Here is a 133,806-nt window from a genome sequence, read left to right as displayed (position 1 = left end):
ATTGAGAAAAAAACGTCATTTTTTGCTGTATATTTATCAAAATAAAAAAAAGGGCACTATTTACAGTTTTATCAAATTTGGTCCAGATAATCTCCCTGCAAAATGAAACAAAATGTCGTTCTAAAAAATAGGGGTCCATGCACTCGTTTTCAAGTTAAATAAGTTTGAATGATAAAAATCAGTCGAAAAATGCATCTTTTCCCGGTATGTATATATATAAGTTTGACGTCGCGAAAATAACATTTTACGTTGCTAACGTAAATTGTTATTTTCGCGATGTCAAACTATGACTTATCGGGGAAAAAAATCAGTTTTCGACTGTTTTTTTACCATTCAAACTTATTTAACTTGAAAACGAGTTTGATTACGCGAGAAGATTATGTGTGCCAATTTTCATGAAAACGTAAATAGTGCATTTTTTGTAATTTGATAAATATACAGCAAAAAGTGATGTTTTTTTTCTACATTCATGAACATTTGATAAATATGAGTAATTTCTGAATGAAAAATGTATAATTTTTTAGGATACTTATAAAATACAGAAATTACAAATTATTTAACAAAAATCAATTTGTGTTTATCTTTTAAAACAAAAAAATTATGTGAAAGAAAGTTTTAAAAGAGAAAAAAACGGCCACAAAAATCCGAATTTTGAGCAAAAATACAAAATTTCGACATCATTTTACTCAAAAAGTAGAACATGAAGGTATATTTTTTTATTGCATATTTAATTTAATCAGGTGAAAAAAAAAGTCCTTGTGGAAATTTCTATCAAAATGTAAATACGAGATCAAAACTGTAACGTATGCCCTTAAAGAAAATGTAGAAAAGGACATAGCATACTGGATACCTGTTACTTGAATCTCTGATAGGATATCGCAGAATGATAGAAGATATGGTTGACCAGTAAATTCTTATCTAAATAACAATTGTGTTCCTCATGTGTCGTTTGATTTTGCTTCTAGCTCAATATTTTTTGAAAGTACAGAACTTTTGAAAAAACACATGATGCCTGATAATGAAACACTGTTCATAAAATTAACAAATACAAAAACGGGATATTTTTTAAAAGTACAACATACCAAATACATACACCAGACTCCTAAAACATTTTTAAAAGAAAACGAATGTCCCTTGTTCCAGAAAGCCCGATATGGTGAAGACACTTACATGTTTGGGAGTTTGAACCAGTGTCCTTATGGCAATCTATTCATTATCCGAGGCTTCTTTTTCTATAGTCAACGCTTCCTAAATCTGCCGTTGAATCGGACTCACCAAATTATACACTACTCCTTTCTTTTGTGTACTTTACTTGATTTTGTTTGAATGTTCTAACTTTCTGACTTCATTTCACTAACACAATTAATCTAAACACTTGCCGTTATCTTGTGTTATTTGTATTTGAGATTCATAAACATTCAAATGAAAGTTCGGTAAAGTATACTGAAGTACATGCGATTTTCTTTTTGAATATTATTTCAAAATATTTAAATCCACCAACGGTATACTACTAATGAATGGTGTTTTTGTATTAGTACGGAATCATTCTTAGAACATACTCACCCCTTCTCGTCCAATGAAAAGTCAGTTTTTTGCCCTCTAATTTTCATAGTACATGGTTTTCCATATGCTATACATGAATGACTTTTCATTGTCAGTTAATTATGAAAGTGAACTCTTTTAAAAGCTGCACTAACGAAGTGTACAATCCTCTAAGGCATTTTCATTGGGAAAATAGCCTACTGATTAAAGATGAAAGAGCAAGATTAAAACAAAAACATTTTGAATTTTGCAAAATTTCATGCATTTTCTCATGGTACACATAATAGAATTCACAAAAAAAATTGGTCAGGATAAATAAAATGATATTTATTTAATTTATATACCTTACATTTGAGGGAATTATTTTTCTTTCCTTCAAAAATATACAATGCCAGACTGCTGATATATAAAGCAAAGGGTTGTTTTCGGAGAAACGCAATACATTTAAATTTATCAATAAAAAGTAAGCATTTAATGTTGAATGGTCTGAATTCAAATATTCATACAGAGAGTTTTATATCTATGAAAAAAATCAAATTCCAAAAAGGGGAGTTATATAATATTGTGTTGCTTTTTAAAACAAACAAAAATGTAAAGATATATGAGTATTAAAATTTACCTGAAGCAGAAATAAAACAATTTATCCTTCACAAACTATGTCCGTGCTATTTCATTTCATTCATTGAAATGATCATTAATTACCTATGTTTTATATTTAGTTCATTATAAAAAGTGAACTCTTATTTAGGTTTGAATATTACAATGGGAAAGGATAGTTTTGTAAGGTCACTCGAAAGTGTGAATATATTCTAAATTGGTCAGACAATACTTGGTCATGTTTTATGAAGATTTAAGCCCTCGGCTTCGCATAGTTTTATGCCCGCTGCCCTCTCCCCCCACCCCCCCCCCCCCCAAAAAAATCGTTTTTCAAAATGCAGTATTCGCATCTGAGTTGCATGTAGTAGCTTAACAACAACAATGTGTCGATTATGGAGTTAATAATAACTTATTTTTCGATTGTCACTAATAAATTTTGTAGAAAAATAGTCTGGCGCATAGTTTTCCCATTCCAGGATTCTCTTACCTTTCCAACTAAAGATGCCTTTTTTAAGCATGCATTGCATGCAAAAAAAATCTTCAACGGCAATGATGTGTAATCATCCAATATAAGTTATTATAATACTTGAAGTTAGATTTGTCAAAAGACATTCTCTCAAAAGAATTGTTCTTTGTAAAATATTAGCTTACGGTCTTTACATGTTTTTCCTTTACAATTGCGTTGTAAGGTTCTACTGGCAAAGACTTGTCTGTAATTGATGCAAATACCTACCTTTAATATCATGACTACCTACCTTCTGATGTTTGTGGCTGTACTTGAAAGAAGATTCCAACGTTAAAAACAGTACAAGAAGACATGGCGATTTGCTCTGTTAAGAAAAATATCATATATAAACACTGTTTCAATTAATAAAACTTGACATCATTTTAATTTTTCGTTCATAATATAAAAAAGCGATAGACGGCTTCGATTTCCCAAAATAATTATAAAACTCAGTGATAGAACAGTATCAGTATAAGTATAACCGTTATATATATAGATATATTGGAGTAGAAAGAAATTTTTAGGAACTGTTCTTAGTGTGTAAGCTTTATAAATAATCATGACTGGCCTTGTGAATAAGCAGATGGAAAACTCAGTCTTTATGTCTGCAGATTGAATCATACTTTCCCAAATAATTGCTATGTTTTTCATAAACATAGTAAAATTTCAATTCGTTAAATGGGCGTTTTTCAATAAAAACGTATTTTCTTGTCCCAGCCACTTTAAAAAAAATGTGTTTGATCTTTGCAAGTAATTTTTTGTGGTGTCAGTACATTGAATTGGATTTAACATTTTAAAGCAAAGAAACAGTTTATTTTTAAAGGGATTGATAAGATATTGACTCCTGAATGGTCCAAAACAACCAAAATGGCATGTCCCTAGACCGCCTGTTCAACATTCATACTCTAAAACATCGTAAAAAAATGAAGAAATAAATGTTATTTTTACTTTACATAAGTTCTTTAATAACTCAAAAGTATGTTCAGAGCCAACATATTTTAATAAACAGCTTTCAATATAGGATTTTCAATTTCAGAAGGTGTGTCCCTCACAAAATGTCCACTACGAAACGAAGTCATTAAAATTTGCCAATAAACAGTTTTATAAAATCAATGTAATTTTTGTTTGCAAGAGATATAAACATTAGGGTCTTACAAAAGAAGTGATGCTTTTATAACGGCAATTAAATTGTTGGTAAGAAAAATTGAGCACATCAAATGGACCAGAGTGATACCGTATTTTTGTTGATGTCCACTACGAAACGGGTCAAATCTCCTTCAGTATCTGGTTTTAAAATTATGAAAAAAATATCAGTGTACAGCTTAATAAATGCTTTGATGATACAATAAGTCTTGTTACTATTGCAATATAGGGATTGTGGGGGGAAAATAAAACATGCGAATACGTCCCCTACGAAACGGTCCCCTACGAAACAAGTATGGGAGAAAAACGTTTCGTAGTGGACACTACCACTAAGTACTATGCAGTCTTTTTTTAATCTTTTTTCAATTATATTCGTGCAAAACAAATAACAAGGGTTAGTTTCATGTAATTTTTAATATGTTTTTATTAACATATAATAGGGTTGATGTCAACTACGAAACTTTTTGTCCACTACGAAACGGTTTTGTCCACTACGAAACGCATCAAAATGTCCACTACGTAACATGAGTTGTTCCTTCATATGTGAAGTACTGTCTAATCTTTATCGATAAAAATGGTTTTCCAATTCAGAAAAACATGAGATTTTTCTAGTATTTAAAAGTAAACAAACTGGAATGTCTATAGGGAACATTTAAAATAGCAAAAAAATATGTGTGTTTAGAAGAAGTTTCGTAGGGGACAAAAGTCCCCTACGAAACAGTACACAAATAATGAAAATAATATCATTTTAAAGAATATTTAAGATTGCACTTTTTGTTTACAAACAGGTCTACAATAGAGGTATTCAAAATAACTTGTGAAATTAAATTTTAGACAAGTTGATTTTCCATTTTTTTAGGTCTGAAAGTTACGCTTTTATTGAAAAACGCCCAAATATGAAAACTATGATATAAAATAGTTAAGAACATGGGCATAGTGAACAACTGACGAGGCACGCCCCGTAAGCAGGTGATCATGTATCTTCAACCCCCCAGGAGAGGACATTTGACATTTACAGAACTTTTTTTTTTTTTTTCTAAGTTAAAAATTACAAAATTGTAGTGGTTGCCTCGCTGCAGAAATGCCAGGACAATGTACATAAATTCAGTAAAGTTTGACATAATCCTGGAAGGAGTAATAGATTGTTAATTTTCCCAGTTTGTTCAAGTATTTGCCAGTATTTTTAAAAGAGACAGAATCATAGGGTGTTGTTAAACCTCTCACTTTACGTGCACACTCCAGACACAATATTCAGTGTAGAAAATTGCTTCAATTATATCCTACATGTATGGGTAGTGCTCCACAATTAATGGAGGAACATACAGAAAACTGGTAACTGAAACCCGGATTTACCGATTTTGTTTTTAAAACTGTTATATTTTATCAACTTCCTACAAATTTTATATTCCGATTTTTTCCTTCCATCGGTCCATGTTTTATGAAATATAGACACATGCAACCTAAAAACAGAATGTCAACATTTCAGAAAGGTACATATTTATCTGCAGTCCCTTAACTGTACGACACAAACTCAAAAATCGTGTTGGAGATAATAAATCATTATGTTTCGTAACAAGAAAACGCAAAAGAAAGAGCAAATGAAACCTTTAGACAAGTTTAGTCCAAAGGAAGGTATCAAAGCAAATATTTAAAATGGCTTTCTAAGTCGTCATAATTATTTGGATTAATAAAACCTTAAGCTGTATGAGACCTATAATAGAATACTGTTGTAATGTACTGTATGCATGATATATGCCAGTATATATTATATCATATAAATCATGATATGGTACCCATATCTATACTATTAAACGAGAAGACCTCATTTCGTGTGTTGCTTCTCTCCCTCCCACAATAAATTAATCATCATGCCTCTGTGTCCTAAAGGTACCATGCATAGTCGCATTTGTCATCCATTCATAAGACTGTTCAGTTTAGGTTATTTGGGGAGAAAAACGAAAATTAAGGCGTCCGAATATACTTCCGTCATCAAAACAACTTTCATGTCACACATGACTCCCGGTTTTAACATTGAGAACCAATCGTATGATAGATAACAAAAATGAAAAATAAACAAGCCAATCAGAGCGTTGTCCATACATTGTATCTTGGTTTTTATATCGTAAGAACCACTACTATTATACTTCGGGTTTAACTTGCACATAATTTTCATAAGTTCTCGGACAGGGAAAGGACACTTATTTTTGAGTTTATCTGCATGTATATGATTAATATATATAGAATAATACATGGCAAAATCCGTATCACATGCTGTATCATCACGAGAAATTTATATCAGTCCTGAGGGCCGAAGGTCCCGAGGCTGATATTGGTCGAGTGGTGATACAGCATGCGATACGGATTTTGCCATGTATTATTCTGTTTATCATATATTTTTACAGAATCAGATTCATCATGTTCATGCAATATTCGTTTTTTTTTAATCGTCCAAAAATATAAGGAAGAAAAGAACATTATGATTTTCCTGGGTTTTTTTTTCAGCTGCCTTTTTCTTTTACAGTTTTTACAGCCATTTCTACATCTTATTGTATTTATTTTTTATGAAAATCGCTAGTAAAGTTACTGGGTAATGATTTTTTTTTTAAATATCGATTTAAGTTGAAATGATATGAAATTTTTTTAGTAGTAACAGCAACTGGACGTCATAGGTCAAACGTTGACGTCATTCAAATTGTGAAGTCATGCCAGCTATGCGATACGGGTTTGCCGCAAGATACGGGGTACATGTATGCGATGCAGGGTAGGTGATACAGACTGGAAAAAAGAACCTTTATTAGATATACAAAATTGCTGTATTTTGTACTAAACATATGATAAACTATTATAATATATAGACACTCTCTATATAATATAGCAGTGAGTTTCCGTCATCAAACTGACTTTTAAGTCAGACATGACTATCGTATAATAGTTAAAAAAAATGATAAATAAATAAGTCATTTTGGTCTTTTGTGGACAGTTGTCTCATTGGCAATCATACCACATCTTCTTTTTTATACAATCAGAGCGTTGTCCATTTCGTGGTTTTCAGATTGTAGGAACCACTACTATTTTAAACACACAATTTTCATAAGTACTCAGACAGGGACAAGACAATTATTTTCATGTTTATATGCATCATCCCCATGAATACTATCAATGACTATAATTAATATATACTACTATAATATATAGATTATAGAGACACTCTATCTAACATAGCAGTGATCGCCATGGAGAAAAAACTTTATAGAATTAATAGTAAATAGAAAATTAGATACACTTTAATATTTATAATATAGATACTTATGTTCAAAGTAAATAGAAACGCGAAAATAATAGAATTAACAGAAAACAAAATAATAACGCACATTGAAAAAAAAGAGAGGGCTTAGAAATATTGTCCTGTCTCCATGTACCTATGGCCAAGTTCGGATGGATATCTAGAGTAGATTGAATTGACATGGTCATATATAACACCTGTTATGATTGGATAAAGCTTTTCCGCCATTAACACTCGAGGAACCCTGGTTGTGGCAGGGTTCCTAGAGATCGACTCGATATCCCGGATGTTATGACGTCAATCCAATCAAATTTGAATGTAAACATATTCAGAGTAGGGGCCTTGTACTTCCGGTAATCTAGAGACCTTACTCTTCAAAATTATTTACCGTTCATATTGAACTCTAGTCAGAACTCTAGTTCCATCCGAACTTGGCCTATATGACTTTTGATATCATTTTTTAAATTCTCCAGACATATTTGGTTTTATAAAAATTCAGCCTAAAATAGTTAACATACTTTCAACCAAGCTTAAAATGTCCACAATTGCTTTTAAATGTAAGTCAAACAGGACTTCCGGTTTTAAACTTGCACATTTATAAGTTTCATAAGAGTACTCGAGGACAGAACAATAATTATTGCCTTGATAGAGACTTGTTAAATAATATATAGCAGTGATCGTCTAGGAGAAGAAATTCATAGTTAATAGCAAATACACTTTAATTATAGTATATATGTACAGTATGTTCATAGTATACAGAAACGTGAAAATAATGGAATTTAACAGAAAAAAATAACGGACTTTGGAAACAAGGGAGAGGATTAAAACTGTTTCCAAGTACTTATGAAATTTTAAACCTTTTTTGAAATTCTCCAGATTTGAAATCTTTTACTGAAATTCTCCAGACACAAAAATGCCTGCGATTTCGCGGGTGTGTTCTAGTACAAATGTAAAAATGAAGATCACTAGTAAAAGAACGGAAATGGGTGACAAGGTACAATGTATGCACAATTAACCTGAGAGCATGATTCTTAAAATCATCTTCGTCGCCTCTTGCCAGGAATCAATATGTACATCTCTGTGTTACAAGGCAGCAAATGAACCGTCTAAGCTAACAAAAGTGCTTCCTCAGCTTGATTGCTTACAGCTGACATAGTATCTTCATGTACCACATAATGTAAGGGAAAAAATCCTGGGATTGAAACCCCCCTTTTTTTTGAGACAATCAATGCATTTGAATGGGGACATGTGGTTGGAACCTCCTCTCCTTTTATCCTGGGTTTGGAACCCCCTTTTTAAAATGGCTGGATCTGCCCCTGCTAAAACTTCTAACTAAGTCTATGAACAATTTGTTTTTAACCAGTTTTAAATCATGCACAACTTGCCAGAATATTCATCATGTTGAATGTGGGCAGTATTTGGCATATATTCACGTTTGGAAGAAGAAGAAGATTATTAGTGATTTACAAACTTACAAACTGTTAAATAAAAATATTACCATTGCATCACAAACTTGACTACATCATTCAGATCAAAGTCGGTCTACAACAATATAATCACAGAAACAATAATAGTACATAAATATCTTAAAATAATATACTGCAATTCATGCAGCTGCAAATTTTCATTCTTTTATCAAACCATTAAAGTTTGAAACAATCTGAGATGTCTGATATTACAGAAAATGCAACAACAGAAACTTTCAATGGTGCACTCACAATGTGTTCCTTGATGCTTACCCACACTTGAAATTAAGAGGCAATCATGTCTTTAATTATCATACATGTCATATGTATTAAAAAAATAGATAAAAGAAATGAATATTGAAGCATCAAATAAAACAAAACAAAAAAATAACAAAATCTCAAGAATCACTTGCACAGGTGTCACAGAAAATACATATGACCATGATGACCATGATGATAATATAGACCAGTCATTATAGCTGGACATGCATGACATGTACATGTACAAGTAAAATGCTTAATACATTTGTAGTTAAAATTGATATTTGCTACAAAAAATAAAACATTTGTTAGAACTGTCACGATGTAAACAAGTTTGGCTCCTTAGATGTACACCTGTACAATGTGTATAAACATAATTAACATGATAAAGGTACATGCACATTTTATTTCTCATATTACAATAAGAAGTTGTTAAATGTTTTCCAAATGAAACAACTACTTCCACAAATGATGAAGATGGTACAAAAAGAAATGTATATATTTAATTAGCATCTATATGTTGTGGCACCACATTCAACAATGAGCAAAATTCACAACACACAGAAAAAAAAAAAGATTTGGACATGACTACATATATATATGTAAAACAATTCAAACTAGAATATTGACAGTCTAATTAGTGTGCGAGACAAAAAGAAAAATAATTGAGATGGACAGGGACAACTGCTGAATTACAGGCTCCAGCACAATTTAGGAATTTGAACTTTAACCTGATACTCCTTGTTTTTTTGGTTTTTTTATTTATGTTTATATCTCACTCTATATATTATTATTAGCTGGATGATGAATTAAGTAGCATGAGACTAAATACATGACTCAGTGGCGTATCCAGAGGGGGGCGTAGAGGGCGTACTTTGCTTGCACTTTTTTTTTTTTTTTTGTAAAATGAGTGTTAATCAGACTAGACTTCGTGAACTTATCCATTACCCGTGTATTTAATTTTCATGCAACAATTCTTTACTTATAAAGACATTTTTCGCTCGTATCTATGTAATATATTTTTATACGACCCCAAAAATATTTTGGGATCGTATAATGGTATGATGTTGTCGTCTGCGTCGTCGTCCGAAGACACATTGGTTTCCGGATAATTACTTTAGTTTAAGTGAATAGATCTTTATGAAATTTTTTCAGAAGGTTCAATACCACAAAATAAAGGTTGGGATTAATTTTGGGGATGATGGTCCCAACCGTTTAGGAATTAAGGGCCCAAAAGGGGCCCAAAACAAGCATTTTTCTAGTTTCAGGATAATAACTTGTGTACAAGTATTTCAATTGCTCTGAAACTATATCGCAATGTTTAAAACCACAAGTAGAAGGTTTGGATTCATTTTCAGGGATATGGGGCCAAAGTTTAGGAATTAAGGGCCAAAAAGGGGCCAAAACAAGCATTTTTTAGTTTCCAGACAATAACTTGTGTGTAATTGTATGGATCTCTCTGAAATTGTACCACAAAGTACCATATAACAAAGGGGAGGCTGGGATTAAGTTTTGGGTTAATTGCCCGAAATATGTAGGATTTAGGGGCCTAAAAAGGACCAAAAAAAATGTTTCTAGTTTCTAAACAATCATGATGATAACTTGTGTTTAAGTGTATGGATCTCTCTGAAATTGTACTACAAGGTTCAATACTACAAAAGAAAGCATGGGATTGAGTTTCAGGGTTATTGCTCCAATGGGGGTTTCAAAAAGTGTGGGGGGGGTATTTTTTGTTTACCATTTTTTTAAGGGATTCCTTTTTTTTCAAAATTTTTCAAATTTCAAATATTGAAAAGTTTCAACAAGAAATATTCAGTTGCACAGTATTGTGCAATAGATTTGTAAGATCTTTGACCCCCTTATTTTGTGACAAAAACTCATGTTATGTAAAAAATTTGATCACAATCCAAATTCAGACAGTATCAAGCTTGAATATTGTGACCATATTTGCCCCAGCTGTTCAGGATTCGACCACTGGGGTCATATATAGATGCGCCCTGCGGAGCACCTGGTTGATAATGTCAAAGTCAGTCATGTGATTCGCTAGGGTGAAGCTGACCAGTGCGTCGAAAAAACAATAACTCAGTCATTGTAAAATTCGCAAGTAACACATTACATAGGCTGAGGATGACAAGCATAACACCTTCAAGGCTACAAAAGATTGAGCAAGAACGTATTTGACTTCTTTTTAATAATTCCACCAAACAGAAAGTAATACTCTATATTTCACTCTCTGACAGGAAAAAAAAGTATACAGCAATATTATTTACATACGAAAGCATGTTTAACCACACACGCCCGAGCCTATTAATAAAATAGCTGAATAATGTTCCAAAGTCAGTAAGCTCTAGATAGATGTAAAGTTTAAGGTACGGACCATTTGGTTTGAGGAGGCAGTCTGAGATATTTGAAACAAAAAGTTCTGAGCATGATTTTGCCTTAAACAAAAATGCTGGCCGTATCTGGATTGAAAGCAATAATCTTTTCAATTTTTTTTGCTTTAAGAAAACAAAAAATTCCAAAAAAATTATTTAGCATTAAATGAACAGGATGAATCAAAGACGAGCGTAATTTATTTGGGGTCGGGGGTTGCATGTACATTTTTTACATCCCATATCTGACCAGAATGTCTGTTTCGCCGAACCAGAGACATATAAATGTGTTATATGTCTCTGGCCGAACTGATATATTGAATACTTTTTTCAAGGCCCGCCTGCAACCTGCTATAGGTGTGGCCTTTATGACTCCATTTGTCGATCGTCATTCATAAGTTCGTTGCCATTTCAGACTAGTTCGTAGCTTTTGGTTGGTTTGGAACCCGTCACTTCCCCTGTTGGGTGAAACATTTCAACCATACATTTGGATAAAAATTGTTGTTTGTCTTTCTTAACTCGTGTCGGTCGTATTGTAAATTTCATATAATTATAGCCCGGCGTATATCTTATTTACAAGAAATCTGTGAGGTTACGCTAACTTAAAATACAACAGACGAGAATTTTCCATGTCCATTTTTTACTTACAAGTCCCACATCAAATATATTGCTTTGGATCCATCCAATCATTTTATGATCGACATTTAATAGGGAGAATACGGTATCAAAATGTCAAACACTTACAATTTAACTATAAAATATATATGCCCCACGTCAGGAACCATAAACAAAAGTGCATCGTTTACACTTATTTTATGTTTTTCAACCAAAAAAAGGTCCAAAAATATTTAAACTCGCTACGAGTTTCCATACTTCGCCCCCCTTCCAAAATCGTGGATCCGCCCCTGCATGTATAGTTTTTTATGCATCATAATTGTTTCTTGCACAATAAAATGTAGGTTTACAAAATGTATTGATGACAAAGTTTATATAAATAGAGTTAAATAACCACAAACCAACATGACCAAGACTTAACAGATTTATAATCTTTATTTTACAGAGAGATGAGTTGGCATCAGTTAGAAAAGCCATCCTTGGTAGTAAATTCTTTAATCAACAGGTATTCTAACACTTTAAACATGTTAAAGTTTGCACCTTTTAAATATGTTGTTTCTTGCAACTGTGTACTACATGTATTATTTGTCTGTTTGTCTTTTTTGGTTTTAGCCATGGCCTTGACAGTTTATTTTCAATTTATGAGTTTGACTGTCTCTTTTGCTCCTCTTTGAATATTGAAAATATTTTATACTGCATTGTACAGTGTATATCACCAATATTAATCTACTATATTAAAAATTATTTCCGTATAGAGTGGGGTGCTCATTTTCGCCATACCTTTCCATGTTTTCTTCAGTTTATGTTCAGGTCTTTATGTTTTTGAAGTATACTGATATTTCTATATGAAGATAACTTCAAATGCAAAATATTCTTAGCTTGAACATGTTGAAAACGTGTTTGTTTTGAGAAAAATCATCTGAAAAGTTGGATTAAAGGGTGTTTGAAATTTTCTGATTTTTTGTCAACGGGGGACACATATTTGCCGTTTTTACACATTTTTTAAAAACCAAATAACTGCAGCTTTAAACAACATTTATCAAATAAATTTCATTATAGATGAATAGCAGACATTTGAAAGGTGTAAAAAACTGAAATTTGGGGCAATCGTCAAAGAATTACAAAGAAATACTTTTTTGAAATCTTTTTTTCATTCAGGAAATTGGCTGAAAATCTTAGTCTGTTTTTCGGTCTTTTGCGGTAAGTGCCGAAATTTGGTGTCATTTTCAAAAATAATCATATTTGTTATAAAATATAATTTATCGGCATATTTCTGCCATTTCAGCCATCCTTTGAAGTTTGTACACCTCAAAATCATAAAACGGCGAAATTGTGTCCACGGCGAATATGAGCGCCCCACTCTAGCAATGTTTAATGGGATATTAAAAAAATTAATTGAAACATAGAAAAAACGTAAGAACACACGTTACTTACACAATTATTATATTTGTTTTTTCTTTAATTTTTGAAAGATTTGAAAGCATTTTACAAGGTATCATCATGATCATGTTTAGGGAACTTTCCACATTCAATCAATTAAAGTTACTCAAAAACATATTAGTCCGGCGGCTACAAGCATATTTTAGACGAATTGTGCACATCCTGCTACAAGCATGAAATTTGGCATAGATCTTCCTCAACTATTACTCTTTCATTTCAGATAGGAAGGCATTTGAAAAAAATATTTCACTTCCGGTAAAATCCAAAATGGCGGACATCATACTTAAATCAGCCCTATATCGAAGGCTATTAAGTGAAAAGGTGTTATCATCATGCCACTAACATAATATTTCGTATCAACCTTTGTTTTGTACTACTTTTGGATATATGATATAGATAAGATGTCTTCAAAAACCCTACTGCCTGTAAAATCCAACATGGCAGATATAGTACTAGAATAAGCTCTTTTTTTAAGGAGGGTAATTGAAATGTGTTTTAATGTATTGCTTTTATCGTTACACTGGGCAGGAACCTTTCCTTTGTGCCTCTCATGGATACAATGTATAAAACATATCTCTTTAAAAACCTTACTTCCGGTAAAATTTAGAACGGCCGACATAGAAATATCAAATTTTTCAAAATGTTTTTTGTTGGGTTTTTTTTTTTTGCTTGTCATTAAACTGTTGGCTTCTAGTTATCCTCAAAACCACTAATTTTTTTCTAATGTAAATTTTTAAATCACACTTCCGGTATTAAAAAAAAACCAATATGGTGGAAATTTCAAAAATGAGTCCTCAATACATATCTTTGATTTAGAGTTTTAGATATATTGGTTAAAACAAAATAAAATTACTGAAGTACTTAAACATTTTTTAAATTATTACTATTTGGCTAAAAATACATGTTTATTCACAGTCACCACCACATGTAAACAAAACGGTGCACGGGAGACCCGATTTTCCACATTAACAACGACCACGACATCCTCTGTATCTGTATGAATGCGTTGTCAATACCAATTCTGGCTTTAATATAACGGTTTGAGAGAGCGCCGCCGATTTATTGACAAGAATAAGAGCAGATTTGACGCTCTATACGCTTAATGTGCGCACTACAGTGTCGTCTTGCTGATTCGACGCGATCACTGTCTTAACAAAGAATGAGTTTGAGTATTGTGGTGATTTGCTTAGTAGAATGTTAAAACACTTAGAGTGATTCTTTACTTGCTTTTCCACAATATTTGTTGCGTGGTATTCTTCGAACTTCTTTGCAGTTATGTTTCGTTAGGACGTACTTTCTGGAGAAATTCGTCTGGTTCAATAGCGGGAATCAGCCCCAAAACCACTTTGTACATAAATATCAACTTCTAGCTTGTTCGTCTTGCAATTGTCTGGAGGTCTTGTAGTTCCAGTTTGGCAAGCATATTGGAGACACACCCGCCCTCTCTTGACTTGTAACCTATGGTGATAAATCTTGCCGCTTGACGTTGTATCCTTTCTAGCTTATTTATGTGTGTTACCATGTTGGGGTCCCATACTATGGCTCCACATTCCATCGTTGATCAACGAGCGAGATGTAAGCTATTTTTTGCAATCTTGTGGGCAGTATTTCAAGTTTCTTCTTTGAAAGACTAGTGTTGAATTTACTTTCTTTGCCACGTTTAATATGTGGGTGGTCCATTTGAGGTCTGCCGAAATTTGTAGGCATAGGTACGGGTTATGCTTGACTTGTTGTAGTATGTGTCCATTTAAACTGTAGATTTTATGGCTTTTGTTTCTGATGCTTAGGATGTAGCATGTTTTGGCATTGAACCGCATTCCCAAGTACATCCACAATGTACAAGCTTCTGACAAAATGATGAGGCCTTAGAAAGAGTTATTTAAAAGTTATCCTCTCTGTCCCTTCGCCATTCATAATCGCTTGAACTGGGTATCATAAGAGTCAATCCCAAGCTCGCCCCCCCTAAACACCTGCCTTAGTAAATTGCACGTTTTACCCCCAATTAGTCTTCCCTTTTGCGCAAATAGTTATTTTCTTGATTCGTTAACCATGTTAACCCCATCTGATAAGTTTGTGTGAACTTTCAGTTAAGCCTCGGTAATTTAGGCTGATCAATCATCATTCTTTATGTCAAAGTCACATCTTCAAATGCCATCAATGTCTCCCACGCAGTCTTATGTTCCTTTTCAAGCAATCAGAGAACCATATCACAACTGGTAAAGACATGGAGCACAATAAGTGTGTGTAATCACTCATTGCCAGGTTCATTTGTAAATATATTTATCCAAAGCTTTTTGCCCTCCCAAACACAATCCATAGTTCGTATACCCCTGTCACGGAATACCGAAACAATAACGACTATTCGAATCATGACTCGTGCAAGTTCGTGGTTCATTGCATCAAACACATGCACCATGATTATATTGTCAGCCTCTTAATGTGAACATGGTGATAAACTTGAAATAAATCTCGAGGTAGATAAGATAGAATACCCTGAGCATTTGTTACAAGAAGCAAGAGCTACATTTAGGGGAAAGGGAATACACTGACGAATCAAGAGTCAAAACAAGATTACGACAATAAGAAAGAACTTTTAAGTTTTCATTCGCAACAGCTTGCTCAATAGATTTTGAGGGAAAGTTAGTTGTAGCAACAATTACTCAGGATGTTTTGTGCTATCCTTCACATGGTGATATTTCAAGCTTAGCATCATGTTCACGTAAAGAGGCTGACACTTGAATCAAGATGCATGTGTCTGATGCAGTGAAATTGCTTGCATTTGGAAGTGGGAAAAGCTTCAGATATATATCTATCCATGACCTTTCAAATACACTAGCTATATAGGCATTGAGATATTACACGTTTAGTGGAAAAGGAATTGCGTTGGTGATATGGATGGTGTTTACAGGTGTGACTCTATCATTTAGAATGACGATTGATCAGCCAACATCACCAGATATGGATTTGACAATGTTATTGATAGAACTATACGTGGTTTTGTTGTACGATCGAACAAACTTATCAGATGGGGTTAACGAAGCAAGACAAAAATGTGTTTTTGGAAGAGGAAATACTTATTGAGGCTATTCCCACGACTCGGTCTAGTCTTTTTCAGCAAGTAAAACGTGCAATATACCATGGCGGATGTGAATGAGTAACAAGCTTGGTATTGGTTCCTTTTCTAACTAGTCCATCCCTTATGAATGGCGAAGGGGAAAATATTATCCATGGCACCCTTTTCAACAACTCTTTTGTGAGGCCTCTTAATCTTATCAGGAGCTTGTTCATTATAGATGTAGGAAACAATACCATGATCTTTGTAAATTTGGAAAATAAGCTCTCCGATTGTGAGTAAACATGTATATGCGGCCATAAATAAGTCATTCTAAAGATGTTTAACAACTTTAGTGATTTTATTTTGTTTTAATCAATCTATCCAAAACTCTACATCGAATATATGGATTGAGGACTAATCTCTGTAATTTTCGCCATATTGATTTTTACCGGAAGTGTTAATTTTGTATTGAAGCATATGCAGCTGAATAGAATAAGTGGTTTTGAGATTGACTTAAAGCCAAAAGTTTTAATGACAACCCCAAAAAAATCATTTTATTAACAGTTTGAAAAAAGTTTAATATAAAAACGAAAAATTATCAATATTTCTATGTCCGCCATATTGGATATTACCGGAAGTAATGGTTTCAAAGACATATCTTATACATTGTATCCATGAGAAGCACCAAAGAAAGGTTTCTGCACAATATGATGATAGTAGCAATACTTTAAAACACATTTCAACTAACCTCCCTAAAAATAAGCTTATTGTAGTACTATATCCGCCATGTTTGATTTTACCGGAAGTAGGGATTTTGAAGACATCGTATCTATATCATATATCCAAAAGTAGTACAAAACAAAGGTTTGTACCAAATATTATGATAATAACACCTTTTCACATACTAGCCTTCGATATTGGGCTAATTTAAGTATGATGTCCGTCATTTTGGATTTTACCGGAAGTGAGGCATTTTTTTCAAATGCCTCCCTATCTGAAATTAAAGAGAAATAGTTGAGGAAGGTCTATGCCAAATTTCATGCTTGTAGCAGGATGTGCACAATTTTTCACAAAGCCGCCGTACTATATTAGAAATTTTACAAATCAAATTTCAATAATGTTTGACCATTAGTCATTACAAACCTATAAGATAATAAACTAGGATTGAGCTACCATGAGCTTTATTTTTTTTAATGAATGTAATAAACTTGAGGTTGAGGTAGTCTAGTGTTAGGGCATTTTGTCTTCCTATTGAAATGTTATTGGTTATACATTCATGGATTATTTAAAAAGTAGTCAGATATCATATAAAAAAAAACAATATAAATATAACATTTAATGAAATGATATCAATATGTTGTAATTGCATTGTGATATATTTCAGCACAAAGGCACAAATCAAAGAAAAGCACAATGGACATGCAAGTTGAGAAAATAAAACAGGAAGTGGAGGAAAGTGACTACAACTGCAATGTACAGCACCAGCCTGTCTCACACAAGCCCCTCGGGGAGACGGTTGTCTGTAAAGTAAAGGATGAGGTTGGTAGTATTTGTACAGTTTACATGCAAGAGGAAGACAATACAGAGAATGAAATTGACAGTTGTAAAAATAGTCAAAATAATCACCAGCAATCTGAAAATTTGTCAATTGCTCTTAGCACTGTTGAAAGTAGTGAGGCTAACATATCACCAGAGACTGTCAATATTGATTCTAAGGAAGAACCAATAGTTCAGGCAGATGATATACAAATTATGCAGGATCAACAGGAAGAGGCTTCACAAAATTCAAACTACCAGCCAATCATAAGTCCTGTTACAAACTATCCTGAACTGTATATTTCAAGAGGTTCATCGTTCCCAATCCATCCAATTGCAAACTCTGTATTGTTACCTCCTTTTTCTTATCCACAGCAGATGGATACAAATGTTATTGGAAATCAGTTACAAAATACACAGCAATCTCAAAGTTCCTCTATGATAATTCCAACCACTGGTTCCCAGAAAGTAAACACAAATGTAACAGAAAACCAGTTGCAAAATACTCAGCAACTTGAAAACTCTGTGGTATTAACTCCCACTACTGATTCTAAACAGAAACACAAAAAAGCAAAAGTAAACCAGTCAAAAAATTCTCAGCAATCAAAAACATTTGCCGTTGTTAGGAATGCAATCAGTAAAATTGTAGATGGTCAGGAGTCATCAGATTCAGATAAACACCTTCTATGTAAAATCTGTGGAAAACTTTATAAATTATCTTATCCCTTTATAAAGCATATGTTTAAGGTGCATAATATTGATGTAAGTCCAGACTTTGAAAAAACAAAAGAAAAGTTGACCTTGTTTTGTGATATATGCAAGAAAGGTTTTAAATACAAAAGTGATTTGGAAAGACACCATGATACGCATACAGATGACAGATTGCACGAATGTGAAATATGTAATATAACATACAAATCCAAAAGCAATTTAAAGGATCACATGAAAATCAAACATTGTGATACTGCTAAATATACTTGTGCAGTATGTTCTTTATCTTTCCCGTCAAAATGGAAGTATGAAATGCATCAAGTTTCCCATAGCAATGCTAGAAATTTTGCCTGTAAACAGTGTGGTAAAGAGTACAAGTATTTTCATACTTTAGCAGATCACCTAAAACAACATGTTAATGAAAATTCAAATGTGTGTCAATTCTGTGGTGAAGGTTTTAAATCTAGAGGTCAGCTTAAACATCATATGATAGACAAATTTGGAGATGAGATTCATACTCAAATCATAGAATACCATGAATGTCAAATCTGTGGTAAGAATTTTCTAAGCAGGAAAAATTTAAAGAGACACATGATTTCCCATACTGATGAGAGAAACTATGAATGTAAAGTATGTGGACAGAAATTCAAACAGGGAGCCCATCTAAAAGGTCACATGGGAATCCATGAGAGAGAAGAAGAAAAGAGAAAAACAAACAAAATCCTCGTACCTAAAATTATAACCTGTGAAAAATGTCGTAGTGAATTTAAAACACAACAAGAATTTATAGATCATTTGAAGGAAACAGCTTATGATTTAGTGCATTCTAAACCAAAAGATAATACATGTGAAATATGTGTGAATAGTTCAAGGTCAAATTATGATTGGTATACTCATCAGCTCACTCATACTGATGGAAGGCCATATTTTTGTGGTATTTGTGATTCAGAATTTAGAACAATAGATAAGTATAGATGTCACATGTGTTTCCATCTAAAGTTTGATATAACTGAACAGACTGACGTATCATCAATTGGCAATGACAATGGAATTAAATATGTATGTAAAAAGTGTCCTACACAATTTATGACCAGACAAGCTTTACAGTGTCATATACTAGACAGCGGTAATGATAATGTTCATTCCATACCGGAATTCACATCAGTATGTTTCCCGTGTACTGTTTGTAAAGCAATATTTGAAAGCAAGGATGATTTAGTAGGTCATAAAAAAATACATGAAAAAATAGGTATATTTTCATGCAAGGATTGTTATAAAGAATTTGATTATTATTATAAACTGAGAAAACATATTTGTATGCATCATAAAAATCAGAAAAATGAATTTAAAACATTCAAGTGCCAACTCTGCAAATTTGAATGTAATAGTCAAAGAGAACTAAAAGTTCATTTTGTGGAATCCTCTGGGGACGGACTGCATACAAGAAACAACAGCTTTTTATATTCTAATGAAGCTGTGAAATGTGGAATTTGTTTAAGACAGTTCCGTACAAAAACTAGTCTTAAGGTTCATATCACAGTAAAACATAAGAAACCAAGTAGAAAGTCAAAGGCTGATAATATTGAATGTCCATCTGAGGCTAGCTCGATGGATGGGAGTCTTCCGTCATCATCATCATCGTCATTGAATTCTTCAGATATTGTTATGACAGAAACAAACATAGGTAGTTTATCTGAAGAAACTTCAAATTTTGCATCATCCTCATCAGCACTAGCACAAAATATAGATAGAAATCCTGGTGACAATATCTTACCTGAACCATTGCAAACTAAATATGTGGAGAACTGTTCGAAATCTTTTTCATGCCCAATATGTAAGAAAAAGTATGAAACTAAGAAAACTGTTAATGTCCACATGAAGACTCACAACAAAAACTTCAAATGTGACTGTTGTTATAGAAAGTTTTACTACGATAAACAGTTACAAAATCATATTGATAACCAATATCAGTGTAAATTGTGTCCAGAAAGGTTTTGTAAAGTTGCACTTTTCCGTAGACATCATAATGGGCATCGCAATAACAAAGACTTACAGTGCCATCTTTGTCAAAAGAAATTTTTGTATGAAATAAATCTTAAACGACATATAAGCTTGCATTCTAAATTTGGTATAGGTCCATTTGAATGTAAAATTTGTAAAGCTACCTTTAAGAGGAAAGATACATATTCTTATCATATACGTGATCATGAACAAGGTAAACAATTTTTATGTCATGCATGTGGGAAACAATTCTCCCTTTTACAGAATCTACTCATTCATGCAGCAACACATGACCTCGTTCCTGGTATGAAGAAGAATTTATTTAAGTGTGACACATGTAGTAAAACCTATACACATAGAAGTGGTCTTAATGTACACATTTTGTACAAACACACTGATAGGAAGTTAAAGTGTAGATATTGCAATAAAATGATGGCTATGCCAAACACGTTGAGGCGTCATGAGCTCACTCATACTGGGGTTAAAAAGTTTGAATGTGAATATTGTAGTAAAAAGTTTTACACAAAAGATAGATTGAAAATCCATATTGTTGTACATACTAAAGAGAGGCCATTTAAATGTCAGATATGTGAAAAAAGATTTGGTCAATATGCTTCTCTTTCCAGACATAAAAAATCTATGCATTGAAATTATTGGATGATGTGCAAGTGCATTGTGTGAAATATAATTTGTAAGAATTAAAAATCTATATTGTAATCATTCAAACTTTGTTTTACTGCCATAACCAAATCACAAGTATTAAATTCCATGCATGAATGTTTGGTCGGTTTTAATTGTTATAAACAATCAGAACTTGTGTCAGATGAAATACACACTTATCAAGAAAGCTTTAGGGAAATTGAATGTATGAATGAATTGTATTAGATTGTATATATTTGAACAATTGATACCTTGTTATAAATTTTGTACCAATGATAAAATTATGTAGATGAATCATATGACAAGCCATTTGCTATTTATTATAACGACCAGATATCTCATAAAGAAGATATCTTACTATATAAAACAGATTATATTAGATACTTTTTAACCGGATTTTTGTGACAAAAATGTCGGTTATTGATTTGGGGATGTACGGCGGGCGGGCGGGCGGTCGGGCGGGCGGGCGGGCGGCAATCAAATGTTGTCCGTGCATTAACTCATGAACCGTTCAACCAAAGCTTTTAAAATTTTAATATGTTATTACTGACAACTATACGAAGGTCAAGTTCAATAATGGCGATTTTGACTTTTACCGTTCATGAGTTATGGTTCTTGAAAGATTGAAAAATGGAGTTGTCCGTGCATTTACGCATGAACTGTTCTACCAAAGCTTCCCAAATTTTAATATGTTGTTACTAATGACAGAATGGAGGTCAAGTTCAATAATGACGAATTTGACTTTTACCGTTCAGGAGTTATGGTTCTTGAAAGATTGAAAAATGGAGTTTCCAGTCGTGTCCGTGCATTTATTCATGAACTGTTCTACCAAAGCTTCCGAAATTTTAATATGCTGTTACTGATGACAAAATGGAGGTCAAGTTCAATAATGACGATTTTGACTTTTACCGTTCAGGAGTTATGGTTCTTGAAAGATCGTAAAATGGTGTTTCCATTCACGTTGTTGCATTTACTCATGAACCATTCAATCTAAGCTTTTCAAATTTTAATATGTTGATACTGATGACAAAATGGAGGTCAAATTTGATATTGACGATTTTCACTTTCACCATTCATCAGTAATGGTTCTTGTGATATTGCCAGGACACAAATAAATGTTAATAAATCCGGTTTGCTGTCGTTGTGACAGCCTCTTGTATAGTTTATAAGATGTCTTATATAGTTTATAAGATATCTCTTGATTTATAAGATATCTTTTATAAGATATCTTATATAAGATATTTATAAGATATCTTATATAAGATATTTATAAGATATCTTATATAAGATATTTATAAGATATCTCATATACTTTATAAGATATCAGTCTTATATAAAATATCTCATAAAAATGAAATTTTATTAAGATATCTTATATATTATATCAGATATCTTATATATTATATCAGATATCTTATATATTATATCAGATATCTTATATATAATATCAGATATCTTATATATTATATCAGATATCTTATATATTATATCAGATATCTTATATAATATATGAGATATCTTGAAATTCAAATAAGTAGTAAAAGGTCTTGCCATAGAATCATTGTTTTTTTTTAATTAAGTGTGGTTTTGTAATTCCAAATTGATGTTACTATATATATATATGAAAGCATTCAGTATTCATTTAAAAAAACATATATTTTAACAGCACCATGTTTTTGTGTCAGGGACCTTTGTTATATATACATGTGTGTATGTATATCCCAGTTAGGAACTTTGTCATGCAGTGAACATCTTTTGTTATATGTAAATGTTTTTGTCTTTTAAAAAAAGTTTATATAAAATTTATTTACATTTTTTTCATGTACATAGATTGATTCATGAATGCTCAATTAATGTCAAGGGTGGTCTCCCTTACTAGTAACAAGAAATGTAATGTTTGTGTCATTAAGAAAGTAGATGTACATGTATAACTTATTTTTAAAAAGTTAACTTAAAAATGTACAACAGGTACAGTTAATTGATTTTTGTTTGTAGTTTTGTCATGATAAATAGAGATGACCTTGATGGAACCTAATCTCTGAACAGAACCTGTCTTTTTTTTTTGAGAATTTTTACTGATTGCAGATTTATGAGGAACCACTAGTGTTAGGTTAATGATTGGTATGCAGTTATGGTTACATAAGCATTGGCACATCTCACTTCCATGGAAAACGTTTGGCCTTACCCCCTTAGTCATGGTGTATTGACTTTGAAACTTTTGCTTTAATTAATACATATGAAGTCTGGAATATGACAGTTGATATAGATCTATTGGTTTGATGTGTTTGAGCTTGATTTTGCCATTTGATAATAGACTTTCCGTTTTGAATTTTTCTCAGAGTTCAATACTTTTGTTATTTTACTTTTTACATTTATAACTTTGTAATTAATTCAGGTCAGTGTAAGATGAACAAATCGTGCTAGGTCAATGCTATTAAGACTTTTTACGAAAATGCATTATTATTAGTACATCTCATTTTCATTAAGGTTATGCAGCACCGACCCCTAAGTCAAGGTCTATTAACTTTATAAAATTTTTGCTTACTGTACGTGTTTGTGATTAGGTCTGATTTAGGGGAAGAACTAGCGACAGTCATGGATCTAGAATTTTCAAGTGACTGCTCTAAGAGGGGCCCACTCAAGTCATGCATCAGTGATTCCCTATCTCTGTGTCAACAGTTTATTGTTTTGCTTATCAAGTAAATATCAAATTTTGATTTTCTTCTGATTGCATACAATCATGGAAACACTTTATTTTCACTTGAGCTTGTACCTTGTATATATGTTTGTTACAATTTCAGTTCAAAAGCTGAGATTTTGTTATATTTATAATATTTATTATTAGTACCAAAAGTTCTACTTTTCATATGTATTTATATTCTTTATAATTCTGTATATATATATACCTAACTGGGTAGGCCAATAAAACATCGGATGATATATCTATTGCTTAATTATTTAATTTTGGATGTATTAAACATGTCTTCTAAATGGCTGAAAGTTTTTGCATATCAGCTCAAAGGCAAAATTTTGTCAAGTGAATGTGCTGTCATCAATGTTTTTATTCATGATTTACTCCCTTAAAATTTAAATTAGCTTTTGGTCCTCAGTTTGCAGATATGTTTATTTTGTTAATTGGATAAATCATAACACGACTTTACTTAGTAAGATAGTGATAATTAATATTTTGTATTTGTGGCATGTTAATTCCAATACAATGTTATGTACTTTCTGAATCGCATGGTTTTATATTTATTATTACAATGTATCCCAGAAGACTTTAAGATGTTACTGAAAGCTTAATATCCAGATGACATTTATAGTCTCAAAATCCATTATATTTATAGAAAATTCTAAGTTAATTGATTTTAAAGGAAATGAAAGAAGGTTGTGAGCATACAAACATATTCAAATATTAAGAATGAACAAAAGTAAATTTATTGAAATGGGAGCTTTAATTTGTCATCAAATGAAGCTAGTGATCATAGGTTTTCCATTTGTCCCAGCTGTGCATAACTTTAAGAAAGCATTCTTAATTGGTTCACATTGATGTTATATACCTAGCTAATTATCCACCATTGTATTGTATAGAAGTGGTATTGATCAGTTGTTACAGATTACTCTATAGTGTTTCAGTTAAGGTCACAGACTTTAGACCAATTTACAATCTTTTGAATGCAATATAAATTATCCATTATCAGTCTCCATGTCTTCTGTTGTCAGTATTGACAGGTTTGATTTGTTACCAGTATCCAGTGTTTTGCAATCTTCTTCTTTTGGTTGTTAATATATCACAGGAACAGTATACACTACCTGCATTCAAAGATAAAATATCTGCATACATTTGTTTCTGTAATTCAGAAGTATTTTGGGTGAGATTAGTTCCTAGGGCCTATGTATTACATTAATGATACATGTAATTGATATGTGGATTCTTGTAAAGAGCTTAGTTGTTATGGCCTTAAACTTATGTTCTATGATTTGGAAAGGTTCTTCAGTAAATATGCATAATATATCAACAATTATAAGTGTGTTCATTTGTTGTAAAAATCGTTTATCTCATAATATATGCGACATGACCATGATCTAATTTATTATACTTTGTTAAGTTTACGATTAGGTCTATATATATTTCAGAAAATAAACAGTAGATCTTCAGTATGTGAATTGTTATTATATTATGGAGTGCATGTGCATCTGACAATTGGTGTCGTTGACATTGACTTCAATTTCAGATATAAAAAAAAGAGTAGTACAGGTTTATAGATCCAAAAGATAGTACCCCAAGGACACCAATCTCAAAACCACATCTAGAATTAATATTTGGAAGTCAAAAAGTGAATACATACCATTAAAACATAGCACTCTTTCTAGGTATAGATCAATTTTAAAAGTAAACCGCTGTTTTTACAAAATTATTCAAATGCAAAAGATTATAAGTAATGTATAAGTAAGAAAATGTGGTATGAGTGCCAATGAGACAACTCTCCATACAAATCACAATGTGTAAAAAGTGAACCATTATTGGTCAAAGGACAGCCTTCAAAACGGAGCCTTTAAGTTAGCTAGTATATACATTTCAAACCAACCATAACTGAGCAATTTCATTTCGTAAATTGATTTGTCTTTATCAGTATCAAGATAATTGGAGAAGAACATGATGGAAGATATAAAGCCAGATTGTTCTCCACCATGCTATCATATTTTGTCAAGAATCAGATCATTTTCTCAAGTACTTATTATATCTACATCTATGTTTAATTGGTCATTTATATTTGCGTGGCCCATAAAGTTATATATCATGTAGTGACCATATGAACTTGCCTCTTTCATGGTTTAAGTTAATTATTGATGTTTGAGGTCAGTGTCTCACGTTACTATGAGTAATGGGTTAACTATATTTGGTCCGAAGATGAAGTCAACTTAATTCATCAGGTTCAATTATCAATATTTTCACTCAGTGTGTTGTATTTACGATGAATTAAGAAAGCACAATTATTTAGTTCTACAAAGTTGTAGGGTCAATATTCCTGGCTATATCTTGCAGTGCCAGTGTTATCATGGTTATGTCTTCGTGTTCCGCAGTCTTTAGTTTTCTATATTCAAATAAGCAGATGCATTATGAATGCTATTAACCAGGGTTTACATACGTTATTTGAAGTAATTATAGATCAATGTACGGCCTTCACCAATGAGATAAACCCATACCAGATAGTCAACTAGAGAGGCCTCACGTGACATTAAAATGTATTTATATTCAATAAACTTATCATAGATACCAGGACTAAATTTTGTATATACGCCAGACGCGCGTTTCGTCTACAAAAGACTCATCAGTGACGCTCGAATCCAAAAAAGTTTAAAAGGCCAAATAAAGTACGAAGTTGAAGAGCATTGAGGACCAAAATTTCTAAAAGTTTCGCCAAATCCAGCTAAGGTAATCTATGCCTGAGGTAAACGAGACAACAAACGGCCTATTTCATTACAAACCAATTTACGAAGTTATTTCATGATAAACATAAACCAACAAAATGTGCTGTGTTTTGTAAACTGTTGTGTTTTCTTTTCTTTTTTCCTTTTTCTTTTATCGTTTTTCAATTTATTGCCATGGCGTTTTCATATTGTCATCAACTTAGTATGATTTAGAATATCCTCTTAGTCTCTTCCCTGCCTCTGTCTTACAGGAAACATATGAGCTTTGACACATTCACCGTTTTCATTGTCCACCCAGCAGTCTATTCAAGATTCGAAATTATATTTGTCTTCAAACGAATGAGATTTTGATTGCGTTTGAAAAAAAAAATATTATAAGGAATATCTATAGTGAAAACGTTCTTGTTTCTATTAAATATTTGGTTTAAAACCAGGGAACGATATTTATCCTTGTGCGTAAAACACTCCACGGAGAAAAACATAAAAACATACAGCCATTCTACAGTGGTTTGGTAGTTACATTTTCCATTCTGTATCAACGACATATTGGTTTCTTTACTGAATATGAAAATTTCAATAACCTCTTGATGACGTGTTCTAAAACTGTTTATTTTTCTATCCAACTAGCCCCCACTTATGAAAATTTCTAGATCCGCCACTGGTGTTAAGATGTATTTTCCTTTTATAAATTTTTCTGTTATGGATAGATGTCACATTGTGAGTTGCCGTATATCATCAACACAGAACATACGGTATTGCAAAAGAAAATTTATCACCTTTATATTTATTCAGTCAGTTTTGTGACATAACAGAACCAAATGTGGAATAACTGTTAAATAAATAATAAACTTAAGAGATGAAACGCATTCAATTTGATAAATTAATCGAAAATAGAAGCCGTTTCTTTGCTGTTGGCTAAATTGTCAATGGATTTTGTGTTATAAATAAAATGACGTAATTGATGAACTATGCATTTTTACTCCTACACTATGCGTAGATAACTGTTATATAATCGTGCATAATACGGGGTGTAAACAAGAGACTTTTTCCGACATCGTAAGTGTCGAAATTAGAATTAATCGATAAAGAGTGGAACTACTAAATTCATTTTGTTTTAGGTCAGCTAAATATGGTTTTTTTTTATAGCTAACATTTTAAAAAAGGGGAAATAAAATGAAGGATGATTGGTTAACGTTTAAATGGAACTAAATTGATAAAGAGTGATAGTTTTAGATTGATCTTGTTATTCTTGTAATCATTAGAGAATACTCAGTGTTTTGAGCGAGAGAATAAAAAACAACTCATCGTTCATATCTCCAAAAAAAAGATATGTCGTATACAAGTCAACGAGACGGCTATTTAACAACACCCAAACCACAAGGCATCTAGATGTCAAAATACAACAAATAGCGCAATATGGAAATCCAAAAAGAAGTTGGATATCAAATGTTCAAACATGATTTATTCCTCAAGTCATTAAGATATATATCATAAAGGTTGTTCTGCACATTATAAAAAAACATGAGCTCCTTATGTTTGCATGTTTTGCAGTATTCTGCTGCACATTATAAGATATAACATAAGCTCGTTATGTTTGCACGTTTTGCAGTATTCTGCTGCACATTATAAAACATAACATAAGCTCGTTATGTTTGCACGTTTTGCAGTATTCTGCTGCACATTATAAAACATAACATAAGCTCGTTATGTTTGCATGTTTTGCAGTATTCTGTGCCAACAAATTGACGTTTTCTCACGATATTTATACATACTGTGTATATGTTATGATATCTATATTGTTAAAGATGATTATCAAGGTATAAAACTCAGTTAATTACAGCTACATCTATGTCAAGAAACAGGTAGCAGTTCTGCCTTCACTCTCGGTTTAAAAAAAAAGATTTAAAAAGTATCGTCTGTAAATAAAATGCAATCATTTATGTTTTTTAATACAAAATCAGATTCTGGATTAAAGAAAAGTTTGAAAGATTTTTTTCTTCTCAAAGTACTCTTAATACAACAGCATTGTCTATTCAAACTGTTTCACGCAAATCGCTATAATGTGCGAGTATTTTTCCATATAATAGTTATGCATCTATATTTATGTAACTAGATTTAACATTTTCATACTTTTTATATTTGATAATTTTGCATTTAAAACTATATAGTGTTAAACTGATATAGTTATGGCACGCCGTTTTTATATTTATTCAAATTTGAAGATATCTTATTTATTTAACAAGATATCTTATTAAGTATAAAGATATCTTTAATTTTTATAAGATATCTTATTTAATTTGAAAGTAAATAAGATATCTCTATTAGTTTATAAGATATCTCTATTAGTTTATAAGATATCTCTATAAGTTAATAAGATATCTCTATTAATTAATAAGATATCTTATAAAGTATATAAGATATCTTACTTCTTTATAAAGATATCTTTTAAATACATACTTTATAAGATATCTTATTAATAAATAGAGATATCTTATAAATTAATAGAGATATCTTATTAATTAATAGAGATATCTTATAAACTAATAGAGATATCTTTATAACCAATTAAATAAGATATCTCTATAGGTTAATAAGATATCTCTATTAGTTTATAAGATATCTCTATTAGTTTATAAGATATCTCTATAAGTTAATAAGATATCTCTATAAGTTAATAAGATATCTCTAAAAGTTTATAAGATATCTCTATTAGTTTATAAGATATCTCTATTAGTTTATAAGATATCTCTATAAGTTAATAATATATATATATTAATTAATAAGATATCTTATAAAGTATATAAGATATCTTACTTCTTTATAAAGATATCTTTCAAATACAAACTTTATAAGATATCTTATTAATTAATAGAGATATCTTATAAAGTAATAGAGATATCTTATTAATTAATAGAGATATCTCATAAACTAATAGAGATATCTTATTAACTTATGGAGATATCTTATTAAGTAAATAAGATATCTCTATTTTAAACTATATAAAAAATATCTTATATAGTTAATAAGATATCTTATAAATTAATAGAGATATCTTATATTTTAAATAAGATATCTTATATATTTAATAAGATATCTTTATAAACATTTTAATAAGATATCTTATTTAATATATAAGATATCTTATTTAAAGTTAATAAGATATCTCAACTAGTTTATAAGATATCTTATTTAACTAAATAAGATATCTCGAAATTGAATAAATATAATAACGGCGTGCCATATATAGTGGATTCTATGTAGTTCATATAATATTTCTTTGTACTGTTATAAATTGGATTGCAAAACACATGTATAACTACAATTATTATCCATCCTTATGAAAACCAGATTTGTTACCAGTGACCATTCTACTAATCATGTTAATGGTGGTTAAAACATTGCATAACCCGTTGCATTTAGTGCTATGCCATAGTTATGAAGCCAAGCTTTATACAAGAATTGCGCTCGGTGACATAAAATCTTCCGAAAAGTAATTGTTGATATCAACTCAAGATTTTGAAAGATAAAATCGCAATGCCACTGATTTTTAGATAACCTTTTTATAACTTATTTCGCAATCGGTATTCATTTCTAGTGTGGAAAAAAAACACTTTGCTTTCAAGAGAGTATGAACTTTATCCAGAACATAATCTTAGTTAACTCAGTATTTTTATGAACACCAAAATAAGTGCAAAAATGTTGAATTTTGTAACAGTCTGAGTTATATCTATTTCAATTTAATTCAGGTCTGGAGCTGGCATGTCAGTAGCTGCTAGTAGTTTTTTGTTTATGTATCATTGTCGTTTTGTTTTGTTTAGTTTCTTTCTTTTTTTTTTAATCTATTTTGACATTGGACTTGGACTTCTTTTAAACTGAGTTTTAATGTTCTTATTGCTGTGTGTTTGGTTTTTTCTACATTGACTAGTGGTATAGGAGGATTGACATCTAAAAAAATATGTTTAACCCCACCGAATGCATTTTGCGCCTGTTCCAAGTCAGGATTCTCTTGCCTTTCAACTTAGTCTTGTATGATTTTAAATTTAACTACATTTGTATATTCCGGAGTTGACGTCCATTATCACTGAACTAGTACACATTTTTGTTTTGGTGCCAGCTGAAGCACGCCTCCTGGTGCAGGATTTTCTTGCTGTATTGAAGATCCGTTGGTAGCCTTCGGCTGTTTTCTGCTCTTTGGTTGGGTTGTTGTCTCTTCGACACATTCCCCATTTCCATTCTCAATTATATTGTTTATACATTTGTTTGTGATTGGAATGTTGCTCATGTGATAAAGCTTGCTCCAAGTAACCTAACTTCATATTAAACCGAGTATCACAGATAATTCAATATTGTGTTTAAACGAGTGCCACACGTGACTTAGCCTTATATTTAACGAGTACCACACGTGACTTAACCTTAGATAAAACGAGTAACAACCGTGACTTAACCTTAGATTAAACTAGTACCACACGTGACTAAACCTTTGATTAAACGAGTACCACACGTGACTTAGCCTTATATTTAACGAGTACCACACGTGACTTAACCTTAGATAAAACGAGTAACAACCGTGACTTAACCTTAGATTAAACTAGTACCACACGTGACTAAACCTTTGATTAAACTAGTACCACACGTGACTTAACCTTAGATTTAACCGAGTATCACAGAAAATTCAATCTTGTGTTTAAACGAGTGTCACAGGTGACTTAACCTTAGATTTAACCGAGTATCACATATGACTTAAGATTTCATTTAACATAGTATTGTACCTCATATGATTTTACCTTTCGATAAACGAGTACCATAGGTGACTTAACCTCACATTTTTCCCGATTCCTTTCCTTGTTTTGAAAAACTTGGATCCGTCGCCAAAACGTTTCATGTACAGTCAATCATGTTCAAAACGAAATGAATTGGTAAAATAGCTGATAATTAACTGTTCTTTCAATTTCGCCATGGTCCATTTTTATTTAATGATCCAAATTAAATACCTTGGAAAACACCAGATTTATACCAATTTAAACTTCAAGATATCTCAGAAGTAAAGTAGATGCGAGGTAAACGTCAAATGAAAACAAACTGTTCATTCACGATATCTGTATATACTAAAAATAAATTAAATTATATTCTAAAAAATCCCGATTTGACTTTTTTCTATAATAATTACAAACTACCCCCAACACGACCCATCACATACAAACACCAGACACACAATCCTTAATGTAGTGTTTCTCTCTCGAGGATTGATTGTGATGACAATTATTCTTGTATATATCCTTTCAATATAAAAGGGTTTTTTTTTTCTTGTTCCTGTTGTTATTTATTGTTTAGAATTCAATCACTAACTTTATAGAATGCTATTGGTAAACACGCTGTAAAACTAACCAGTCGCGGTTTATAAACAAATACTACAATAAAAACTTCCTCGCAGCGATATCAACGTAATACGAGTTATTTATTAATTAATTAATAAAATCACAGTGAAGATAAATATCGAATATTATGAAAAAGTTTAGTCGATCTTTCTGATCGTATTTGTATTGATAGGGTAATATTTGTTTAATTGTTCTATAATGGACCATAGATTACTTTATACGAATCAATATTCAATTAAACAAACTACATGTACTGAAGGGAAAAGTAAGTACTAGTAGCTATTAGGATTAATCATATACTAGTTGCAATAGATACTGATTCTGTTGGCTCTGTATAGGTAATCGTTATCTTGTGTTTAGAAGAAGGCTCTCTATTCTACATTAAAGTGCATTGAAAATGTACAAAGGCAAAATAACAAAGACCATTTATTAAATGAAAATGGAAAGGTTTATGTCGAGGTTTATGTCCGACCATTGATTTTTGATTACAGTGTATTTCTGGCAATTTTTCGATTGATCTGGTAGAATACTAACGATGAAATAAACACGAGCTGTTCTAGGGATCATGTAATCAAAATTCTGTGTCATTATTGACGACGTCCCTGGAGAGAAACATCTTTCGTAGTTGGAAATTATAGGAATGATACATTCGTCACGAATGGTAATCCAATCTGTGGATATCAGGGATTTTAATGCGACAGTTGTGATGCGAAAAGTGTTAGAGTGAATGTGTGTTTTAACCAAAATGCACACAATGTCACTTCCTTTGAGTTTCAATGTTCAAGCTAAGTTTAAGTTTTATAGAGACGAAGAAAGTATGGTGAAGGATTGGAAACAAGCAGCCAAATATAACGCGTCACAAGCCACGTTTTTAGAAGGAATGTTACTTAAGAATGTCGACCCTGGAGGTGAGTTACTTACATCTGTTATATATTTATGTGTGTATACACGTCTTATAATTATTGTTAATCAAAGACAACAAACTGATTATTGGATATGTATTTCTGTAAATAGTGTATGTATATCAAAGTTTTACTTAGAAAACAAACAGAAGTTTCATTCTCTAAAATGCAATCAAAAGAACTTTTCTCTGTTTCTATACTAGTCTTGATGACGTTATTTTTTGGAACTTGACAGGACGAGTGATATAATAGGCCGGTAAGGAGATGTTTGATATGCTTTAGAAACAGCAGCCAAACGACACAAAAAAAATCAAGGTCAACAAAATCATCTACTTCCACAATGCCTGAGTACTCAATATGACACCTATCATGCCTATACATCAGCCCAAGTATAAAAAAAGTTGTGAATTAATAGACGAAAGACGTATAAAGATCTGCCATATATACACATCAAATTATGTGTATACATTTTTTTAGCACACATTGTGCTTTATGGGATACTTTGTGAATGGACAAATCGTGTTTGGCATCAATCATTGATGCATTTGTGGTTCACCTCAATTAAATCAAGTCACAATGATCCACATATTCAATCAGAATGGTAATATAATTCAACTATTGAAATTCACCTTAATCTAAGTACGAGTATATTTCTCCGCTGCAGGGTCAGCTAACCGTATTTTACGAGGCATTGTCTTATTAAAGATTTATGCTCGATTTCTTATTAGAAGTAGAAGTAAAAAAACAGATTACATAAGGTTTTATGTTACCGTCATCAAAAGTCTGTTGTTATGGAATCTCAATTTTGTTTATTATTTTTAAAATGGTTCTGATAATAAACGACGACACACTACCCATATGATGTCTTACAACACGATTTGTGACCTTGTATTAGTTACGAAACAGAATTTTACAGAATATCAAATACACACTTTATCTGGGACATTTCTTTTTAGTTTTCTATTGACCAAACATGCCAAAAGATTAAAAGATTGATTGTTGGTTACTTTACATGCTCATGACGAGAACACATTAACAGAAATATACATGATACATGAGGGTATATTGGATACTGAGGGACAAAAAAAATCTTGCCGTTAAATAATCTACACACGGACTCTCAAAGATTTGTTGCGTAGGATTTAGCATGCAAAGAGGTGGTTACCTCTCTTTACACGAGGCATCGGATTCAACGTCCTCTTTCTTAATGTAAAGTGGCTGTGATCTTGTACACACCTAACAGCCAAAGGATGCTCCACTTTGACCAGGGTTTTATTGTTGGTCGGAAGAAGATCTTAGTGACCATATTTCTATTCCCAAGTCACCTTAAAGAGGTTTGACCAAACGTAAATGATTTATTATATTAATCTCATCAAACTTAACCTGCCAAATTACTTTGCAAAAATACGAATAAATGATAAGCGTATGACATTAACTCTTATTATGCTGCCTTGATGCACGTGTCAGCACGTGCAGTCTATATTTAATATACAATCTGATAAACAATTATAGTTAACCTAATGGATATCACAGCGCTAATAATCAAATACTGCTTATGTTTTCTACAAAATATTTAATATCTACAAATAACAACGCTAACAAGAACATGGAGAGTATATAAGTAATTCTAGAATTTTGTAGGTCAATATACGAAGGCTGGATGGGGTTTACAGAATAGAAAATAATGCACCCCCCCCCCCCCCCCAAAAAAAACAACAACAACAAACAAACGAACAAACAAACAAACAAACAAACCCAACAGTGAATAGAGAAAAACATGAAAAATTAAATTAAAAGAATAGAGAATATTTATTGAACCCGTGGAAGACATTCTTATTTTGTATAAAACTTTATAACAGTAAGAAGATGTTGTATGATTTTTAGACAACTGTCCAATCCATCAGAGACAAAAGGCCGAAAATGTAAACAACTATAGAGCACTGTAATATACGACCTTCAATAATGACATTATAAATTAGACAACAGATGCATGTGCTTAATAATTTAAGACAGAATATCAATAGTGCACTATATCAATTGTATGCTATCGAACATTTTGACAGAGAAAACAATCTGAATTATTCATACCAACAACGGAGAACGAAGGAGAGGCAGAGTGTTTATTACTCAGTTTATTGATAATAAAAGTGAACGTAACTTTCGCATTATTTTTTAATTACGAGACAATAACATCCTATGCATATTAAGATACATTGAATCGGTGTAGTATCTGTTAAAACACATATAAGGTTTTCACATGAAACTTTAATCATCGTAAACTAATTTTGCCGCTCAGGAATATTTTTGTTCGTCGTAGGAGTTCTCAATTTCGAGGTCATCACGTCGCGTTCCTTTTGTGTACGTACCAAGCCCTTTATGACGTTTCAGAACCTTTTCAAAGGGTTTCTTTCTATTTTATCTTCAGTTTCCATCTACTTTTATAAACGGAGTATTGTAGTTCATCAGTCTTATCGAATTTTCTCCCTTTGTTGTTGGCAGTCCAACTAAAAAAATATTTCTCTATCAGCAATTTAATTCATACTAACTGAACTAACTAAAGTGCACATTGCATTGACAGGCAATATTATGTGTTTCTCTCTTTTAATAAAGTAGATTAAAATTGTTATTGTATAAACAAAAATTGCATAGGTGCAATCATTGCGCATTAATAACCACTTTATTTAATCAAAAATTGTTATTGCTGCCATTCTCCAAGCACACGACATGTAACCTCTAGCTTCTGTGGGTATATTTTGCCTCTCTTCTGGTTCTGGATAAATATAATCCTTTATACAAAATTTGATCCAATTTTTTAACCATCGAGCTTCTAGTTTTGAACACAGAATCTCTATATCATATGAACTTTCTAAACTTATAATAAGGTAGTACACTGGCCTCTGTGCATATTTAATGGTGGCTTGAGCATGTTGAGTGCTCATACTATATTTAAACCGACCGTATTATTGAAGTGCCTGTCACAGTCCGGAGCATATATAATGTTGTGGTGGATTTTTTTGGTTGCTGCCAGCCATACAAGTTTTTTGGGGTTTTTTTGTTTAGCAATCATCTGTTCTATTCTGTTCTATTCAACATTTCATGTCCTGATAATGGGACGACCCTGTTCAGCATTCTTAACATTATCGGGTTTCCCATGGTTGAAGGCCGTGTAGTGCCCTATTGATGTATCCGTCATTGACCTTTGATATATGATGGACAGTTATCTCCATTTTTGTTATTCAGATAGTCATGATAATTTGGTGTATAGATAGATGATACACTAATGTTTTATACCAAAGTATTTAGTTATGTTGTATTGATTCGAAAATACTTGTTGGACATTGTCATCATGGTTCGATATTTACCATTTACAATCAAGGATGGCTTTTTTGTTATAAAATAATTACAACAAACTTTGCATAATGAAACAAAAGCATATGAAATAGGTCTTTAACTGTCCTCGGATTGTATGGATCAATTTCCCCAAGAATTATTTTAAGCCCAGGAACATGTTCAAATAATTTTGAAATATATTAAATCCGTGAAGTACAACAGCTGCTTGTATGTAATAAGATGGTCTATAATCTGTGTTGCTTATTTCTTAACATAATCATTACCCTAATTACTAATACCTGTAAATAGCTCAAAATTGAACTTTGATAGATTTTGTATTGTGTAAACCAAATGTTTGTATAAGAAGGCCATTATTTTCCGAAATCCAAATTCTGTTATATTATATATTAAATCAAATATAATTATCAATCAGATAAAATAAAATGTGCATTGGTTAAAATTGTCTTTCGATTTAAAACATATAAATGTAGCATTTAACGCCTTCAACCCAAGCCAATAACGTTGAATAATATTTTGAGTTTAACACTATTCTGATTTTTAATAACTTTCATGCGAAACAAACACGCGGTGAAATTGACACCAACTATTTAAAATCGAATTTCAAATGTCATTTTAAAACCCCAGAAGCAGTCATATTGAAACAGTCTTAATTTTTCCTCGAAAGAAATTTATAGATTCATTATAAAATGATTGATCCGGTTTAAGTTGTCAATATTCCAAATTACAGTATGATTCGTGTTTAAATATTGAAGTTCAAATACCTCAAAGGTACAGTTTGTAAAATTGGAAAATAATAAAATGATATTAAAAATAATGACCAAGTTGTGTACATATAGGATTGCGTTTTATTGTCATAAAAATTGTAGTATTAAAATATCAATAACTTCCTCTACATAGAATCAATTGTTGGAACATCGTGTAAACAGATTACTTATATTGACCATATGTGGAAAGTTACATGTATATATATCACTTGTAAGTGCTTTTGAACTTTTACTGATAGTCCTCCATAGATTTGTCTTACTATTATTATCACGCTTTATGTAAAAGTTTCCCATTAACAGTATATACCTAGAATTCCCCAAACAGTTTTTACTGGAACTAAATTGAATATTGTATTTATTGACTTTGCCTTGCAGGAACCCTTCTGTATGTAGATTATTCCGTCTTTTACGGTGGAATGAGAGACCTTCGACAAATCTCGTGGGAACCCTTACAGAAGCATAGTATTAATAACATACTTAGAATCCAAAATCATCAGTATTCTGCAGATATCGAACCTCGAAGACTCATGGAAGAAGGTATGCAGAATTATCTCCCCTCTTCATTATATAAAAAAAATCCTGTAACTGTATTGATGCATCAAATTACTGGTACTTTAATGGAGAGTTTAAAATTTCTTTAATACAAAAGATATTCCTATTTCAAATTGGTAGATTCTTATTTCTCAATGTTCTGGTTTTTCAATAGTTGACTAATAAGGCATACTAGTATAGATCTATAGTTATATATATATATGGTTAATTAAATTAATTTCCGTTTGTTACTTTATGTTTAATAAAACCAATGATTTATATTTTCTTACCAACAAATTAGTTGACGCGGAATGAGACTACAACATATAATCAATACCGCAGCAAGTGAGCAAATGTCTTATACCAATACATAAACATCAAAAACTATAAATCAGTTAACGTGATTATTATATCCAACGTGGACTCTACGTGACTTATATTCATTCAATATATTCCTACAGACAAAACTTTTATATAAAAGCAGTAAATGTTCTTTTTATGACATATAATCAACTCCCGCTCAAATCTGAGGAGACAGAAATCTGTATGAATCATCAGTTATCTTCGACTGCCGTCAGTGGTATGTTTTATAAAAAAAAATCTATACATGTATCTATAAAGATAAATAGAAAAAGTCCGTCGAAGGATTTCAAGACTTCAGTTTGCCAGTAAACAATCTGTAATCTGTGCAGAACGAAACATGCGTCGTTTTTGGCGGGATTTGTAAATATGCTGTCACAGCAATATAAACTTTGCCAAAATTTTTTTTTTAGATTTCTTACCACACCCTGAATATACCTCATTTACAGTGGTAATTTTGAGTATAAAAATAAGAAGATGTGTTATGATTGTCAGTAAGACATTTCTTCACCAAAGACCAAATGACATAGAAGTTAACTATTATAGATCATTTAACAATTTAACAATGAGCGAAACCAATACTCATACAATCTACATAGTCAGTTATAAAAAGCCCCGAAATGAAAAATGTAAAACAAAATCCTGACGAGAAAATTCAAACGAGAAAAATTACGGCCTGATTAATGTTCAAAACTATGAAAGAAAACATATATATATGATATACAGCAGCATATGACAACCACTGAATTACAGGCTCCTGACTTTGGACAGACATACAGAATGTGGCGGGGTTTAACATGTTAGAGGACACCCCCTTGATACAGTGGTGTAATAGTACAACATTTTAAGTGTGTGTCTTTGTCCCGGTTTATATTCGATATGAATTTATATACGTTTTATAGCTCATTCAAATTCTTCATAATTTGAAAATTCTTATAGTTCTTCTTTAAAAAATAAAACTGCAGTCAAAGTTTTATAAGACACAAAAGACACAGTTGGTATACTTTACTTTTTAAGGTTGCTATGACGAGGAAGAATGTATTGTTCGTGAAGCAGTCAAACAACTCCCCAGAACCCCAGTCTCAAAAGATAGTGTATATATTCTCTCAGCATTCCATACGATGGACATAACAGAAAATCTCGAACGGAGATGGATGTCATGGAGCGGTGCCAAGGTCATTCTGTGGAAATGTCCGAAAGACTTAAAATTACGCCGTATTACATTTCTACGATCTACAACTGAAAGAGACAGCTTTAGTTATCTCGTTCTTGCTGAATGTGAAGAAGGGATGAATTGTTTAAATCTCGCGAGACAATTTGCTGACCATTTGAAGGACAGGAGGTGCGGACTTGTGGGGTTGTACAAAGTAGAACGTTATTACATTCCACAGTTAGCCAGATCTCATAGCTCAAGTACAGTGTAGAACCAAGAGACAACCTCAAAGCACAAGTACAATTTAGGATAAACAGTCGAGCTTAAAGTACAGGTACAATTTAGAACAAACAGTAGAGCTCAAAGTGCAGGTATATTTTACAACAAACTGAAGATCTCAAAGCAAAAGTGCAATTTAGGACAAACTAAAGTGCAGGTATAATTTACAACAAACTGAAGATCTCAAAACAAAAGTGCAATTTAGGACAAACTAAAGAGCTCAAAGCACAAGTACAATTTAAAACAACCAGACGATTCTACTTTACACCAGCCAACAGTATAAAAAAGTGTAAAGAAGATAGCATTAAAATAATCTTTCATGATACAGACTGATTGTAACACTTTCACTGATGTTACATAATTGTCAACCAAGAGCACATGTGTAATGAAGAATATTCTGAAGTACTTATTTTCATAGTTTAGAGAAAGTATGCACTCGCAAAAATGATTACAAAAATACGATGCCGAATATCTGTATGGCAATTACACAACCGAGTACGAAGAAACACAGCATCTCAAATATCCCGAACAGCCAGTACCATGTGTAATTCATTAAGACTTAGAAAACATGGCATTTTTTTTTACTACGCATCCACTTGACAACGATTTCATACATGTATTTCATGAATTATGACCAAAACATCGTTTGCTGTAAATAACCAGAAAAAAACGTTGACATTATGCTATTATTTTCGTTCATTAAAAGAACTAAAAACTTGGAAATGATTATAAAGCATTATATATGTTTAATGAATTTCTTTCACAATATTGCACAGAAAATTAAGAAGTTGTCTCCAAACAATATATGCTATTCGACTCAGATTGCCATCAAAAGAAATTACTTTCGATACGTATACACGAGCATCATGTTGTTTATTTTCCTATGTTATGTTGAACAATTTTTATATTTGTTACATTACCATTTTATCCTAAAAGCAGTAACTGTTTTATGTGATGCACCATGTCATTACCTCATTTATTGCCCTTTAACATTCCCTATCATTGCTTATTGTTGACATGCATCTACAAATGTAATAAATTCAAATATTTATTTATCTCTTATTTTTTTAATCATAATGATGATGTCTATAAAATGGTAGGTTGATATCACCCCTTCGTAAACTTTACGGACGTTATCACGAGTTGGTTGGCCGTTACGGAATATCCGTTTAACAGATGATATCAGATATGTTCCTAATGTCAAGATTTCAAGAATGTGACATAACACATTAGTCTATTTAAATGGTTTGTATAGAAACCAGCCACACGACGGGTGCCATATGTGGATCAGGATCTGTTTACCCTTCCAGAACACCTGAGATCACTCAAAGTTTTTCGTGGGGTTCCTGTTGCGTGGTCTTTGGTTTTCTATGCTGTGTCTTGTTACTATTGTTTGTCTGTTTGTCTTCTTGCCATGACGTTGTCAGTTTATTTCTAAATTACGAGTTTGAATATCCCTCTGGTATCTTTCGCCCTTTTTAGCTCACCTGGCCCGAAGGGCCAAGTGAGCTTTTCCCATCACTTTGCGTCCGGCGTCCGTCGTCGTCCGTCGTCGTTAACTTTTACAAAAATCTTCTCCTCTGAAACTACTGGGCCAAATTGAACCAAACTTGGCCACAATCATCATTGGGGTATCTAGTTTAAAAAATGTGTGGCGTGACCCGGTCAACCAACCAAGATGGCCGCCACGGCTAAAAATAGAACATAAGGGTAAAATGCAGTTTTTGGCTTATAACTCAAAAACCAAAGCATTTAGAGGAAATCTGACATGGGGTAAATATGTTTATCAGGTCAAGATCTATCTGCCCTGAAATTTTCAGATGAATCGGTCAACCCGTTGTTGGGTTGCTGCCCCTGAATTGGTCATTTTGAGGAAATTTTGCTGTTTTTGGTTATTATCTTGAATATTATTATAGATAGAGATAAACTGTAAACAGCAATAATGTTCGGCAAAGTTAAATTTACAAATAAGTCAACATGACCGAAATGGTCAGTTGACCCCTTTAGGAGTTATTGCCCTTTATAGTCAATTTTTAACCATTTTTCATAAATCCAAGTAATCTTTTACAAAAATCTTCTCCTCTGAAACTACTGGGCCAAACTAATCCAAACTTGGCCACAATCATCTTTGGGGTATCTAGTTTAAAAAATGTGTGGCGTGACCCGGTCAACCAACTAAGATGGCCACCACGGCTAAAAATAGAACATAGGGGTAAAATGCAGTTTTTGGCTTATAACTCAAAAACCAAAGCATTTAGAGGAAATCTGATGTGGGGTAAAAATGTTTATTAGGTCAAGATCTATCTGCCCTGAAATTTTCAGATGAATCGGTCAACCTGTTGTTGGGTTGCTGACCCTGAATTGGTAATTTTGAGGAAATTTTGCCGTTTTTGGTTATTATCTTGAATATTATTATAGATAGAATAAACTGTAAACAGCAATAATGTTCAGCAAAGTTAGATTTACAAATAAGTCAACATGACCGAAATGGTTAGTTGACCCCTTAAGGAGTTATTGCCCTTTATAGTCAATTTTTAACCATTTTTCATAAATCTAAGTAATCTTTTACAAAAATCTTCTCCTCTGAAACTAATGGGCCAAATTAATCCAAAGTTGGCCACAATCATCTTTGGGGTATCTAGTTTAAAAAATGTGTGGCCTGACTCGGTCAACTAACCAAGATGGCCGCCACGGCTAAAAATAGAACAAAGGGGTAAAATGCAGTTTTTGGCTTATAACTCAAAAACCAAAGCATTTAGAGGAAATCTGACATGGGGTAAATATGTTTATCAGGTCAAGATCTATCTGCCCTGAAATTTTCAGATGAATCGGTCAACCCGTTGTTGGGTTGCTGCCCCTGAATTGGTCATTTTGAGGAAATTTTGCTGTTTTTGGTTATTATCTTGAATATTATTATAGATAGAGATAAACTGTAAACAACAATAATGTTCATCAAAGTAAGATTTACAAATAAGTCAACATGACCGAAATGGTCAGTTGACCGCTTTAGGAGTTATTGCCCTTTATAGTCAATTTTTAACCATTTTTCGTAAATCTTAGTTATCTTTTACAAAAATCTTCTCCTCTGAAACTACTGGGCCAAATTAATTCAAACTTAATCACAATCATCTTTGAGGTACCTTGTTTGAAAAATGTGTGGCGTGACCTGGCCATCCAACCAAGATGGCCACCACGGCTAAAAATAGAACATAAGGGTAAAATGTAGTTTTTTGCTTATAACTCTGAAACCAAATCATTTAGAGGAAATCTGACAAGGACTTAAATTGTTAAGCAAGTCAATATATATCTGCCCTGAAATATTCAAATGAATTGGACAACCGGTTGTTGGGTTGCTGCCCTCCAATTGGTAATTTTTAAAGAAATTTTGCTGTTTTTGGTTATTATCTTGAATACTATTATAGATAGCGATAAACTGTAAACAGCGATAATGTTCATCAAAGTAAGATCTACAAATAAGTCCACATGACCTAAATGGTCAATTGACCCCTTAAGGAGTTATTGCCCTTTATAGTCAATTTTTAACAATTTTCATTAATTTGGTAAATTTATGTAAATTTTTACCAAATATTTTTCTCTGTTACTAATGGGCAAAGTTCATTATAGATATAATTGTAAGAAGCAAGAATGTTCAGTAAAGTAAGAACTTCAAACACATCACCATCACCAAAATACAATTTTGTCATGAATCCATTTGTGTCCTTTGTTTAATATGCACATAGACCAAGGTGAGCGACACAGGCTCTTTAGAGCCTCTAGTTTATAGTTCAGTTGTTTATTAATGATGCATAACTGTGTGTGTGTGTGTGTGTGTGTGTGTGTGTGTGTGTGTGTGTGTGTGTGTGTGTGTGTGTGAGGGAGAGAGAGAGAGAGAGAGAGAGAGAGAGAGAGAGAGAGAGAGAGAGAGAGAGAGAGAGAGAGAGAGAGAGAGAGAGCATTTATGTATATATACTCTTGTTTGACCAAACAATATATCGGATTCTTGTGAATTCATATTGAGATGCCCTTCATTTGACCAAACGTTTCTTATTTTATACATTAAAATTGACACATAATAATGTCTCAGCGGCAACACTAGTGGCAGCATATGGTGTATTATTTATCTGGAAATGCGGTACTGTAGCTACTTTATGTAATTCCCAAAATACGGATTTTTTATTTTGCTTTTTTAGTCCTTAGATTTATATATCAACTAACAGTCTGCCGAAATACAAATGGTACATGTAATCTGCATGACTACACTATATGTTGTATAAATGCTAGTAAAACCACAAGAAATAATAACACGGTGCCAAAAATAACTAAAGCCCTCTAATTAATGAGACACATAGTATAACTGTATGGTTAACAAACACATACTTTATAGTGATTGGTACTGTGGTATTAGAGATGGGATGACATAAAATATTAATACTTCTTACAAGCTACAAGTTTTAGAATGTTTACTTTCTATAACGATAGGTTGTGCAACAGTGTCGGAGGTTCAAAGGGGTAATGATTATATATATTCCATTTCTAACCAAAAACAAAGTTAAGTATTCTATTATTTTTTTTGTGTTTCTCTTTATTATACTTTAAAAAAATATGTCTTTGATTTCCAACCTAATTTAATTTATTGTAGAAATTGTTAATGCAAACAATTAATCCATCAATAAGCCATGAATGTTGGGCTAATCGAATGTTATAAAATATGGGGAAAGACAACACGTTTCATTGAAAAATGCAAAACCCTTTTAAAATGAAAATAACATACAATATAAACGAAAAACAATAAATAAACCAATGCTAACAAATACAAACAAAAACAAAACGAAACAGGAAAAAGACACAATTTATCTTGTTGCAAGTATTGTGACAGGGGGGTTTCTTGCTTTTTTATGCCTGAAAATGTAGTTTCCTGAAATTTTTTACCTGTTAACCTATTATATAAGTAGAATTTACTGCTACTGAGAGAAACGAAAAATGTTTTCTTCACAATTTTAAGGTTTTATATCATCATATGTGTCTACTTTGATAACTGACAGCGCTATATTACAACTATATAACAGCATGTTAACAAACTGCACAGCCTTATAAACGTCTTTGAAGCTAATTCTTAAAATCATTAAAGTGTATTAAAAAGCCAGCAATCAAGTACGTTTATTTTTTACATCTTTAATTAGTGTATCTGCTAACTTGTAGTAGTCAACAGACAGTGTGACTATTTCCAGCTTTCTATGTCAATGGACCACAACTTCCGCAAACATTTTACAGCCATGGAAAAACTCAATCTGAACCTAGATTTTTTGATAGAGTTATCAAAAATGTAAACGAACATCAGTAGTGTAAAAAATGGAAAAAAACACGCAATAATAATTAATTGATTGTTGCTTGCTGTAGATCAAGTGGTAATATTTTAAGCATATTCAGGCAATCTGACAAAACATGTTATTTGAGCGTTGTGTATTTTTTAAGTCAATGCCATATAACCTAAACCTCCTTTTATTTAGTAAACTAAAATGTTAAGGACAGGACAAGATTGAAGATGAAATCCAATTATTCTGAGATAAATGATACTAAAAGGCAAAGGTGGATTGTAGACAGAACACATCGGAATAAGGAGATTCGACACGATATAGATGTTAGGCTAATTTGAAATCAGGAAAATTAAAGGGAAATTATATTTGTGTGCAGATTTAGAACACTGTTTATGTATTCTTCAAAAATATAGTTCATGCTTCTGGTTTGGATTACCTTTAGTTTTTGTAAATTGAATATGATTGAAACAATTTTATGATTTTAAAAGCATTTGTCTCGAACAGTTTGATAATCTTAGAAGCATTTGTCTCGGATATAAATGATTTTAGAAACATTTCAGACGAGCTCTTTCTATTATTGTCTTCTTGGTTCCCCTCTTTGTTATTAAGAAATAGAACCGTGACCCTATCAAATGGACAAAGAAATATTGTAAGTTTTCTAAATCATTCCATTGTTTTATTTTAGCAATATAAACATACTTTCATACATTCATCAGGGAAACAAATTCCAGACATTGGTCGATAAGAATTGCGTTAGAATTATTGATATTTAAATTTTAGATTTTTACTGTTAAAAAAAAGAGTACATTTGTATAAATACAAATGATATTCAGCTGGAAAACTAATCTGCACATAGCTTATTTCATGATTCAATAAAGGAAATAAAACTCCTTTTTTTATTTTCATTTGCTCCCAGGAACTATATAAGTTACCTATCATCGAAAGTTTATTATTCAGCTGACACTAAAATATCGATTATCTATAGTCATCAATAGTATAACTGTACGTAGCCAGTTTTTTATTGTCAAAAATAACACTAAATAAAGTAATTCTCCACGGGATATCACGTAATGAATGTCTTTCAACACAGCAAATCAGTCAGCAATAAAACACAAAAGATACACTATAACCTACTGCAAATATTGTTACAGGGGGATTTCTTTTTAGGCCTGAAAATGAATAAATTAATCCTGTTAAATTTAACCTATTGACCTTTAAGTATAATCTACTTCAGGGGCGGATCCAGCCATTTTAAAAAGGTGTGTGTGAGGGGGGGGGGGTCCCAACTCCAGGACAAATGGGGGTTCCAACTATATGTCCCCATTGAATGCATTGATCGGCAAAAAAGGGGGATTTCAACCCCCGGACGCCTTTTCCTGGATCCGCCAATGTGCTTCTTCAGAGAACAGAAAAGCAAGGATAAATTTTTTCTTACTGTACGTCACCACTGAAAAGGCTCTCTACATATATTGTGTTCTTTTCAAATGTTTCATGTGTGTACTTTGAAGTTTTGGCTGCTGTATCTTGTATATAAGATCTTGTTACCAAACTGCACAGCTTTATAAATGCTATAAAGAGTTAATACTTCAAATCATAATGGTACATATAAGACCAGCCACTAAGTACGTTCATTTGTTACATCATAAATAATACACTCTCAGACTGATAATTTGAAGAGATTAACATACTTGAGATTGTTGCCAGCTTTCTATGTCAATGGACCACAACTTTTGCAAAAAATTTAGAGCCAGGAAGAAGCTCAAGCTTAAACTAGAATTTTTTTTCAAAAGGAAGTGTAGATAAAAGACGGACAGTTGGACTGCTACTCTGTTCTTTCATTGGCTGGGCACTGTAAACAAGAAGATCATAATAATTATGAAATACGAATACAAATAAGAAAGGAAGGAAATAAAGAAGCACAATAGAGAAAATATCAGATAAAATAATAGACATACAAGTTAAAGCCATAATATGTTATAGTACCTTTAAAAGGGCGGCAAATCTATCTGTGAAAGTCACGCCATTTAAAGTATTTATGAATGCCATGAGGATTTTTAAAATATAAATTAAACTTATTATTTAATAAGTGTAATTTACTGCTAATTGTTGTTTAGCAAAAAATGAGTCGCACTGTCACCCAAGATGTATGCAGAAATGAAACATGATTTAAACTTAATCATATTATAAAAACGTAATAAAAACATGTTTAGAAATACCATATTGTCAAAAAAGAAAAACGAAATAACTTCAGTGATTGATTGTTGCTTGCTTTAAGTCAAGTGATGATATTAAATGTTTTAAGCATATTCAAGGATTTTGATCTTTGAGAAATACAAAAAAGATGCAGTTCGCGCATTGTTTCTTTCTTATCTCAAAGCCATATACACATAAAACTCCTTTTATTCAGTCAACTTACATGTGAAGGACAGGACAACGTTAAAGAGGAAATCCAATTTGTCTAAGATTAATGATACTAAAAGGCAAAGATGGAATGTAGACAGAACACATTGAAATGAGGAGATTCGACATGATAAAGCTGCGATACTAATTTGGTATTGGGGAAATAGATGGGAAATTGTGTATGTACAGATTTTAAAATTGTAAAGAGATATAGGAAGATGTGGTATGAGTGCCAATGAGACAACTCTCCACCCAAATAACAATTTATAAAAGTAAACCATTATAGGTCAAGGTATGGCCTTCAACACGGAGCCTTGACTCACACCGAACAGCAAGCTATAAAGGGCAACAATTACTACTGTAAAACCATTCAAACGGGAAAACCAACGGTCTAATCTATATAAAAACGTATTTTTACAATATGTTCAACAGGTATACAGTACTAGTACTTCAGTTGTGGATAATCGTAAGCTTTTTTTTAAATTGAATATGTGTGGAACTGTTTAATTATCATGAAATAATTTCTCTCGATCAGTTTGATAATCTTAGAATCATTTGTCTCAGATTTAACTTATTCTAAACAAATTTCAGTCGAGCGCTTTGTATCCTTGTTTTATTGTGTCGATCTCCCCTTTTGGTTATTTTATTTTTGTTATTTAAAAGGAGCACATCGACTCTATCAAATGAACAAAAAAGTATTAATTTCGTAGTTCTTTAAATCATACCATTGTTTTATCTAATCAACCAAAAAAGAACACATACTTGTTTTAATTAGATACATACATTCTAAATGAAAGCAAATTCAAGACAGTTTTCGATTAGAATTCCATAAGAATTATTGATGGATGAATTTTGAGTTTTACTGTTAATTTTTTTTATAAGAGTACATTTGTATAACAACAACTTCCAAATGATAAATAGTTGAAAAACAAATACGCACATAGCTTATTTCATGATTCAATAAACGGAATGAAACATCTCTTTTTATTTCAATTTGCTCCCACGGACTGTATAAAGTTACCTAACATAGAAAGTTTATTATTCAGCTGATAAATATCGATTATCGTAACATTAATTGTATGCAAGTACGTAACTAGTTATTTATTGTCAAAAATAACACTAAATAAAGTAGTTCCCCGAGGGATATCACCTAATGGATGTATTTCAATGCAAAAAATCAGTCAGCAATAAAACGTGAAAGATACACTATTATAACCTATTGCAAATATTGTTACAAGGGAATTTAATCCTATTGAATTTAACCTATTAACATAAAAGTATAATCTATTACTAGCGAGAAAAGAAAAGCAAGGATCACTGTTGTCTTACTGTACTTCATCACTGGATCTCTACATATATTGTGGTTTTTTTTTAAATGTTTCATGTGTGTACTTATAAGTTTTGGCAGCGATATCTTGAATATAAGAGCTTGTTACCAAACTGAACAGCTTTATAAATGACAGTTAATACTTCAAATCATAATGGAACATTTAACGCCAGCTACCAAGTTCATGCATTTGTTACATTATAAATAATACACTCTTCTAATTTAAAGAGGTCAACATACTGTTGCCAACTTTGTATGTCAATGGACAAAAAGCAAATTTGACAACCAGTGAGAAAGTCAAGCTTAACAGAGAATTTCTTTTGATATGACAATATGCCAAATGTCAAATGAAAGAATCGAATCCTTGTAGAAAACAGAGTGGATAAAAAAACGGTTAGTCGAACTTGTGAATAGAGAGCACGGACTGCAACCGTGTAGTGTATAAATCGGGGTCATCAATTACTAAGCTACTATGCTCGGATAGAGAGTTGTCTCATTGGCACTTATACAAAATCCTCTTATATCTACTTACATTTTTTCGTAAAATGATATAAAAATGAATTACATTGTCACACAGGGTGTATTATAAGACATGTACGGTACATACAGATATAAAAAATGATTATAACTTATTTACAGTGTAATAGAATAATAAACTAGAGGCTCCAAGGAGCCTGTTTCGTTTAACTGATATTTTTGTTAACAATTGATGCATAAAACAATGCAACAATAATACTTTTAAACAAAATAATACACAAGAATACTCCGTTGACATTACAATTTTAATATTAATTATTTTGTAGATCTTGTCTTGCTAATAATTTGTTCCTGTTACATTTTTTTTCTGTCTTTTCTACTTTTTAAGACATCTGCATAAAATAAAGCAAATTGGCATTAACTCAATTAAAAGTCGTCTGATGATTTCGTCAATTTTTGAATTATTTAGAGACACTTGTTTAACTGATCCTTTTTGCTATTTGATTCCTAAAATGTGTAATAAAAATTTAAAAAAATAAAATATTGTCATTTAAGGACATTTACTTCTACAAGAAGTCATCTGACTGTTTTGACTTAAAGAGACAGTATGAAGATCTTAATATTCTGAGCATTTTTGCACCTGGTAGATTTTCTCTTCACAAAGCAGTTTTCAAGATAATAGACAGAACTTTTTAGCCATATCGGCCATGCTGATTGACAGGCGGTTTCATCGGACAAACTGTTTTGAAATAAATATCCTAATGATCATTGTGGCGGAGTTTTATTGAATTTGTCTATGTAGTTTTAGAGGAGAAGATTTTTGTGAAAGATTACAAAAATTAACGATAAATTATTAAAAACTTGCAAGCTCTCCTTCAGGGGTCAATTGACAATTTTTGTCATGTTGACTTGTTTGGAGATCTTACTTTGCTGAACTTTATTGCTGATTATAGTTTATCTCTATCTATAATAACTAGAAGACACCCGCGAAATCGCGGGCGTTCAGAGCGGCGCGGTTGTATGTATGTTAAGTGTTGAAAGATGTGTTTTTTTTAATAATGAAAAGTATCATAGTCATAGGTACTTGGGGACAGGACAATTGTTTTTCAACCCTCCTCCTTTTTTTCCAAAATTCCCAGTTATTTGTTTTCTATTCATGAAAGGTATCAAAAGTCATAGGTACTTGGGGACAGGACAATTGTTTTTTTTTACCCCTCCTCTTTTTTTTCCAAAATTTCCATTTTTTTTTCTATTAATTTCAATATGAACATACATTTAGAATATTATGATCATTCATTACTATAAAGGGAGTTTGTTTGCTTTTTACTATCAATTCTCAGTTTACTAATCAATCCACGGTGGTCATTGATATATTATATAGACCCTCTGTATTTAATATACTTTGGGACCTGATGAATTTTTGTAAAAGATTTTATGACTGGAGATTTCAGAAATGGTATCAAAAGTCTTAGGTACTTTGGGACGGACAATTGTTTTTCTAGTCCGGTCCTCCTTTTCCCCATTTTTCTCTATTAATTTCAATATTGTTAGCGTTTATCTGTATATTATGAACATTCATTACTATACATCAGTAAAGTGTATTTGCTTTTTACTATCAATTCTCAGTTTATTGATATCGATCCACTGCGGTCATTGATAAATTGCATAGACCCTCTCTATTTAATAAACTCTTTGACCGTCGTGGATAGAAAACTTGAACTTTATCAGTATATTATGAACATTCATTACTATACATAAAGTGTATTTGCTTTTTACTATCAATTCTCAGTTTATTGATATCGATCCACTGCGGTCATTGATAGATTGCATAGACCCTCTCTATTTAATAAACTCTTTGATCGTCGTGGATAGAAAACTTGAACTTTATCAGTATATTATGAACATTCATTACTATACATAAAGTGCATTTGCTTTTTACTATCAATTCTCAGTTTATTGATATCGATCCACTGCGGTCATTGATAGATTGCATAGACCCTCTCTATTTAATAAACTCTTTGACCGTCGTGGATAGAAAACTTGAACTTTATCAGTATATTATGAACATTCATTACTATACATAAATTGTATTTGCTTTTTACTATCAATTCTAAGTTTATTGATATCGATCCACTGCGGTCATTGATAGATTGCATAGACCCTCTCTATTTAATAAACTCTTTGACCGTCGTGGATAGAAAACTTGAACTTTATCAGTATATTATGAACATTCATTACTATACATAAAGTGTATTTGCTTTTTACTATCAATTCTCAGTTTATTGATATCGATCCACTGCGGTCATTGATAGATTGCATAGACCCTCTCTATTTAATAAACTCTTTGACTGTCGTGGATAGAAAACTTGAACTTTATCAGTATATTATGAACATTCATTACTATACATAAATTGTATTTGCTTTTTACTATCAATTCTCAGTTTATTGATATCGATCCACTGCGGTCATTGATAGATTGCATAGACCCTCTCTATTTAATAAACTCTTTGACCGTCGTGGATAGAAAACTTGAACTTTATCAGTATATTATGAACATTCATTACTATACATAAATTGTATTTGCTTTTTACTATCAATTCTCAGTTTATTGATATCGATCCACTGCGGTCATTGATAGATTGCATAGACCCTCTCTATTTAATAAACTCTTTGACCGTCGTGGATAGAAAACTTGAACTTTATCAGTATATTATGAACATTCATTACTATACATAAAGTGTATTTGCTTTTTACTATAAATTCTCAGTTTATTGATATCGATCCACTGCGGTCATTGATAGATTGCATAGACCCTCTCTATTTAATAAACTCTTTGACTGTCGTGGATAGAAAACTTGAACTTTATCAGTATATTATGAACATTCATTACTATACATAAAGTGTATTTGCTTTTTACTATCAATTCTCAGTTTATTGATATCGATCCACTGCGGTCATTGATAGATTGCATAGACCCTCTCTATTTAATAAACTCTTTGACCGTCGTGGATAGTAAACTTGAACATGATAGCAGATAGCAAATACACATTATTCATGTATCAAAGTGTACAGAAAAACGTAAACCGGAATTCTATTCTGACTTAAAATTACGTCCAATGACGGAACAATATCTGGACGTCTTGTTTTTCGCTTTTCTCCCAAAATAAACCAAACTGAATAATCATAAGAATGGATGACAAATGCGACTATGCATGGTACCTATAGGACACAGAGGCATGATGAATAATTTATTGTGGAAAGAAGAGAAGCGACACACAAAATGAGGTCTTCTTGTTTAATAGTATAGATATTCAAGATAGTAACCAACAATTACTAATTACTAAATCATGATTGTGGCCAAGTTTGATTGAATATGGAATATGTATGTAATTTTAGATGAGAAGATTTTTTATAAAAGATTGCAAAAATTTACGAAAAACTGTGAAACATTTACTATTTTCTCCTTAAGGGTATAATCTTACTTTGCTGAACATTATTGCTGCGTTCAGTTGATCTCTATCTATAACAATATTCAATATAATAACCAAAAACTGCAAAATTTACTTACAATTATTAATTCTGGGTCGGCAACCGAAGAACGGGTTGTCTGATTTCCCTGAAAATTTCAGGACAGATAGATCTAAACTTAATGAACATTTTCACCCCATATGTCAGATTATTTCTCAATGTTTTAGTTTCAGAGATATAAACCAAAAAACTGCATTTTACTCCTATGTTATATTTTTAGCCATGGCGGCTACCTTGATTGGCAGGCTGGGGTTTCAGGCAAGGTGAGATAAAAATTCCATCTTGTCAAAACCCAAAGTAATTAGGCAAACTTCAGTGCACGTTATTGATAGATTGATTGTTGCTTGTGGCAATAGTTTTCAGGCCTTTGACCTTTAAGAAATACAAAAATGATTACCCACAGGCAGGCAGGATTTCCCCCTATATACCTTAATATATACATGTTGTATTAAGGTTTATAGGGAATGCACATTCTGAGACAACAGCAAGTGAGTTTACCTGTTGTGCATTTGTTATTTCAATGCTATATACACTTAAACCTCCTTTTAATAAATTAACTTACGTGTGAAGGACAGGACAAGGTAAAAAAAAAATGAAATCCAATCAGTCTGAGATTAATGATACTAAAAGGCAAAGATGGATTGTTGACAGAACACATTGAAATGAGGAGATTCGACACGATAAAGATGTTATACTAATTTGGAATCGGGAAAACGCTTGGGTATTTCTAAATAAACACATCTAAGCACTGTAAACGTATTTTCCATAAGACAGTACATGCTTCAGCTGTGGATAATCGTAAGCTTTTGTAAATTACATGTGTGGAACAGCTTGATAATTAAGGAGAACCTCCCCTCTATCAAATGGACAGAGACAAACTAATAGTTCTCTTAATCATTCCATTGATGTATTTTAGCAGTAAAAGAACACCTACTTTTCTTAGTCAGATACATATATTCCAAAGGGAAACAAATCCCGGACATATATCGAATTGCGTAAGAAATAGTGATTTGTGAGTTTGTTTTAGTTTTACTGTTAAAAAACTGATAAGTGTACATTTGTATGAACACAAATAATATAAAATTGGAAACTTTATATATGTTAAACGCACATAGCTTATTTCATGATTCTATAAATGAAATAAAACTCATCTTTTGATTTCAATTTGCTTCCGCGAACTATATAAGTTACCTATCATCAAAAGTGTACTAGTCAGCTTACACAAAACTATTGATTATCTTTACATCAATTGTACTTCTGTACGTAGCCAGTTATTAATTGTCAAATATAACACTGAATAAAGCAATTTTCCACGGGATATCACGTAATGAATGTCTTTCAATGTTGAAAATTAGTCAGCAATAAAAAAAAAAATTAAAAAAAGAAAAGTTCAACATTTTCGACAAGTCATGTAATGATTGATTAAGACTCTTGTATTGCATTTCGCTTTTGGAATTTCCACGTCTGTTATAGTTAACTATATGCACTGTGTGGGTTTTGCTCTTTGTTATTTGATCGTTGGTGTTCAACGCCATTTTCAGTATTTTTTGACTATATAAGGGCAGATATCTTTTTATTAATTACGGAATATCCGTAGCATCCGCAAACAATCATCGACCTTCGACAGGAAAACTGGCAATCATAGTTAATCCGTAATCGTGGTTCGAGCTCTGCAGCTTTCACATGATGATGATCACTATAATTAATGATTTACTTCGACCACTTGACCAACGAGACCCCTTTCCCCTGGTTGTTTGACGGAAATATATTGAACAATAGTCAATTACATCATTTATTTGTTTCCCTTTGGTTCGTCGAAGAGATGACTGTTGTCAATAAAATCATATCTCCTTATTCTTGTATACGTTGTGTCGGAGGAATAATTTCTTTGTGTTATCTTGTATTGTATTAACTATAGATTTCAGTCTAGGTATAGTCTTTTAGTGTATAAAAGATGTAATATAAAAAACAAACTCCAATGAAAATTTGAAAAGGGTAGAAGTCGATAAAAACTGACAAAATCAAACTTTCAACTATATCAATTAAATTAATTAATTACTGGAACATAACTGCCATAACTTTAATTGTTACACCAATTTTCCGAAGAATTTTGTAGGTTTACCCTGTTTTTGTACCTTGCTTGATTCCACGCATGTTTGGCATGTATGTAAAACGTGCTAACAATTCACGGTATTCTTTAACGAGTTTGATTTCAAGTCGTCCAACTAAAAGATTGCTTGCATTAAAGGTATAAAAACAAAGGATAATAGAAAATAATTACAGGTCGGTGATTACAATTTTCAGCAGTACCTCAGTGTATGATCCGGGTTTTTATTTGAATACCAAAGAAGTAAAACTTTAAAACCAACGTCTTTTGTAGGTAACCATCCTATATCATAATAAATAAGATTCGTTCGGAGTGATATAGGCAATAAAATGATCTAATTTGTTTCAATTTCACTATAGAAATTATTCCATATGACACAAATGTAGATAATACAATATAGAACCACTACCAACCCCTGGATTGATAATCCACCAGCAGCGATAACTATCCATTGGCAGTAATAAAAAAAGAATACCATTTTATATAAGGGTACAGAAGACGTGTTTCTGGAATTATTTTCATCAGGTGCACTCATGAACAATGTTTTGAAAACTTAACAGAGAGCAGAACAATCAAATATGTCAGAAAAGCCGAAGCTGTCTCTGGGCAGGTTTCTCTTAGGAGAGTAGAAACATAAGCTTTAAGATATTAACGGATTTTTATAAAGTTCCTATAATGGTTCTTTTTTATAAATTTTGATTTGGATGGAGAGTTGTCTCATTGGCACTCATACCACATCTTCCTATATCTTTTCAACCTAAAATTCACAATATGCTAATACCAACGCACTACCTATTGAGTAGACGGTTTTCTAAGAAAATAAGAATTTTGCTTTTACTGATATTGTTTTATTTTGAAGTAAAATTAGAAACTGACTGTACCAAGTCAGGAATCTGACAGTTGTTATCTGTTTGATTTTTGATTTTTCCATTTGAAAAGGGACTTTCCCGTTTTAATTTTCCTCCGAGTTCGGTATTGTTGTTATTTTATTTTTTTACCATGATATGCTGTTTTCACCAAATATCTGTGTATCCCCCCATAACTGGATTTGTAATACGTAAAAAGCGGGGAAATAAGATTGATAACATCCATTTTATTTTATATCTTCGCAATTGTGTTAAGAACTCTTGAAATATAAAGATTCAACTGGTATCGTCATTTTGAATTTGAATCAAGACCTTGAGACTGTATTACATGCTTTGTTTTACATGTCTTATGAATTCAGGTTCCGGAGGATGAATTTGGACAAAAACGTAATTAGGTTTAAAATTTGTACAAAAGATTTTTTTTTTTTAATGTTAAGATTCGGGTAGTGTGACCTCGATCTGATTACAGATGGTTTGTCTCTCAAAGATTTGCACCAAATTTGATTATTGTATGTTTTTTCTCTCTCAGTAAAGGTTATGTGACGAAGCTTTGAGAAACCCCAGTAGAGTGGTCATCTATTTTTCTCTTCTTTTTGGGTCTAACTGAAAAATAATCGTTAATTGCAGTCACATAGAATTTGAGTTGCTCACCCCTACGAAATGAACGAAGGAGTAATTCTTTTAAAAGTCTTTTCAAGATAACCTTTTGAGGATAGTTGAATGTCTTTCGTTTTTAAATGGATAAATTCATATTTTATGGTTTTATGATTGACAAAAAAACATACTTTTAAGTATAATGATCTTTTATTCATCTTCCAAATATCCGTGCAGGAAAGTTGTTTTTCCTCTCATAATAGCAGAAGTACAATGAAGGATTTTGATGCAGGTTTATAATATCAGGATGAGAACCAGAGACTGCATCCAAGTTATCGTCGTCTTCTGTGTCCATCCTATAGAATTCCTCACTGACAGTCATGGCGAACACCTCCTGACAGTGACTGGTATATTTTAGAAGATAAAATGGGTGATCAACAGGAAGCAATATAGATGTCTGGTAGTTTCCATCATTTCTACAAAATTATTTATGAGAGTAAAATTATCCGCCTATCTAAGAACGTGTTAGTGAAATCAGTTGAACATTTGTTTTTGTCAGGTTTTATGGAACCCCCATCCCCTCTTTCGAATTTCCTTTGAGTTCAATATTTGTGTTAATTCTCTTTTTCCCCACATATGGAATGGTCATATGAATCATGCAAGTCTTGGCTTTTCCACAATAGGCTTTATAACTTTTACTAAATGTCGGAGGAAAAACAGGTTACAAAATGTACACTTACATGTGATTTAAAGGAATTACCATTGCATGTATATATGTTTGTGCTGTATTTAGACCTTTCTACAACGAAATTTGTTTTACATGCACACGTATAAAAAATTTCGGTTTTTATCCAACGCAATCATAGGTTTGAACGTAGTTTTCAATTTAGACTTGTTTATATTTTATCGTTTGGGCTTGTATCATATTTTCCCTCCAGTTTTTATGATCCGTTCATCCTATTTTGACTCTTAAAACTCAAGAGTCAATTTTAAATTGAGGGAAAATTATATGGCCTTCCGTTTCGATCCCTAACATCACTGAAGAGACATATATTGTCGAAATCTAGATCTGGTGTACAAAAAAAGTATTGACACCTTGTGTTTGTGGCATAACATCTTGGCCACAAGTTCATTGTTTTCTGTTTAGTATTAAATTTATATTAAGATCAATTTTGTTACATCTTGTGATCAATTTTATTTGGCAATCGCCAATGGCAGTCAGCATGGTTAAAGAACATCAGTTGTTCGACCTGTTAGTCAAATGCGTTTTGTTTAAATATACTTTTTCACTTTTTTTGTCTTTTGGAAAATGTCGTTTGTGCTGTATTTAGACCTTTCTACAACGAAATTTGTTTTACATGCACACATATAAAAATTGCGGTTTTTATCCAACGCTATCATAGGTTTGAACGTAGTTTTCAATTTAGAATCAATTTAGACTCGTTTATATTTTTTCGTTTGGGCTTGTATCATATTTTCCCTCCGGTTTATATGATCCGTTCATCCTATATTGATTCTTAAAATTCAAGAGTCTATCTTAAAATGAGGATACATTTGATATGGCCTTCCAAGTACTGTTTCGATCCCTAACATCACTGAAGAAATATTTATAGTCGAAATCCGGATCTGGTGTAAAAAAAATTTAACACCTTATGCTTGTGGCATAACATCGTGGCCACAAGTTAATTGTTTTCTGTTTAGTATTAAATTTATATTGAGATCCATTTTGTTACATCTTGTGATCAATTTTATTTGGCAAGCACCAATGGCAGTCAGCAGGGTTAAAGAACATCAGTTGTTCGACCTGTTAGTCAAATGCCTTTTGTTTAAATATACTTCTTCACTTTTTTGGTCTTTTGGAGAATGTTGTTTGTGCTGTGTTTAGACCCTTCTACAACGAAAATTGTTTTACATGCACACGTATAAAACTTGCGGTTTTTATCCAACGCAATCATAGGTTTGAACGTAGTTTTCAATAAAGACTCGTATATATATATACGTGCCTATTAATAGCAGCACATGACATACAATTCTACGGGAGTGTGGATTAATCAGTACAGAGATTAGTTCAATTACACAAATAAAATCATAGATTGCCTAACAATGTAATTTTAACACACTATTTAGTATGTAAATATAAGAATGTTTAAAATATTTACAAAATGATGAAAATAAACGCAATATTTCGCTAGACCATCTATCTTTTATCCTTTTGATAATGTTACTTTCCAAATTATAGAAGTCAACAACGAGTGGGACACCACGGCGAGAAGGAGAAGAGAAAACTTTTGAATCCACCAACTCCACACTTTAGAACCTTATGGTCTTAACGAAAAAGACGAGAAAAGATACAGGAAAGATACAGAATAATTTAAACAAAGCATCGTCTTTTTCATCCCGTAATATTGGCCAATTGATGCACGCTTGATAATGCTAGTTGGTCTAGCGAAATATTGCGTTAATTTTTATCATTTTGTAAATATTTTAAACATTAAATGTTAAAATTACATTGTTAGGCAATCTATATATATACACCAATTACCAATTACACCAAACAGTGTCAGAGTTAGATTTTCTGAACCGTCCCTAAACGGGATTCGAACTCACACCTTTGATACACTACAGTACCAATCGCTTAGCCTCATGTACAGCGCTCTAGACATGACCACATCCGCTATATAAAAATATAACTTCAATAGTTGTAGTGTCACCTTGTCACGGAAGGCGAATCTAGAGATAGACATAAGACACGTGTTTTTAAGCGTGTGTAGATGTGTATATATCAATCGAAGTCCTCTGTGAGAGTTTTTCGTTTTACATTCATTCGGAATCCAAGTAGTTGTTCAAAACATATTTCATTTTTATGAACTATACTTGCAATTAACAGTTTTTATGTCGTTGTTTCACTGAACCTCACAGATATCTAATGTTGTGCTCTGATATTACGTTATGTGTTGTTTTTTTTAATTATTATTCGGTGATATTTTGTCTTTACATAAGCTTTAACATTAATTAGATATTATGTTTTATATTAAACAATATGGTATAGTCATTTCTTAATGATATTTCAATATTATATGTTATTGTTCCGTACGTATTAACTTCATACGTTTTTTAATTACTAAAAATTATTTCAACATAATTTTATGTGGTTGTTTCGTAAAGCAATATGGTTTTAGCCATTCTATCAAGTGTTTGCAATTTATTTCTTATGGTAAGTTATAATGCACAATATGTCTTAAAATCATAATAAATAGGTTGAATATGAAAAAATCAACTAAAAAGAAAAAAAAATTATAGTTACATCAAATTAAAAAAAAATCTAACTAACATCATGAAATTAAGCGGTAAGAAGTAATGCAAGTTTTCTAAACTCGATGTTGATTTCCAGTTTTATTTAATACCTTGTTATATGTGTTTTTACGGGGTTTGAAGTGATATTCATTTTTCTGTAAATAAGCATTCCAAGGAAAAAAAACTTGATGATGCGGCTTCTCGTTGTAAAAAATTCCCTCTTTCAGACAATAACACAAGACTTTCGTAAAAAAATGAATTCTCATTTTTATGATCGTTGTTTTAGCTTACTATAAATGTGTAAAAATCAATAACATAACAAGACAAAAACCGTCCAATACTCCCAGATAACATACAAAAAAATATGTTTCCGTTAGAATTTTAATAACTGGATCTGAAATTAAAATAAAGGAACTTTAGAATCCTTTACTTCAACATGTATCTCTACACCAAACCGTCCATCAAGTTGTTGATCTGTATGGAGAACAAAACTTGAAAATCGCTGACCTTTAGGAAACTGATAATAAAAAAGGACAAATATACACTCTTTGCTCCTTTCCTTCTCTTTCTTGGTGATTATATTTAAGGAGAAAAAAAAACATTTTTAAAAACAAAAATTAGGAATAAATGAGATACTCGCACAGCATAAATACAACTACATCCAGTTTCCTTGTTTTATCTGTAATGTACTCTTCACGTCGCAATATGAATCTGGATAAATATTATCACCTTTTTTTTATAAACTTCTGACGTAAAATAATCTAACTAACATCATGAAATTAAGCGGTAAGAAGTAATGCAAGTTTTCTAAACTCGATGTTGATTTCCAGTTTTATTTAATACCTTGTTATATGTGTTTTTACGGGGTTTGAAGTGATATTCATTTTTCTGTAAATAAGCATTCCAAGGAAAAAAACTTGATGATGCGGCTCCTCGTTGTAAAAAGTTCCCTCTTTCAGACAATAACACAAGACTTTCGTATAGTAAAACAAAATTGAACTTGAAGACTAAAGTTAATGCATTGTTGTAATCAAACCTTGTGGACAATTCCCTTTCTTTAATATTCAGTAGCTTCCTTTTGGCCAGTCTCTTTCATATTCAGTATTTTCGTTCATGGTCTTAATGCAAAAGTGAAATACGGGATTGCCGTGTGTCCTTACTGAATCTTAAAAAAAATATATGTAACTTGTCATGTCTTGTTGGAATATTATTTGGGGATAAAGTTACTGTACTGTTGGCATCAATTAATGGTGTAATAGTTATTTTGTACATGGCGACGCATTTGCGTAATTTACTTTCATAGAATAAAATTTTACGAAAATGATATTTTTGAGCTGAGTAATAGTGAATATAGCTTTCCTTGGCTCAAAGTGCTCAAACCAGGTAAAACCTTTCGTTTTGTAACTGATTTCAGAAAAGTTAGTTTTGTTTCAAAATCTGATTCCTATCCAATTCCTAGGATTGACGACTGCACTGATAACATTGGGCAAGCACACATTTTAGGACTATTGACGTACTGAACAATTGTTTGTTTTTATAATGATTAAGATTATAACATAATGTAAACTGCTGTACCCCTATTTTTACATTTTTGTCATTATATGTCTCTATGTTTTGTTCATACATTGTATAATGGAATTTTATGCGACTATCATACAAGTGAGATGTATGCCTGCAAAGTCAGGAATATGACAGTTGTTATCCATTTGTATGATGTGTTTTAGATTTTGATTTTGCCATTCGTAAGGAACTTTTCCTCGGAGTTCGGTATTGTTGGTAAATCGTGAAATATCAGCACTTCTGTGTTGACATGAATTATCATTGATATGGGCAGAATTATTCATAAACCTTATATTTTTGAAAGGCTAAGGCTTTTCTACCTCAGTTTAGATTTCCTGATCTGTATTCGGCAAAACCTTTACGAATTTCTGGTCCTCAATGCTCTTCGTCTTCGTACCTTATTTGTCCTTTTAACTTTATTTTTAAACAGGCGTCACTGGTGAGTCTTTTGTAAACGAAAGTAGTAGGGTGTGTGGAGTTTTAGGCACCCCAAAAACGCAGGGCGCGAGGGCGCAGCCAAATATGGCCAAGCCCCGCCCCTTTATCGAAACGTCCCCTCCGGTTGACCAAATATGGTCAGCTGACTAGGACGACACAACATGACTCATAAGTCCATCGTTCGTAATTACGCTCAGTTGAAATGACTCATATCCACAAATAAGGTAAGAACGTTACAATATGACTCGTCGTCAGACGTGACTCATGTTGATCGGGGATGATTCAAAAACGGAAGGGTGATATCCATATACGGACATGTATCGAATCGACCAATGGCAAGGACGGAACGAAAGTATAAAATGTCTTATTTCATTTCCCTCGTCTCATTCAAAGTGAATATTCAACATGAACCTAGTACGTTTTCGATATGGTGACCTCTTAACCATAAGTGACGTAGATGTCATATGCCACCAAGTTAATTGCTTGACAACGAAACCTCATGGTTTATCAAAATATATAGCCGATGAAATACCCTGGAGCGATATATATTCCAAACGACGTTCCGTTCGTTCGCGCAATTTGGCAGTGGAAAAAGATAGAGGTGTTCCTGGGAGCATTCGTAGGTTGGGAAGAGTCGTATGTTTTCAAGCGCAGTGGGATTTTGGAGGTCCGAAAGAAGGACGACGCATTCCTCCCCACGTGGACTCTAGGGAAAATAGAGAGAAATGGTTCAAAAATTGCCTATACGAATTAGGGTTGATGGAAGAGCAGAAGATTGGCATGCCGTTTAAACTGGGTTGTGGTTTGGCTAAAGGTCACTGGCCAACATATCTGAAGATGATTAAAAACTTTTCTCGTCAGTATAAAAAACATATAGTCATCGTCGTTCCTGACCAATCAAAATGTAGGAACACGCTTAAAACTTCAGGTTCATCTGAAAAGGAAGTGAAGCCAACCTTACATGACCAAACATTTCCTTCCACTGGTGACCGAAACACCAGTCGAAGAAATCGTACCGTACTTACAAGAGAAGCGCGTCCTCTCTAACGACCACGCAGAAGATATCTTGTTTCAAAATACACAAAAGAATAAAGTCTACCAACTGTTGACGATTTTGATGAGAAGGCGACCGTCAGCTTACCGTGTCTTCATCGAAGCGCTTAGATCGAGCGATTGTTCTTCTCTGGTAGCACTCTTGGAATGAGACTAACGAACGTGGTAGTGCAAGGGGATTTAGGATGTTCCGTAGATCTTCGCCATCTCACGGAAACACTTGCCAACGTCCGTTACGAACCCCGTTCTTTTTCGGCGATGATCTGGCAACACAGGAAGATCAAAGGGAACTGTATGCTATTTTCCACCGGACAGATTAATTGTAACGGAAAGTGTACGTCTTTACTGGAAGGAAGACAGAGACTCCGACGTTACGCCAGAATCGTTCAGAAGCTGGGATACGCAGTGACATTGAGACACGTCAGAGTGATCACGGCGTCTGCCTCTCATCAACTAAGCGGAAGAATAGACCCTCATCTATTACCACATCATTTTAGCTACGAACCCGAACTCTTTCCCGCCGTGATGTTTCGACGTCGGGGACTTCATTACATCTGTCATTTATCCGGCAAGATGATGATAACGGGTATCAAACACCACAGAGATCTAGACGACATATATCCGGTGATTTTAGAACTGGAATGCATAAGAGGAGGAGAGTGGGGATAAAATCTTTAAAATGGACGGAACGTATGTGCGTTTACTCTTTGCAGAAAAGCGATATGAAGTATTTGCCATATTAGCGTCCCTGAGTCGTCGACAGATGGAAAAGTACCTCCACGATGAACACCTGGAGACATGGAAATGTAACATGATCAAATACTTTCTTCAGTGATAAGAGGAAAGAAGTGCCCGCTCGTTTAACGCCGAGATGAGTTATAAAACGTACTTGGAAAAAGTGTACTACGATCCTCAGTTCCCGGGATCGTTCGCCGGAGTGGATAAATTGTATCGAGCCGTGCGCAAAGACGGGAAATTCGTCTTGGGAAGAGCCAAGATCAGAAAATGGTTGGAAACGCAGGAAACGTTCGGCCTACACAAGCAGATCAACAGAAAGTTTCGGAGACGAAAAGTGATAGCTCCGTTCATCGACTACCAATGGGACGCCGATACCGCCGTGATGAAATTGTATGCCAAAGACAACGACGGATACGCTTACTTTCTAGTGATCATAGACGTCTTCTCCCGTTTGGCACGAACGTTTCCCTTAAGATCGACTCGAGGTAAAGAAATGTCGTCAGCGCTGGAGACCATATTCCGTCGAGGTAGAAAGCCTACCAAACTCAGGACCGACAAAGGCGTGGAATTCCGGAACAAGGACGTCCAACGTCTCTTGAAAGCCGAGAAGGTTGACTATTTTTACACCCAGAACGAACAGAAAAGTTCCTACGCCGAACGATGCATCAAGACGCTGAAGGCTAGACTCTTCCGATACCTATCCCGTCATCAAACGCATCGTTGGATCGACGTGCTGGACGACACCACACAGAGCTACAATGCCGCCTACCACCGTTCCATCAAGATGGCTCCCCGTGCGGTGACTAAAAAGGACGAAGCCCGACTGTGGAAACTCCAGTACCCGACGCAACAGTACGTGAAACCAGCGACACGAGGCTACGCGTTCCGAAAAGGAGATACCGTCCGCATCTCGCACGTTAGACAGCCGTTTGATCGAGAGTACGACGAACGATGGACGATGGAGTTTTTCGTGGTGGACGACAGGGGCACGAAAGATGGCATATCGTATTACACGTTGAAGGACACGCTCGGTGACGTCGTGGAAGGTACCTTTTACCAATCGGAGCTGAACAGGGTGAGAGTCACCGAGGAGACGGTGTACCGTATCGAAAAAGTCATTCGCCGACGACGTCAAGACGCGTTGGTAAAGTGGATGGGATGGCCGGCGAAATTCAACAGTTGGATCTCCCTGACGTCTTTGAAAGACTATAAGAGACCGGAACCACAACCTTCCGCGTAATCATGGACCAGTCTATCGTATATGAACGCCTTCACTACCTACAACAACTAGGACAGGCGAACAAACCCGCGAGAAAGCTATTGGTGCGATTCATGACGAGACCACAGATGCAGGCCGTGTCCGAAGTCGTCCGTCTCATCGTCCAAGGATTCATCCACATCCTTCAGCAAGACGCTTCCCACTTTAGAGAGCGTTCTCTCCTCCTCCGTCAACTGATCGATGGTAGAATATCTCTACAAAGAAAAAAGAACGCCCTGATGACTTTCCACGAGACGATCCCGCGTCTGATGAGATCCCAGTACCTCAATCGAGCCATCGTCTTCTCTCTTCGTTCTGGAGAACAGTGACATTCATAAGAGGGGACTAGCGGGGCACCGAGATGACGACACGATGGAGGATGTCTACCTGCACCTGTACAGCGGCGATTCGCTCAAGGCCCATTCCGATAACCACGCTGGGGACTTCGTGGTGGATCTTCCCAAGAGATACCTGCTGGAGGGTACGTGGGAATGCGCACTGACGGAACTCGCCCTACCGTCTCAACCGGAATGCCAAACACATCGACTCTACGTCTGTGCCGACGTGGTAGAGGAATCCTACGTGCGGAATAGTTTCTTGCCGCTCTTGCGATCCACCGAACCGATCGAGGAAGGAACTTTAGAGTATACCAAACCTTATTACGTCAGATTACGTCAAACAGACTTGAATCGGGTGCGAATCTTTATAAGAGACGACCAGTTACGGGCATGTCGATTTAAAACCGACTGCTTGTACTGCACGCTTCACATACGCAGACGAAGATGGGTTCGATAGAAGTGTACGACCACAAGTCACAACGCTGGATACCGTACGTTCCCGATCACAAAAAGTGGGAGCAACATTTCTCGGACCTATCGGCAGGAAGGGTCCGACCCGACCACAAGGGACGATACATCGTGGGCAGCGGCGCTCGTTGGCGCCCAGAGACGACGCCCAAGGTTCAACTGGTGACACCGGTGGCGCAAACCCTCGAGATGGTCAAATCGGAACTGGCCTCTCCGAAAGTTATAAGAGGGCGAAAGCGCAGGCGAACGTTCAACCAACTGGATGAATCATGAACCACTTGGAAGAAAATCACGAAGACGAGCTGTCCTTGTTTTCCCCTCCACCGGCCAACACGGGGATACAGAGAAGAGAATGGATAGAATTTAGACCGACGAATCAAATCAGTGCGGACGCTCCCTTGGACTTCTCGATTCCGGCGCAATCGGCCGCCTACATGGATCTGAAGCGAAGTTCACTGAAAGTCAAACTGCGTCTCCTGAAGGCCGACGGTACCTCGGTCGCCAAAGACACCAACGTGGCATTAGTCAACCTGTCGCTTCAAGCCCTCTTTTCTGAGGTGGAATGCAGTCTTCAACAGACGCCCGTCGCGCAAATGGGATCCAATTATCCGTTCAAGGCCTACATCGACACCTTACTGGAGACCGGAGCCAGCGATAAAGTACTATTAGATTCGCAGCTCTTTAAGAGAGACACGGCCGGACATCTCGACGACGCCAACGTCCAAGGCGGAGAGAACCAGGGATTGTACCGTCGCTCTTTATACACCCGAGAAGGCAGGATCCTGGAGATGGAAGGACCTTTACATTTGGACGTGTTTCGTCAACATCGCCTGTTGTTGAACGGCATCCCGTTGACCCTGAAGCTGTGGCCCAGTAAGAACGCCTTTCGCCTGATGTCCAGCGACGTCGACGCGGCTTACCGAGTGCAGATCCTGGATGCCGCCTTCAAAGTGTGTCTACAGACACCAAACGCCGGAGTGTTGATGGCCCACAGCAAATTGTTGGGAGACGCCACGGCCATGTATCCGTTCGTAACCAGTCACTTCAAGACGGCTTCCGTATCCAAGGGAGAGTACGGATTCATCGAGAACAATTTGTTCCAGGGAGACGTTCCCAGCCAATTGATCGTGGCCCTCGTCAGCAGCGAAGCCTTCAGTGGAAGTTATAAGAGATCGCCGTTCAATTTCCAGGGGTTCGACTGCAACTTTTTGGGATTGTACGTCGACGGACAATCGTACCCCAGTCAACCGCTACAACCCAATTTCGCCGGTAGAAACTACGTGGACGCCTACAGGACACTCGCTACCTTCAGGGACGACGTAGACGTCTCCCTCTTGGATTACGCCGGTGGGTTTGCCCTCTTCGTCCTCAACGTCGACGATCGAGTCGATTTCAACGCCAAGCGGAGAGGAGACTGTCGACTGGTAATCAAATTCGGGACGCCCCTGCCGGAGAGCGTGACCGTCCTGATGTACGGCAAGTTTCCCAAAGTGATGCACGTGGATCAATCTCGACGCGTCTTGCTACAATGAACAACCGAGAGGTGGAAAGAGCGCTGAGAGATCAACACGTCCGAGCCATCTGTGCCGACGAATTAGTGCGACCACAGAGACCACAGACGTACGTCGTCAACACCGATCCGTGTTCCAGACCTGGGACTCACTGGACCGTGTTTCGTTTTCCTCTTCAAGGACCTCCCGAATTTTTCGACTCGCTGGGAAACCGTCCGGGTGACTACCATCGTCGCTTCGAAGAAGTCCTGGGACCGACCTATCTGTATACGCCGGATGCCGTCCAACCGGAAGACAGCAATACCTGTGGAGCCTACTGCATTCATTTCGTCCGGGAGAGACACGGCTCGCGATCTTTTCAAGAGATCCTCAACGACTTTAGCACCGTAGATCTGCGAGACAACGATCGCAAAGTGAAGAAGTTTATAAGAGGAAGAATTGGTACAACCCGTCGAGGATGGAGCGCGAGAGCAGCACGCATAGTGAACGATGGCAAGTGATGGGCAGCCAACTACCCAAATCGGAAATCGTCTACTTTTGCCAGATGATAGTCGTCTACGTCATCATCATCACCTCGATCGCCAACCTGTCGATGCAAAACGGTAAAAGCGAATTGTGGATCACGCTGCTAAGTAGCGCCATCGGATACGCTCTACCCAGTCCCACGCTCAAATCGTCAAAGTCATAAGAGAGGACGGATGCAGAAAGACGATTAACCATGTCGTTTCCGTTTTTACCTTGCACGAGCATGTGCATCACGGGGATGACCAACAGCGGGAAGACGCGATTCGTGTACAGACTATTGACACATTTAAAAGAGATGTACGCCGAAGAGCCACCGGAAGCCATCTTGTATTGTTTCGGCATCCACCAGCCGCTATTCGAAGAGATGGAAAAGACGATTCCCAACATCGTTTTTCACGAGGGCTTACCTACGATGGACACGGTCCGGGAATTCACCGGCGATAGACGTCACCGCCTGATCGTGTTGGACGATCTGATGCATCAAGTAGTGCGCAACGTCGACATGGAACTGCTATTCACACAGGGATGCCACCACCGACGATTGAGCGTCTTGTTTCTGACCCAAAACCTATATGTACAAGGATCCAGGTCGCGAACCATCGCCCTCAACACCACGTACTTGGTTCTGATGAAAAACGTCAGAGACGTCTCCCAGATCGTGACCTTGGGGCGACAACTCTATCCAGGACGTTGGAAGATACTGATGAAAAGCTTTTCCGACGCCACTTCGCGAGACTACGGCTACTTAATCGTCGATTTGGCACCAAATTCCGACGATACCTATCGATTGAGGACCCACGTGTTCCCGGGAGAAGATACGGTGATCTACATTCCACAGAAATTATAAGAGGAACGACCACACCACACTCATCAGGCATGAGTCGACTACTGGACACCCATCACCATTTTCTACACCTGTTGCGGACCGCCAAGAAAGATCAACGAAAGGCGTTGTTAAAGACCATCGACAAATCTCAACTAAAAGTCTTGAGCGAGATTGCTCACAACGTCATCAAAGGAACGATCGTCCTGACACCCTCGGAGAAAGTCAAATTAAAGAGATTCAAAAAGATCATCAGCATCTTGGGTAGAAAAACGTCGTCGAGAAAAGACAGACTTCGTGTTCTGCAAAAGGGAACAGCGGCCATCGTTCATCTTCTGGATATCGTAGAGTCATGGAGAAAATGATACTGGTACCTTACGACCGCTACCACACACTCTTAGCCGATCGTGAAAAATCGCAGACGGGTCAAGGATTCAAGAAAAAGAAGAAGACGCCTAAACTAGGACCTCCCGGAATTCCGGTCAAAGACCAAGTGACTAAAGACAATAAACAATGGATTTCGCTTTAAATATGTCTTTGTAAAATGTGGATGAATAAAAATGTAGATTAGACTATCGAGTTTATTATTTATTGTAGACTGGAAAGTCAAAAACTATTTTTCGTTATGACAAGGAGGGGGGGGGGGGGTTGATAACGACGAAAAGTAGTTTTCGACATTCCATCAGGCCAGATGAACGACAATATGAAACATACACAATATACATTTTATTATACACAAATTATTATTTACAAGTCAATTATGTGTTTTTATTCACAAATTTCGAGTGATAGGAAATGTATGGTTACTCGTATTTAAAAAAAAACATGGTCACACATTCTTTTTACACACGACAAAATGAGTACAGTTGGAAAAATTGTCTATCAAATTTAAAAGTTCACAGAAAAATAGTCCCAGTCTAGTGTAATTTCCATTAAGTTTTAGAACGTTTTCATTTTACCCCACTGGTCATTTCCGATTGTTTACATTTAACAAGAATGTGTTTTTACTCGCTCAAAAAATGAACTGAACTGCTCTTTCGAGTCTTCTTTTTTACTATAGAAAATGTATGGGAACTTGCATGAAAAATTAAAAAAAAACACAAAACATGACTACCCAATGTCATGCCTCTTCGATTTTCACAGGACAAAATGAGTTCAATTGGATCTATCAAATTTAAAAGGTCCCAGAATGTGTGTCACACACACACAATATACGATCTCATTCGCTGTCAAAGTTAGTTTCCAATAGATAAATCAGATATCGATCCTCGTCGTCCATGACCGTCTCCTACTCGTTTATTTCCATCAACCAAAACATCCGTTAAAATTGTATTATATGATTCGAACATTGGCCTAGACAGATTGTGCAAAGATTTAATTATTAATGGATTATTTTACACCGGATCGTGTAACATGTTTTTACTGTAACCTTACAATGGGAAAAAAGACGACTATATACAAACGGAACATTTAAAATGGGAACCCAATTGTCTATTCGCTATCACATCAAATTCCCGATTTCGACATCTGTCAGTGTTGTTAAGCTAATCAAACGACACGACATCACGTGATCAAATATCCTTTATAAACAGCGTTGGCATCCAACGTTCACAGAGTCTTTCTAAACCATCGAGATGGAATCAACACAAACCATTACTGAGGGTAAAGAGATTCGAATGACGATTGATATATACTTGTTCCTATATGCTAGAAAAGTGGTAGAAGAAGTCAGACTTTTAACCAGAAAACATTGTTTTGGATGTAGAAACAATCATCCCAGTCAGAGAAATCATTCCTGTCTCATGATGTCCGAGTTAGAACAACTGAATATCTACTTCGACGATGCTTTGGAAAATGTTGATTGCGAAGAAATCTTAGAATTGTGGAAAAAGGACACTAAACTTACAGACATATCATTGGAATTGAAAAATACATTTATAAAACTTTTACAAAACTGTGAATGGCGAGAAAATAATTTACCAGACAAAGATGGATTCTATGAAATGACAAAGAAAATAATCCAACTTGATGACCGCTTTACAAATTAACATTGCTAATTATTTATGGATTAATATATATAGATGTTGTTTCTGGGTATTTTGTTCAATTTGTAACTGATGTAAATAAATATTTAGTGTCTAATTTGTTTTCATTCATTTCCTATTATTTATTGTAGACTAGAAAGTCAAGAACTATTTTTCGTTATGACAAGGAGGGGGGATAAGGACGAAAAATAGTTTTCGACATTCCATCAGGCCAGATGAACGACAATATGAAACATACACAATATACATTTTATTATACACAATATACATTTATTGTTGACAAAAATATTTACATGGTGTTTTTCAATTCTGATCGTTTACGAGTTATGTGGTTTTAATCGAACTTCAGTACCCATTCTCGTCATAGTGGAAATGTATAGTTACTTGTATAAAAAAAAAAAAAACAACAAAAAAAAAAACATGGCTACCCAATGTCATACGTCTTCGATTATCACACGATAAAATGAATACAATTGGAAAATTGAATGTATTAAATTTTAAAGTTCACAGAATGTGTATACATGTCATTCACCATCACTATCAAAGTTAGTTTCCAGTAGTTGTATTAAATATCGATCGTCGTCGTCCAGAACCGTCTCGGGTTCGTCTATTTCCATGGGGGTTTCGCTTTCGTCGATTTCCATAGGCACGGGGCACAGTTCTAGATCGAGAGGAACACTACTCACGCCGTCGCTTAAAAGTTTCCTCTTACAGTAAAAATATGAGAAACCATTTCTCGTCTGTTCATAGGTGGCTATGCCGTTGTTTCTGGCTCGGAATCCTTTAAGCGATCCGTTCCCCACGCGTTGTGTATTGAGGACGTGGCGAAAGGTGGTCATGGGTGCCTTGACCCGTCTCTTGGTGACGCCTTTGGAACTGAATTTGACATCCCGGACGAGACGCGGACGATGGACGAGGCGCTTCGGTGCAAGTTTCTTGGCACGTCTGAGAAGTCGGAAGGCTGCCATCTTTGTGTTCGAAGTGTAGACGAGTTTGGACTTTTGTACGATATAGGTCTTGGAACATAGTCCGATCATGACGTCACCCTCGTATTCGACTTTAAATAGTCCGGGCGTCCTCTTATCGTACTTGGCATGTTTGGTGCAACACGTGCGCGGGAGCCAATCGGGTTCAAAATCGTCCCGACAACAGCCGATGAGAGCTCGTTGATAAGTATCTAGCAGGTGTGGTTTGATGACGCTAACCAAATCGGGTCCGGAGAGGGCCATGTATGCGGAATCGGTGTCCATTTCGCAATACTGGAAATCGGAGCGGTCTACAAACCGGTCCAGAAAATCGAAATAAAATTGTAACATTCTTAGTTTACCGTACTGTAGGATGAAATAGCCGATCTGTATGGGAAGGTTGATGTCCAATTTCTCTTTCGACTTTTCCACTTCGAAGTATTCGTCTTCGTCTAACAGAGTGGTCATCTTTTTAAATTGTGGCTTGTTGGCCTCGATCATGACCCTGCCCTCGCCTTCGACGTACGTCACCGATTGAAATTTTTCCTGGTCCATGATGGTTCCGCCGTAAGCACTATTGCCGTGGAGTTTGGAGGTTTCGGCGATGATGGTCTTGTCGGGATCGGCGTCTCCCAGTCGTCGGTTGTCGCTGACGACGTTAACGAAATCCCTGAAACATCGCTGCGGTTTAAATTCCACGACTTGGTATATCTTGGTGACGAGCATACCGTGTTCCAGGTACCATTTCAGGAGCGGAGTGGCGATTAGCATCTGGCGTCCTCGCATACCTCCCACCAGTAGTCGACGAGGTTTTTCTGACAATTCGAAACGGCGAACGTGCTCTTGCATGTGTTCGCCGATGACTTCGAAAGGGACGTCGGTGGTACAGAACAAAGGTGACATTTCCTCAAAGTATTGGTACGGCGTCATGGTCGGATGTTGAAAGTGTGAGGGCCATTCGTCTGGGACCCGGATGTCGCATTCTACCATACCAAAGAGTCGACCGCTAGCTACCCCCTCTAGAATCTCGATTTCTGTGACGGATCGTTGCGGGGTCGCCGGTTTCCGGGAGTGGCAGAAGGATTTCAATTGTCCATTTCTTCTGATCTCGTGACGAAAATGACATTCCCATTTCTCGACGACTTTATAGCCTTGCGCCCGGATGAACTCTGTGGTCTTGGCGGTCTTGTCGAATTTGGCTTGCCGGGTCTCCTGCCATTTCTGGTCTTTGACGTTTTTCGTCATCCAGCATTGATGTCCGTGCCAGTAACATCCGTTGAATTGGTAGACTGTATTTGTAGTAGGATCGTAGCCGTCGACGGGATACGAGCCGATCTTCTTTTCTTTGCCGGTGTTTAGTTTGTGTCGGATGTCGAGACCCTGGGAGTGATTCAGGTAGTCCATCCAGTCATACATCATGGTATACCTATCCCGCTTTTGAGGTTTGAAGCCGTCCTCTAATCGCCGGCGAACGAACGGACCCGTCGGCATGTCTTGGTCGATGCAATAGAGGTAGAGGGCATTGGCGTCGAAACCGAGGATCTTCTGGCAGGGCTTGTTGAAATTGTTCCGGATGAACGTTTGCCCGACTTCGTGATGGCGATTGAAGATGATGGACGGTCCACCGATCAGATTCTGTTTAATGCTGAAGTAGAGGTCACTGTTGGCGTCGTCGAACAAAGCAAACGAAGCACCGACTTGTCGACCGGTATCGAAGAGCATCCGGCGTGCTAATCCGGGGACGGAAATGCTGGTCTTGAAGAGGTCGATGTCCCGCTCGAAATAAAATTTCTGTAAATTTGCCACGGCCTGGACGAAAGGTCCGACATCGAGATTGTTATACCACACCAGAAAATCTCGGAACGTCGACATACCCTTCTCCGTCCACACTTTTTGACAATAAGCATAGTCTTCTGGCGAGATGTTACATTCCTTTAATGAGCTGTAAAACTGTTCGTGGGCAGGTAGTGTCGGATGATGTAATTTGTCAGCGCTGTCGAACCATTCGTAGGGGAAACATCCTTTATTTTCACTTACTTCGTAAGCTTTCAGAAATTTGGCATAGCTAAATCCGGGTGCCAGATACGAGGTAATGTCTAAAAATTTGAAGGTCTCGTTGGCCAGGCAGGCATAGCTGTTATTGCGTTTCACTGTAAATTTTTCCCCCGGATTGTGCATGTGTAATGATTTGGCAATATAAGTCTTGATGAGGTTCATGTCGTATTTTGCCGAATTGAACCCTAATACGATGATCTGTTGACAGTAAGCCTCTAGCTCTTCTTTTAATTTTTGGAACACCTTTTTCTGTTTTTCATTTTCCTCCTGTAATTCCTCATCGTATAAAAAGGCGTCCAGTTTATACCCCTCTTCGTCGTCGTCTTCTAGGAGGGCACGGTACGGGTTCTCGATGTCAGCCTCCAGTTGGTCAAAAGCATCGGCAAATTTCTCTTTGGCTAGTTTATATGAGATCAATGCAATTTTTGTCATGTAGTCCACCATGTGTTGAACGAGCGACTGAGCGGTGGGGTCAACGATACAATGTGGCTCTGTAAATCCCTCGACATTGCTGCAGACGGAGACGGAGATGGGTTCGTGTCGCTGTGTCCAGGTGAGTTTGTCGGAATTGGATTCTTGTATGGACACCAGCATGGCCTCGAAATCGTAGACGACGAACCACGGATATAACCGATCTTGGACGCGGATGCCATGTTCTTCCAGTTTATCGAAGATGGTTTTGGGATTGGAATAAAATCCGCCTTTGAAGCGGTAGACGGTCTGCCCGGTACATTTCAGTTGGTGTCGTTTCATGCTGTCTACCCGTTTAAAATGGCGATCGCACGTGCCGCACTGGTATTTCTGAGTGTACGCCGACAAGTTCGAGATGTACGATAAATGATGATCATATTGGTTGACGTGCATAGAGTCTGGATAATGACAACGGGATTTGTAGACGGTGAGTGCCACGTCGTCGTCACGTAGATGGTACACATTGACGTTGATGCTAAAACAATGTTCGAAATACGCCATCTGGTGAAGCGGGAGTCCTTGAAAATTTGTTGAATCGAGTTGCTTGTCTTCTGCATATTGAATCCAACGCTGGAATAACGCTCTAGTGTGGGTTTCCAACTGGTCTGTCCGATGTCCGTGGTGCACGGCCAGGCAACGAAAGGCGCACAGATGGTCTTTGTATACGTGTTTTCCATTTCGGGTCTTATCTAATCCCACGATTGATTTCGATTGCAGAATGTAGTCCGGTAGCTTCACGGCGTTGCCCAGGGGATAGTTTAGGTAATAGAAGACGAATCGGACGTTGGTGACTAAATACGGTTTCCATTTCGTGTCGGGTCTCTGACGTAAGATGTAGTCGGTGACGTTAAAGCGTTGAAGACGTAATTTCAGTCGGTTGAGGTCTTTACGGCGTGAAATATAGATGGGTCTTTGAAAGAGTGACTCGTTCTGAAATGGCCGGAAGTAACGGTAGTCTCCAGTTTCCGTGTGGCGTAGAATCAACCCAAATTCCAAGTTCAGTCGAAAGGCGTGGCCCTGGCGATCGTAGAGACGTTCGGCTTGCTCCATCAATTGGGGAACGGTGAAGTCGTTAGTCAGTGGAACGTTATATGTTGATGTTACGGAACTCTCGCTGTGATTCTCTAAAATGAGGGGCGCATTGGCCTCGTAAACGGTCCTCAAAGCCTTGTCTTTCTCCACTTCCCAAGGGACTTCATCGTGGGTCCAAGGTCGAGATTGTAAACCACCGGCACCTGTCTGATAGTGATGTTGCATGCCGTGTAGGTACAACTCGCGGCGATTGGAAAATCTAGCCGTGCATCGACGACACCTAAATCCTTCCGAGGGTCCCGGCTCGGGGACTGTTGAAGGTTCTTTGGTAGTAGTAGATTTCTCCTGAAAAAAAAGATGATGATATTATTGATCCATTGATTCTTTTTCCCTCAGTTTATGTCAGTGCTCTAAGTACTTTGATTTTTACGCACATGGGAGACAAGTAGTGTTTTCCTATATTTTATTGTGGAGTTAAGACAGAGTTAGCTCTCTTTCCACAATCTGTTCAATACATTGATAATTTGATTTCACCTCTTGCTTCATTACTTGGACATGTGTTTTTAATAATGTTTAAAGAGAATATAATTAATACAATCAAATAAATAGATCTTATTGAGATAAACATCTAAGTACCAGTGATTACATGTGACTATTTTTATATACCATATTATTAGCTTCAATCTTGATAAAATCAATTTCAATCTTTTAAAAAATTTAAAGATCTATTTCCACATACAAGGCATTATAAAAAAAATCCGAAATACAAAAAAAAAAAAAAAAAAAAAAAAAAAAAATATTACCACATTATTATCTTTTTTTCATATATTCTTTCATTTACTTTCCGTGAATATAAGTACGTATACTAATATATCCATATTGATGGTTACATATGAAATAACGAATCACTATGTTTCAATCATTATATAGTAATTCGGGTGTGTCAGTTTCATTTTCGATCCCCGTGTTTATCTCGAGGTTAAACAATAATCTTAATCTATATATATATCGATAATTTAAGTACAACTCTTGTCTGGATGTTTGGACAAAGAATGAAGCTTGATGTCGCCAGACATGAGTACGTCTGCTAGAAGGACATACATTGGAACATAGATATTTATACGATAAACGAAGGAAAGGTTTGTACCAAATACACCAGTTCTGTACATCAAATGAAGGTATGACTGTCGCAATTAAAGAAATTAGCTTTGAGAATAAACAAGAGTTGAAAGTCGATAGAAAGAAAGTTCCTTTGTCCTCTTCATTCGCATCCTAGCCATTGAAGAGAAATGTCGTTTCACCCTACATCAAGTACTCCGAATGAGGAATGGGTGAGTTTCAATTTTATCTTTACACCTGAATGATGAATGAATGCAATATACTACGGTTACGGTTACTCTCTATTTCAATTTTACATCATGTGATATAATCTCATATTCATTTACACAATAACTTTTCGTTTATTATTATTATTATTTAATTTATTTCAGACTAATACTGATCTGAGGAGAAGGCTGTGGACGAGAGAAACCCCATCGTCCATAGGGGAGAGTGTGAATGATGAAGCAGTGAGTAGCTATTATTTTTTTTATTTCATTTTTTTTTTTAACTCCAAACAATAAAAAAAAAACAAAAAAAAAAAAAAAAAAACGAACAGAAAAAAAAAAAAACCTAGAGAGTTATTGTTCTACATGTTAAATAAGGTTAATAACAAAATTACCGAACACCAATCAAATCCATAATCGAGCAGAATAAGTCCAAACAAAACTGACAAAATAGGTATACAATTATTGGTCATTGATTTAGAAGAAACTGAATATTTTTCAACCAATGACTGATATCTAAAAACGTAAAAGACCCTTTGAGACGTATTTCCTCATACCCCTGTTTTAGGAGTCATATTTATAGATTTTTTTTTTTTTCAGACAATTCACTGGAGACATCCGGAAGTGGATGAGTTGTGGAGTGCACATCTTGCGCTCCAGGACAGGGTCAATTCCCTGATAAGGGAATTGAAAAGAGAGACAAGAAAAAACAAAAAATATGTAAGACCTGAGGTGGTATACCTCAGGCCTAAAAAAAATAAATAAATATTGTGAAAATGTGATGATTTAATTCTTTACACTGGATTTATTATCTATGGAATATACATTATATAACTGTCAAGGTTTGTTAGATTTCATAACAGATTCGTACAAAAGTAAATCACTCAGTTCATTTTAAATAGAAAAGAGAAAAGCGAAATTATTTTCCGATATCTTTAATCTGAAATAATAATGATTCACGTCTGATTTTATTTTTGTATTGCAATTTCGATTTATCCTCCACTATTCTTAAATTAAATTAATCAATGTTCAAAATATTTCGAAACGTATTCACAATTCTTGAAAAAATGGTAGAAATTATTTTCTCTTTATATCAACAAATAAATTAACTGATTCGATTATTTCGAGATACAACAGGGAAAACAAGTGTAGTACATCGAGACTAAAATGATTAATTTCAATAAAACTGATAATTTATTAATTGCGTTGCACATATTGTTCAATATCATTCTGTTTTCTGTATTTTCTGTTCGCTCGATTTTGATTTGAGAATGTTACTTTGAAATTGATATCATTTATAATTATCTATAATAATTTTTGTTAGTTTTAATTAGTGTTTACGCAAATGAAAAGATTACTTTTGTATGAATCTGTCATGATATATGTATTGTGACACGGAAAAAGAAAGATATACTTACAGATTGTAAACATTTGTCTCGGTGATTCTTTAATTCTCTTTTATTCGAATATTTCTTCTCACATTTGTTGCACATATATTTTTTGTCCGTATGGAGTAAATGATCATGTTCGTTAAAATCTCGTTGGTGTTCAAAATTACTGTCACAATATTTACAAATTATGGTACATTTTCTATTATGTTCTAGAAATTTGTCTTTTCTAGTGAACTTCTTCTCACATTTGTCACACGAAAATGAATGAGTTCCATGTACAGAATTTTGGTGTCTTTTTAGATCGGATGGTCTTAAAAATGTTTTGGAACATACATCGCACTTCAAATCCATTGTGAAAATGAAATTGATATTCACGTATTGCTCATATATACCCCCCCGATGTCACATTGAAATTGGTCGAAATTGTATAATTCGTCGTTTTCGATGGGTTGCCTTATATATGTACGGCGGAAGGTATCTGACCATATAAGGAGAGATTGAGTCACACGATGAACATGTAAAATCAATGAGTCAGCCACGGGTCTATATTAAGAAATGAGTCAGAAGTAGGCGAAATGAATCTGGTCATATAATGAGAGATGAATCGAATGAGTCACGCGATGACCATGACAAAACAATGAGTCTTCCACGGGTCTATATTAAGAAATGAGTCAGAAATGGGTGAATTGTATCTGGTCATATAAGGAGAGATGAATCGATATCGATTAAGTCATGCGATGACCATGAAAAAACAATGAGCACCATCCATACGTCTATATATGTAATGAGTCATAATTGCCTTTGTTGGGAATGACAACGTGTTGGTCAAAATAGGAATATGTTCTAACAAGTTCTTCGTAATGAAGAAATCTTGAAATTATTTGGTCAAATTATGTAATGGGAGGTTGGTTTGGCTATATAGCTTATTGCCAGAATATTCGTTTGTTAAAAAGGCAACAGAAAACGTTTACATTGACAGTAAACTTATCAACAAATAATTCACTAGATTTGGAGTAAACAAAACCAGCACCATTCATAAAATCAAAATAGATAATTGATCAGCTGTTTATCTGAATCTAAAATCAACACAGTCTGGCATTTCTTTGATAAGTGTGTGGAAAGTTGTTGTTCTTAATCAATTATCTTAGTATAGCTGTGATTTTCATCGTGTGTATCAAGTCATCTAGGGTCAAACAGACATGATTGAAAATTCGAGAAGAACTTTTTCTGATTATTTTGAATTAAAATATATATACACGTATTATGGTTAAAAGTGAGCACTCAGAAAAAATACTTCTTGAATTTCCATTCTTGCAAACGGGAAAATATACTTCTGGAAAATCTAAGTTCATGTGCATCGAGTCTTCATTGATAAAATCAGATGAGCATATGTTTGATAGGTCTGAGAGAAAAATGTTACAGTTTTTCGTGTGTTTCAGGTCATCTTGGGTGAAACACATGATTGAAAATTCGAAAAGTACTTTTTCTGACTTTTTAAATTAAAAATATATTATTAATAGCCGAATGAGATCAGAAGAAATACTTCTTGAATTTCCATTCATATTTTCCCTTTTTCAATGCACAAACGGTAAAAATTCTTCTTGAGAATTTGTGAAAGAAACAGGGTAAATCAAAAGTTTACATATTTAATAAAACCAATAAATATATATAACATAAATATCCAGTTCTGTCTTTGCATTTAAATTTGCAAAAAAAAGCATGTCATTATCACTGTCACAATCACCATTCCGTGTAGTGGTTTGGATTGCACTCCGAACATGTTAAAAATCCCAGCTGGTTTTGATGGTCTGAACTATATGGACACGGGACGATGGAACACAGTTCTGGCACAAAGTCTCCAATTACACTAGCCACGTTTTTTAATTTGGCGTATTCGGATGGTCTTAGGGTTATCCCTTTTCGTGTGGGTACCACGTCGGTTTGTTGTGGTGGCAAAAAGTGCTGTCTCAGATCGACACATATTCCGGAAGCTTTTACGCTACAGTACATATTTCTCCCGAGATGTGTCAAATACTCTTTGTTTTCTTCAAGAGCTTGGTCCACCATATCAAAACTGTCGACGAGAAGCTTCCATCTGGACAGGGGAAGGCTGAGTCCTTTTTTCGTGGGTTTCAACTTTCCGTCTTTCATCTCCCATTCTCGCACGTCGATTCTTATTTCTCCTTTCCATTCGGTGGCCTGGACAAATCTATTATTACCCAACTCTAAGTTACAACGTGCGCTCTCCATCTCTACTGACTTGTGAATGAACCTAGGATGAGGGGGGGCGGGGTCGTTTTATACTTTCGTTCCGTCCTTGCCATTGGTCGATTCGATACATGTCCGTATATGGATATCACCCTTCCGTTTTTGAATCATCCCCGATCAACATGAGTCACGTCTGACGACGAGTCATATTGTAACGTTCTTACCTTATTTGTGGATATGAGTCATTTCAACTGAGCGTAATTACGAACGATGGACTTATGAGTCATGTTGTGTCGTCCTAGTCAGCTGACCATATTTGGTCAACCGGAGGGGACGTTTCGATAAAGGGGCGGGGCTTGGCCATATTTGGCTGCGCCCTCGCGCCCTGCGTTTTTGGGGTGCCTAAAACTCCACACACCCTACTACTAACGAAACGCGCGCCTGACGAAAATACAAAATGTATCTATGTCACACCAGACGGCGAATTTCAGTATACTACATTTAGTATGGGCTTTGCTCATTATTAAAGGCTGTACGTTGACATATAGTTGTTTATTTCAGTGTCATTTTGGTTTCTAGTGCAGAGTAGTCTCAATGGCAATCAACACCACATTTTCTGTTTTATATCAATTATCTACTAATTATATCATGCTGTTTGTTATACAAAGTGCATAAGCTACCTTTAAAAGAATGATCAATAAGGATATAAAATATTTGAACTATTGTTATGCTTATATTAATGATCTTATAGTATATTTTGATTTCGGAGACGAGAATTTAACACATTTATAATGTACTTTTGGTAGATTCTTGCAATCGAATTTGAATCTTAGTAAAAGTGATTTTTTTCAGGCCACTGTTAATTATATAAGGGTATACATGTGGAGCAGGATCTGCTTACCATTCCGGAGCACCTGAGATCACTCCTAGTTTTTGGTGGGGTTCGTGTTGTTTATTCTCTAGTTTTCTATGTTGTGTCATGTGTACTATTGTTTGTCCGTTTGTCCTTTTCATTTTTAGTCATGGCGTTGTCAGTTTATTTTCGATTTATTAGTTTGACTATACTATTATGTTCAGAAACCTATTTCATCTTTTTCGGAGAAGTTAGATAAACACCAGAGACATTATTCAACAAATGAAAAATAATGTTTGGCACTGTTGTCTGAACTTCTACATTTTGATAGATATTTCAATTCCACTATGTATCATATTCTTGTTTTTATGTGATGTGTTTCCCTCGGTTGTAGTGCGTTACCCGTACTTGTTTAGCGTAATCGAATTATGACTATTGATAAGCGGTTTCATCATGAAAAACAACGACATTTACAACAAAATTTTACCTGAAGTTAAATTCAGGCATTTAAAAGGTATTCAGATAAAATTACTGTTTTAGAAGTAAAAATCGTTAGTTGTGGACTTTCGCGAGGAGATAAATAACGCGAATATAAATCGTCGCGAATATGTAAAACTTGGATTATTTACATCTAGTAATTTTGAGAATCGCGAAATTTAATCGCCGCGAATTGGACTAGAAGGGGCTAATCGTGAAATAAATTATCCGCGAAAATAAGTTGGTTTACAGTACATGTACGTATATTTTTTTGTGGAATTTAAAGATGACAATCTGACTTATTTTGCTAACATAGAAAATGAAATACCATCTAAATGTATTGCAGGTGACCAGTCATTGCCATTGTCACTATCTTCTATATCTTGACGATGCCATCCCTCATCCCAGCTAAATGCAGCTGTAGGACATCCACTTCTGGGATGATATAAACCATATGTACCATGTGGCCAAGTTAACGGTATTTTGATAACTGGATCTGAAATTAAAATAAAGGAACTTCAGAATCCTTTACTATAACATGTATCTCTACACCACACCGTCAAACAAGTTGTTGATCTGTATGGAGAACAAAACTTGAAAATTGCTGACCTTTTAGGAAACTGATAATAAAAAGGACAAATATACATACACTCTTTACTCCTTTCCTTCTCTTTCTTGGTGATGATGTTTAAGGAGAAAAACAAATATTTCTAAAAACTAAAATTAGGAATAAATGAGATACTCGCACAGCATAAATACAAATACATCAAGTTTCCTTGTTTTAGCTGTAATGTTCTCTTCACGTTGCAATATGCATCTGGATAAATATTATCACCTTTTTTTTAAAAACTTCTGACGTAAAAAAACCCAAAGCCGAGCTCTAAGATTAATCAAACATTGAAATTTCATAAATCATTAAAAAATATATCAAACGCTCCAATATATAAACAAACGAAACGACTGGAAAAACAACTATTACTGTAAATTCGGAAATTAATGCGCGCATTAATTATTTAGACTAAAATGAGATTTTAATTTTTGCGATATTGAGAAAAATCCTGTTTAATTGTTTCCAATTTTATCCCAAAAGGTGAGTTTAAATTATAACCCTGTCACATTTTTGTAATAAAAAAAACATCGCAATTATTTCTAAATTTACAGTTTATCCCTGATTAGGAACATTAATTTTGTGGTTGGTTTAACCTAGTGTAACAGCTATATAAACGTTGTATATAGGTCCATTATAGTGACAGCGTTTGTATTTTTGATAAGTCTTAAGAACAAAATTACCATTTTCCTCCTAATATTGCAAGCAATGCGAACAGCAGGCAGGAGGAGTTATATGTTACATTGGTTTATACTATTGCTATGGGAATATATACACCACGTTCCAAACTGAATTGTTGTGTAAGGCTGCAGAAGTGATTGAAATACGTCTAATGTCCGTATATATAAGCACCAGGTTCAGACAAAATCATTGATATGCAGAAAATATTAACATTTTTGAATGAAATCACATCAATTTCATACGGACCTCATTGCAATCGAAAAAAATAATGTGAATACAGGAAACAGATAGCACATATATGTATAAAATCGAGACGACCTATCTTAAATTGATTTAAGGAATATCATAGTCTTTTTTTACATAAGTTTATATTTCTATCAAAGACTGGAAATCATATAAAACAATATTTTAACTCCAATGATCATAACGTAGTAACTCATATCTAAGTCTTACATACATATAATTAAGTATGATTTATCTTTTTTGTATCATAAAATTGATTGTTGAAATGATTCACATTTTTTTCCTTCAATTTTTAACCTACTTCAGGAGAATTGTGAAAGGTGGAATATAGTTTTTCAATAATGTTATAATTGTTCAATTTTTCTAGTGCAATCTACAATAAGCTCTTTCTACAAAAATAAATATATACTAGTACATGAGAACAGTGAACAAATTTCCAAAGATATCTATAATATCTGATCACAAGGGGTTGTTTTGATTTGTTATTGGAAGCTCAAAATTACAATCTGATTGTAACGTATCAACTAGTTGAAGCCAAAAACTTTTGACAATGACCTTCCCCAAAAATATGTGCTTTTGTTTCTTTTGTTTTATTGCAAAAACTACACATGTGTGTTTCTTTAAGTTTAAACTTATATAGCAGATCATTTGGTCTAAAACTCTTTGCAGTGTTTTGTATTGAAATATGATTAGTTTATTACTAAAAGTACACTTAAAGAAATGCATTTCGAATAGTCAACTATTTACATATGCAAATTTCTTTCCATTTATTTTGTGATTTTATGGAATTTTTTATGATACGTAGACAAAAAATTACTGATAATAATATGGACATGATTTCTGAATTGTTTTCAAATAGTCTGAATTATCGCAAGTAGTGTTGATTTTCTTTTCAGTTTCTGATGTGATCCTTCAAACTAGTTGGGATCATATGATATATACCATATAATTGAAGAAAAAATGTTTAAATACCATAAGTTTTTTTAGATTAATTAAAAGAGAGAAATTCATGGTTCTCATTCAGCAAAGGCGTATCCAGGGGGCAATTGGTCGATTAAATAGGGAATGATTGAAGAATGACTGGAGCGGGCCTCCCTTCAGTCAGTCAGCCCTGTCCTCTTTATTAAAAATTCTGGATCCGCCACTGTTCAGTAATCCATTTTTTTTAAACTGCATTTATGATTTATTTCTTGACTGAATAAAATGGAGAATGGAAATGTGGAATGTGCAAAAGAGACAACAACCCGACCATAGAAAAAAACAACAGCAGAAGGTCACCAGCAGGTCTTCAATGTAGCGAAAAATTCCCGCACCCGGAGGCGTCCTTCAGCTGGCCCCTAAACAATTATATACTAGTTCAGTGAACGCCATACTAATTTCCAAATTTGTACATTTTAAGGACGGGTTTTTCAAGCTAGAATTGTCCTTTAGCTTCAACTTTTGATATACAGATGATGCTCCCTGACTAATTAATTGAAATATTGCTGACTAGGTTTTACGCATTTACCCCATCGAAATTGAAATAAAGGATACAACAGATCTAGATATACTAGTATTTAATAGGTTATCAAAGGTACCAAGATTATAATTTAATACCCCAGAAGCGCGTTTTGTCTTTATAAGACTAATTTTAAAGTCTGTCTCATATCTTAACGTACATCTACAAATGACAATAAGGCTAGGTTGAGAACAAAACTTTACGACAAAAGAGATGGTTTCAGCTTCTAAATTGTAAACTTTGAATCTCTATTTTGCATCATTCTAGCAGCTCCCATATATCGAGTACATATCTCCCAGTTAAAACGATATTCCAGATCTTGCATTTGCTATCATAATTTCCTAGATAGAGAGTTAGTTCTCTATGAAGCTATTACAACAAAAGCTCCAAGTGCTAAAGTTGAAATAATTCCATTTTACGGACGCCATCAAGAGTTGGTTGTAGTCAATCAAATCACATTCTCCATTTTTTCCCGAATGTGACATCCGAATCATACTTATCATCGGGCTTATGCTTACACAATCAAAACGACGAGTGCCATATCTGGAGCAGGAACTGTTTACACTTGATGAGTCCCTGATACCCCTATCCCAGTTGTTTGGGGGTTAGTGCTGTTAAGTATTTAGTTTTCTATGTTTTTTAAGTATACTGTTGTTTGTCTTTTGTCTTTTGATTTGATTGTTTAAATTTGCTATGATATTTTAAGTTTGTTTTCGACTTTAAATATCACTTGAGTAGGTATCTTTATAACACAAGACCACCGAAATTGTTTAAAAATGATATCTCGAGTGAATATATATTAGCTTCTGAATAATGGTATACAATAGTTATTAAAGGTAACAGGATTATAATTTAATAAGCCAGACGCGCGTTACGTCTACATAAGACTCATCAGTGACGTTCAAATCAAAATAGTTCTAAAGCCAAACAAGTACAAAGTTGAAGAGCATTGAAGACCTAAATTTCCAAAAGGTTGTGCCAAATAGGTCTAAGGTAATATATTCCTGGGATAAGAAAACCCTTAGTTTTTCGAAAAATTCAAAGTTTTGTAACAGAAAATTTATAAAAATGACCATATAATTGATATTCATGTCAACACCGAAGTGCTGACTACTAGGCTGGTGATACCCTCGGGCACGAAACGCTCACCAGCAGCGGCATCGACGCAGTGGTGTTAATATTTATCAAAGGTACCAGGATTATAATTTAATACGCCAGATAATTAAATGTCTTTTGATGGGGTTAATGTGTTGTTCTATTGACGTTTGAAAAACTGGATCTCTGAGGCAAGAAGTCACTAACACCATATATTTACCAAAAAAACACAGTTATTTTAATTGATTTTAACATATTAATAAGACACGTAAAAGAAAGCAACGTTATGCGTGGTTAATATACTTTTTCAGCAAGTGAATAAGCTTATTTATTCAAAATCCCATTCATCATGAAAAACCTACTTAAGTTCTATTAATATAAAATCATGGTATTTATCTTTAACATTATTTATCAATTACAAAAATAACAAAACCTCTTTTTTTGCAGACCAAATGTCTTGTTTCTTATTTTGTTAAATTAAATTTTTTGAGATAACTATGCACTAAAATTACTTTGTTCCTCAAGAGTTCTTTGACCATTATGGAATAAATAGTTATCAAAAGTACCAGGATTATAATTTTATACGCCAGACGCGCGTTTCGTCTACATAAGACTTATCAGTGACGCTCAGATCAAAATAGTTATAAAGCCAAATAAATACAAAGTTGAAGTGCATTGGGGATCAAAAATTCCTAAAAGTTGTGCTAAATATGGCTAAGGTAATCTACTCCTGGGGTAGGAAAATCCTTAGTTTTTCGAAAAATTCAAAGTTTTGTAAACAGAAAATTTATAAAATGACCATATAATTGATATTCATGTCAACACCGAAGTGCTGACTACTGGGCTGGTGATACCCTCGGAGACGAAACGTCCACCAGCAGTGGCATCGACCCAGTGGTGTAAATAGATATCAAAAGTACCAGGATTATAATTTTATACGCCAGACACGCGTTTCGTACCGTTTCACTGTTGATAACGGATATCTTTCAAATATCGTAATTCAATCACGTTCCCTTTTCCGAATGTGACATACCGAGTTAGACTGATTACCGGGTTTGAACTAATATGAACAACACGACAGATGCCATATGTGGAGCAGGACCTATTGCATACAGGACCTGTTGTATACAACACCATGGCTAAAAAAGCAGAAGATAAACATACAACCAATAGATCACAAAACACAACATACAAAACTAAACACTGAGTAGCACGAGCCACACAAAAAAATGGAGGTGATCTCAGGTGCTTTGTATGTTTATCTTCTGCTTTTTTAGCCATGGTGTTGTCGGTTTATTTTCGAGATATGAGTTTGAGTGTCTCTTTCGTATCTTTTGCCTCTCTTTTGTAGCAGATATATGAAGATTATTTACTCATTAGTTTGTAACTCAGTTGTATCCAATACAATGTGAATGATTGAAACTCACCTAGTGGTTTCGATGTTACTCCATTTAAAATCGGGTATTCACCAATAGCTTTCACAACATTTGCTTGACGTTGTTGAAGATTTAACCCTCCTTCTTCACTGCAAATTCCATTTGAAATTAAAGAAGTCAAATTGTTCCAAAACACATCTTGAATAAAGTAAGCAAGTGTTCCCATGTTGTAAGCGAGGGGTTCCGAATTGGCTACAGTTCCAATACTCAACGTACCGTCTAAATGGCCTCCTTTTATTTTATAAATATCGCTATGGCTCAGCTTACTGAAATCTAATTTATATACCGTACCATATCCCATGAAATCTTCAACAGATAATGATCCTATATCCGTGTCGTACTTGATACAAAAAAAATTAATCAAGGCTAAAATGTCATAACATTACCATTAATTCCTTCAGAATTCGACTAACAAAGCGGTTTTTACTTACATGAGCAACTCGACAAGTAACACAATTGGAGCTGATTCTACTCACACTTCTTGAGCCCATGAAATTATATTTTTTGTAGGGGTTTGTATTGCTCAGTTCTTAGTTATCTGTGTTATGTATTGTTTTTTACTGATTTGTAGTTTTTCGATCAAGGCGTTGTCAGTTTATTTTCGATAGTGAATTTCAATGTTTCTTTGTAATCTTTCTTGACTCTGTTCCTCATAACATGTCAGAACTGAATTTGTAGCTGTAATGATGAAATGTTTTATTCGTATAAATTGATAGTATTGTAATTTTAAACTATGTTTTCAGAATGTTTGTTTCATTGTAAAAATCAATTACTTTTCTTCCACTGTGCGACAATATATTATTGAATACATTAAAGGCCAATCTCATTTTTGATATTTGATATTTTTTTATTTTTATATTTGATTTCAATTTATTATTTTTTAACAGGATTTTTTTTTAACTTTAATTAGTTATGACTGTCACTTTATGTGTGTATCTATTTCAAACTGAGTGCATTTTTATGATAGTATTAAAAAACTGTGGCTCTATACCTACTCAAATTATAGGTTTAGTAACGAGTGAAAATTATAGTTATTTAATTTTTAAGGATGTACACAACAAGGGTATTTAAATTTTCATGAAATTTCGACAATATACAAACTTTGACCTGTTACCAAAAAAATTCAAATTTCAAGGAATTTGAACTACACAATTTACATTGAAAAAATAACAGTGTGTCGAACAGGAATTTTGGACAAATAGAAGCTTGATATCTCTTTACTAATAGAATGTTATTAAAACGTTCTGCTGATTCCTAAATAGTTACTCCTTTATGAGTCATGTTCTTCCTTTATATAGACGAGTTGAATGTTACTATTTAAATTGAATAACAAGAATTAATATCAAGCGATATAGAGTTATGAAACCTATTTATCCTATGATAATCTTTTTATATGGTAAATAAAAAAATTCGAGACTCGTTTATTTTATAGTGATTTATTCTGAATGTCTTTTGCACACACAAGTTTAACGTCATATGCACTTTTCGTTCGTTTCAATTTGCATTAAAAAATTTAGATGAAAAGTGTGAGTGTGTTGCATATTATTGGAGAAACTTTAAAGTACATATCTCGAATGGGCGAAATCTAGATTTGTCTAAAAAGTAAAATCACAAAAATACTGAACTCCGAGGAAAATTCAAAACGTAAAATCCCTAATCAAATGGCAAAACCATTGAAAGTTGCCAATGACCAACATAATTGCCAATTGAAATTTCACAATATTGTCTCAAGATGCTGGATATCATAAGCCAGTCAAATTCGAGCATTTTTTTGTATCACACACCGTGCAATATGATGTGTACGGGAAATATCACTTCGTGCTAGAAAAAATTCACAGGCCACAACCAAAAGAGAAATTTAAAGTGGTCTGTGCCTGCGTTATTGATTTTTAATATTTTAAATCTGAATGATATCGATATTTTTATTTATATGCTATTCACTTAACGATAATATCGCTCTCATACCGACAGTAGAATTTCTGCTATTTGTGACGCTGATTGTTCATACCGCTTGACAGTTTTTTTTCCAATATCCACTTTAACTATCACATGCTGTAATTCAATCCATTGAAAATTAAAAATCTGTTACTGAAAAGTATATTATATCAAAGAAACCACGGTGTATATAGTAATAACTGTAACGTTACGTTTACCTTTCTAAAAAATGTCGAAAACAAATTGCATTCGTTGTTAATTGTTTTCTATCGGTCTTGTAGAGTTCTAAATCTTGTAAATGTTTTAGTATGTTATTAAAGAGTTTAAGACCGTTAAGTGGTAATTAATTTGGCAACTAATGTCCTCACATGAGTGTCATTTGTGATTTGTTTACTTTGCACAGCAAGTTAATGGAATCTTAGTTATGTATTGTTTAGAACATTTACTTACAGTTCCCCAAACATCTAAGAACTGCCGATATAAAGCTTGATTGTATTGAACAGGCAGATGACAAACAGCACTTGCAAACTCGTCCGTGACTTTGTGAAGATCAGGATACATTGGTGGTAAGATATATCTCGTTCTTCCTTTGTTACATACTGTTTCTGTATCCCTGAGCACGTCGTGATTATCATTTGTTCTGTGCTCAATGTCTTTGAAAACTGTTCATATAAATACATATTAAATGCGATGAATATGCCTGAAGAGTAAGCAAAACGGCAAGTTTGGATTTTTATTTTGGATTTTCTTTCCTCAGCGGAATTTAACTAATGCATTGTGTTTAGCATACTAAACTACAGATGCATCTGCTAAAAGTCCTTCGCCTACGAAAGAAAAACAATCTCCGTAATTTTGCAGATTAAACAATGTTGGGCTGAATTTTCAGACAAAGTTTTTGGCATTTAGTGTGGTTTTAGCCGTTTCACACCCTAACGTGCGAATGCAATCTTTCAGTGAGGCATGACATATATTTCACAGAATACGCATATGTCTTTACATGAAAAAAAATAAATCAAGTGTACCATAAAGATCTGACTCAGGTACCGTAAATAATTCGATAAAAAAAGTAAACATATAAACACGAAACATATTTTACTCTACCGTATTTTTACGCTTCTCCAAATTCGGAAACCTCCAGCCTTTGTTCGTCTTCCGGTTTTTTTTTAATGTTTTTTTTCGTGTGTGCCGAGCCAAAAGTGAAGATAATTTAACGACGTCATGTCAAATGCGGGTTGGAAGTGACAACTTCTAAAGCCATTTTCTCTGTAATTAAGTTGGAGTTATCTCTCTTTTTGCACAGTATGAAAGTCAACTTTCAAATCTGCAAGCATAGCGGGATACTCGAAAACTTTGCACCACTGCCAAGTCGAACAGAAAACATCCACTGCATGAAATAACTGCTGTTTTTAATGAATCTAGAGAAGAACCAGTGTCAAAGCATACTGTTTAGTGAAAATTGTATGAAGAAGGGTTCCAAAAACGTGTTGTAAAAAATCCATCAGCATTCGTGCTGCAAATGTCAAAAAATGGCTGGAAGGGTGTAAATGGGCCAGGCACAAAACTGTGGAAGATTATTGGAGACGGGTCATATATAGCGATGTATGTAAGGTGAAAATTGGAATGGATAATCGTGTTTTAGTCTGGGGATGGCCTGGTGAGGAGTAGACTCCTCCTTGCTTTAATCCTGGCAGTGGGTCACGACTGAGTTTGATGATCTGGGGCTGCATTACCTATGAAGGTGGTGGTACTATTACTGTTGTAACTGGTAATATAAATGCTTTAAAGTATATTGAGATTGTTGAAATTTTGTTTGGCCTGTTATTGTTTGTCATTTCCCCACTGACAATTACATATACCAAGAGGCAAGATGACAATGCCCTGGTTTATAGGGCCAAAATTGTGAAAGATTACATGGAACAAAACCAACTTCATGGTATGGAATGGCCAGCACAAAGTCCAGACCTTAATATTATTGAAAATATGTGGCGTAAAATTAAAATTGAACTGCAAAACCAAGCACATAACATCACTACAAAGGCTCAAATGGAGACAACAAATCGGAACATATGGACAAATATATCCTTAGAATTCATAAGAAAACTTTATAATTCAAGTCCAAGACTTTTGAGGCTAGTTATAAGGGGAAAAGGAAACATCGCAAAGTATTAGTTGAGTTCAGATCATTTTATTAATAAAATTACAAAGGTTGAACTGTGATAGATACTTGACAACTTGTATGTGGTGGCCATCTTGGAATGATCTTCAGTTTTGGCACAAGTCTATGTATGTTTCGGAGCTTAGTGTGCCGTCCATTTCGCCGAACTAGTATACATTGTTGTCTAGCGGCTGACTGAGGCCATACGGGCTATTCGTTTGTTTAAAGATCAAATTGTTGGCTTTAGGTGTTTTTTGCTCTACAGTGGGTTTAATTCTTTTTTATACATTCCCATTTTTATTTTCTATTTAAAGATAAGGTGGTGTCATCCCTGTAATTCAAATAGTTTAATTGCCTCAAATAACATAGGAAAATGTTCGACATAGGTCTTTTGATCAGTATCAGTATAAATACATGTAATTACATGACACAGTTCAACAAGGAACGATTTATTTTACACAAAAGATACATGTACTAACCTCTACTTGCTGAAAATGCATACGGCAAAATTGGGTTGTCACCAGGACCTAAAAAATAAACTCAATCTTGAAAAGAATCCAAAAAGATGATGGCCAAACATTTTTATCACTTTTTGCTTGTATACTGTCAAAGCACGGAAAAATAAAAACCGGGAAACATTACATTCGATTAATACAAGAGGTTTCTTTATCTTGATTTAAATTTATCCGATAACCAAAAACAATTTTCTTACCACACATATAAAACCTTTCGGAAACAAGACACAAAACAGATATAAGTCTGATAACTGATCAAAATAATCTTCGAATCAACAGCTAGGTATCTATTTGTCGTTTTTGATTCATTGTCTGATTGACATATATCTGGTTATTGCATTGTTGTATAGTTCATATTTATTGTATTACCAACGTATTTTTTGTTTTATTTGTTATCAAAATATTGTTTTATACAAGGTGACGATTTTAAGCTATGTGGTTGTTTTTTCTAGACTTTTGAAAGTTATATTTTAGAAAAAGTTACGAAAGTTAGTCTTGATTGAATAGTTATTATAACTGATGTAACGTGAGGGTACCCAAATTAAACCTATTTTGACAGTTTTTTAACCTACGTTTGTTTATGCTTTAGAAAATAGTTTTCATTATATGTTTATTTTGTAGATGTATCATTATTTACTACATGTTCCGACCAATAATTTCATTTTGAATCCATATGGAATCATAGAAAAATTGGTTTGAATTGACCTCCAAACCATCATTGATTCTGTAATGAGGTGTATCCAAATTGCATCCATGCTTAAATTTGCATCGTCAAAAGTCGAATAACAGAGTATTTGTTTAATTTCCTCAAATAATTCGAACAATTGAATATTATTCCATTCATACTCTTCATTTTTTAAGAAATGGATACTTGTAACATATTGTATTTGCTAATTTTAAAAAGATGACGTTTTGATAACGTCGCATGACCACGTTTCCGTACATTTTGCCTTTTCAGTAAACACTTCATCTTTTTGGTGAATTCTTTGGTGTATATCTAAATGTGTTTCCCTATTTTGAAATACGTGCATAGTATCAAATCATAAAATACAAATTGTTTAGTCTCTAGGAAATTTTATAAGATTTCTACTGCTATTTTTGCTAAATGGTTGCAATTTCGTAACTCGGTGCAATTTGGGTACCGTTACGTTGATTTAAAAAATTCCTTTCTTAAAATTAAATTACCAAAAGTTGTAACATCTCCCATCAAATAAGTCTGGTAAGACTTCCCTCCAAAGAAAACAGAAGTACTACTGTGGTTTGTACAGTACATTTTGTTATCGCTATCAATTAATTTCCTTGCTGTATTCGATGTAAATTGTAATTCATGTCTTGTACTTTTTAATCCAGGATCAATTCCAGCTAGTGAAAGATCTCCTCCATCAGGGTTTCCCAAAAGAATATTATAGCCAAGCCCAATGAATCGTGACCCATCGTAACTGAATACACATCTTTGCAGAATAAACAACGTAATAAGACTGTATTTCATGATTTGTTTCTAAATAAAACAAAATGAAATAGTTAAAGTAATTAGTTTATGACAAGACTCATCCTGTTACGGCAAACCAAAAAGAAGTTAAGCAATGTTCGGTTATCTTTATATTGTTTTTGTTAATCCAAATCATTCTATTAGGAGTTTTTTGTCTAAGAGACATAACTTATTTCCTGTCATTTCTAAAGAAAAATCCACGAAAAAGACAATTGTCAACACAGAATCGAATGCACGAACAAGTTACATTGACTTTACATGTTTCGTGATACCAAATATGATATAGTGTATACGACTTTCATTAACATACATCTTTTTACATTTTAAAACTTGATGTCTATTCTTAGTTGAATATTTACATTTTAGAATATTTTTTTTGTTTCTAATAACGAAATTCGAATATCAATACATACCATAATTTACTCTGTACTAAACTTGGCTGGTAATCAAAATGAGTTTAGCATGTTCAGCTGCAAAGTACTTATAATGTTTTATCTATTGCCTTCTCTTAAAGATAACAAGATATGACTAGCCAATCATGATGAGGTTATAACGTCCTTGTCTTATTGCCGACGCAATTTTGTAGACCAGATATATTGAGTTGAGGTCTATGCAATTAGTTTGAACTAGTGATAGACAATAATAACCCAGACACTTGTTAAGAATACCTCTTATCTTACTTGGCCGATTCCGTTTGTGCAATAACCCTTTGCACATCACATGAATAACTTGTCCAGATTAACTGAAACATGTTAAATTTAACAGGAACAATATCATGTAGATTTTTTAAACAAAGAGCTCTCCTTTGAAAGTTAATATTTGTCCTACTTTACATTCATACATCATGAATTCCAACTTCAAAAAATTAGGAATTGCATATTATTTTTCTATTGCGAAAGAATTTGGGTAAAAGATTTATTTTATGTCTGAAGAATTTCAGAAAAGGAATCAAAACTCATAGGTACTTGGAGACCGGACAAATGTTTTAAGCCCTCTCCTTTTTTCCAATTTATGTTAATTTTTGTTTTCTGTTGAATTCCATTATTTTCTCGTTTCTGTATACTTTGAACATACGTATATTATAAATAAAGTGTATTTGCTATTAACTATTAACTCCAAGTTTCTTCTCCACGTCGATCACTGCTTTCTTATATAGAGAGTCTCTATCAACGCAAAAACTATATTGTCCTGTCCCCCGATTACTCTCATGAAAAGTATGTGCAAGTTTAAAACCGGAAGTGTTGTGTGACTTATAATTTGGTCCGATGACGGAAACATTATCCAGACACCTTTATTTTCGTTTTTCTCCCACCAAAAGAACAAACTGAATAATCAAAAGAATAGATGACAAATGCGACTATGCATGGTACCTATAGAACACAGAGGCATGATGATTAACTTATTGTGGAAGGAAGCGAAGCAACACACAAAATAAGGTCGTCCCGTTTAATAGTATAGATATAATATAGCTTATTGTAACGTCAATGTAGACACTAAATATGTCATCAAAATTATTCATTGTTCAGCTAAAGAACAAACAGGATATAGAATGAAAACTCACACGGTTGCTGAGGACTTTCTTTGCATCAAAAGAATCGGCGTTAATTATGCATTGTATATTACATGTTTTTTAAATTCTGTGAACTAATGAAACAGAATTTTGAAAAAGGCAAAATATTTGCTCAATTTCATGACTTTCCTTTTATACACTTTGAATTTAAACGTATCTTACAGTTAACATCAAGAGTTCGTATGTTAAAAAATAAAACGGTTGCCCACTTTTTAAGTATTATTTCCTGATTTATTTTTAAATGCATGATCAATATATGAAATTTTAAGTTTAAACATTTAACGAAGCAGCTGATTAATATAAGAAAGAAGATGTGGTATGATTGCCGATGAGACAACTCTCCACAAGAGACCAAAATGACACAGAAATTAACAACTATAGGTCACCGTACGGCCTCCAACAATGAGCAAAGCCCATACCGCATAGTCAGTTATAAAAGTCCCATAAATGACAATGTAAAACAGTTCAAACGAGAAAACAAACGGCCTTATTTGTATAAAAAAAAAAGGAACGATTAACAAATATGTAACACATAAACAAACGACACCCACTGAATTACAGGTTACTGACTTGGAACAGGCACATACATACATAATGTGGCGGGGTTAAACATTTTAGCGGTATCCCAACCCTCCCCCTAACCTTGGACAGTGGTATAACAGTACAGCATAAGAACGAACTAGAAAAATCAGTTGAAAAAGGCTTAACTCATCAAATGAACAAAAATACAATTTGTCTTACAACAATCATTATCGATTAACCACAACACAGTAAATTTTCAGTTTTATATTCATCTATCCGAAAATTCCACCGGAAAAGTAACTTTTTTGGTAATAGCAGAAATGTAGTGTTGGATCACCGTGACTATTCCAGCTACCGTAAGGGTGAGCACCAGAAGCAGAATTATGGTTATGGTGATCTTCTGTATCCATTTTGAAAACTTCCTCCCTGACTGTCATACCATAAACTTTCTGACAAGGCGTTGTGAACCTCAAGAGGTAAAACGGCCTGTCAACAGGAAGAGGTATAGCTGTCCGGTAATCACCGTCGTTTCTGTAAGTGAACATCATAAAATTCAATTGAAAAGAAATGTTTGTACCTTTATCCCTTTTTTTTTATTAATTATTTTAATTTGGTTGATTAAAATCAAAATTTTTCAGTTAAAATGGAAAAAACGGAGGATTTACATATGAGTATTTTTTATTAAAATATTGCAAATTTATAAAAGAGATATGTCCAAATGGATCTTAAAAGAGGGACAAACGATACCAGAGGGCCATTCAAACTCATAAATCGAAAATAAACTGACAACGCCATGGCTAAATAATAGAATGACAAACAGATAAGTAATAGTACACAAGACACAACATAGGAAGCAACAGGTATCCCACCAAAAACTGGGGGTTGAACTGTGGTGCTCCGGACGTGTATGCAGACCCTGCTTCACAGGTGGCACCCATCGCAATGTTCTTGTTATTACAAACCTGGTAAATAGTTTAATTCGTGACGAAAAGGGAAGTAGATAGTAGTTACGACATAAGGAACATATCTGATATCATCCGTGAAACAGTTATTCCATAACGGTCAACCAATTTGTAATGGCGTCTGTACAATTTACGAACGGATGATTTAAACTTCACCATTTTAAAAAAAACTCTTGGTTTGATAGCTTCCTGGTGAGCAGCAACCCTCTATTGAGGAAATCATGATAGGAAATACAAGCCCGGGAATATTATATAAATTGGGAGATATATACTCCGTATGCAGGCACTGCTAGAATGCTACTGCATCGAAATGGAAAGTTCACACTTGGGAAGCTGAAATCATCTCTTTTGTCGTAAGGTTTTGTTTTCAATCGACCCTCATTGTCAATGTCGAGATGTGAGTCAAGATATTATAAGATAATGCAGAATTAACTGTATCTGGTGTATCCTTTATCTCTAGCTCGATGGGATGGATGCGTTCAACAAAGTCACCAAATTTTTAATTATTTAGTGAGAGGACATCGTCCATATAGCGGAAAGTAACGTTAAAGGATATTGCTAACTTCTTATATTTCTTCCCAAGAAGTGCTCGTATGAAGTCAGCCTCATAATAAAAAAGAAACATGTCGGCAAGAAAAGGGGCACAATTGGTTCCCATTGGAATGTTGACAAACATGTCTTCCAAAGGTAACAAATATGTTGTCAATCAAGAAATCAAGCATCTTGATAATGTCAGTTTCAGAGAATTTGTTTGTTTGAATCAGAGTGATTTTTACAAAGTAGGATTTATCCCTGCCCAAGACAAGATACTTGTATCTACGAAACTCTTTACTCAATAATTAACTGACAACCCCATGGCTAAAACAACATACAACATTACACAAAACACAACATTACCTAGCTATTTATATATATTGAAAGGACACTAAACTGTTCCATTTGTATTATATATAGGTCTAAAATATTTATTTCTTCCTGTTCTGACGTGTTATTTAAACAACAATGTTTTACCACATTCCAGTATCATTAATGTTTTGTGTGCTATTATTTGGGTCTCAAATCAAAGGGGAAAAAAATCAAGATTCTGCTTAAATTTTGGCAAATGATCTTTTATGAGCTATTGAGTCTTTTATAAAAATATAAATTGGGGGTATGGGGCAAAATATCTTACCTGGTATTGTATGGTAAAAAGCCAAGGAGTCCGAAAATCTGACATAAATTCCAAAAACTTCACCTAAATACATCCTTAAATCTCACTTTATCCAGTTAAGGGCTTCCTCGTATTTTTAATATCAATAACTTTACAATGTATAGTGAAAAATGACAAATAGGTTTGTTAATGTCAGAATCAATTTTAAGGTATTTGATTTTACTAGCTTCATTACCTGCAACAGTAATAAATTTTAGTATTACTTCCATATGAACCATCGGGAAGAGTTCCACCATGTCCATTAGCATTATGACTGTCTTCGTCATCCCAGTATAGCCATCCGTCGCGAAAACCTCCACAAATATTACATAATATATTTAGATATTCTTTTAATTTATGATACAAAACATATCAAACAATGCATGCAATAAATATCGATCTTAATACTAGTTTAGTTTAAACATAACACTTAACCTATAAATTTTGTCATTTTTTACTATCTGAACATTAAGGAATCTATTCTGAATAAGCTGAAACACATGTGAAAAGATATTTTTCTTTTACTCCTGAGTAAGTAAATTACTTCCCGATGTGAATAGTTATACACTTAATGGACAGTTATATGGGATTCTGCTAAGGTTTTCTAAAATCTTTCTTCTTATTTCTGAATATTATATACTTTTCGAAAAGAAAAGATGCGAATCGGATCGGCAAGATGGATCATATTAACTCTATACATATCATGATTTAAAAAGGAAGCAGAACATCGATGTTGAGTAAGCTCAATGTTAAGTTTACAACTTCCTAACTCGTAATGTTTCGACATGTATTTATAACTATTTAGATTCAAATTGTTGAGTTTCGTTTTGAATTTTCCTATTGCATCTGCTTCGCCGATTGGAGTATCAAAAATATTCCATAGACGTATAGTTGATGTTAAAAATGATTCATTGGTTAAAGCAAGTCTGCAGAATGGAAGCATTATATCGTTATCGTTGTGTAGTGCATAAACAATCACGCTTTGGACGGTTGGTGGAATTGAATTTCTCAAATATTCTGGTACATTATTTTTTGTTATATTATACAACATTTGATTTTTTTCTTCTTTCTCTTTTGTCTGCCTATGTTTCTCATCCATGTTCCTTGTAAATAACCCTTGAGCTTGTGAATATAGGTAACCCCGTTACTATTTGAGCAGCTTGAATCTGTAATTGCTCCCGCTTATTGATATACCGCAATCCGACATTATCACAAGCTTAACTGGCATATTCAATACTAGTAATGACTGTTACAGGTACTGCAAGTTTGCTGTACGATCAACATTCAAGACATCGAGACTTTATAGCATAAGTAAGCTGTTTAATAATTCAAAAATATGAATATTCTTACAATTAGAAACAATTGTACATATAAAGACAAATTACACATTAAACAAAATGCTTGAACCCTACTTTTACAATAAGGTTCAATTTTGTTTTATTGTTTGAGTTGTAGAAGATAATGCAGAAATTTTACGTTTCCTTTTCATGTATTGAAACGGTTATTAAATATGGTGTTCATCCCTTTTACCATGTTAGTACTTACAGTGGGTTCATAATAAGATTTAATAATAAGTGTGTAGTTTACATCAAACCTTTGGAATCTAATGAGTTTTATTCTTATTGTTGGGGCTTGTTTTTCTTATTCAATTTTTTGCAGATTTAACCGAAAGAAAAAAAGAGAATTCAATACTAGATTTGTTAAGATTACCAACAAAAATCTTTTATTTTAAACTTCTATTGATTTTACCTGTCGGACAAGTTCCTTTCTTCAGTATACAATAGTTCCCTTTGGACCAATTGAGGTAATATCCAGTACTTTTGTCGTCTAAATTTTTTATGCAAAACCAAAACACGGGCTTATTATGTTGAGGCGTTTCTGCAACGAAATAAAGAGATAAAATCATTAAATGTGTTTAAACATTCTGTTATTTAAAATACTATAAAAATTGCTCTGTTGAGTTTTTTTCCTATGCATATCCTTTTCATTTCACCTTGGAGCAGCGATGATAAGTCCCGAAAACCACTTTGTGGATGGTTATCAAATAATTATTTACATATACATTGTTACGACATTTGGTTACTTATGTTGTAACTTTAATTCCCTTCCATTGTCACGAATGTGACCTACCGAATTAGATTTTTTCCGGGTTTGTGATTACATGAACAACACAACGGGTGCCACATATGGAGCAGGATCTGCTTACCCTTCCGGAGCAAATAGTCATCCCCAGTGTTTGGTGGGGTTCGTGTTGTCTTTAGTTCTCTATGTTGTGTATTTTGTACTATTAATTGTCTGTTTGTCTTTTCTTTTTTAGCCATAGCGTTGTTGGTTTATTTGTTATCTATGAATATGGCTGTCCCCCTGATATCTTTCGCCCCTCTTTTATCATAAATCATAAAAGATAGGGTTTTAAATACGTGGACGTATAGGATCGCTGCACGTTAATTTTCATATTTCTAACGATATATACATCTGTACAAAAAGTATATACACCAAACATAGCAAATCGGGATTCCTCGAATAAAAAAGTATCCCCCTTTAATTTGAGAACAAAACTTAAAAGAAGAAGACTTTGTACTTATACGTATTAGCTAGGCAAGACTGCTAATGTGTAATAAAGCTTATGATCTCATTCATTTCTAGTAGTAGCTACAGTAAACCAAGGTATAAAATAACATGTTCCAGTACTGAAAATATATCACTATTGCAATTGAAAATATAAATATTTAAAAATATTGGAAGGAAATCATAATTATGGCAACAATAGTCCACCTTTAAAAAATTGTGGGAAAACCAAAGCCCATTCCATTTCCAAAATTAGCGGAAAAAACGACTTTCGTTTACTGATGCTCAATTATCTCATCCAAAATGGCAATTTATCGAAATTCACTTCTAACCATGTGACTTGCATCGATGACGAAATCATACTTGCGCCGTATACCTATCCGATCTTATGAAATGCTAGAAATATTTACTACCTCTTGATAATATGGATATATATTGAACGGACACAGACGTTTTGCTTTGCAACTACCGACATTACGACATTTTAGTTCGAGATGACGACACTCTTTATAACGAGGCATCTTATTCAATGTCCAAAAGTCGTTTACACATTGCTTTGTATTCATAGAAAATGTATATTTCGAGACCAGGTTTAACAACAAGTGCGCGCAATTTTTTAACTTAATACCTTAAATATTTTTTGTGTATAGACTTAGTAACCTGTGAATTTTTTATAACTTAAATTATCATATTTTTCGAAAAATAATCTTTTTGTGTTTAAAATGGTATAGTGCATAAACAGCAATGTACGTTTAACTTAAATTAATGGAATTAATATATTGCTAAACATTGTTCGCGAAAGCTGAATTACTTACATCTCTAAACTAATAAAGTAATTACAGTGAAAATACAAAATGTTAACTATAAACACAAAAAGTGTTTTTATTAAAGACATTAACAGTAAGAAAATGTACCTCCTAAATGTATGTTTGTTGTCCATGAATTGCTATTGTGGTGGTCCTCAGCGTCCTGACGACTCCATCCCTCCAACCAAGTAAAAGGAGACTTTGGACATCCGGTATTAGGCTTGTACAAACCATAACTTCCACTTGGCCACATAAGGGCAAGTTTTAATATTGATTCTGAAAAATAACGTTATCACAACTATGTTATTTCATAAAAACGAAACACGAAAAAAACTTCTTTGAGTTATTACTCCCATATACAAATGTTTAGTTGTATCATTCGGAATTATGTGCGATAATGTTTGCAAATATATAACTTATCGATTTTGCATATTTCGACGAGGTTAATAAAATAACTTATAACTAATAAAAGTTTTTATTTTACGTTATTAATATTATTCTAAATTTTTTTACCGACAACTGCTGGACTAGATTACTGATTTGCAGTAACCCGAGAAAAAAGGGCAGAGTTGATGTTGACGAAAAACTTGAAAGAGAACGATGTTTTATCAAAGAAAAATAAACATGAGCACGATGTCTTCAATCTTATAGATGCAGATAGACATTTCTTCTAGTAATAAAAAGGTGAAATGAGTTCTTCAACTGTGAAGCCTACTTCAAGTATAAGTAAAACATCCAGTGCCATGAGTGGTAGCTTGGACCTCATATTTCCACAAAATATATGTTTCGAATGAAAACGTCAATGATGATTTTTGGGGATGAATATGATGACTATGCTGATGGAAAATATGTATTAGAATTAGAGCCGTTGTCTAAAATAGCTTTATCGAATGGCAATATAGAGTGACGTGCATAGAACAACAAAAGATACAAAACAGTCAATTGAAAAAGTACTGTGAGCCAAAAAAAAAATTGATGAATGGGGGAAAACATTGATGAAACTTTTGTGGCAATCATCATTCAGAGTCAATTCTTTAGATGTTTTTATTTTCAATTTGTATTATTTATAAAAGACTGTGTACTGCATTCAATTAATTGACACTGATTCTAAAAAAGTATGGTTAAAGTTACTTTAAGTCGCAGCAAAGGGGAAAATCTAAAACGTCAAATTAAACATTGACATTGACCTCAACTTGAAAGTCATAAACCAAGGAGCTCAAACACTGTCAAATCATTATACCATTAGTTTCGATAACAATTGTTTCACCATACAGCTAATACTAATATTAGGGGATATAAAACACCATTCAACAGTCAATGTACACTTTCAATCAAACTTCATATTTTACAACATGTTGCTATATATTGGCGATATCTCATGAATCAAAATGTACGTTTGATAATTCTGTTAATATGAGACATACATATATACTTGTTACAGTAGCACAAAACATCAAAACTATATGAGATTTTCATGGGACAAAATATTCAAATTTACTTGCTCATCTTATAATGAGCAAGTTTCAAAACCAAGAAAATTTACAAAAAAATATGAAACAAATGTTTTCTAGGTTTGGAAAAGTTGTAATACTAAAGCAGGCTGTATTTATGAATATATGCTTAAACAGCAACAGAATTTAAATGTTCAAGAAGCAATTTACTTACTTGAAAACTGAAGTTTTATGACCCATCCAGAAAAATCATACCATGATAATGATTTTCTATGCTTTCGTCTGAATGATAGTCAATAATCGTTATTGAGTAAAGTTGAAAACCGATGATCCTCCTTTGTAATGCAAAGGAGTAGGTCCGGTAAGGGCCGATTTTGGCCTCAAATTTCAGGTTCATCCAAAGAAAGATTTTGGACACTTGTTAAACACTTAAGTGTCTATTCCAATTGATTCAATTAGTTTATGTGAAAGATTCTAACAAATTTGGTCATTAATAACGCTCCGATTCAAGCTTAAATATGAAAAATCTATCAAATATGCCAAAAAACGTCACTTTTTCAGATGGGTTTTGTCAAAAATGAAAGTGGCCGCATCCGTGTTCATTCTCAACCTTTATATATGTTATGTAATATCATCAAAATTTAATAAAATGCTCAAATTGTGAAGATTTCAGTAATTTAGCATGACTTAATGATGCTTGTACCCAATATATGTGCATTTCATTGTCAAAAACAGCTCATATTTATGTAGCAGAAGCATTCTACTTTCCAGTAAATAGCTAAAAGATAACATTTTCACAATTTTGTAAAACTGCTATATTTTGGGGCCAAAAAGGGGTCTTACTGAACCTACTTTTTAATTCTATACTTCGTAATACAAAAATAATATAACTAACCTTGTGGAGGTGAGCGTATTCCATTCAATCTTGGATATTCCGTTAAAGCTATAACCACGTTTGCCTGAATGCGACTTAAATTAGGTGCCTCTCCGTTACAGTTTTCACTAGTTATTCCATTGTTCCAAAATGAATCATCAATGAAATAGGCAATGGTAGCGAGATTGTACCAAACAGGTTCAGGGTTGCTTTCAGTTCCTAATTGTAATGTTCCGATAACATTACCTCCGTTTATGTTATACGTATCAATATGTTGAAGTTTCGAAGGATCTATATTAATTACTGTGCCATACCCCTGATATTGTTCAGTAGCTAATGAGCCTATTCCTGACTGTAAGTAAGAATGAAATTGTTAGTCATATCGTTAATTACCACAGCACCATATATCTTCATTGTCTGAATGTATAGGCTTGGTGTTGGTGAAATACGATTTTGGAATTGTAGTGAATATTTGCTTTTTAAACGAGATACAGTAATCATAGGCCATTTGAAACATAAAAAGAAGGCATTTTGCACTTATATGTAATATTGATTCAATACTTTAAAAAAAAAGTTGAAACCAGATGCACAGACATACGTTATAGTTCGATATACAAAGATTTGCCTGTATTGATATTAGCTTACACTTTTCTCACATGCATCATTCTAAATTCTACTGTATACGTATGAGGTAAATCTTAAACCAATTGACGATTAAAAAATTTTCTTCATTTGATAGGATAGAAAGAATTTTACAAATTACCCAAAGGTAGAACAGAAAATAGATTTAAAATGTATTGCACATTTTATTGATTCTAATTGGTACATGTAAGTCCCTAACTGTGTATATCATAAAATAAATTATAGGCAATAGGAGAGAATCTCACCTTCATTTCGACATTTTCCCAAATTTAAAGCTATAGTATTAACTATATATAGAGAGAGGGAGAATTTAGTATCATGCTTTATATATTTTCGTAAAAAAGAAAGATATTTTTGTTGCTGGTATTTCTGTAAATATAAATTAATTAGTTGGTTTTAGTATCATACCACATACTTTCTCGGATATCACCTGTCTGTGTTCATTTTATTATGATCTTAATTAATCTGTTCGTCCTGTCCTTTTTATGTTTAACTATGATTGCCGTCTTATTCAATTTTCCATAACATCTGAACAAAATCAAATTTAATGCGATATATCAAATGCCGATAGTAAAATAACAAAATTTTCAGACTCTCGAAAAAGATCAAAACAGATTTGTTTTTATCAAATGGCAAAATTTAACTCTCAAATGTTAACCGAATGGAAAACAACTGTAATATTTCAAAATTGTTACGTGCATCTTCTGTGTAAAACAAAATGATGGATTTACATAGTTTTATAACATGAGGTTTCCCAAATTGCACCTATTTTGACAGGTTTTTAAATTACGTTTTTGTATGCTTCAGATAAAATTTTCATTATGTGTTTATTTTGTAGATGTATAATTATTAACTTTATGGTTTCACCAATTTAATTTTGAATCCATATGGAATTATAGAAAAATTGGTTTGAACTGACCTCCAATCCTTTGAACAATTGGATATCAATCCATGCTTACTCTTTTTTTTTTTAAGAAATGGATACTTGTGATATTTTGTATTTGAAAATTTGAAAAGATTACATTTTGATGACATCGCATGGATACATGTCCGTACATTTTGCTTTTTCAGTAAGCATTTTATCTGTTGATAAATACTGTGAACGTTTTGTGTATGTTTAAATATGTTTACCTTTGTTGAAAAGCGTGCATAGTATCAAATAATAAAAATACAAATTGTTAAGTCTCTAGGAAATCTTCAAGATTTCAGCTGTTATCTTTGCTAAATAGATTCAATTTGGGTATCCGGTGTAATTTGGGTACGGTGACGTTAGCTCGCTAAACCTCCCATTTAGTTTTTACTGTAAATACACTCATCAAAGATACCAGGATTGAAATTTTGCCAGTCGCCGATTTGGAAAATTGCAAAGTTTTGTAAACATTTACAGAATATCATCGCTTAAAAAAATTAAGTTTATCTTTTTTTTCAAATCTGTAAGTGGTTTATTTGAAAACACCACATTTCTATTATTTAAACGTTTGGAAAATTAATTTCATCTTGGAGAACCAAAAATTCAGGTATGCCGTGGAAATTTTATGGACATTTGTTTCACAAAGCCAAATAAATGGTTATATTAACAACCATCTTGACTTCATTCTAATATTGTTTATACTTAATATGTCATTTAAAGTTCTCACCGATAAAACGCTATTTAATAATTCAATCTGGTCATATCTTTTCACAGATTTTGTTCCGATATCAACGCCGACAATGACGTGCTGTAAAATAAATGTAATACCTTTTCTTTATCTCATATCTAAATACATATCTCAAACTACATTCTCTAAGTTTATATATTTTTTAAATAATAGTTTATATATGTATGTTAACTATGTATTGTCTTGAAATATAAGATTTATTTGTATAAGGGATAACAGGTGCGAGGTGTTGTGTTTGTTTTTTTTTGTTTTTTTATTTGTTTTTCGTTCATTATTTTGTACATAAATTATGTCTTTAATGTTCTCGTTTTATTCGTTAACATTTGTCGTCTCGTGGCTTTTAATACCCGAGGATGCGGTGAGGGCTTTTTATATTATTGAAGGCCGTACGGTAACTATTTTTTGTGACTCTTGTGGAGAGGAGTTGTCTTATTAGCAATCATTCTTATTCCTCTTAATCTTATATTATTTCATACACAATTTAATTTCGTGTTCTCTGAATCAGACATTATTTTTATGAAATAAACTTCAAAATTCAACCACCACTATGTAAGACGAAATTGTTGCATTGCTCATATAGCATATCTGTTACTTTTACAAAAAGCTTGATTTTGGAAGCTACAAGCATAACATTCCATTATGTTAAGTATTTTGATCAAACATAAGTGCATGCGTTATCAATTATTCCACCTTCAAACAGGTAAGTGTCTTTCTATCTCTCTCTAAGCGATGCGTTTGTCTATGTAAAAAGTTGTTTTTGTACAATTAAAATGTATGCCTTTACTCACAGTTCCCCACAAATCTAAAAATTGACGGTACGTAGCTTGGTTGTACACAATAGGCAATTGACAAACAGCGCTAGAAAACTCTACATTAAGTGCATGAAGACTCGGATACGTAGGTGGAAGAATGTATCTGGTTCGTCCCTCATTACATATATTTAGTTCATCGCGGAATGCATCTTGTTTGTCGTGTGTCATATGGTCTATGTCTTTGAAAACTGTGAATAATAGATACAAAACATACTGTTGATTTATAAGTCATTATCGTTTAAATGTCAATTAGTTTGTGTGTCAATGATACTTGAAAACAAGTAACAATTATGTTTTGAGATCGGGTTCACATAGTTGTGTCTAACTCATATCTTATTACTAATTTGACGGAAATAATTGATACGTGATTGATATGTTGTCAACCACAAGAAGGATATATCCATTTCTATGTAGCAACATTCCAGCATTGATACGATAATCCCGAGATTGTATTTTCTATCATGATTTCCTTGATAGAGGGTTGCTGCTAATAGGAAGCTATCAAACATAGAGTTCCAAATAATGAAGTTGAAACCATCCCTCCGTAAATTTTACGGACGCCATCAGGAGTTGGTTGACCGTCACACGTTTCACAGATGATATCGGATATGTTCCTTTTGTCGTAACTACAATCTCCTTCCCTGTTCACCACCAATTAGACCTACCCAATTAGACTATTTACCGGATTTGTTATAACATGAGCAACACGACGGGTGCCACATATGTAGCAGGATCTGCTTACCCTTCCGGAGCAACTGATATCACCCCCACTTTTTGATTGGTTTCGTGTTACTAAGTCTTTAGTTTTTTATGTTGTGTCTTGTGTACAATTATTTGTCTGTTCGTCTTTTTATTTTTTAGCCATGGCGTTGTCAGTTTATTTTCGATCTTTGAGTTCGTCGACTGTCCCTCTGATATCTTTCGTCCCTCTTTTTATAAGGATAAGGTTGGAATCTGTATTCAGTGACATTCTCGCTTCTAAGAACTAAAAGCTTTGGATTCTTTAAGACGAGATACAGCAACAGCTATTGGCTTAAATGAGTTTACAATTTGCAGATTTTCAGGATAAGAAATTAAATGCTGGAAATGTCTGTGTAGATTTTAGTTCCAATCAACTGTCATTAATTCATGTTCGTTTTATTAAGCATATTTCTCAATAAAATTCAATATTCAAATATCAGTTTATTTGATTTGTTAATCTGCAAAATTCACGTTTCTTTTGGTAAACAATTTTCCGATACAATGTTTACAAAAATGCATTATCTCTATTTTATTACATCTGCCAATCTAGGCACACCTCCAGATAGCCACAATTACAGAGTCGTGTCTGTTTGTAAATGTTTTAACTTTCAACAAGTAAAGTGAAAACAGATTTAAAATCATAAGTGTATAACGCACACTCTCAAAGTACAACAACATCATTGTCACTGAAACTTAATATATATTGGATTTTATATCAATCAATATCTGAAAAATATTACATTTCAAATACTTAATCAACTACCAAATGCAAAAACAATTAATATTAAATTACGATAGAGCGAAGCAGACGCCATCTTTTTACAAAGCTCAAAAGAGTTTATTAGCAGTCAGGAAAATCAACCAAACAAAATGTCAGTATCTAATTGTATTTGATTTGCGTCAGTTGACATTAAATTAAATGAAATAGCCTGCACAACAGTCGGGAGAATATTCATTATTAGGTACACTGTTGATGCATCAGATGCATATAGAATATTTAAATATAAACAGTGTATTGCATTAATTTATAAGAATTGTCATGTTTACGTTTATTGCAATGGAATACATGGAATACAGTAACTTTGACTATTTAGGGAATAAACATATGAATCATTCAGTTTCTTTCCAACACTGATATATATTACCAAGACGCTATAAAGTTATACCTAAAATAAAAACAATAACTAGACGTCAAGTTTGCAAGGTTGATTTCCATTGCATGAAGGCAAGACAACAACAAGAACAAAAGAAATGTGTTGATTGGTCTTTTTTGCAACATTTTCGTTTTCAAATATTAGGTATATACGTATGTGGCCTTCCAAATACTGTTTCGATCTCCAACATCACTGAAGAGACATTATTTGTCGAAATCCGGATATGGTGTTAAAACAAATTAACACCTTATGTTTGTGGTTTACCATCTTTGCCACAATTTTATTGTTTTCTGTTTGGTATTAAATTACAATATTTTAAATATCCTATTTATTAAATCTTGTGATCAATTTATTTGGCGATCCTCATGGCAATCAGCAGGGTTTACGAACACCAATTGTTCGACCTGCTGGCCAAATGCTTTTTGTTATGATACCCTTTTTTTGGTCTTCCAGAACACATAATACACATAATATGCCCACTGGATCTCAGTGTGATAGAAATACATGGTTAATACAAATATTTATATAAGTCAGAAAATAACTCCCAACCATGTAAGAATTAGATTATTCTACTGACAAGTATTTTTCAGTCCCTCATCAGGATTCGAACTCACACCTTTGATACACTACAGCATCAGTCGCTTAGCCTCATGTCCAGCGCTCTAGATCACGCGATCACATACGCTATATTAAAATGTAACTTCAATATTATATGAAGGCATGAAGATGGTATTGTTACAGATCAGCTTAATTATATATTGTAAAGGATCCAACAAATTAATGCAAGATACAGTCAACGAAAATCATTATATTTATAAGTACGTCTGCACAAGTGACAACTCTACAACAGATTTATCCATCGGATTACCATCAGTGATGGTGAGACATGGCTTTGTACATTCTGTATATACAACTCGTCTAAACATCAGCCACACAATGTTATATCTGTAAATTTGCTTTTGCATATTTTTTTCCCCTCGCCGGGATTCGAACTCATGCTACTGAGATATCGTGACACCAAATCGCCTCTACTGTATCCGACGCGCTTGACCACTCGACCACCTTGGCTTCACATAATAAAGCTTTCGGTGGGCGAAGATTACCTTTCCTCGTCAGTTTTTAATCTAGCGCCGTAATACAGTACATGAAGGCATGAAGATGGTATTGTTACAAATCAGCTGAATTATCTATTGTGAAGGATCCTACAAATTAATGCAAGATACTGTAACAGAAAATCATTATATTTATAAGTACGTCTGAACAAGTGATACCTCTACAACAGATTTATCCATCGGATCACCAGCAGTGATGGTGATAAATGCTTGTATACACATACCTGAAACTTAGTTTATATTCCGTGTTTCAAACATTAACAAACTTAAATGTAATATTTGTTTGAAGATTCCGTAAATCGATTTTATCTTCGATATATAAGAGTCAAACAAAATGAACATGTTGAATATTTGTGATTATAATTTCCAACTGAAGGAACAAAGTATTGCTATTTTAAACACTTACATGTGCTTGCTGAAAACGCATATGGCTTAATGGAACTATCTCCCGGACCTGAAATGAATAGAGACTGTCATCATCTGAATTTCTCGTTACATTGAAGACCTGTTGGTGACCTTATGCTGTTGTTTTTTCTATGGTCGGGTTGTTGTCTCTTTGATACATTCCCCATTTCCATTCTCAATTTTATTTAAGCTACTTTCACTCACATGTGTACATATAAACTGGACGAAATCTAATTTAAAGGCTTTATGTAACAAAATTTAAAAAACACATGTTAAGCAATGTATAAAAACCTCATGTCATATTTCATTTTTCGTCTATTGGAACAGAGCTCAGTATTTATAACAAAAATATGTATTCACGTAAGGAGCAAGCTATAGACCTTCTTGAACAGATTAGGTAAGCACATGTATGAATAACTTTGATTTCACTTTTATTTTCCAATTAAATCAATTCTAGTTAACTGATATGCTGTTTTATCTGATGATTTTTTTATGATCAATTAGAAGAAGTATTACATTTTAAAAATGTCGTAAGTACATCGGAGAATTTTGTATTTTAGAGCTGGTGAGCACGGGAAAGGGTAATGGTTTTGAATAAAACTATTTGATATTTATTGCAAAATTCTGATATTATAGATTGGAAAAAAAGATATCAATATCTTAAACATAATTAATTTTACCGGTGCATTACAGTACATGCCTGTTATTGTAGGTTTTTTTTATGTTTTATAATTTTGTTTTGATATTTCAACATGTACTTTCTATTTTGTTCTGTATCCTTTATTGGGGCTATTATTCTTTCAAGAGTTCCCATCTTAGCACTCATCGTATCGTTTGAATAACAACATAGCTGAAATCGTTGATATGACTGTACATGTAGAAAACTGATTTTGGACGGTATAGCAAATCATCATTTTACCAAGCACGGACATTCAGGTACAAAAAGTTGTTAACCGTGCACGGGAATTTAGAAACTTATCGATAATTAAAATAAACATATTCTAAAAGGTTACCAATCAACACTGTAATTAATCCTTTGAATATTTGTTTATAGGTATGAATATTGATTTAATTATCCATGTAATAAGTAAATAAAAATCAAACTAAATCATTTGTTTTTACATACATATGCACATTCATGTCTCTAGAATTTGTCGATTCCTGTATCTTGGCATTGCACACGTTAATGTTTTTTTTCTCTGATTGTTAATGACGTCCTTGCATTTAATCACTTGGATGTTGGATGTGTACTGATTGATATTATAACCTGCATGATTTTTAAATGTCATTTTGGTTGTGTAATAGCTGTCCGTAACTGCAAGTTCTCTCAGATCTATACTAAGTGTCTTTTGTTATGTTGTATGAATGTATGCATAACCCTGACACGTACGGAACGGGTTTTTGTACGATGTTTTTAAGCTTTGAATCGATCTTATGAGTTAAGCTTTTTTCAGCTGACTCTGACTCAAAAGAATTAGATGAATGATTTGTGAAACTCGTATGGACGAAACGCCCATGAGCAGTTTCATCGACCAAATGGTTGAACAATATATCAAAGATACCTGGCTTAAAGTTTGATACTTTAGAAGAGTGTTTCGTTTTCATAACACTCTTAAAACTTAAGAAAGCTTTTATAAATGTTCAGCTCATGAGTATAAGTGACTTTACTGTATTAGATTATAATTACCAAATGTTTTAAAATCTCCTAATAAATATTTCTGGTATGATTTGGAGTCATAGAAAAGTGATTTGCTATTATGCGTTGTACAATGTGTTCTGCCATCAATCGCAATAAGCTGTTTAGCTGTGTCGGGTGTAAGTTTCAAAATGTGTCTAGTTGTTTTTATTCCAATATCTATTCCGGATTGAGAAAGATCTCCTCCGTCTGGATTTCCATTGAGAATGTTGTAGCCAAGTCCAATAAATCTAGTTCCATTTCCATACTGCGCTGAACCAGCTACACGTGCTGTCAGAGTGGTTAAAAGGACAACTGCAATGTACTCCATGATTGGACCTTAAAATATAAACGAACTTAAAGTCGTCTCAAGTTTAAGGTGGTTTATAAAACTACATGGAGATTAGTCAGCTGAACGTTTTAATCACGTTCTTTTATTGATAAAATATGAAGCTTCTCAATGATCAAAACTGGTGTTTGTCAGACTGCTAAATATCCAACCAATTTTAGTCCGATAATGTGTCTGGTTCTATTATTTTGAAATTATGATATTTTTGTCAAAGGATCAAAGTAAATTTTATGAAAAATTATGAGAGCCGACCAATGTCATCAATGTTTATTCTATAAAATAATATTAAAGAGGACTGTTTCTAAGGACACGAATAACCCAGCTCAAGCTTTGCATTTTATCTAATTAAAAAAAACATTTACTCTAGATTGATTTTCTGTCGGACTAGTCTATTCTCAGAAAACTTAAACTCACTGCTCAAATTCCTTGTCTGCTTGTTTTGGGTCGTGGCATTATGAATGAGTTTTACAAAATTATAAAAAATCTATTTTTGATGTTCTTTGAAAAATTTGAAATTATTTTAATTTATTTGATTTGTTCTTGTCCTTATCAAAATAAATATTGACAACTATAGGTAAGCGATTAAAAGGAGAAAGATGGCGCGAAATAATAAGTGTTATAGTATACGACTTGAGTGTTTAGGTAAAGGTTATATCATTGATTTGCTTGCTTGCTATATATCTGAACCGTGAAATCATTATTAGGTTATGTACTCTACCCTCTTTAAGAGTAGACTCGTCCGACAGAAAACCAATCTATCGGTCTGTAGGACAAGACTACTCTGAAAGGAGCTGGGTATATTACCTTTACCTTCACACTCAAGTAATTTTGCTGCAAAATGTTCAAAGGAAACTACTTAGATTATGAAAAAAGCACTAAACTTTAATTAACGAAAAGAGTGGTTTCATACTTGAAGACAAGAAGTTTACTTCACTTCATAAGTATCAAGCCAGGGTAAACTAACTATCAAATTAGATAGTGACGACATAGCAGCTAGAAATAAATACTCATTTGTATGTATTACGAACGATTTCTCTGTGTAGTCCTTGCAACTTTTTGTTTTGTTTTTCTAATTCTTACTAAAAGATTTAGGGCATAAGTCACAGATACACCAACATAACAACAAAGAAAGATTATTTCAGAATTTGTGATGACAGAAATTAATTATGATTGATATCATAGATTTTATTAAGCTGGTTGCTGTACAATTTTGTGTCCTGATTAAATTTGGCTAGAGTAAAACTTTGTATTAAATAAATGAAGAAATTTGAAGAAATAGACTGTATTATTTTTATCGCGGTTGACTGGATACACGATATTGTTATTAGTTTGAACTTCAAGGTTAAGCAAGCAAATTTAATAACAAATGATTTTTATACAGGAATTTGTTTTCGGCTGTCACTTGACATGAGGCTTTATCTCCTAGACCATTGTGGTGAAGTCAGACTATTCATTTACGGTGGATTCTTTTTCTAGAATCAACGCTTCCTAAGTCTGTAGCTGAAATGGACTCACCGTTTTATATTCTTTTGTTTCCTTTGTGAGCCAAATTACATTAAGTTTGAATGATTTCTGTTCGCTAATGGAAGTGTTTTAAAAACTTACCTTTAATTTTTGTAATTCATTATATGTCTTCATTGGGAATCGAACCCGTCCATGAATTCTCTAACGTGTTAATGACATCAACATATCGATGAAACCAATCGGTTACGATTTAAATGTATAATTTAAACATATAACTGAATTTATGATATACTTCGGTACAACAGACACACAGGGCTTGTACCTTTATATATACTTTGTATATATATATATGATTTCATCTGCTTTGCTACATAATTTTACAACTGTTAATTCGCAAATTTCTATGCTAGAAAATCGTGATGTTCCTCAAATTAGAATTTTTGTTAGAAATTTCGGAAACATACTTATTATATGCACTATATATATATGTTTTTTGTCAGGTTGTTTTCCCTTTGACAATTTCCATTTCCATTTTCAATTTTGATAGAAATTATATATCTTATTTTGTAAAAACAGAAAACATTCAGACGCCTTATAGTATGAAGATCTTTAAGGGTAGACGTGATGTGTTATAACCATATGATTGTGATATTTAATTTATTTTAATGTATCGTTTGACACGATTACATGGTTCTTTAAACGCACTTACAATACCTTCTAATTAGACGTGTTAGGAAAGTCGATACTACTGCTGGCGCTCGTGTTGGTCGGAAGAAATATACAATATGATTGGCGACCTTCTCAATGAGTATAAAAACTGAACTCTTTTGTTACCTGTTTGGGCGTGTTTGATACCGCTGAGACAAATCTGTAACAATTGTATTTATTAGAGTACGCAGGAAAAGATCACATTATTTGTTTAAGAACCAGAAAAGATTCAATAAATACATTTTTAGACAAATTAATATTAGTTTTGTGAATAATTTATCTTGTTTTAACATCTTGTAAGCCTTTGTTATTTTATTAATACTTTTACTTTCAGTAACTGCAAGTACTTTGATATTGGTACTTTGTGTCTATTGTCTTTATGTTATTTCTTTTAACGATTCCTGCCGATATAATGAGTCATGCCATTTTCAATCGATTTGCATAGTATGTACTTATGAATTACTGTTACAATTACACGACTGTCCGATGTTGGAAAAGGGTTTCGTCAAGAGCTCTTACGAACATATTTAACCCCGCAATATTATGTATGAACCGGTCACACACCATCAGCCTCTTATTCAGTAATTAAAGTTAGATTTTGAATGCGCACACTGGTAGTATACAGCAAATAAAAATAAGTACAACACAAAACAAATAAACACAAAAATAAATACCCCCCCCCCCCCCCACACACACACACACACACTTCTCATCTGTTATAAGACTATAAAAAGGTGTCCACGATTTTTGATTCTATATCATAAGCATACGTCTTTGGAAAGATCGTTATAAGCTTTTCTGATAATTCTGATTTTAGAAACAAAAAGTTTAAACGACATTTAAAGAACGATACAAACAAACTTTGCTTTAGTTGACATTTGACGATTTGAACCCCATTGTCTTCGTGTAAAATAACATCTGTCTGCATTTCCGATTCCAATGGGTTCAAGTTTATTCTCTCGCCTACAAAATTCGAGGGTTTCTTTACCCTCGGTCCGCCTTTCCGTCCGTAACACACTTGTTTACACTCTATATTTAACAACGTTCTAGGAATTTGACCGTACTTGATTCGTTTTTAGTCCTTATGAAAATCTAGAATCCTATTAATTTTTGAAGACAAAGGTCAAGGTCACAGTTGGAATTATTTGACGCAATAAGACGTCTAGAGACAGTCAGAGTCGTTTGTGACCTTATGGGAACAGCAAAGGAACGAACTAAAACAAACAGTTGAATTGTTTGGTGGACTTTTCGGGAGACATTAAACAATGCAAATGCTACCCAATCATACAATGCTAAAAGTTATTAGGCAAGTGAACAACAAAATCCCAAATTTGCATTATAAAATAAATCATCGAGCGTTCATATTGTGAAAAGGGGATTTGTGTTTTCCAAAATATTTTTTTTTTTTTATTATTATTTTAAATCGTACCAGAATGAAGCAAAACGATACTAGTAGTTTGCTTCCATTGAGAGATCAAGCGGGCCAAAACCCTTATCAAATTTTTTTTTGAAGGAATTTTGTTGATTCTGAAAATAAAACAAAAACATCCCCTCTTTTTCATGTGTATCCTTAATTTACAAATGTACCACGTAATTTATTTTAATTATCACATTTGAAAATTAATTTTGGTTCTTAACAATGCCCGATCGGTCATGTATTGCACACTATAAATAACGTATTTCAGTGGCCATACAGGTAATAAAAAATAGAGTATTTATAATTTTGGAGATGACCCCCCAAATCTTATTGTATTTATCTTCCATCCAACACGAGCACCAACAGTAGTATCGACTTTCCTAACACGTCTATTAAGAATAGGCGTTAATTTTTAAAAGGCATTAACACAATAGTTTAAGTTATAGATACAATCGATCAGCGTTGATTCATTGTATCTATATTACTGATCTTATTTCTGTATGAACAATAATAGAAAAACTGTTTGGACAGTTCCACGTACCATCACGAGTTAGTGTATATCATTAAGCGTTGTCAGCGTGAAACAAATATTTTTTTTTGAAAACCAAGACCTATCAGTTTTTTGGGTGTATTCCGTGTAACATATGACGTTTTCGCGGGAACATCGCAATAAGAATTTAATGTGATATAACTTGTACACATATAAATATATATTCTCGTCTAGAACGCGTTTTAAACTAAATAAAGAAATATTTTATTCTTATGTCATCGTGGACACCTTTTGATGGTGGCACAGTAGTATTTCCTGGCCCATAAGGGATAATGAAAGCCTTTTTAGAATTTTTATTACTTTCTAACACTTCCACAAATTCTGCATTCACAGATAACTAAGTACTTTCATTGTACTATTCAGAAATAAATTTGAATATGTATCATGACAGTTTAATTTTTTTGCTATCTTTATAAAGATGATAGATGATCATTCTCAGTGAGCATTAGGACTAACAAGATATGTGTGAGTATATTACTAAGGGAGTGTTTTATGTGCTGAAATGAGAATCAAGTTGTAATGAATTTCGATCAGTTAAAATGATTTACTTTTAAGCTTACAGTATTAACTTGATTTAAAGGAAAACAACTAAGCCGACAAGATTTGGATCAGTAAAAAAAGAAACAGAGCACGATAAAAAGAAGGGTTATTAACACCTCCGTCGTCATTGTCTATTTCGCTGTGGTTTTGATTGATTTGGAATACTACTTGATCTCTGCACAGTAATATTATGTAACTTTCCTTTTAATTCGAACTAGAGTTCAAACACGTTGATTAATATGACATAATCGATTTATATCTTATCTGTGTGGACGCGGATGAAGGTTAGGCCATAAACCTAATAACTCGGTTAAAGTTATACTGAAAGAAATATACCAATATAAGGTTTTACTAGGTACTACAACTTATTAAACGGATCAAAAGCATTTTTATTTGTTACGACTCATTATCTGTAGGGAAAAAACAACAAAACCCGAATACAAACCACTTAAAAACCCGACACGGCTATTCTTTAAAAGCCTGGTGGGTATGTGAATGAAGTGTAAACATATCGAATTGACCAAAACGAGGATCTCTATTTCAAAAAAATATGAAAAGGAAAATATTAACTAGCCATTAAATTTATTATTATTACCGTAACGACCAGCGTACAAGCAAACATAAAATGTGTGCAGAACAAGCAACTAAAAGGCATAAAAGCGTTGGTAATAAGCGAGTTATATCATTCTTTTCTTAGAATCAGTCGTACCGTATTGAAAAAAAAACATATTTGGTAACTTTCGCCTCTCTTTGTCCATACGAGAATTGTTTGAGTATGATTTTAGAACACCTAAAAAACAGAAGGTGCTGAGAATTCAAAGGATTAAAAAAAAATGGTAAGAATAAAATGATTCTATAAAAGCTGAGAAAAATATTTTTTGTAGCTTTCAGTAAATATATATCAATGCTTTCATGTCAAACATCTCAATGAACTTTAATACTTGAAAACGGTATATCATATAAAATAATTGTAATTGACACACAAATGGAAAATTATACAGCAGGTGACATAACATTACGTAACTTATTATGTTAGTATGTTAGTTTGACAAAATTATCAATGTTGAAATATATTTTTGCAGGTAACATATACTTTGTGAAAATGATCATTGAGATTGGTGTTGGCTTTGTGATGACATCTGCTGCAATTAAATAAAAGGCCATATCATAGATAAGAAAGCATTACATTATCTTGTGCAAGATAAACAAAACAAAATAATACTAAACATAAGATGCACTTAACACGATAAACGTTAATTCAAAACACAAATGTGAAACGTTGATGCTATGGAATGGGAAGAATGGAGATGTATTCATTTTACTAAGTGCATGGCCGGAAATTCAGTATGAAAAAAAAAAATATTAAAAAATTAAAAGAAAAGACGTTTAGTTGTAGAGATAGAGACTTAAAGCAGGAACAGTTTGTTTGACTTTCATTGTATCATATAGTTGTAATAGTTATAAACCGTCTAATCATTAAAAATGATAAAAAAAAAAACTTTTCTATGTTTTAAGGAAATTACATAAAACAATCAATATAATTTGTTCTTGGGAATTATCTTGATTGGCTCAAGACATGATTTTGGAACAAGTCCGTACTAACTATAGCAGTCTTAGACTTGGCCTAATTTGAATCCGGATTCCGTGAACAATTAATTGGACATCATCATGAAAAGTTGTGATTTTTCAAGTCTAAATATAATGCAATATTACAGATTCTGAACTTAATATAACTGATATCAATCAATTGAGGATAGTTGTCTTTGTTTCAATTTTACCAAAAAATACTCTTTTTCCTCTTTTTCAGCAAATTCATTTTTTACAAAAGCAATCAAATGAATCAATAAAATTGAGAAAGGAAATGGTGAATATGTCAAAGCGACAACCACCCGACCATAGAGCAAACAACAGCCGAAGGCAACCAATTGGTCTTCAATGTAGCGAGAATTCCCGCACCCGTAGGTGTCCTTCAGCTGGCCCCTAAAATATGCATAATAGTACAGTGATAATGGACGTCATACTAAACTCCGAATTATACACAAGAAACTAAAATTTAAAATCATACAAGACTAACAAAGGCCAGAGGCTCCTGACTTGGGAAAGGCGTTTACAAGATTGTGTTTTGCTAAATTAAAGAATAAGAATATAATTATAAACGCTATTCAAAAGTTAAAACATACCATGAACACAATGTATTTGTCTCTATGAAAACGAACAACTATTTATGAGGGAATGCCGACAATCTATTTGATTTATATTATGTCTGCAAACATTTGACTCGAAGGTTATCGCATGTGTCCCTTTATTGCACGAATATGACATAATCAGATTCAATATCGGTCTTTCACGATAAACCTCTTTAGACTCAAAGACCTCTGTGTTTAGAGAGCTGTTTTGTTGATTTTTGTTCTTTTTAGCTCACCTGGCCCGAAGGGCCAAGTGAGCTTTTCCCATCACTTGGCGTCCGGCGTCCGTCGTCGTCGTCGTCGTCGTCGTCCGTCGTCTGTCGTCCGTCGTCGTCCGTCGTCGTTAACTTTTACAAAAATCTTCTCCTCTGAAACTACTGGGCCAAATTAAACCAAACTTGGCCACAATCATCATTGGGGTATCTAGTTTAAAAAATGTGTGGCGTGACCCGGCCAACCAACCAAGATGGCTGCCATGGCTAAAAATAGAACATAGGGGTAAAATGCAGTTTTTGGCTATTATCTTGAATATTATTATAGATAGAGATAAACTGTAAACAGCAATAATGTTCAGCAAAGTAAGATTTACAAATAAGTCAACATGACCAAAATGGTCAGTTGACCCCTTTAGGAGTTATTGACCTTTATAGTCAATTTTTAACCATTTTTCGTAAATCTTAGTAATCTTTTACAAAAATCTTCTCCTCTGAAACAACTGGGCCAAATTAATCCAAACTTGGCCACAATCATCTTTGGGATATCTAGTTTAAAAAATATGTGGCGTGACCCGGCCAACCAACCAAGATGGCCGCCATGGCTAAAAATAGAACATAGAGGTAAAATGCAGTTTTTGGCTTATAACTCAAAAACCAAAGCATTTAGAGCAAATCTGACGCGGTAAAAGTGTTTATCAGGTCAAGATCTACCTGTCCTGAAATTTTCAGATGAATCGGACAACCTGTTGTTGGGTTGCTGCCCCTGAATTGGTAATTTTAGGGAATTTTTGCTGTTTTTGGCTATTATCTTGAATATTATTATAGATAGAGATAAACTGTAAACAGCAATAATGTTCAGCAAAGTAAGATTTACAAATAAGTCAACATGACCAAAATGGTCAGTTGACCCCTTTAGGAGTTATTGACCTTTATAGTCAATTTTTAACCATTTTTCGTAAATCTTAGTAATCTTTTACAAAAATCTTCTCCTCTGAAACAACTGGGCCAAATTAATCCAAACTTGGCCACAATCATCTTTGGTATATGTAGTTTAAAAAATGTGTGGCAAGACCCGGCCAACCAACCAAGATGGCCGCCATGGCTAAAAATAGAACATAGGGGTAAAATGCAGTTTTTGGCTTATAACTCAAAAACCAAAGCATTTAGAGCAAATCTGACATGTGGTGAAAGTGTTTATCAGGTCAAGATCTATCTGTTCTGAAATTTTCAGATGAATCAGACAACCTGTTGTTGGGTTGCTGCCCCTGAATTGGTAATTTTAAGGAAATTTTGCTGTTTTTGGTTATTATCTTGAATATTATTATAGATAGAGATAAACTGTAAACAGCAATAATGTTCAGCAAAGTAAGATTTACAAATCAGTCGAAATGACCAAAATGGTCAGTTGACTCCTGAAGGAGTTATTGCCCTTTATAGTCAATTTTTAACCATTTTTTCGTAAATCTTAGTAATCTTTTACAAAAATCTTCTTCTCTGAAACTACTGGGCCAAATTAAACTAAACTTGGCCACAATCATCATAGGGGTAACTTGTTTAAAAAATGTTTGGCGTGACCCGGCCAACGAACCAAGATAGCCGCCATGGCTAAAAATAGAACATAGGGGTAAAATGCAGTTTTTGGCTTATAACTCAAAAACCAAAGCATTTAGAGCAAATCTGACAGAGTATAAAATTGTTTATCAGGTCAAGATCTATCTGCCCTCAAATTTTTAGATGAATCCGACAACCCGTTGTTGGGTTGCTGCCCCTAAATTGGTAATTTTAAGGAAATTTTACTGTTTTTGGTTATTATCTTGAATATTATTATAGAAAGAGATAAACTGTGAACAGCAATAATGTTCAGCAAAGTAAGATTTACAAATAAGTGGACTTGACCGAAATGGTCAGTTGACCCCTTTAGGAGTTATTGCCCTTTACAGTCAATTTTTAACCATTTTTCATAAATCTTAGTAATCTTTTACTAAAATCTTCTTCTCTAAAACTACTGGGCCAAATTAATCCAAACTTGGCCACAATCATCTTTGGGGTATCTAGTTTAAAAAATGTGTCCGGTGACCCGGCCATCCAACCAAGATGGCTGCCATGGCTAAAAATAAAACATAGGGGTAAAATGCAGTTTTTGGCTTATAACTCAAAAAACCAAAGCATTTAGAGCAAATCTGACATGGGTTAAATTGTTTATCAGGTCAAAATCTATCTGCCCTGAAATTTTAGGATGAATCGGACAACCCGTTGTTGGGTTGCTGCCCCTAAATTGGTAATTTTAAGGAAATTTTACTGTTTTGGGTTATTATCTTGAATATTATTATAGATAGAGATAAACTTAAAACAGCAGTAATGTACAGCAAAGTAAGATTTACAAATAAGTCAACATGACTGAAATGGTCAATTGACCCCCTAAGAAGTTATTGTCCTTTAAAGTCAATTTTTAACAATTTTCATAAAATTTGTAAATTTTTACAAACATTTTTTACTGAAACTACTGGGCCAAGTTCATTATAGATAGAGATAATTGTAAACAGCAAGAATGTTCAGTAAAGTAAGATGTACAAACACATTTTCATCACCAAAACACAATTTTGTCATGAATCCATCTTCTTCCTTTGTTTAATATTCACATAGAACAAGGTGAGCGACACAGGTATGAAAGGCCGTTCATGTCAAAAACCCGATAAAATAACGCGTTAACATTTAACGCGATAAAATCACATTTAACACGATAAATACAGTTTTAACGCGTTTAAATAATTTTTAACGCGTTATTTTATTATTTAACGCGTTAAGCACAAAACTACAAAAAATTACCGAAAATACTTTCTTCTTTCGCCATAACTACAATTTAAGGCGTCAGATTTTACTCGAGTCTTCCTAAATGAAATGGCCACATGTGTCATAACTTTGTCAATTAACGCGATAAAGTTTATTGATTTTCAGCACATTTTTGATATCATCGTCATTAATTACTTATCGCGTTAAAATAAGAATTAACGCGTTAAATGAAGGTTTAACGTGTTAAAAGAGGGTTTCGCGTTAAAAGAAGGTTACCGCGTAAAAAGATAAGAAAAATACAATTTTCATGTGTGATAAGCATTTTTAACGCGTTAAATGCAACTTTAACGCGTTAAAAACAACTTTAACGCGTTAAATACAACTTTAACGCGTTAAATGACACTTGAACGTGTTAAATGCAACTTTAACGTGTTAAATGCAACTTTTACGCGTTAAATGCAACTTTAACGCGTTAAATGCAACTTTAACGCGTTAAATGCAACTTTTACGCGTTAAATGCAACTTTAACGCGTTAAGGATGTTCGCTAGTCACGGTTTGGGCATAGTTGGCGCACCGTAAATGCAAAATAGTATGTCGTAAAAAGATAAATAGTTTTTCAATAATAAAAAAGAAATAAATGCTTTCATGTTTCAAACAGTTTTGTTGGATGTCATATGTTTTCCCGTACTTTTATAAATTCAAACAGGTCAATAACTGTGAAAAATGACTGGTTTACGATTTTTTTTGTGTAAAATGAAACAATGACATGTTTTTCAGCATTATTTCAATAAAAAGAGTTCATACTTATTGAAATGATTGTTTTTTGTTTCTTCTAATGGACATATACAGATTTCTGGAAAAGGCAGATATTTATGAAAAAGCCATTTTCATGAACAATAAAGAGCTGCGGTACGGAAAAATAAGCACACGGACCTATATATTTTTTTTTATTTTTTGACTTGCCTATGAATGAAATAAAAAAAAAAAACACTCAGGAAAACTTTCTTGTTATTTTGAATTTGAGGAGCAAACATCCTTAAATGCAACTTTAACGCGTTAAATGCAACTTTAACGCGTTAAATGAAACTTTAACGCGTTTAATGCAACTTTACAGCGCTAAAAACTACTGTAACGTGTTTAAAGCAACGTTTAACCTTACTTACATGGACTGATCATGTTAATTTAAAAAGGCCAGCTAGATTTAAATTTGTCAACCTGTCTTTACGCTTCGTCTTGAATAAATTTTGTTTATATGTCAGGTTTTTCAGATACTTTACTTGGTCTTTTTGCATCTTTTGATGTCTGTATCTAACATTAGGGTTTAACATAAACTATGTTAGTTTGACGTATACTTACATAAGTCTCTACAAGTGAAGTTTTTTTGCTGCAGATGGTGAAAACATGACATATCTTTACTGTATCTATCAACCATACCTCAGTTGAACATTACAATCGGATATTGTTACACGGCTGTCAGTCAGATAACCGCCCTTTTTTAATTTTTAGGCTGGCTCACTTGGCGCGAAGGGCCAAGTTAGCTTTTCTCATCACTTGGCGTCCGTCGTCTGTCGTCCGTCGTCGTCGTCGTTAACTTTTTACATTTGTACTTCTTCTAGAGAACCACGGAATGGAAAAGAACCAAACATGGCATGAATGTTTCTGATGAGGTGCTGACCAAGTGTTGTTACTTTGTAGCCGATCCATCATCCAAGATGGCCGCAAGCGAGGGACTTAGTTTAACATAGGACCCAAGGGAAATACATACAAATGTCTTCTTTTATAAAACCACAGAACAGAATGCAATATTAAACCAAAAAATCTTTTTTTATACGTTTTCAAAAACCCAAGTAGAGTCAGGTGAGCGATACAGGCTCTTGGGAGCCTCTAGTTTTTCATTCGAGCGTCATTGATGAGTCTTATGTAGACGAAACGCTCGTCTGGCGCAAATACAAAATTTCAAACCTGGTATCCATTATGAATTTATCAGCTAGCAATCATGTGTGAATTGTGAACATATTTAAAACAAGAGGCTTTTAAGAGCAGGCATCCAGTATCTAGTAAACCATGCCCAATAAGATAATGAATATGTGTCAAAAGTAAGAGGATGACCATTTGATATCCATTGGGGAAAGAGGATGTTATTCTTTATTTTTACTACTTACTAAGTAGGTTTTTTTTTGTTTGCCGCGCAATCATTCATTTTCGACATTTTTACTTCTAAATACTGCGTTGTTCTGTAATATGGCATGTATGGAGAACAGATTATTTATCCCCCCTTAAAATGGGCGCTATAATTAATGCCCTACCTGTAAAGCTGAAAGAGACTCTCTCTGACTGTCCGTTCTTTTCTCTGTCCGTTATCAGTCCTGAATTTTGTTCAAGGTTATGATTGTCTTTCTGATATTGTTTGACTCTAATCCCATGGTTTTATTTTGTATTTACATTGAGTTATAGATCAAATTTATTCGTTCAGTGTATCTTCATTAGTTATTTTTTTTATTATGTCATTTGATTGAGTAAAGCCATTTCAGTTGATATTTTAAAGTGTGTCTTTCTACGTTGTGATATCACACTATTGTTTCAAGTTGGATAAAGGTTGGTGCCTATTAAAACGTTTTAACCCACTGCATGTGTTTGCACCTGTCCTAAGTCAGGTACCTGGTACCGTGGTTGTCGTTTGTTGATGTGCTTCATAAGTGTTTCTCATTTTCTTTTTATAGATTAGACCGCTGGCTTTCCTGTTTGAATGGTTTTACACTAGTCTTTTTTAAGACCCTTTATACCTTGCTGTTCCGTATGAACCAAGGCTATATGACCGGACGAAAAGCATGCTAATTATTTGGACTATCATCTTTCTGACTTTAATTACTATATCTTTCAATTGTCATTTTTAGCTTAAATATTCCCACACAATTATCTTTGGTTTAAAATGTATGTTTCGACTAATCCGATAATGGACTTCGTATCTACGTGTCAAAGACAGTTTTAGCAGATTATCTGAACAATGGACAATAATTGCCTAATCCGTTGTTACATGTATTTCTTAATTATTCTGTTTTATATACTTCTTAAAATTAATTTATATTTAGTTTTGGATAGGTTCTTAAACCGTCAACACCGGACTCAATATTGTAACATCGTTTATATTCTTGTTGGATCGTTTATTAAATTGTTAAACTTTAGACCGACTTGAATCTTCATTTTGATACCCAGCAAATAGTCTGGCTATAGCTACACGTTGAAGGCTGTAATTCATTCCCAAGTGTGCTAAAATGTTATCGTCTTCATTGGTGTCATCTTCTTGTGTTTGTGGTGTTTTTTTTCATTTGCAGCACTTGTTTTTGATAGTATGTTGTTCAAGATACCTGTTACAAATAGGACATTAGAACTTGTATGGTTTTCAGGTAACAAACCGTGTTTGCTATTTTGAAATCTGATTTGTTAAAGAGAATGGTTTAATCGTGAGAGGAAGACGAAATGTAATATCTTCATTATCCTCATCGTCTGTAATGTCCAGGACACCACGATACTCCAAAAAATGCGAACAGATCATTGTATTCGTTAGCAACATTATTCCATAACTCCATCCAACGATGTTTTAACGTGTTAAACGATGTTTTAACACGTTAAACGATGTTTTAACACGTTAAACGATGTTTTAACACGTTAAACGATGTTTTAACGCGTTAAAGGATGTTTTATCGCGTTAAACGATGTTTTAACGCGTTAAAGGATGTTTTATCACGTTAAACGATGTTTTATCGCGTTAAACGATGTTTTGACGCGTTATATGATGTTTTAACGCGTTAAATGATATTTTAACGCGTTAAATTATGTTTTAACGCGTTAAAGTAATGTATCGTAGCAACGTAATTGTGTTGAATTTAACGCGTTAATGCGATTCATTATGACACATGTGGCCAGTGCGACGGGTATTTTTACGCGATAAACGTCTTTTTTCACCTTCGGTTTAAATCCCAAACTTGATAATTGCAAAGTTTAACGCGTTAAATATATTGATTTCTTAACGCGTTAAAATCTTGTTTTAACGCGTTAAAATTGTATTTATCGCGTTAAATGTGATTTTATCGCGTTAAATGTTAACGCGTTACTTTATCGGGTTTTTGACATGATCGGCCTTTCATACACAGGCTCTTTAGAGCCTCTAGTTTGTTGATGATCTCACCAGATTTACAGTCTTACCAGGAAATATGCTGTTACACAAATGCGAACAAACTAATGAAAATTAAAATAAACTGGTCGGGTTGTTGTCGCTTTGACACATTCCCCATTTCCTTTCTCAATTTTATTTTACAACAGTCACTTTTAAATCAATAATTAATCTAATAAAATTACATACTATTAAATGAACGGAATTTCTTCAAAAGATGGTCGAATTATGTTTATCTATATGACATTATTTCCTATTTACCTTCCTTTAAAAGACAGCCTAACTTAAACTTGCATTTTACGTTAAAAAAAATTATGAATATAAAGATATTGTAGTATTCCAGTAATTCACAGAGTGGAATGAACCTGCTCATAAATAGTACCTACAAAATGGGTCCGAGTTACATCAAATAAAATTTATACGCCTGATAAACATATTATCTCTCAATTTTCGTTAAAAAAAAAGGTATTTCAAACTTGTCCTCGAAGCATATTTGCACTATAAAGTTTGTTACATTCTGAAATCCAACTTTCTTTTATCTCCTTCTATCTATTTACTGCAGTAAAATGATTCCCGTACTTGTGGTGGATGCCCTTATATTTTTCAATTATAGGTTATTTGAGTGAGAGAGCTTTCTTATGTTAATTATATCTTTGTTCTTAATTGTTGATTATATATTATGGTGTTTGGATGTATAAATACTCATCCCTGCCTACTATTTTTTTACTTGGATGGAGAGTTGTCTCATTGACACTCATACCACATCTTCTTCTATCTATTAATATAATACTAGCATAAAAAACTTAATTAACTATTTATAAGGATCAGTGGGGGACATTAACCAGACTTCAGCAACCATTGCTGCACATTTATAAGATGATTGTTTCAGTTCTATATATAGAAAACAACAAAGAAAAACAACCCAAACCGACAAATAGACAGAACTGTCCTTATGATTATTTATTTTGTAATATCTGAATTTTGACATTTTTTATGCTATACACGTACGGCCCGTAGAATAGGTGAATATCCAAAACTGTCAATACGAAAAGGTTGACATTTTTGGATATTAAACGTTTCTAAAGAGTCACTATTTCTCTCGTAAGATGACTACTGTCCATTAAAAGACTAATTGCAGCACTACAAGCTTGAAATTTGACGAGGAAATTAAATAAGGAAAAAATTAAACCTTCATCTAATACAAACCGATTATGCTTCTTAAAAGTTCACACGGAAGTTAAAATAAGCTTGACATATGTTGACATAATTATATACATAAGGGTTGGGATCCCGCTAACATGTTTAACCCCGCCACATAATGTATGTGCCTGTCCCAAGTCAGGAGCCTGTAATTCAGTGGTTGTCGTTTGTTTATGTATTACATATTTGTTTTTCGTTCATTTTTTTTAAAATAAGGCCGTTAGTTTTCTCTTTTGAATTGTTTCACATTGTCATATCGGGGCCTTTTATAGCTGACTATGCGGTATGGGTTTTGCTCATTGTTGAAGGCCGTACGGTGAACTATAGTTGTTAATGTCATTTTCATTTTGGTCTGTTGTGGACAGTTGTCTAATTTGCAATCATACCACATTTTCTTTTTTTTTGTTAACATAAAGTAACGACTACGGTTGAGCTAATTAATATAAAATTTTGATTATTTTAACTAGAATATTTCCTGTTAACCGGTATTGAATATTTAACCAGAGAAAATCAAAAAAGATATGATATCCATTTGTGCCGAATATTGCTTCCTTTGCAGATATCCATCCTAGCTATCCCTAACCCTACTACCAGAGTTTATATTTCTTTGTTTGACAGTAAAGTACCATATGGTATCATACTGACTTAAATTCTAGTTCTGTATTTCTTTTTTATATTTGTATTGTCCATAGTTGCTTTCATTTTAATTCACTGGATATTATTTTTTATCTAATTACACCATTTTAATGCAAGATATCTTTTTTTCTTTTTTTGGAAAATTGGGTCTCCAAGATTCGAACAGACATAAGCTTTGACATAACGACCGCTTCTGTTACAACAATAGGTTTTCAAATCAAAACCGTGTATGTGTTCTGGACAGTAGGGAGACTGCGTTGAAAGGAGAATGTTACTTAACAGATTATTGGATAAATTGGATAAAAACAATACCAATCTTTTTTAAAATATAAAAAAGAAGATGTGGTATGATTGCCAATGAGACAACTATCCACAAAAGACCAAAAATAACACAGACATTAAAAACTATAGATCACCGTACGGCCTTTAAGAATGATTAAAATCGATATAAAAGGCCCAAAAATGATAAATGTTTAACAACTCAAATGTAAAATCACAAATATACTGAACTCCGAAGAAAATTAAAAATGGAAAGTCCCTTATCAAATGGCAAAATCAAAAGCTTAAAGTAGATCATAAGTATAGACTTTTTGAGACAGAGTTTTCTTATAATTTGCCAAAATGAAGTTTTTACTTTGCTTTTTTCAAAAATATAATAAAAAGTATGGTTCACCGTGCTCTTTTCAAGCTATGAGTCGTTGAAAATTGCATAAAATTGGTTAGATTGTTCATGAAAAAAACACATTTGTGTGCATAAAAAAGAAATGTATGAGATAGAATTTTGAGATAAATCGTGAGAAGATAGGTTTTATTGAATGTTTAAAGAAATAAAAACAAAAAATGGTGTAACCGAACTTGTTTTTTTGCTACAAGTAAAAAATAAAAAATCCCTATTAGTCTAGTTTTATTTTAATATTACTAAAAGAGCTATCCCCCCTTAAATGACTCATTTGAAAAAATGATTCTAAAAACAACAAAAATATTATTTGTTTAAATATTTTGTATAATACAATAAATCACCAATTTTTCTTATACATAAAAAAACAGTTTCACCATAAAATTGCAAATCTGTCTCTAAATTTGCAGATTTTGGCAAATAACTAGACCGGTTTTGTGCTGTGATTGTACAATCCACGATGGTGGTATACCATGAATCTTCCTTAAACACATCAAACGAATGGGTAACAACTGTTATATTTCTGACTTGGAAAATGGTGGATTGAAACTTGTCTTTTAACTAGCTAAAACCTCCCAATTGTATGACAGTCGCATCAAATTCATTTCTAAAGTTCCGTCTTCTGTTTTGAATAGTTAAGTGTATTGAACTAATGGTTACCCAATTAGTACAATTGTTGTTATCTTCCAAAGCTGATACAATATAGACAGCATAAAATCTATTCATGTATTTAAGCACTAATTCGGATAGTCCGAAAGAACAAAGACGAAAGAAAATCATATCTAAAAACAAAATGGTTCATCGCATATCTGTTACTTTGTCAATAGGTAACATGATTGTGGCATGAATGCTTGAAGTTGCAGAACTTAATTTAGAAAAAAAGCAAGGGGACTATGAAATAGTTTTGTTATTCACTCATAATTTCAAACTCAGCTGATATGTGCAGGTGATTGGGAATGATTTCATAGAACTTGTTTTAGTAACAGCTATGCATTTTAAACCGTACTATAGGGTTAAGTTCCTATATAGTTTTTTCATCAATCCGCAAAGATTATTTAGATTTCTTGGTCGTCCATATATAAGATTCAAAAAGCAGATAGTCAATTATTTGGTTTACTTGATGATTGTAAAATACACATGTATGACTTTCAAGTTTCAATTGACCTCAACCTGATTACAAAGATTTATTTGTGAATGTTTGACAAAAGTTTGAATTTTTCGAAAAACTAAGGATTTTCTTATCCCAGGCATAGATTACCTTAGCCGTATTTTGGCACAACTTTTTTGGAATTTTGGATCCTCAATGCTCTTCAACTTTGTACTTATTTGGCTTTAACAATATTTTGATATGAGCGTCACTGATGAGTTTTATGTAGACGAAACGCGCGTCTGGCGTACTAAATTATAATCCTGGTACCTTTGATAACTATTAGTGCTCTTTGTAGAAATAAGATGAATCAGTATGAATGGCAATGACACAATTATCGACCAAAGTTTAAATGGAGTGGAATCCAGTAAGCCTTTATAGGAAATTCATACGCCTTCAACAATAAAATCTCATACCGTATAGTCGGTTATAAAAAGCCCCGACATGAAAAATATGAAACGATTCAATTAAAAAAAATTGTTTCCAGGAGCGTAATTTTTCGCAGTCTTTAAGGTCTATCAATTGGTGGACTGGTTTTTTTTCTGTTCTTTGTCGGGTTGTTGTCTATGTGTGTGGTGTATGGAACAATTGAAAGAGTACATGTATGAATGTCAAAGTTCATCAAACCTTGACCTCATTGTTATGAAATAATTGAATGTTGATAATTTGTCCTCCTGACAAGGTTATATGATATTTGTTTGGATCATTTATATTTTGATTTTTTATAATAAGTTTTACTGAAGGAAAAAACGACTTTGATTCAGGTATATAAGTACAATAGAATTCCGAACTTTGTACCTGTGCACGTTGAGAAACAAACCATTGCATCATTATTTGGAAATTTAGAGGAAATTCAGGCCCGTAGCCAGGAATTTCCAAAGGGGGGTTCGTTTGACTCACAAACTCGACTTTAACAGTCACAATTCGAACAGAACATCGACTTTAACAGTGCTTAATAGTTTTCAAGGGGGGGTTCGTCCGAACCCCCCGAACCCCCCCCTGGCTACGGGTATGAAATTTCAGGCCCATCCTTATCAAAAAGGCGCAGACATCGAATTCGAAAACCAGGACCAATTTTATAGTGTAAAGACATCATAACAATCTAAAATATTGAATTTCATATCAACTTTTCGTGATCAGACAACTGTTGCACGAATGATACATCTTTATTTTATCAGCCTATTATTAACTGAGAAATGCAAACATTTGTTACATTTTATTCTTAATGAAAAAAGAAGTGATAATAATGTGTACAAGTATTGATATAAGGAATGATTACAAAAATTTTAAAAAAACCACCACAACTCTTTACACTTCCAAAAGTTTCACTTAAAACATGTTGGCTTCTGATTTGTGGTCATCATTTATATTTCCTCATTTAAATAGCACTCCTTTGTATAAAATGCCTGTACGAAGTCAGGAATATGGAAGGTATTTTCCCTTGTTCTGTTGGTTGATAGTGTTTGATTTTGTTAGTTTTTTGGACTTCCCCTTTTTTCATCTGCTTTGGACCTCGATACTTCTGTTATACTTTGTTATTGTCAAATGTTAGAGACGATGGCCAGGTTGCTCTAAGAAATTTGCGAGTTCTTTCAAACAATGAAAAGAGTCGATTAACTTTGTAAATCTTTTGGGTAATTGTCTTCGGGACTATCTTAAAACATGTTACTGATTACTGCTTGGTTAATCTCAATTCTCATAAGTCAGTTATCTGTCTACAATTTGAATATTTGTGTATGTTGTGACTACAAAGGGGAAATAAAAATCGGCTTTTGTATACTGTCTTAATAGTTAATTTTTTCTATTAATCTGTCCGTGTTCATCACGATACATCTCCTTGGTTCTTTGTGAGGAAATTGTATCCATCTGTATGCGCCGCAAGTATAGATTTGTTGTTTGCCTATACATGGAAGGCAGGTTTTGTCATCAATGATGTATCTGTGTTTTCTAAAAGTACTGTTTTTTTCTCTCTGTTAAACATTAAGAATAAGAATTTATTTTATTTCCGGAGTAACTTAAACAAGTCTGACGCTATAATTACTTCCATAGTCGACAACGTTTTCACTGACTTATATTTTACACTTCCTTCTTACAAAAAATATGTCTTTAATAATTTAACACCGCAGTTAACTACACAATATCCTTTTTGATAAGAAACTTGGTCCTGGTTTTCGAATTTGATATCTGCGCCTTTTTGATAAGGATGGGCCTGAAATTTCCTCTAAATTTCCAAATAATGATGCAATGGTTTGTTTCTCAACGTGCACAGGTACAAAGTTCGGAATTCTATTGTACTTATATACCTGAATCAAAGTCGTTTTTTCCTTGATTATCTGTTTCTGTTTTTCTGCTGCTTTAAAAACAACGATTGCATTATTTGAATTTGTAGCTTCCACAAGGCATCTTTTCTGTGTCTGCAATTCTTTTTCCTCTTCTTTTACGTTATTTTCATCGAATTGTATTGGCGTGATTAGGCTTTCCCATCTTGCATCAAGTTTGTTTAGAAGTTCTCCAGACTGTTCTTTAATTATTTTGTGTAGCATTGACTCCTGATTATGAATTCGTTGTTTTTCCATTGAATACTTGGAGTGTTGTTCAGTTCTAATCTTCTGCAAGTTCAGCATATGTGTTGTTGTTGTCTTCAGATTCTGGTCTGTTCTGGAACAACTTTCTAATAAAAACTGTTTTGTCCAATTGAAACCCTCACTTATTTCAGTCATTTCATGCGTATTATGAACTTTAGTAATACACAGAGGGCAGACAACTTCCTGACAATATTTACAAAATAAGCAGCATATTTTCCCGATGTGTTTGTCACATTTAATGTTATTGAAATCATTAAATTGTCCCCATTCTTTAAGCTCATATGGATAGTGTCTTATGTCCACAATTTTATGTTCTTCGGAAGATTTGAATTTCTGATGAATTTTTCTGCATTTGTCACATATGAAGAAATTACACTGTAAACATTTCCATTGAATTCTATTTTCTTCTTCACACATCTGACATGGTACAACAGTCTGTCTTATATTTGAATATTTAGAAAAAGACATCCTCTGTGGAACTTATAATCACAATGACGTTTTCAACCAAAATACACAATGACTTTTATCGCTAACTATATGCCATATTTAAGTGTATATACGTTTGAGACTAACCTTAAACTTTGAACACCATAAAATAAACAGTGTTGTGTACATAATACAGTAGATAGGTTTTTAATCTATCGTATCTGCAAATTGCATGATAACGTACTTGATGGGTAAAAATTTGAACAGAAAGGGTTAAGCTTAAAATAAAACTACATCATTATCTTTTCTAGTGTTTGTATAAAAAAAACTATTGACTGATGTACTTTACTCTAATCTGTGATGTAAGCAGAATTATTTATCAAATTGTGTTTAATTTTACTTTTGACAATTCCATTGCATTTACATGTAAAGAAATAAACTCATCATGAAAGATAAAGTCATAACAATTACCGAATGTGTATCATTGACCAATGGAGATTTACTAGAACAAAATATTTTTGTGTTTTCTGTCAGATGCATCTAAGTTTTTGTCCATTCTTTTGTTTTTCACATATATTTACATTTTACAAGACAAAATAGACCAACTTTTATAATTGACAGGCATATATTTCCATGAGCAAGGTATTAAGTTGATTGAAATCAATTAAAGTACTTAAAATGTAAATAAAAGAATTAAGGTATTGAAAAACTTATCTCGTTATAAAAGTTAATTGGAAAAACGGAGCGCGGGGTTGAACATGTTTTGTGAGATCTGAACCTCCCGCTATACATCTAGTCAATGTAAAATAAGGAAACGCACAGAAATACGTACAGTAAAAGTAAGTTTAAAATAAGTCCGAGTCCGATGTCAAAACAGGTAACAAAAGAAACTAAGCAAAATGACAATGATACATACATTAACAAAGGGCTTCTAGCAGTCACTGAAATGCCAACTCTGGGCCTCAATTAAACTGATTGAAAGATTATGTTTTCATCATAGGAATATCAAGTACAATCCCGTGAAGATTGTGATGAGTATGTCTTCATCATATGCTTGTTCTTCTGATGGAAGCTACAATGTTGTAAATCATACGATTTCTCAAACAAATGTATATCTGATTACCATACCACATAAGGACAATATTTTGAATTTAATCTATGTGGTGTGTACTTTTTAATAACAAACAAAACCAGTTCTTCGGAAAAACTCAGCTGATCGATTTGGATCCCTTTATGGTAAAGATTGTTATCATTTTTCTTTAAATTATATCTTAAGGTGGTATGGGAGTATAAATAAATCAAACAAATAATTGTTAATGCTTTGCCAAATTGCAGTATATATCTTAACTATCAAAATTTCTGAACTTACATGTAAACAAACAGGATTAAATGACGAAAATAAATTTTCTTTTAAAAAGTTTATTTACCAAAAGAAAACAATTTTATAGCACTCTATTAACCTATATGAGTTTTAATTGAAGAATTCCATTGAAGGTTTATTGTTATTTTTGTTCATTTATTTTGCTTTAGTCTTTATGTGTGATAATTTTCCATGGAAAAGTGCTTGCATTTCAACCATGACAAGAGTTTTTTTATTTGTTTGTTTATAAATGTTGTCATATGAAATGATGTGGAATGTTATTACAATAAAAGTTCATTCTACGATTACTATTTTGTTCCTATTAAAGTTTTCAACCGTGTTCAAACTAATTTAACCATACAAGATATATTTGTTTAATATATATTTTACGGACGTCTATGCCAATATAAGGGAGTTGTATGTGACTGTCAAACAAACGAGAGGTTAAGATAGCTTAAAAACAAGGTTGATTCCACCATATTCTACATAAGATAATTGCCTGTGGCAAGTCAGAAATATGACAGTTGTTATCCATTCGTCCGATGTGTTCGAGCTTTTTATTTTGCCATTTGCTTAAGGACTTTCTGTTTAGAATTTTCCTCGGAGTCCAGTATTTTGTAATCTTTCTTTTTGATGGCATCGCTTATCGGTAGTCTCTTTCTAATTCATCGATCTTTCTAGTTTATAGTTTGAAATTGTAGAATGGTGTATGTTGTTGAAAACAGTATATGTAAATCAGGTTCTACTTTGGATACATGTGGTCACAGAAAGGACTTAGGGATGACAAAATTAAAATAAAATCCAAATGGAAAC

At 33.6% G+C, this 133,806-nt stretch overlaps 6 protein-coding genes across 8 annotated transcripts; 2 read left to right on the top strand and 4 right to left on the bottom strand.

Moving 5' to 3' along the window:
- Positions 1 to 5,164: 5,164 nt before the first annotated feature.
- LOC139493380 (zinc finger protein 62 homolog) lies at positions 5,165 to 21,310 on the top strand. Its single transcript, XM_071281750.1, has 3 exons — positions 5,165 to 5,277; positions 12,230 to 12,289; positions 17,664 to 21,310. Exon 3 carries the CDS (start codon positions 17,693 to 17,695, stop codon positions 21,173 to 21,175), a length of 3,483 nt encoding a protein of 1,160 aa, XP_071137851.1. The 5' UTR covers positions 5,165 to 5,277; positions 12,230 to 12,289; positions 17,664 to 17,692; the 3' UTR covers positions 21,176 to 21,310.
- Positions 21,311 to 32,119: 10,809 nt separating this feature from the next.
- On the top strand, positions 32,120 to 40,386 carry LOC139493379 (uncharacterized). 2 transcript variants are annotated; one of them, XR_011656990.1, is made up of 4 exons: positions 32,243 to 32,903; positions 37,388 to 37,549; positions 38,921 to 39,427; positions 39,493 to 40,386. XR_011656990.1 is itself a non-coding variant. In XM_071281749.1 (3 exons), the coding sequence occupies exons 1-3, from the start codon at positions 32,723 to 32,725 to the stop codon at positions 39,325 to 39,327; spliced, it is 750 nt and encodes a 249-aa protein (XP_071137850.1). In that variant the 5' UTR covers positions 32,120 to 32,722; the 3' UTR covers positions 39,328 to 40,386. The 2 variants fall into 2 exon arrangements, 1 of the variants encoding a protein (XP_071137850.1); XM_071281749.1 differs by having other exon boundaries at positions 32,120 to 32,903; positions 38,921 to 40,386.
- A 19,889-nt stretch (positions 40,387 to 60,275) lies between these two features.
- LOC139492577 (uncharacterized) lies at positions 60,276 to 94,628 on the bottom strand. Its single transcript, XM_071280730.1, has 8 exons — positions 92,845 to 94,628; positions 92,128 to 92,440; positions 90,907 to 90,954; positions 88,723 to 88,934; positions 88,303 to 88,389; positions 86,329 to 86,677; positions 81,106 to 81,273; positions 60,276 to 60,408 (listed from the first exon to the last, which is right to left on the bottom strand). The coding sequence occupies exons 1-8, from the start codon at positions 92,845 to 92,847 to the stop codon at positions 60,308 to 60,310; spliced, it is 1,281 nt and encodes a 426-aa protein (XP_071136831.1). The 5' UTR covers positions 92,848 to 94,628; the 3' UTR covers positions 60,276 to 60,307.
- Positions 70,516 to 74,559, bottom strand: LOC139493377 (uncharacterized). The gene has a single exon (XM_071281746.1). The coding sequence runs from the start codon at positions 74,539 to 74,541 to the stop codon at positions 70,525 to 70,527; it is 4,017 nt and encodes a 1,338-aa protein (XP_071137847.1). The 5' UTR covers positions 74,542 to 74,559; the 3' UTR covers positions 70,516 to 70,524.
- Positions 94,629 to 94,772: 144 nt separating the features above from the next.
- Positions 94,773 to 117,843, bottom strand: LOC139493378 (uncharacterized). Of its 2 annotated transcripts, none has more exons than XM_071281748.1 (10): positions 117,781 to 117,843; positions 110,585 to 110,911; positions 108,899 to 108,946; positions 105,462 to 105,673; positions 104,653 to 104,733; positions 102,395 to 102,725; positions 100,157 to 100,324; positions 98,424 to 98,552; positions 96,871 to 96,988; positions 94,773 to 95,054 (listed from the first exon to the last, which is right to left on the bottom strand). In XM_071281748.1, exons 2-10 carry the CDS (start codon positions 110,901 to 110,903, stop codon positions 94,796 to 94,798), a joined length of 1,665 nt encoding a protein of 554 aa, XP_071137849.1. In that variant the 5' UTR covers positions 110,904 to 110,911; positions 117,781 to 117,843; the 3' UTR covers positions 94,773 to 94,795. The 2 variants fall into 2 exon arrangements, with proteins under 2 accessions (XP_071137849.1, XP_071137848.1); XM_071281747.1 differs by lacking the exon at positions 117,781 to 117,843 and adding an exon at positions 116,310 to 116,385.
- Positions 117,844 to 129,881: 12,038 nt separating this feature from the next.
- Positions 129,882 to 131,781, bottom strand: LOC139492341 (E3 ubiquitin-protein ligase TRIM71-like). Its single transcript, XM_071280552.1, has one exon. The coding sequence runs from the start codon at positions 131,673 to 131,675 to the stop codon at positions 130,749 to 130,751; it is 927 nt and encodes a 308-aa protein (XP_071136653.1). The 5' UTR covers positions 131,676 to 131,781; the 3' UTR covers positions 129,882 to 130,748.
- Positions 131,782 to 133,806: the final 2,025 nt, after the last annotated feature.

The sequence above is a fragment of the Mytilus edulis genome, chromosome 10 (assembly GCF_963676685.1).
Source record: "Mytilus edulis chromosome 10, xbMytEdul2.2, whole genome shotgun sequence".
Lineage (NCBI taxonomy): Eukaryota > Metazoa > Mollusca > Bivalvia > Mytilida > Mytilidae > Mytilus > Mytilus edulis.
Note: the sequence above shows the minus strand (reverse complement) of the source record. Positions and strands in the feature narration are given on the sequence as shown.

Bases quoted from the DNA above. Each gene is read 5' to 3' on its own strand.
- LOC139493380 (XM_071281750.1), top strand. From the start codon at position 17,693: ATGGACATGCAAGTTGAGAAAATAAAACAGGAAGTGGAGGAAAGTGAC.
- LOC139493379 (XM_071281749.1), top strand. From the start codon at position 32,723: ATGTGTGTTTTAACCAAAATGCACACAATGTCACTTCCTTTGAGTTTC. The intron at 32,904-37,387 runs GTGAGTTACTTA...TTTGCCTTGCAG, and splicing joins TAAGAATGTCGACCCTGGAG to GAACCCTTCTGTATGTAGAT. The intron at 37,550-38,920 runs GTATGCAGAATT...TTACTTTTTAAG, and splicing joins TCGAAGACTCATGGAAGAAG to GTTGCTATGACGAGGAAGAA.
- LOC139493377 (XM_071281746.1), bottom strand. From the start codon at position 74,541: ATGGAGCAAGCCGAACGTCTCTACGATCGCCAGGGCCACGCCTTTCGA.
- LOC139492577 (XM_071280730.1), bottom strand. The intron at 90,955-92,127 runs GTAATTTAATTT...TTTATTTTTTAG, and splicing joins GGGAGATGTTACAACTTTTG to GTCCTGGTGACAACCCAATT. The intron at 60,409-81,105 runs GTATTTCATTTT...ATTTTTTTTAAG, and splicing joins ACCTGCAATACATTTAGATG to ATTCAGTAAGGACACACGGC.
- LOC139493378 (XM_071281747.1), bottom strand. From the start codon at position 116,358: ATGGACAAAGAGAGGCGAAAGTTACCAAATATGTTTTTTTTTCAATAC. The intron at 110,912-116,309 runs GTACGACTGATT...TTATATTTTAAG, and splicing joins TATGTTTTTTTTTCAATACG to GTCCAATCATGGAGTACATT. The intron at 98,553-100,156 runs GTACATTTTCTT...ATTTCGTTGCAG, and splicing joins AACAAACATACATTTAGGAG to AAACGCCTCAACATAATAAG.
- LOC139492341 (XM_071280552.1), bottom strand. From the start codon at position 131,675: ATGTCTTTTTCTAAATATTCAAATATAAGACAGACTGTTGTACCATGT.